This window comes from Dermochelys coriacea, chromosome 7 (assembly GCF_009764565.3).
Source record: "Dermochelys coriacea isolate rDerCor1 chromosome 7, rDerCor1.pri.v4, whole genome shotgun sequence".
Classification (NCBI taxonomy): Eukaryota; Metazoa; Chordata; order Testudines; family Dermochelyidae; genus Dermochelys; species Dermochelys coriacea.
The window spans coordinates 31,900,747-32,008,947 of NC_050074.1; the positions used below are offsets into that span (position 1 = coordinate 31,900,747).

Genomic DNA, 108,201 nt, shown 5'->3' on the forward strand with positions numbered 1-108,201 from the left:
CTGCCCCATTCTCCTGTCTCTAGAAACCCATAATGCTCAATCCCCATAGCTGTTAATTGCAAATACTTTCCTTATTGTGAGGCCCTGTGGCGAGAAAGCTCCATAGATGGAGAAGCTGTAAGGTGAAGCTTTCTCTGTAGTGCTGTTCCCCTCGGCCCCCAGTGGTTTGCCAATATTCAGGGCTTTGTAGGGTTGTTTCCATTAGCAGGAGAAATTGATCATACAGACAGGTATGTTCCTGGTAGGTTTTCAGAGATTCACAGAGTTTGAAGTCAGAAGGGCCCATTATATAATCTAGTCTGATTACCTGTACCGAGCCCAATAACTTGCGTTTGGCTAAAACATCTTCCAGCAAGGCAGCCAGTCTGGATTTGGAGACATCAAGCGATGGAGAATCCCCCACTGCCCTCAGGAGTTTGTTCCAATGGTTAATCATTCACACTGGGAAACACTGTTGCCTCCAATTGGAATGTGCCTGGCTTTAACTTCCAGCCATTAGTTCTTGTTCTACCTTTCTCAGTAGGCTAAAAAGCCCTTCAGTACCTGGGATTTTCTCCCATGAAGGTCCTTGTACACGGTGGTCAAGTCACCTCTCAGTCTCCTTTTCCATGAGAAGCTAAACAGAATGAGCTGCCTGGGTCTCTCACTGTCAGGCATTTTCTCCAGCCCTCAAATCATTTCTCTGGCTCTCAGCTGCACCCTCGCCAATTTTTCAACATCCTTTCAAGAATGTGAGCACCAGAACTGGATGCAGTATTCCACTCTGGGTCTCACCAATGCCTTATACAGAGGTAAAAATCTCCTCCCTACTCCTACTCACTACTCCCCTGTTTATACAACTAAGGATCGCATTGGCCCTTTAGGCCCCAGCATCACACCAGGAGCTCATGATATAATCTAATTCAGGGGTCTCAAAAATGTGGCCCATGGAGTTATTTCCTGTGGCCTGCCATACCTCCCTTTTCCCCCTGCCCCGTGCGCCACATCCCCATTCCTCCGCCTACCTCCCAGAGCTTCCCAGCGCCAAACAGGTGTTTGGCAGTGCTTAGGACTTTCCAGGAGGGAGGGGGAAGGAGCGGGGATGAGGTGTGCCCAGGGGAGGAGGCAGAGAAGAGGCAGGTCCGGGATGGGGATTTGGGGAAGGGGTTGGAATAGGGACAGGGAGGGGGCAGAGTTGGGGCGGGGACTTTGGGGAAGGGGTTGGAATGGGGGTGTGGAAGAGGTGGAAAGAGGCAGGGCAGGGGCAGGGGCAGGCAGGGGCAGGGCCTCATGGAAGGGGTGGTGTGGGGGTGGGGCCGGGGGCAGAAGGGAGCGCTTTTGTATCTTTGTATGAAAAGGTGTCAGTGATGTGGTCCTGGGGCTAATGTACTAGTCTTCATGTGGCCTTTGTGGTGATTTGAGTTTGAATCCCTGATCTAATTTATTCACAAAGAATGCACACACACAACCCTGTTTCCCCAAGCACAGAAGAAAATAGCAACAGCCAACAGTTTCTCTGCTCAGAAATCCCCAAGTCTGTCCCACCAACAGGCTCTGTGCCCAAGAAGCCCTGCCTCTCTGCCTCCTCTCAGGCTCCCACAACTGCTTCTGTCTTCCTGCCTCCAGCACACAGGCTGCAAAACCATCCTCCTAGCCCATGTGTCTGCAATCTGGGAAACCCCTCAGCAGGCAGGGTTTAGCCCTGAGCTCCCAGAGGAGGTCACTTTATTCTTTGTAGCTGGATCTACTGTATAAAGGGGCTTAATTGCTTCTTCCACAAATTGAAACAGTGCTTGGCAATCCCATCAGCTTTAGCAAAGTCTGTGATTGTCTTTCAGCAGTTCTCAAACTTCATTACACCGCAACCCCAGGAGAGGGGACCGAAGCCTGAGCCTGCCTGAGCCCCACCACTCCGGGCTGTAGGGCCAAAGCCAAAGCCCAAGGGCTTCAGCACTGGGAAGTTGGGCTCGGGCTTCTGCTTCAGCGTCGGGTCCCAGCAAGTCTAACGCCAGACCTGGTGACCCCATTAAAATGGGGTCATGACCCACAGTTTGAGAACCCCATATCTTTGGTTTTAATGCACCTTGAAATTACACTTGAAGCTTATTTGTAAATAAAGATCTCTTAGGAAGAGAGACTGTTAAATTGTTGTTGTTGGGTTCATACAGAACTATGCTCAACTTTTGTAAATTAATTTCAGTTAGAATATTAGATTGTGATTTTTCCATTTACCAGTCAGGCAACCCCCCGAACCAATAAAGGACAGTGTGAAAAAAAAGGACTCACTTGATGGCTGCCGTTAATAATCCCTAGTTCTTGCCTAGGGCTTTGCATCCATAGTTCTCAAAGCGCTTTACAAAGGAGGTCAGGACTGTTATCCCAGATTTACAGGTGGGGGGTGGGGGAGTGGTTTAACTTGTCCCAATATCCCTTTTCAAAACAAAAGGTTTTGTTTTCAGTTTCTAAATGGCTGTCTTGAGTTTTTTATTTCTACTGAAAAAAAAAAAGACGAAAAAGGTGGAAATTGAAAGACGCATTTTCAGTCACCCAGCTGGAATTTTTTCTTAGGTTTATCGGTCCATGAACTTTTTGGACATTGCAATTTTTTTGTCCAAATGCGAGATGGGAAAAAATTTCAAAATCATGATGCTTCAGGAGGGAGGGGGAAAAATGTTCCCCTTCCAGCTCTACCCCCAGCCCCACATCTGCCCCTTTGCCAGCCCAGCAATGAATTATGCACCGTCCCAAACCCCACAGCAATTCTGCCCCCCAGCCCCACATCTGCTCCCCCTGCAGCTGCAGGGGTTCTTCACCCCCCTTTCCCAGGCCTAGAAGGGGCAGCTGTAGTGAGGTTCTCCTGACCGCTTTCCAGGCCAGGTGTCGCTGGAGGGAAAAAGGAGGGGGGAGGAGCAGGAGAGCCATCCCATTGTTCTGGGGAGGGGAGGTTCTTGGACTGTGCTCAGGACTGTGAGTCGCCCTGTCACCCCTGCCTCCAACGAAAGGGCGTTCCCTGTGGTAGCTGGGTGTCAGCTCCCTCCCTCACGCACTGGCCTCTGGGCAATGCCAGCCCTAACCTGGCCTTGCAGGGTACCAATCGTTGCACCCCAATCCCCGAGTCCCTTCAAATCGTTCCCCTGCGAGATCCAGCTCCTGACACTGGCTATTGCCAGCAATCCCAGCACCTCTGCCCCCAACGGTGTGGTGGGCCCCAGGGTATCAGTTGTACCTGAAACCAGTGCTCCTGCAAGCCACGCAGCACTGGCCAGCACCTACAGGGAAACACAGAAACAAGAGAAAGGGGTGGAAGTTGGTGGGGGAGGAGGAAGAGAGGGGCCAGGCCCTGGTTCTCAGGGGGGAGGAGGAAGAGAGGGGCTTGGCCATGGTTTGCAGGACCGGGGGAGGCATAGGTGCTGGAACGAGAGCTGTGGAGGGTGCTGCAGCACCCTTTGGCTTGAAGTGGTTTTCATCATATACAGGGTTTACAGTTTGGTTCGATGGCTCTCAGCACCCCCACTGTAGAAATTGTTCCAGCACCCCTGGGGGGAGGAGGAAGAAGGCTGGGCCATGGTTTGCACTCACTAGCTGCTCCTGCAGTAGCCTCCGTTCCTACTTCCCTCCCCGTGACAGCCACCATTGATTCTGCAGTGCAGATGAAAGAGCTGCCTCTGAGTCTGCCCGGGTCAGACAGGAGCCCTCACAGAGCTGTGGGGCAGGGCACATACCTGCTATGTGAGCTCACACTGCCCTGCTCAACCTCACAGAACAGAACTGCCCCACTTCTGCTGAGCTCCTCAGCTTTTCTCTCCCCCCAGCAAACATACAACATGGCCCAAAAGAAATATCTGTCTATCCATCTATCCCCCCGCACATCCCCCATCCCTATATGTATCAATCCACCTATGTCAGTCATTGGTACCTGGGAACCAAGACAAACAACAACCCATAATGCACCAGTCTTAGGATCATATCTCATTTCCTTTTTTACTCAGATATGATCCTTCGTTAAACCCCCCCAAAAGGCTTGATTGAGACCCCTAGCACTTGAGCTGCAAGGCTTGAGTGGCAGCATGTAACAAACAAAGGACACCTCCATTAAGCCAATCAGCCAACTAGGTTGACTCTGGCAGTACTGGACATACCAAGCCACTCATCAGGCATCAAAACTACACCACAGCAAGAAGAGCTTTGTGAGGAAGAATGGCCTCAGAGTTAATGCATAGGATGAGGAACCACGAATTCAGGGCTACATCCCCAGTTCTCTTGCAGACACTTGGGCAAGTCATTTTGGCTCTCCCTGTGCCTCAGTTTCTCCATCTGTAAAAGTAAGATAATGATAGAGCAGGGCAGGTTTTCCATCCAGAGAAAATTCATTGAGATTCCAAAAATATTTCCAGCCTGGAATCAGGATGAAAAGTTGACATCTCAAAATATTTCAAAATTCAGAAAAAGAAATAAAAAATTGTGGTTTGGTCAGTTGAAACATTTTGTTTATCTTTCAACCGTTTTGTATTTTCCAAACATTTTTTACTATAATTAGCTCAAATTTCTAAACAAAAAGTCATTTTACACTGAAAAACTGAAATTTGTCATCTCCAATTTTTCATCTTCAAATCTTTTTTCTTAAGATGTTTTAGAGTCAAGACATTTGTCAAAAATGACACTTTCCTGCAGAACATTTCCTGCAAAGATCTTTTGCTAAAAATTTTCAGACCAGCGCTAATTACAACCCTCCCTTTGGTCTGTCTTGTCTATTTAGACTGTAAGCTCTTTAGGACAGGGATGTCTCATGCTATGGGGTTGTACAATCCCTGGCACAAGGGGGCCCCAATCTCAGCTGAATATATCCAGGTGGTATTTTAAGAATAGTGACGACTCAGGACAGAGGCAGGGTTGTGGTATCTCAGCTAAATCTGGATCCTTTTTCATTTAAGTTAATTTCTAGCCCTGTGGTGTGAATAATATACTCACCCAAAGGCAATCTGGTTTAACAGCTTGGATCAGTGTGTTTGTCACCTCTGCACTGGAAGCATTTGGCACTGTATCTAGCACATTGCTTTCATACTTTTTCTTTTTTGGACTTAATCCATGCAAAACAAAGTACAATTTTAACCAAGTGACCTGGTTAAGGCCTTATATAACCCTCCGAGGAATATATAAACCCCACCTGCTTTTCCAGAGGGTAAAATGCAAGGATCAACGTGGAGTTAAGCTTGGCAAAACCATTCCCTTATGTGTCTAAAGTTCATAGAAAAGGTGTGTGGAGTTTTCCTGCAGCTGACAGGAAACTAGGAATGGTTGCATGGGCATTTTTGGAACAAAGGAGAAGCAACGTGGTAGCACATTCAGTTATTTAGGGAGAATACAACTCAATGCCTCTTCTTTGGAAACTACACCCTCAAGAATCCACAGACACTATTTGCCAACAACTGACTTCTTCTAAGAAGTGCTGCCCTTTATGGCTGTCTTTGAAGTTGTGAAGTGGAATACAAGCTGGATTCAAATTAATGTCTTTCTGTGTAGATATTTTGATCGCACAACGTTTAATTTTTACAAGTAATCGACCTATTCAGGTAACATCGGTTATTCGAGACCCATCATTTTTGCTTAACCCAGACAGTTAGTGTTGAATCTCCCAACCCGGCACCATGAGTTTTGCCGAGCTTTTAGACCACGTCGGGGGGATGGGTCGCTTCCAAATCATTTATGCTATTTTACTGGCTATCCCAGTTTTCATGATGGCCAGCCATAATCTCCTGCAGAACTTCACAGCTGCCTTCTCTGCGCACTATTGCCATGTCCATATCAACATCAACAACACTCCTTACACCAACCTCACCGGAAAGCTCGCTGCCAAGGACCTCCTCAGGGTCTCCGTCCCCATGGACAGCAACCAGCAGCCAGAGAAGTGTCACCGCTTTGTCACCATGCAGTGGCAGCTCTTAGACTCCAACGCCACCATCACAAACCTAACCGAGCTGGAGACTGAACCCTGTGCTGATGGGTGGGTATATGACAAGAGCATTTTCACCAGCACCATCGTTACAGAGGTACGTGAGAGCAAGACCTGCTGCAGTGCGGGTAACCGGCTCGGAAAAGGATGCTGAAACCATGGGGTGGAAGTTGGGGTGGATGAGTTGAAAATATTTTTGTTGGAATCATGCCTTTTCATAGATTTTTGCAACTAAGTTTCACTGTCCTATGGGCAGAGAGCGTCATAGTATCTATCTATTTAGCCTCCTTTTCCTAATATCTGATCGTAAAATTTGCACCAACCTACAGCTTCTGCATGTCTATTGACATCAACTTGGTTTCAGCCTAAATCAGAGAAAACAAAGCTTGGCTCCAGGAGGAAGCACATCCAGGACCATGTGCTGTTCTCAGTTACATTCTGACCCCCCTGGTGATTTCAATCCATGCAGCTTCAAGTGGCTGCCATTGCATAGGTGTAAAGGAGACCAGGACACGGCCTCTATACTTCACAGAGTCTTGATTCCTTCAGTGTATCAGTTGGAGGAAGCTGTGGTTGCACTGGTTGGGGTGGGAATTCCCCCATCCATTGTGCAGTCAGTTTCCTCTCAATTAAACTGGACATAATCCACTAATCCACATTAAAGGAACCATGAATGATGCTAAGAGTTAGCCCTGCTCTCCCCTGGATCTCAAAGGGCTTTACAATAGAGACTAAACCTTACTATCCCATCTCACAGCTGGGGGAAACTGAGGCACAGCAAGGCAGCATGACTTGCCCAAGGTCACAGCAAGTCAGTGTCAGAGCTAGGAGTAGAGGTCCTGGTCTCTTGAATGCTCACTCCATTCAAGACCATCTGCCTCACATGGGATCATTATATTTGATCCTACATTAACAACTAAAGGACCCATTCTACCGGGCACTGCAGAGACCCCAGCTGAGTTTGGAGACTCACTGTGTCAGATGCTACACAGACCCAAGCTGAGAGTGGAACCCTGTTGTGCCTGGCACTGCACAGAGCCCAGTTCAGACTGGGGAACCCTTGTGCCAGATACTGCATGGACCTCAGCTCAAATCAGGGCCTCATTGCACTGGGCACTGCATAGACCCCAACTGAGATTATGCTGGGTGGACCCCCAACTGAGACTGGGGCCCAGCTGTGCTGCGTGCTGCACAGAGACAAAGACAGGATGATCCTCCCTCATTTTACAGATGATGGACATTGAACCTCAGAGAGATTAAGGCTGTGATGCCCTGCAGATTGTAATGATTGCTATGGAAACTGGATGTCTAAATGCCATCAATGGTTCTGAAAATCTCAGCCTAAACCAGGAATCAAACCCAGCTCTTCTGAGTCCCAGTCTGGGGCCTTAACTACAACCCAGTCTTCCTCCTGGAGCCGAGCTTTGTTTTCTCTCTCCCTTACAGTGGGACCTGGTGTGTGACTCCCGGCAGCTGAAGCAGATGGCTCAGTCCATCTACATGGCTGGGATCCTGGCAGGAGGCATCATCTTTGGAGGTCTGTCAGACAGGTGAGAGCAATGTCATTATGAAGCTGAGCAAGGCTGATTCCTGGTGGAATCAGGAATCTCGAGCAGGAGGAGAGAAATTACTGTATCTCTATATTTGGCACTGGTGCGACTGCTACTGGAATCCTGTGTCCACACTTCCAGAAGGATGTTGGTAGGTTGGGAGAGCAGTCAGAGAAAACCCACAAGAATGATTAAAGGTTTTGAAAACGTGCCTTACAGTGAGAGACTCCAGGAGCTCGATCTATAAAGCAAAGGTTAAGGGGTGACTTGATCACAGTCTATAAGTGGAGCCCGGTGAATTCTTTTTATAATTGTATATTTTATTTTTGGGGGAATTTCTTGTTATTTTTGTTTTGTTAATTTTATCCATGCAGGGGGATCAGGTCCTGCCCCTGGGGGTTGGGAGGCCCCAGAGGGGGATTGAGTCCTGCCACCAGGGGTTGGAAGGCTCTGGGGGAGATGAGTCTTGCACCCCCGAGCCTGCCCTGCACTCACCCTGCAGAAGCGGCTGTTGGGGTCCTGTGTGGTGTGGCTGGGCCTGGCTCTCGACTCAGGGTGTTGTGACCTGGTACACGGGCTTGCTGTGCTGTTTAGGTTTGGCAAGGCACTCCCCCCACCCCCTCCCCGTTCAGAGTGGGAAGCCAGGCCGAGCTTCACAGGATAGGAGCTGCCACTGCAGGGTGAGTTTTTTGCCTTATTTCATATTATTTCACATTTGCAAAAAACATGGGCTCTCTATAAAGGTACCTACACGGGGAACAGCAATCTGATAACAGAAGGCTTTTCCATCTAGCAGACAAAGATCTAACAAGATCCAGTGGCTGGAAATTGAAGCTAGACAAATTCAGACTGGAAATAAGGTGTACATTTCTAACAGCAAAAGGAATTAACCATTGGAACAACAGCCCAAGGGCCGTTGTGGATCCTCTCTCCCTGGAGATTTTAAAATCAAGATTGGATGTTTTTCTAACAGTCAAATACCAGCCAGGGGATAATCCTACTGCCAGGGGCCCTAGATTGCCTTAATTCAGCCCTACAGGCCTCATCATTGGCAGCTACAGCACGACTGACATTAAGTATTTTCATCAATAACCCTTTTGTCATGTGCCACAGAGCTGGTTTTAGAACTGGGGCCTCCTGCCTCTTTGCCCATTCCCCTAGCCAGGAAGCCACCCAGTCAATGGCACCAAAAGTTCCTTGCACCAGGTTCTTAACACACTTGCCTCAGTATCCTGGGTTTCCCTCACCTGTTCTCTTGGGTTTTTTTGGCTCAGGTTTGGCCGCAGGTCTCTCTTGATCTGGTGCTACTTGCAGATGGCTGTCACAGGCACCTGCACTGCCTTGTCGCCCAGCTTCACTGCCTACTGCATCTTCCGCTTCCTGACCGGAATGGCCTTCTCGGGCATTGTGATGAATGGTGTCTCTCTGTGTAAGTGTGTCCGGCACCTGCCATCCCCAGACACAAGATGAGCTGGTTACTGGGGATGGACGGAGGTGCCTTGATCCCACTGCTGATAAATTACTCTGTGGTGGGAGCACAGAGAGACCAGAAGCACACACAGCATGGGTAGGATGTCCAAGGTCTCAGCACCAAAAATCGGGAGCTAGATTTTCCAAGCTGGATTTACCAAAGCACTCAGCAGCTCCCATTGGGTCACTGATTGCCACAGCTGACAAAGACCTGAACACGTTATTTAGGAGGTATTGTGCACCTCGAAATCTGGCCCTGTTCTCTCCGAAAATGTGGTACCTAAACGAGAACTGAGTTCTCTGGAACAATCCCACCTCCATGTGCTTCTGCAGTGCCAGAGCACAGGAGATGCCACAAAACAGGGCAGCTTCCAATAGCATGCAGGTCCCCAAGAATGGAATGGAAGCTATTTTGAGTGGAGTGCCATCATCAGATGATGACGATTCCACAACAGAACAGAGATTCCACAATACATCTTCTATAGAACAGGCACAGATCATGTGCATCAGCCAGGAGCTACAGAATGCCCTCCTCATTCCTAGAAAGTCCCTTGCAGTATACAAGGTATACAGGTCCTCTAGGAACCATCAGAGGCTAATGGGACTCAGCGTATTCAGTTATATAACAGCTGTGTATTGTGGCTGATGTACTTCAGGGTGCATAAGTGTGCCATTGCAGGGTGTTAGAGCTGCTGTAACCCTGCAAGGTACAGTACAACCTGCTGCTGCTGGGGGGGGTCTTCTGGAGTGTTTGTAACCCAGCAGAGGGCAGTACTGCCTGCTGCCACTGGGGGACTGGTGCTGCTGCAGGGCACAGTACTGGCTGCTGCCATGGGAAGGCGGGATGGATTGCCTCCAGCAGTGTGCAATACCACCTACTGACACTAGGTGGGATGCAGCTAGCAGGGGAAGGAGGCATGGATCAGGGAATGCATGTTCTGGGGAGCTATCTCATCTCAGCCTCAAAGAGCCTGTTTGTACATGCTTCCTCCTGCCTCCACTCATGCTTGTTCTCACCACTGGAGGTCATCAGGCCAAGGACAGAGAGATTATTTTCCCTTTGTGTGTGTCTCTCCCCAGCTGTGGAATGGACACCCACCCGCACACGGGCTGTTGTGGGCACCATGTATGGATACTGCTACACGATCGGGCAGTTCATTCTGGCTGGGGTGGCTTACGCTATCCCCAACTGGCGCTGGCTGCAGCTTGTGGTGTCTTTGCCCTATTTCATCTGCTTCATCTACTCCTGGTAGGTTAGCTCACCCTTATCCTTTCTGATCTGATCTGATCTTCCATCCTGCTTTTCTCACTGGATGTAGAAATGAGACAAACTTTAAGCAAGTAAAATAAACAAATCTCTTATCCTGATTCTCATAATCTTGCCTCTCGATTACTGAATCATCCTCTTCTCCAGCCTTGGCAAATGCAATCTTGCTCCACTTATATCCATTCAAAACACTCCTGCTAAGATCATTTCCCTGTCTCATCACTTTGTTCATGTCACCTCTCTCTTTGCAGTCCTCCACTGGTTCCCCGTTCTTCATCACATCATACATAAACTACTCATCTTCACTTTCAAAATCGTTCATGCCCTACTGCACCGTACCTATCTCATCTGTCATCCACTAGCACAATGCCGACTCCCAACTCCCATTGGCCCATGATGCCTGCCTTCGTCGCCCGTTTGCTAAATTTTCAAACAAGCACCTTTGTGCTTTCTACCATGCTGCCCTTTATGCCTGGGAGGAGTTCCCCTGTAAATATCAGCAAAGGTACTTCATTGTCCTTCTTCAAATCCTTCTTTAAACTCTCCTTTAATGTGAGGCTTACAAAAAAACCTGACGACAGTTAGGCTGCTGGTGTGCAGAGACCATTGCCTATCACGCTGACCAATATTGTCTCGCTGTTTCCTTGTGCTCCCCTGTCTGTATCCACCTGTTGTTGTTTGTCTTGTCCTTACATTATAAGCTGTTTGGGGCAGCGACTGTCTTTTTGTTCAACACCTGGGACAATGGGGTCCTGCCCCATGACTGGGCCTTCAGGACATTATGGCAAATAATGAACAAAGAACTATGAAAGCTGTGGCGTTTCATACCTGGAATTGTTTCAGCAAACCAGGGAAATGGCGAGACTAAGAGGAAAACATATGAATAGAGAGAGTTGAAGATTTGATGTCTTAAATTTTTTTCCATGAAAAATGGCTTTTTTCCCCAAAAAATTCTGTTTCCTTCAAAAATTTTCAAAGAAAAGAAACCTTTTATTTTAGTTTTCGGGGGGGGGGTTGCTGAAAAATAACCATTTATTTCTAAATTTGTAAATTTTTTGACACAACAAAAATTTTCATTTCAGTGTTTTGGAGCTATTTTTTTTCCACTTTCCCCCATTTTCCAGTGGAAAAATGAAGACAAAAGGAAATAAAAGAGAGGAAATATTTTTTTTTAAAAAACCCTCCCAAAATGGAGACAAAATGAAAACTTTTGTTTTGCTGAAAAAAATTTAAAATATTGTGAAAAATTTCCAATGAAACCAAAGAGGGCTCTACTCCACCCATAATGTCACTGCTCGGTAATGTGAGGAACTGACCTATCATAGGTATTTATCTGGCACCCATCACCATAGTATCTAGGCTCATCACAATGTTTAATATATTTATCCTCACAGCTAGAGCTGCCTGGCAAAAAATATGAGAGTTTTTGAGACTTTGAATTCCCATCCTGAATCTGGCCAAAAGTCAAAACTAGGAAAACTTTTGTGAATTGATAAACTGAAAAAATATTTTGGTCGGGTCAGTTGAAATGTTTCTTTTTGATCTGGAGCTTATTTCTTTTTTACCCTTTTTTTAAGTGTAAATGATCAAAAATTTTGACACAAAATGGTTGAAACTTTTAATTTTGATAAAGGTCAAATTTTGAAACTTTTTCCATTTTTTTTTTAAATCAAGAGCTTCATTGAAACTGACCTTTCCCTGCAAACAGTTTCAGTTTGGACAAATCCGCATTTTTCAATGGAAAAATATTTTAGCAGAAAAGTGCCAACCAGCTATAACCAAAACACCCTTCTGAGGGAGAGCAATGCTATTATCCTATTGTACAGATGAGGGGATTCAGACATAGAGACAAACTAAGCGACTTGCAACGGTCACACAGGAAGTCTGCAGGGGAGCCTGGAATTGAAGCCAGGTCTCAGCTATCACCCTAACCATCCTTCCATCCTGATACATGCCAAGGTGCAGTACCATCTGCTGCCACAGGGCAGTCTCCTAGTGGGACTGGAGCTTCAGGTTGCAGTAACACTTGGCTGTCACCAGGGGGCTGCAGATAGCAGGGGGAGGAGATAAAGCAGAGAATGCAGGTTCCACTGAGGCTATTCCACAACATGCTCCCTTCTGCTTCTGTCACTGCTTGTGCCCTGCACTGGTTTTGGGCATTGCCCCTAGTGTAGAAGCACTGCACCATGCTCCAGTGTGGCTGATCCCAGTTCAACAAGAGCAATGCGTGTGTTCTGTGCAGGTGTGTTTTCATATCTTCTGCTTCCCAGGTGGTTCGCGGAGTCTGCCCGATGGCTGGTGATAGCTGGCAGACCCGACAAGGCAGTGAAGCAGCTCAAGAGAGTGGCCAGGATAAACCGGAAGAAGGAAGAAGGAGACAAACTCAACATAGAGGTAAGACTGGATCTCAGAGAGGCTGACTGCTCCCACCAACTCCAGCGGCCGATATAGGCACGTGGGACAAGCAGATATAAATCAACATGGCTGCACTCATGTCGATGGGACTCTGCACATGTACACTAGTGGTGCAACTGGCTTTAGTGTTCCCTGAGCAAAGGTATTCTCACCATGGTCTGACTTCTTTCTTGTACAATGGGATTCCCACACGTACAAGGTATCTTCTATCAATCTCTCTACCTATAGCCGTACATACATAACCACCTATCCAGCCATCTATGTATCCATCTCTAGACATAAACACCCATCTTTTATAAATGTATATTCATACACATAATATCTCTATTCATCTCCATCTAGCTATCTGTTATCCCCACACACATCTCTCTAGCCATCCATCCATCCCTATACAAATGTTTCTATCCATTCAACTATCCATACATCCCCATGCACACACTTCTATCTATCCATCCATCCATCCCTTCCTAGACCTACACATTATTTTGTCTGCACTGAGGCCTGCTCTGAGACAAGAATTTTGGCACCACTGGATGATCCAGAATCTCATTCTCTCCCACTCCTCTGCTCTGTTTCCAGGCTTTTCCCGCCATGGAGGCCCCATGCCGTTACTCAGAACTCTCTTCTCTCCCCAGGTATTGAGATTCAACATGCAAAAAGAAATAGCCTCTACAAAGAGCAGCTATACCTTCATTGACTTGGTGCGGACCCCTGTTGTACGCCGGATCTCCTTCTGCCTCTGCTTTGTATGGTTAGTTGGCTCTTGTGATCGCACAAAGTGGAAGCTGAGACAATGATATGAAGCAGCCTGCAGCAAGTAAACCAGGCATGACAATTTGCTGAGGAACGGGGCAAATAATGGATTTTTTGACCCGCAGGCAATTCTGAAAAATCAGTAAAAAATCATTTTGGGTTGAACAGAAAACCATTTTTTTCTCAATTTTTGACTAATCAAAAAGTTGAAAAAATCAAATGAAACATTTTGTTTTGATTTCAAATATTTTAAGATTTTTTAAAAATAAAATTAAAGAAATATTTGAGACAATGATTTATTTTGAACTAAAACTGAAAACACTTAGATATTTTTTATTTTTGTTTTTGTTTTGGGGTGCTTTTTTTTTATCTGAAACAATTCAGCAAAAGGGACATGAATTCCCTAAACATTTTGATGTTGCTGAGTCTGCATTTTGAGCTGAAAAAAGTTTTAGATGAAAAATTTTGTTCAGCTCTACTAAGCCCCATTGATGCTCCACTTCATCCCAGGGCATGTCAGTGACAGCCAATTTCAATCGGCATGACAGTCAATTTCACCTTGATTGAATATTCCACTAGATCACAATGCAGTATGTTATAGCTAGACTTCGGTAAATCTCACCTGGGGAGACAGCCTGTAGAGAAAACCAACAGGAGGCGCTTCTACCCAGAAGCAGGCTTAGGACCCAAGAGACCTGGTTCCTAGTCACCTATTCCTCTTATTAGGACAAATGTACAGAGCTGGGAAAAGAACCCAGGAGTCCTTGGCGCCTACAGTGTCCTGTTCCAGCTGTTGGACCCCATTCCTATCTGAAGAGCTAACAACAGAGCAAAGTCCCCTCTTGCTCTAACCAGTAGGCCCCACCCTTCTTCCAAAGCTGGAAATAGAACCCAGAAATCCTGGCTCCCAGCTGCACCCCAGTCAAACTCACTAGACCCTAATCCCCTCACACAGCCATGAACAGAACACAGTGCAGTCTACCCACTAGACTACACTGCCACTCAAAAGCAGTGAAGAGAACCCAGGGGTCCTTACTCCGACCACTAAACACATTTGCAGGGCCTATTGCTGAAAGGGAACATGCTTGTAACAAATAAACTCAATGATAAGGACCCTCTATGTATCAATACCTGTCTGCTTCATTCCAGGTTCTCCACCAGCTTTGCCTATTATGGGTTGGCCATGGACCTGCAGAATTTTGGTGTCAATATCTTCTTGATCCAGATGGTCTTTGGAGCTGTTGATTTCCCAGCGAAGTTCATCTCAGTCCTCACAATCAGCTTCATCGGGCGCCGGTTCACACAGGCATTGACCCTCATCCTGGCTGGACTCTCTATCCTAGCCAACATCTTTGTCCCACAAGGTGGTTATGTGATGTCCTGGATTTTCAGGATTAGATCCAGAAGTATTCAAGCCTTTGTCAAACCAAAGGTTCAAAACCTGGCTGATATGATTGGCTGCAGGGAGAAGAGCCAGGAGAGTGGTCCATAAGGGCTAATGGGGCTCAAGCCAACCGATACGTCACAGCTGTGTTCCGTGGCTGAGGCACTGCAGGGTACAGAACCACCTTCTGCTGCCAGGGATTGAAGCAGCTGACATGTGTTTATGACACTAGTTGCCATGGCACTTCCCCATGAAGCAACCTGAGAGACATATTCAGCCTGATCCAGGCTGGCCTGTTGCAAGATGGTTGTGAAGTGGATGAGCTGCTGTCTGGGAGGAGTAACAGACACAGTTTCACAAACAAAGCTGGGTGGATGGTTATTAGTATTTGATCATTGGGTAAGGCGCTGCACAGACCCCAGATGACATCAGGGCCCCATTGTACCAAGCAGTGCACAGACCTAAAGGGAGACACAGGCCCTGCCTCAAAGAGCTCACAATCTAAATAGACGCAACACAGAAAGGAATATCACTCTTATTTCTAGATGGCAAACTGAGGCACAGATCCTCAGCTGGTGTAAATTAGCCCAGTTCCATTGATTTCTTGCCCCTTTTGGCTTTAATGGAGCAACTGGGGATTTGGCTCCATTGATTCCAATGGAGTTACAGTCAATTTGTACCAGCTGGGGATCTGGCCCCACTGACTCCAGTGCAGCTACACTGATTTACACCAGCTGGGGATCTGGCCCCATCGGCACCAGTGGCTGGGGATACATCCCATTAGCTCCTGACCCTTCTTGAGCATTTCAGCCTTTTTCCATGTGCTTATCCTTCCTCCACTGTGTGCTTCTCCCAAGATCTGAAGACCGTGCGCACCGTTCTGGCTGTCTTTGGAAAAGGCTGTCTTGCTGCCTCCTTTAACTGTGTCTACCTCTACACGAGTGAGCTGTACCCCACAGTGATTAGGTAGGTAGAAAAAACTCAGAGAGTGCAGCTCAAATTTCACATGCACCCCAACGGAACAGCAAAACCAGAGCCAAGTGACTAGTGATGAGAGTTGGTCGGGAATTTTTCATCAAAATGTATTTTTCTGATGGAAAAAGCTATTTCATCAAAGCCAAAGCTTTTCACAGTAAAGGGTTGTTTAGAAAAAATTGGGGGAAGGGGGAGGAAGGTTGGATATTACATCTGCAAAACAAAAATTTCAGTTTTTCTGGTTGGAAACAACTTTGTGTTTTGGAATGTATATTAAAAAACAACAACCTTTTTTAGTACTAATTCATAATGGTTGAAATCAAAACAAAATGATGTGATGGACCCAAACCAGGATTTTTTTATACCGTTGAATCCCAAAATTTTTTGAAATTTCAATATTTCATCCAGATTCAGAATGGGAAAAATGTTTGAAATCTCAAAATTTATCATGGGACAGGAAAACAGTTTCCTAACCAGCTCTACTAATGATTTTGGGCACCTCGGATTTTAGGGGATGCCCATGTTAGGACACCGCAACTGGGTCTGATTCTCTGCAATTACTGAGGATGTGCCATCTGAAAAGTGAGGGCCCTCTGAGGCATCTCAATCTAGTCACCCAAAATTTCCCTTCTAGGAAATAGGAATTGCCACATCAGATCAAAGATCTAGCTAGCCCAGCTGCAAGAAACCCTGGACTTGTGTGGTAACCTGCCCCCAGGAAAGTTCCTATTTGTTAAGTTAGCACCTAGAGACCACACCAGAGCCCCATGGTGCCAACTGCTGCACAGACCCTGACTGAGATCAGGTCCCCATTGTACCAGGCACTCCACAGATCCCGAGTGAGATCAGGGCCCCCATTGTATGAGGCACTGCACAAACCCAAATTGAGATCAGGGCTCCATTGCACTAGGCGCTGCACAGACCCCAACTGAAATCAGGGCCCCATTGTGCCAGGCGCTGCACAGACCCCAACTGAAATCAGGGCCCCATTGTACCAGGTGCTGCCCAGACACAGTGACAGCAGCCTCTGCTCCTCACAATCATAATAGACAAGACAGACTGAGGGTGTGAGGTGAAAGAGATGAACGGAGAGAGGAAGTGACTTGTCCAAGGCCACGCAGTGGGTCGGTGGCAGAGCAAGGAAAAGAACCCAGGTGTCCTGACTCCCTAGTCACTCTACTAGTCCACAGGGCCTAGCTGAGAGGAACTACTTGGCTTATTGCCCGTGAACTCCTTAGCCCATATTTTTCTCATCACTGTGGCTTATGCTAATAGCTCTGTTTGTTATGATTTCAAATTCACAGGCAGACCGGCATGGGTTTGAGCAACACCATGGCACGCCTGGGCAGCATCACTGCCCCATTGGTGAAGATGTTGGAGGAATACATTCCCTTCCTGCCACTGATCATTTATGGAGCTGCCCCAATCATCTCCGGCATTGCAGCGACCTTCCTGCCAGAGACGCTCAATGTGCCATTGCCTGAGACCATAGAGGAGGTGGAGACACGGTTAGTAGAATCTATTGGGAGGCAAGAACAGTAGCCATGATGCACCATGTGGGGGCTTTGTGATATAGACATGGGTCCACTGAGAGAGAGAGAGAGAGAGCACAAACAAGAAATAATAGGCATGATTAGATAGATAATCTGATCCCATTGACTCCAGTGTAGCTATGGCTGGTTTACACCAGGTGGGATCTGGCCCCTTAGCTCCAAGCATATTTTAAGCCAAGTACATCTCTTGATGCTTGTATAAATGTTAATATTTACTGATATTCTTTTTCATTGAGACCCAGGCAACTGAGAGATGAAGAACAACAAATGAACATCCTTCTGAAACCCACCATGCCAGACCCAGCCAAGGAAGCCAGTTAAGGAAAGAAAAACGAGCAACTGTTGTAGGGTCTATGGGTAAAATTTTCAAAAGTGCCTAAGTGTCTTAGGAGCCTATGTTCCATTTTCAGCAGTGACTTAGCCACTCCCAGGAGAGATAGGTGCCTCATCTTCCCACTTGGCACTTATCTGAATCTCTTGGCACCAAAATACCTTTGAAAATGTGGCTCCCAATCACTTTTGAAAGAGGGGGCTTTAGCACATTTGAAGACTTTCCCCTATCTCTTTTACTGTTTTAATCATGCCAGAAGTATTATGCAGGCATCAGTGACAACTCCATAGGGGTTGAATTTTGCACTTAATGCAGGGAATCAACCTCTTCAAACAGCATGTTGACCTCCAAATCACAGCAAGAATTTATACCATGGGACCTGCTGGTGAGTAAGGTGGGGGACACGACTCAATTACTCTATGTAGCTCCTTCATGTAGTTCAAAATCTGGTGTTGCACTCTGCTGGGATCCAACATATGGTACTCAACAGCTCAGCAAATACTTTTGGGCCAGATCCTCAGCAAGTGTTAATCCATGTAGTTGAGGATTGGCCCACTATTGCAGGACAGTCACATGGTGGCAATTCTTAAGGGAATTCTGTAAAAATATGTACAGAAATGGTGGCAGAATATAGGAACTGCCGGACTGATCACAGCCAAGGTCCATGGAGTCTCTCTGACAGCGGTCAGCAATAGATGCCTCAGAGGAAGGTGTGAGAACCCTGAAGTGGGCAGATATGACATAATCTCCCCATCATCAAGTCTCACTTTATCGTAAACAGTCATTAGTTGGGCAAAAAATGGATTTTTCAGCTCACTCACAATTTGGGAAAAACACTATTTGGCTGAAAATGAAATTGTTCAAAATTTTCAGCAAATCAAAAAGAGTAAAAAATTGGTTTCAAACTAAACATTTTGCTTTGATTGCAAATTGCTCTTCAACTTTTTAATATTTTTTATAAAAAAAAACAATTAAAGGAAATTTCTAAACAAAGTTGTTTCAAATTGAAAAATCAAAACCTTTAGACTTTTTTGGGATTTTTCCCCCGAAACAAACAATTCAGCAAAACCAACATGAAATCACGAATCATTGCAGTGTCACCAAATCTGCATTTTTCATCCCAAAACAGTTTCGGCTGAAAAATTTCACACAGCTCCACTAGTCACAGATTGACTTAAGGCCCGAAGCATGAGGTTTATATGCCTTCTAAAACTCTTTGTTGTATTATTGATAGTCCTGTTACCCATAGAGATGTCCAGTTCCCCTTTGAATCTTGCTAAGTTGTGGCCTCAATGTCATCCTGTATCAGTGATTTCCACAGTCTAACACTGTCATGTCAGAAAGGATATTTCCTTTGTTCAGTTTTGAAAAGAGGGAAGGGAACCCAGGACTCCAGATTCTCAGCTTCCCCTGCCCTAGCCCACTACATTTCACTTCTCTCAGAGTCAGGAGTCCTGACTCCCAACCCCCCAACACATACACACTCTAACCTCCCCTCCCATTCCAGATCTGGGAATGGAACCCAGGAGTCCTGACTCCGAGCCCCATCTGCTCTAACCATTAGACACTACTCTCCAGCCAGAGCTGGGAACAGAAATCCGAAGTCCTGACCTTCATTCCTGCTGCTCTGACCCACTATACTCCATTCGTTCCGGAACTGGTAACCATACCCAGGAGTCCTTATTCTCAGCCCCTTCAGCTCTAACCACTAGACCCTACTCCCCTCACAGAACTGGGAATGGAACCCAAGAGTCCTGATGCTAGTTTTAACCACCAGACCACTCAATTACACCAGTATAAATCAAGACTGAAGGTGTGACTACAGCTTGAACAGACATATCTGAGCTAGCTTTACTCTCCCTAGCCCAAGTACCAGAGCAATACTTCAGCACAGGCTGTTCCAGCCTGTCTGAAACCCTGGGTCATTATTCTCAGGGCTAGCCTATGCTGAAGCATGCACTGCTGCAGCTTCACTGTTCTGGGAGCCAAGCTAGCTAGATTTAAACAAGCTAGGGTATGTCTGCTCGAGTTGCAATTGCCGCCTATGGACTGCAGCATAGACAGACCCTAACTCAGCTGCCTAGGTTGGATTTGAGAATCTGTCTCCTTGTCCCCATGCTTTGTGTTAATAAAATGCACATTTCCATGTTAAAAAAAAATCCAGTTAACAGGATCAAAATGTGGCTCATCCTGATCCATATAAGGTTTAAACTCCACCTAGAACTGGGACAAAAGCATCTATTTACTGTACAAAGAAAATACCTTTGTGAAATGCTGTCACAAATAAACAGTTTCTGTTGCACCTGGCAGTTTTTTTCTTGAAGGGAGGGTTCTGCATTCTTTGGAAGCTAGGCTCAGGGTTCAAGTACAGATGCTGGTTCTGGTAACATCCTCAGTCTCTGGGGTGCTGGAGGGAACACAGCCATCCCATACAATCATACTCTGCCCTTCTCTGTGCTCTCAAAGGGCTTTTTGTGTATTGCTTAACCAAGCCTCACATCCTCATGGGAGTGAGGTGAATATTATTGTACCCGTGTTATGGAATAATAAAGTAAGGCACAGAGCAACATGACCGAGGTAAAGGATGGAAAGTCAGTGGCAGAGCTAAGGATAAAGCCCCAGAGTCCTGACTCACAGCGCCCCCCCCACAAGACCGCATTGCCCTCTCAGAGATGGGAACAGAACCCAAGACTCCCAGCTATCAGTACTCTACTACTACTCTAACCACAAGATAACACTCCTCCCGGTGTTTGGAACGAAACCCAAGCATCTCCGTTTCCAGTCCCCTGCTCTGATCACTAGACTATACTACTTCCTCCCCAAATAGGCAATAGAATCCAGAAATCCAGATTCTCAGTCCCTCCCATTTCCACTGCTAGATCACAAACCCCTTGTAGAGATGGGAACAGAACCCAAGAGCCTTGATGCCAAGTCCCCGCTATGCGTCGCTAACCCACCAGACCCCATTTCACTCTATTCCCAGAGCTGGCAATAGAACCCAAGAGTCCTGACTCCCAGTCCCCCGGCTCTACCCATTAGACCCTCCTCCCCAGCCACATCTGGGAATAAAACCCAGTAGCCCTGACTCCCAGGCCTCAGGAGTCCAGACTCCCAGCCCTACCTGCTTTCCCCACTAGACCCCACAACCCTCCCAGAGCTAGGAATAGAAGCCAGGAGCCCTGACTCCCTGCCCACTCCCTCCTGCTCTCACTAACTATACCCCCCCTCCTCCCCAGCCACATCTGGGAATAAAACCCAGTAGCCCTGACTCCCAGACCTCAGGAGTCCAGACTCCCAGCCCTACCTGCTTTCCCCACTAGACCCCACAACTCTCCCAGAGCTAGGAATAGAAGCCAGGAGCCCTGACTCCCTGCCCACTCCTTCCTGCTCTCACCCACTAGACCCCCCCTCCCCTCCTAGAGCCAGGAATAGAAGCCAGGAATGCCAACTTGCAATCCCCCTTGCCCCATACAGCCCAGTGGAGCACAGAAAATAACCCCATGTCATTCTACATGAATGGATAACTGCTCTCCCTGAAATGCCCTCTGGGCCCAACAGGGAGTTGAGGGGTGTGTGACTGCTAGTATGAGCCATTGAGTTAACAACGCCTTGTGACTAAGACTGTGAAAGGCCCACAGATCCAGTCATCAGCATCTGACCTTCGTCCAACACAACAAGCAAATGATCAACCACTGCAGCCTCTGGACCATATCTTGCCCTTGAAATCAGCCCAAAATTGGCTCTACATAGCACCGAAGCTGCTTCCATGTCCCCTTGCCCAAAAAAGACTAAGGACAAGCAGCAAGACTGGGAGACCCAAGTAATGGCTCCTCAGACAACAACTCATTTTCATAGTTTCATACCTTTTAAGGCCAGAAGGGACCATAGATCTTCTTGTATCACCTCCTGTCTATCACAGGTCAGAGAATGTCATCCAAATACCCCTGCACTGAGCCCAACAACATGGGTTTGGCTAAAGCTCTTATAGGAAGGCATCCAGCCTTGGTCTGAAGACGTCAGGAGATGGAAAATCCACCCCTTCCCTTGAGAGTTTGTTCCAATAGTGAATCACCCTCACTGTGAAATAAAGGTGTCTTATTTCTAACTGGAGTTGGTCTGGCTTCAGCTTCCAGCCTTTGGTTCTTGTTCTGCCTTTCTCTGGTAGGTTTAAACTCTACCTGGAACTGGGGTGAAAGCATCCTCAGCATCCCTTTAGTACCTGGTATTTTCCTCACATGAAGGTGCTTTACACTGTAATAGACTCACCTCTTGATCTAAACAGTCTGAGCTTTCAAGTCTCTCACTGTCAGGCATTTTCTTGAGCCCTTGAATAATTTCTCTGGCTCTTTTCTGCACTCTCTCCAATTTTTCAGCGTCCTTTTTAAAAAGCATACCCCAGAACTGGATGCAGCATTCCAGTATTGGTCTCACCAATGCTATACCTAGAGGTAATATCATCCCCTTGCTCTTCCTCACTGCTCCCCTGTTTATACAGCCAAGGAACACAGGAGCCATTTTTGTACCCGCATTGAACTGAGAGCTCATGTTGAGTTGTTTGTCCACCCCTAGCTCCTTTTCAGAGTTGCCACCGCTTTCCCTAGACAAATTGGAGGATTGGGCCAAAAGAAATCTAATGAGGTTCAATAAGGATAAGTGCAGGGTCCTGCACTTAGGATGGAAGAATCCAATGCACCGCTACAGACTAGGGACCGAATGGCTCGGCAGCAGTTCTGCGGAAAAGGACCTAGGGGTGACAGTGGACGAGAAGCTGGATATGAGTCAGCAGTGTGCCCTTGTTCCCAAGAAGGCCAATGGCATTTTGGGATGTATAAGTAGGGGCATAGCGAGCAGATCGAGGGACGTGATCGTTCCCCTCTATTCGACACTGGTGAGGCCTCATCTGGAGTACTGTGTCCAGTTTTGGGCCCCACACTACAGGAAGGATGTGGATAAATTGGAAAGAGTACAACGAAGGGCAACGAAAATGATTAGGGGTCTAGAGCACATGACTTATGAGGAGAGGCTGAGGGAGCTGGGATTGTTTAGTCTGCAGAAGAGAAGAATGAGGGGGGATTTGATAGCTGCTTTCAACTACCTGAAAGGGGGTTTCAAAGAGGATGGCTCTAGACTGTTCTCAATGGTAGCAGATGACAGAACGAGGAGTAATGGTCTCAAGTTGCAATGGGGGAGGTTTAGATTGGATATTAGGAAAAACTTTTTCACTAAGAGGGTGGTGAAACACTGGAATGCGTTACCTAGGGAGGTGGTAGAATCTCCTTCCTTAGAGGTTTTTAAGGTCAGGCTTGACAAAGCCCTGGCTGGGATGATTTAACTGGGACTTGGTCCTGCTTTGAGCAGGGGGTTGGACTAGATGACCTTCTGGGGTCCCTTCCAACCCTGATATTCTATGATTCTATGATTCTATGATTCCCGGACACAGGCCCCATTCCGTAGGGGTGGCCTTCCTTCCTTGCTGCTAGATGTGTCACCTTGCATTCCACTGCAGTAAAGTGCAGTTTGAATGATTACAGGAGCCAGGAGTCCTGCTCTTCCTTCTATATTGTTGCTCTTTTGGCCCAAGCACTAGTCCAATATTCAGGGCCTTGCAGGGTTGTTTCCATTAGCATGAGGAATGAATGATACGAATCAGGTCAATTCTTTGGTGAAACCTTGTTTATTTACAAGGTACCGTTTCCCTGAACACTAACAGCAGCAGGCAGTTTCCTTGCTCCTGAATCCCCACATCTGCTCTCCCCATCCACAAGCTCTGTGCCCAGAAAGCCCTCCCCTGTCTCTCTGCTTCCTCCCCTGGGTCACACACAGAACTGCTTCACCTGGCTTCCTACCTCCAACATACACAGCCTAGCCCCTTCCTTCGCAACCAGGGAGAGCCCTATCCATCTGCCTGGGTTAACACTCGCCTAGTCACATGGCTTAGTGTCTTGGGTGGAAGTCCCATTGCCTGCATATTAAGGGGCTTGATTGTTCCTTGTTTTGATCCTGAAAGACTGTTTAAATTATCCTCCACTGAGCATCTGAGATAACCCATCGCTGGGATGAATGGGGGCTGTTCAAACCTCTCCAAACTATGGTGCCAGGCTCTCTGCCGACTCATCTCTGCAATGGTTACATGTGGCTCATATATTTGAGTCTTTCTTCAAAACCATGACAGCTGGAGATTAGTGACGATGGAAACATTTCTGACAGAACAGTTTTCCATTGAAAAATGTGGTTTTGTTGACATTTAATGTTGTGTGGGAACATGTTGATTTTGATGAAAATTTCAAATGGAAAAAGTCAAAATGTTTCGATTCATTTCATTTAAATTTTTAACATTATATTAAAATATTTTATATTAGATTTCTATATTATATTTAATATCAGGCCTATATCAAGTATATTATATTTAATATCTTAATAGAATATACATATCGAAACAACATGAATCAAAATGGTAAAATCAATGTTTCTCTTCAACACTATCAAACAACAATGTTCAAGAAAGATGATTTCAAACTGGAACAGCTGTAGAGAAAGTCTACTAGGCTGATCAAAGGAGTGGAGAGTCAATCTTACAAGTAGAGACTAAAGGAGCTGGGCTTGTTTAGCCTAGGAAAATGAAGGCTAAGAGGGAATCCAATTGCTCTCTCTCTCTCTCTCTCTCTATATATATATACACATTGGGGGTGGGGGGTAAGCACCAAGGAAGGAGAAGAGCTATTGAAGCTAAAGGCCAATGTTGACACAAGAACAAATAGAGATAAACTGGCCACGAATAAGCTGAGGCTAGAAACGAGAAGAAGGTTTCTAAACATCACAGGAGGGAGGTTCTGGAATAGGAGTGGGGGGCAAACAATCCAACTAGTTTTAATATGGAGCTCGATAAATTTGTGATTGGCACTATATAACCGGGTTGCCTGCAATAGCTGGGGCTGGACTCAATGACCCAAGAGATCCCTTCCAGTCCTGTATCCAACATTTCTATCGAAACTAAACATTCCAATGGTTCCAAACGGAAATGTTTCTGAATTGTTATTCTGCGGGAAATTTCAAAGTTTGGGCTTTTTGTTCCGATTCGGAATGGATTTCTTTGTAAATGTCAGTATTTTCCACGGAATAAAAATTCTGGTTCCCAACCAGCACTACTGGAAATTTACTAATTTTTAAAATCCAAGCTGAGGTTATGGAGAACATGATAGTACCTCCAGAGACTTATCAGGAGAGGGATGGGTGTGTATACCTGTTTCCAAACCCTGGCACAATTAGAGTGTAGAACTCACTGGCACAGGAGGGCCATTAAGGCCAAGGATTTAGCAACCTGCAAAGAGGGACTGGACATTTATATGGATATTAAGAGTATCTAAAGTTGCCATAATTAATGCTAAGGGAAAGGATATTAAATTTTCTGCTTCAGCTATTTAAACCTCCACCCTTAACTATTCAAAATCACAATGAGATTTTGATTGGGCCAGAAGATTATCCCACATCTGACTGGCATTCTCACACCTTCCTCTGAAACATCTGGTTCTGGCCACTGTCAGAGACAGGATACTGGATTAAACTGACCCCCAGGTCTGATCCAGTCTGGCAATTCCTGTGTTCTCACAATGACGGTTCATTTAGGGAGCCATTTGCCTTGTCTTCTGAGAGAAAGGAACAGCCTATTGTCAATGAATTATGGACCCCAAACACACATATGGTGTTAACTGAACATGAGATCTCATCTTGGAGGAACACCTAGAACTGCTATACAGGCCAAAAATAGTCTGGAATTCAGCCTCAGAAGTCAACGCATCTGTTCCATCCACGAGGGACTTTAGACTAGAAATAAGGCGCTTTGGTTTACATATAAGGCACATATTTTTTAACAGTGAGAGTAGTTACCATTGGAACAATTTACCAAGGGCTATGATAGATTCTCCATCACTGGCAATTTTAAAATCAAGACGTTTTTCTAAAAGATAAACTTTGTTCAAGCAGGAATTGATCCAGTCCTGTGGCCTGTGTTATGCAGGAGGTCAGACTAGATGATCACAGTGGGCCCTTCTGGCCTTAAAACCTATGACTGTGAGTAACATGAAAGTGTCACGGTGGAAAACAAAGCTAAGCATGATCCGAGGGTGAGTTGGATGCATCTAGGGTGACCAGACAGCAAATGTGAAAAATTGGGATGGGGAGTAATAGGAGCCTATATAAGAAAAAGACCCAAAAATCGGGACTGTCCATATAAAATCAGGACATCTGGTCATCCTAGATGCATCAGACCTTCAGCTGGTGTAAACTGGCATAGCTCCACCAAAGTCAATTTACACCAGTTGGGGATCTGGCCCATAAATTTGAGGTAGAGTGGAGCTTTCAAATGCCTCTTGTGGCACTGAATTCCACAGTCTAATTACCTCTTTTGTGGAAGAGGCATTTCCTCTCCTAAGGACTAAAAGGTAAGAGGACCCGGATGCTTCCTTAAAGAGCTTTCGAAAATCTCCCTCTATCAAATAGTCCAGCTTTACATCAGCAGTAAATGATACAGAATCCAGCCCAGATTTCAGTCCATGCTACACCCATCCTATAACACTAATATACTAACCAAAGTCACCATTCTTGTCCCCTATGCTCTGCAGACTTGTTCCTTTGCCAGGACTGCCCTTTGCGCCATATCATGTCAAGCATTTTCCTATCTGACTTAATCTACCAAATAAGCAAAGTAAAACTTTAACTGGCTGAGCATATCAAGCCTTTATATAACAATGAGTCCGTTTGCAAGAGGGTAAAACCTGGGGATCAGCAGAGACTCAATCCGGGCAGAAAATCCTTCTAGCATTCCTGGAACTGGTGTCTTTTCACTGATTTGGGATTGAACGGTTTGCCACTGCAAACTGGGACCAATTAACCTGGGATTTCTGCAGCAACAGGAAAAACAACAGACACTTAATGCAGGTGGCAACCTGCAAAGTTATTAAGCCAACTTGTCATCTTCTGCAATTTTAACCTGTGGTATTAAGGGACTATTTGCTGGGAAGCACATGCCTTACAAGAAGTTCAGCATAAGCATCCCAAGTGGCCATACTTCCATTTTATGGTGTGAATCAGCACCACACAGCGGTTATTTTTTGGCCAAACCACTGAGATATTTTGCTAACACAGGGGAAGAGTGTATTCTTCTCACCCATCACTGGTCATTTTTTTTTTGATCAACCCAGCGCCACCTGAGAGCCATGAGTTTTCCAGAACTTCTGGACCGCATTGGCGGCATGGGACGCTTCCAAGTCATGCATGTGGCATTCCTGGCCATCCCGCTCTTAATGCTGGCCAGCCATAACCTCCTGCAGAACTTCACTGCTGGGATCCCAGAGCATCACTGTCAAGTGCGTGTCATGACCAACTACACCCATCGTGCCAATCTCACAGCTAGCCTACATGCTGAAGATCTGCTCCGGGTCTCCATTCCCATGGACAAGAGCCAGAAGCTGGAGAAGTGCAGGCGGTTTGTCACCCCACAGTGGCAGCTCCTAAACCCAAATGCCACAAGCACCAACACAATAGAGATGAATACCGAGCCGTGTGTAGATGGGTGGACCTATGATAAGAGCCTGTTCACCTACACCATTATAACTGAGGTGAGAGAGACTTGACTCTGCTATAGCATAGGCAGTGCAGTCATAGGGAGGCAGTGTGGATCACTGCCTAGGGCACTGGGCTGAGAGAGGAGGAGACCCAGATTTTATTCCCAGCTCTGCTACTGATCTACTGTGGGCAAATCGCATTCCCTCTGTTTCCTCTCCCATCCTTTGTCTATTTAGAATGTAAGTTCTTTGGGTCTCTCTAAATATGCGGGTATAGCACACTGGGGCCATGATCTTGGTCAGGGTCTGTGCAGCGCTTGGCACAATGGAGTCCTGATCTCTGTTGGGGTCTGGGCAGCACCTGGCACAATGGGGCCCCATATCTCCTTTGGGATCTGTATGTGCTATGCTAATACAACACAATAGCTTGTAGACTGTTACATTGCACTAGGCTCTCTATATACACACACAGTGAGAGACAGTCCCTCCCTCCACCAAATCTCTTACTGTTGTGATCTGGCAGACTGTTTTTCCCCCTTGGCACAGGTATAACTGACCACACAAGGTAGTAGCATTGCCACCTCTGAGGTACAATAAAATGGGAGGTCCAAGATGATCCTGAGCCCATAAAACTGGCAGGGTGCACTGAATACCCTGACAGATTTCCCAGGGCAGCTATCTCAAAAAAGGGATGACCCAGGAATACCTGGATGGGTGGCAATGCTACAAGGTACAGGGCAAGAGGAACCACACCCGCTGTTCGTACTGTAACAGGTTTGCTGACTGACCAGTATAGATTTCCCCATCCCGCCATACACACACTTGACTCTATGGGTTCTCTGTACACCAATTTTACTGGTGGGTGTCTACTTCAGAGCCTGATTTCTAGGGCTCAGATTTTCAGGGTGGGGGGTGTGAATAGCCCCTTGATAACCCATCCCTGTGAGAAGGCCAGTAAAAATGCTCCACTCCCAGCTCCCCAGCATAGGGGGTGTGGCCTGATTGCATTGAGCTCTGCTTCCCAAGGGCATTAGGAGGAAGAGTGGAAGTCGGAGCAGCTCTGAGGCCACTCTACACATACCACAGGAGTTAAGTAGGGTCCAGAAATGCGGAGCACAAGTGTGGGTTAAGGCCACCTCTTTCCATCTCTGTGTCTGCCTGGAGCGAAATATCGAGACCCGGGGATCAAAGTATCCTCTCTACAGACCAGACTACAGCATGTCCAATCTCCCCTCCCTGACACCCATAGACACTTCCAAAAAATTCCAGCTCAGGCAATGTGTGCCCTGAAATCTTCCTGATCTCACTGGTCTCTGTTTTCTCCCCCTGCCCCTGCAGTGGGATTTGGTGTGTGAGTCCAGGACACTCCAGCAAATGGCTCAGTCGCTCTACATGACTGGCGTACTGGTGGGGTCAGCTGTGTTTGGAGGCCTCGCAGACAGGTGAGATGGTGAGACTGATTCCTAACTCCACACGCTTTCATGTTGCTAATGCGAGCTGGAGCCACATCAATCCCAGCTCCAAAAACATGTCATAATGGTTATGTACCTACTGCTTGCAGGTCAGGACTGTGTAGTGGCCCTGGGGAGGGATTGCTGGGGCTGCTGCAGGTCACAACGGATACGAATTGGCAGAGGGAACAGGGTTAAGACTGAGGGGCATCACAGAGCCGGGGAGGGGAGGCCAGGGCTGGAACAGCAGGAGGGCTGCAGTTCGGGCTTGAGGGGCATCGGCAGAAGTGCACTGGATAATGTCACACATTCAAATGACAGGTTTCAGAGTAGCAGCCGTGTTAGTCTGTATTCGCAAAAAGAAAAGGAGTACTTGTGGCACCTTAGAGACGAACAAATTTATTAGAGCATAAGCTTTCGTGAGCTACAGCTCACTTCATCGGATGCATTTGGTGGAAAAAACAGAGGAGAGATTTATATACACACACAGAAAACATGAAACAATGGGTTTATCATACACACTGTAAGGAGAGTGATCACTTAAAATAAGCCATCAACAGCAGCAGGGGGGGGGGAGGAGGAAAACCTTTCATGGTGACAAGCAAGGTAGGCTAATTCCAGCAGTTAACAAGAATATCAGAGGAACAGTGGGGGGTGGGGGGAAGGGGGGGAGAAATAACATGGGGAAATAGTTTTACTTTGTGTAATGACTCATCCATTCCCAGTCTCTATTCAAGCCTAAATTAATTGTATCCAGTTTACAAATTCCAATTCAGCAGTCTCTTGTTGGAGTCTGTTTTTGAAGCTTTTTTGTTGAAGGATAGCCACTCTTAGGTCTGTAATCGAGTGACCAGAGAGATTGAAGTGTTCTCCAACTGGTTTTTGAATGTTATAATTCTTGACGTCTGATTTGTGTCCATTCATTCTTTTACGTAGAGACTGTCCAGTTTGGCCAATGTACATGGCAGAGGGGCATTGCTGGCACATGATGGCATATATCACATTGGTAGATGCGCAGGTGAACGAGCCTCTGATAGTGTGGCTGATGTGATTAGGCCCTATGATGGTATCCCCTGAATTGATATGTGGACAGAGTTGGCAACGGGCTTTGTTGCAAGGATAGGTTCCTGGGTTAGTGGTTCTGTTGTGTGGTGTGTGGTTGCTGGTGAGTATTTGCTTCAGATTGGGGGGCTGTCTGTAAGCAAGGACTGGCCTGTCTCCCAAGATCTGTGAGAGTGATGGGTCGTCCTTCAGGATAGGTTGTAGATCCTTGATGATGCGTTGGAGAGGTTTTAGTTGGGGGCTGAAGGTGATGGCTAGTGGCGTTCTGTTATTTTCTTTGTTGGGCCTGTCTTGTAATAGGTGACTTCTGGGTACTCTTCTGGCTCTGTCAATCTGTTTCTTCACTTCAGCAGGTGGGTATTGTAGTTGTGTTCGACGTCTCAGACTCAAGGAATATTTCCAACACACCTCTGACCAACATATTAACCCACAGAGACCTTCCTGCCAACACTACAAAAAGAAGGATTCTGGGTGGACTCCTCCTGAAGGTCGAAACAGCAGCCTGGATTTCTACATAGAGTGCTTCCGCCGACGTGCACGAGCTGAAATTGTGGAAAAGCAGCATCGCTTACCCCATAACCTCAGCCATGCAGAACACAGTGCCATCCACAGCCTCAGAAACAACTCTGACATCATAATCAAAAAGGCTGACAAAGGAGGTGCTGTCGTCATCATGAATAGGTCGGAGTATGAACAAGAGGCTACTAGGCAGCTCTCCAACACCACTTTCTACAAGCCATTACCCTCTGATCCCACTGAGAGTTACCAAAAGAAACTACAGCATTTGCTCAAGAAACTCCCTGAAAAAGAACAAGAACAAATCCGCACAGACACACCCCTAGAACCCCGACCTGGGGAATTCTATCTCCTACCCAAGATCCATAAACCTGGAAATCCTGGACGCCCCATCATCTCAGGCATTGGCACCCTGACAGCAGGATTGTCTGGCTATGTAGACTCCCTCCTCAGGCCCTTCGTTACCAGCACTCCCAGCTATCTTCGAGACACCACTGACTTCCTGAGGAAACTACAGTCCATTGGTGATCTTCCTAAAAACACCTTCCTAGCCACTATGGATATAGAAGCCCTCTACACCAACATTCCACACAAAGATGGACTACAAGCCGTCAGGAACAGTATCCCCAATATTGTCACGGCTAACCTGGTGGCTGAACTTTGTGACTTTGTCCTCACCCATAACTATTTCACATTTGGGGACAATGTATACCTTCAAATCAGCGGCACTGCGATGGGTACCCGCATGGCCCCACAGTATGCCAACATTTTTATGGCTGACTTAGAACAACGCTTCCTCAGTTCTCGTCCCTTAATGCCCCTACTCTACTTGCGCTACATTGATGACATCTTCATCATCTGGACCCATGGAAAAGAAGCCCTTGAGGAATTCCACCATGATTTCAACAATTTCCATCCCACCATCAACCTCAGCCTGGACCAGTCCACACAAGAAATCCACTTCCTGGACACTACAGTGCTAATAAGCGATGGTCACATAAACACCACCCTATATCGGAAACCTACTGACTGCTATTCCTACCTACATGCCTCTAGCTTTCATCCAGATCATACCACTCGATCCATTGTCTACAGCCAAGCTCTACGATATAACCGCATTTGCTCCAACCCCTCAGACAGAGACAAACACCTACAAGATCTCTATCATGCATTCCTACAACTACAATACCCACCTGCTGAAGTGAAGAAACAGATTGACAGAGCCAGAAGAGTACCCAGAAGTCACCTACTACAGGACAGGCCCAACAAAGAAAACAACAGAATGCCACTAGCCATCACCTTCAGCCCCCAACTAAAACCTCTCCAACGCATCATCAAGGATCTACAACCTATCCTGAAGGACGACCCATCACTCTCACAGATCTTGGGAGACAGGCCAGTCCTTGCTTACAGACAGCCCCCCAATCTGAAGCAAATACTCACCAGCAACCACACACCACACAACAGAACCACTAACCCAGAAATCTATCCTTGCAACAAAGCCCGTTGCCAACTCTGTCCACATATCAATTCAGGGGATACCATCATAGGGCCTAATCACATCAGCCACACTATCAGAGGCTCGTTCACCTGCGCATCTACTAATGTGATATATGCCATCATGTGCCAGCAATGCCCCTCTGCCATGTACATTGGCCAAACTGGACAGTCTCTACGTAAAAGAATGAATGGACACAAATCAGATGTCAAGAATTATAACATTCAAAAACCAGTTGGAGAACACTTCAATCTCTCTGGTCACTCGATTACAGACCTAAGAGTGGCTATCCTTCAACAAAAAAGCTTCAAAAACAGACTCCAACGAGAGACTGCTGAATTGGAATTAATTTGCAAACTGGATACAATTAACTTAGGCTTGAATAGAGACTGGGAATGGATGAGTCATTACACAAAGTAAAACTATTTCCCCATGTTATTTCTCCCCCCCCACCCCACCCCCCACTGTTCCTCTGATATTCTTGTTAACTGCTGGAATTAGCCTACCTGCTTGTCACCATGAAAGGTTTTCCTCCTTTCCCCCCCCTGCTGCTGGTGATGGCTTATCTTAAGTGATCATTCTCCTTACAGTGTGTATGATAAACCCATTGTTTCATGTTCTCTGTGTGTGTATATAAATCTCTCCTCTGTTTTTTCCACCAAATGCATCCGATGAAGTGAGCTGTAGCTCACGAAAGCTTATGCTCTAATACATTTGTTAGTCTCTAAGTTGCCACAAGTACTCCTTTTCTTTCTCCTTACAGTGTGTATGATAAACCCATTGTTTCATGTTCTCTGTGTGTGTATATAAATCTCTCCTCTGTTTTTTCCACCAAATGCATCCGATGAAGTGAGCTGTAGCTCATGAAAGCTTATGCTCTAATAAATTTGTTAGTCTCTAAGGTGCCTTTTCTTTTTACACATTCAAATAAATTCCTAATCCTGAATTTTGGTTCAAGCACTCTCCATTGCAAACAGTGCTTAGAGGCAGCTGAGATCACCAAAGTAGGAGTAATGGGTGCCATATGGTGCAATCAGGGTGCCATATGGTGCAATCATACCAGCCTCCAAATTCCCTGCCCCGGACCAGCTTCCTGATCTCCCCTCCCCTGCATTTACTCCGTTCTCTGTGGTGCAGGTTTGGCCGGAGAGCCCTCCTGATCTGGTGCTACCTGCAAATGGGGGTCACAGGCATCTGTGCTGCTTTCTCCCCCAACTTAACCACCTACTGCGTCTTCCGCTTCCTCACCGGCATGGCCATTTCTGGGATCTCGGTCAATTCTGTCTCGCTGTGTAAGTAGGCGCTTCAGGTCTGAATGATCCCAGCAGACTAAGGAGCAGAGGCAAGTTACTCTCCAGGTAATCTTATAACGGTGTCTCTGATAGCACCGGACACCTGGTGTCTGCTCCTGGGAGAACCAGGACAGAACAAAATTCACCCAGGGTAGTGGGCCCAGCACAAGCGTATGCACCACTTCAGCCTGCCCAGAGCTGGGAGTCCTGACACTCAGCCCTCTTCACCTGCTCTAACCCACACAACACATGCCACTAACAGAGCCAGTGATGGAACCCTGGAATCCTGACTTCTGGCCCTGCTCCTGTTCTAACCCACTAGACCCTACTCCTCCACCCAGAGCTGGGAATGGAACCCAGGAGTCCTGACTATTAATCCCAAATAACGGTGTGTGTGTGTGTGCGTGTGTGTGAGAGAGAGAGAGAGAGAGAGAGAGAGAGAGGACTCTGGAATCAGAACCAGTGACCTCCAGAGCTAGAACTTACAAACTGCTACAGCTTGAGCTAACGCTCAGTCCTTAGCTCGTCCTTAGCTCGTCCTAGACTCATATCCTCTGCAACGCAGGCACAGAGTGGGGGAGAGGACCTGCAGTACATGTGTGTCACATGTTTTCTCTACCCAGGCATAGAGTGGATCCCTACCAATGTTCGGGCCATTGTGGGTACCATCAATGGATACTCCTACACTACTGGACAATTCATTCTGGCTGGGGTGGCCTATGCTATCCCAGATTGGCGCTGGCTACAGCTCACCGTCTCCCTGCCTTTCTTTGTCTTCTTTCTTTACTCCTGGTATGTATGTTGATCAATAACTTGAATTATTTCTGGCAGCTCTTTCCCCCATTTCTAGGTGTGTAATGCACCTCTTGGATAGAAGACCATTTAAGTCCTTCTTTAGTCTTGCTAACTCCCAGTCACTTCCCTGCTCTAACCATTAGACACCACTTCCCTCCCAAAGAACCCAGGAGTCCTGCATCCAATCATTCTAACCAGATAGTCCCCCACTCTCCTCCCAGACCCGGGAATAGAAACCAGGACTCCTGACACCCACTTCCTCTTTTCTCCTCCAACTGCTAGACACAACTTCCCTTCAAGGGCCAAAGGAGTTCAGTCTAGTGGCTAGAGCAGGGGCTGGGAGTCAGGACTTCTGGATTCTATTCCCAGCTCTAAGAGAGAAGTGTAACTGAGAATCAAAGCTATTGTCTTGGCTTCGTCTTGTTGGCAGGTTGTTTGTAGAGTCTGCCCGTTGGCTGGTGATATCAGGAAAACCAGAACAGGCAGTGAAAGGGCTGAGAAAGGTTTCCAGGATCAATGGGAAAATGGAAGAAGGAGACAAACTCAGTACTGAGGTAAAGAATCCATAGAGGCCTTTATGGTCCCATGGACAAATCAGGTGGTCCAAACTGGGGTTAAAATGCAGGTGGGAAGTCCATGCCCTTTCCATAAAATAAGCTCTGCCTATAAGTCCTTAAAATGATTGTTCACATCTCTTCAAGCTATTGTTTCAGGCTCTCTACAAACTCAGGCAGGCATTTGCACCAGGTCATGCTTTCAAGATATCTTCGCAAACACAATCTTGTGGTTTTTAAGACAATCTCAGGATTTTTGAGGAGCGGTAAACCATGATTTTTGAAGATTTGGGGTTGATGAGACTAGTTGCTGAAATGTAAAGACTGTACATTTAAAACTGATAACAGTAAATACTTTCCCACAAATAACTTCCTTTGGAATTCACTGCTACAAGATACAAACATAGCAGGATTCAGGAAAGGATCAGACATTTATACGGATAAGGAGAAAATCCAAAGGAAGGATTTAATAAAAAATAAGCAAGTGTTTTGGAAGGGATGTAAACTATTCATTTAAACTCCCTATATGGCCCTATCACCTCATGAGCACCTCACACTCTTGAATGTATTTACCCTCACAGCTCGCCCATGAAGCAAGGGAGCACTATTATCCCCATTGTAGACATGGGGAACTGAGTCACGGAGAGGCTAAGTGACTAGCCCAGGGTCATACAGGAAATCTGTGGTACAGCAGGAAATTAAACCCATCATCTAAATTCTAGGCGAGTGCCCAAACCACTAGACCATCCTTCCCCTCAATCTGAATGCTGTAGGGAATGCACTGATCTCTAATTAGTGAGAGTTATGAGGCCCTTGTCCATGGGGACAGGTTATAACATAACTAAAAGTTTTCTTGTCAGAGGCTGGAAGAACCCAATGGTCTGACCCAGTCAGGGGATACCTGTGTCTCTAAGCCAGGGATCGGCAACTGTTGGCCCGCAGCCCATCAGGGTAATCCGCTGGCGGGCCGTGAGACATTTTGTTTATGTTGACCATCCACAGGCATGGCCCCCTGCAGCTCCCAGTGGCTGTGGTTCACCATTCCTGGCCAATGGGAGCTACAGGAAGTGGCAGCCAGCACATCCCTGCAGCCACTGGGAGCTGCGGGGGGCCGTGTCTGCGGACAGTCAATGTAAACAAAATGTCTCGTGGCCCGCCAGCAGATTACCCTGATGGGCTGCGAGCCAATGGTTGCTGATCCCTGCCCTAAGCTATCAGTGGACAGCTGAATTGTCAGCTGGGAAGTGTGCCTGAAATTATTAGGCCAGATTCCCAACTGGTGTAAATCTGCCATCACTCCACTGGAGTCAAAGGGGCCAGATCCCCAGCTGATGTAAATTGACCATTGCTCCAAGGGAGTCACTGGGGTCAGATCCCCAGATGGTGTAAACTGACTGTTGCTCCATTAGAGTCAATGGGGCCAGTTAGCCAGCTGGTGTAAATGGGCATAGCTCCATCAAGGCAATGATTCTATGCCAATTACACCAGCTGAGGATCTGGCCCTATAGGTAGAGGAATCCAAACCTTCAGTCTGGGTCAGCCTTATTTGAGCAGTGCTGGGAACTTCATACACAACTGTATTAACTAGCACTTGTCCCTGCTATTCATTGCTTTGTTCTCACGGGTACCATTTGCAGCAAGCTCTCTTCTCCATCTAGGTCTTGAAATCCAACATGCAGAAGGAACTGTACTCAGCCAAATCTAGCCACACCGTCATGGACCTGGTACGCACACCCACCATGCGCAAAATCTCCTGCGGAGTCTCCTGCATATGGCAAGTGGGCTCTTTCATTTTGCTGAGGCAAAGATAATGAAGCATAAGGAGCCTGCTCTTCTGCTGGTGTAAATGAGCACAGCACCCAGCCAACATTGGGGGCCCCCCAACATTGGGTGCTACACAAACGCCGACTAACTTCAGGGTCCACAGTGTGCCAGGCGCTGCACAGACTTAATGAGAGACACTCCCTGCCCTGAAGTGCTGACAGTTTAAATAGACAAAGGGGTGAGAGGAGAATGAAAGTGAGGAAGAGACTTACCGCAGTTAACACAGCAGGTCAGTGGCAGATCTGGGAATGGTACCAAGATGTCCTGACCTCCAGTCTGCTGCTCTAAACCACACCCCTTCTGCATCCTTAGACAAACCACTTCTGAACCCCACCTGGACAATGAAGATAACAAGGTCTATAGATGAAATGCAGTTGTCTAAGTGCTATGTACTTCAGCCCAAATACAAGGAGTCAAGATTTACCTATATGTATAGGGACCTACCAAATTCATGGCCATGAAAAACGCATCACGGACCATGAAATCTGGTTTCCCCCCCATGAAATCTGGTCTTTTGTGTACTTTTACCCTATACTATATAGATTTGTTTCTCAAATTGGGGGTCCTGACCCAAAAGGGAGTTTCAGGGGGGTTGCAAGGTTATTTTAGGGGGTATTATGGTATTGCCACCCTTACTTCTACACTGCCTTCAGAACTGGGTGGCTGGAGAGTGGCGGCTTTTGGCTGGGTGCCCAGCTCTGAAGACAGCACCCCACCAGACGCAGTCCAGAAGTAAGGGTGGTGATACCATACCATGCCACCCTTACTTCTGCGCTGTTGCCTTCAGAGCTGGGTAGCTGGAGAGTGGCAGCTGCTGACTGAGGGCCCAGCTCTGCAGGCAGGAACGCAGAAGTAAGGGTGGCAATACCATACCATGCCATCCATACTTCTGTGCTTCTGCTGGCGACAGCTCTGCCTTCAGAGCTGGGATCCCAGCCAGCAGCCACCGCTCTCCAGCTGCCCAGCTCTGAAGGCAGCGCTGCCGTCAGCAGCAGCACAGAAGTAAAAGTAGCAGTACCACAATGCCCCCTATAATAACTTTGCGATCTCGCCACAATTCCTTTTGGGTCACAGGCCCTACACTTACAACACCATGAAATTTCAGATTTAAATAGCTGAAATCATGAAATTTATTATTTTTAAAATCCTATGATCGTGAAATTGATCAAATGGACCTTGAATTTGATAGGGACCTAGATATGTATTAACATTAGGCCTGGTCAACATTTTTCTGTCAAAACTGTTTTTCAGCAGAAAATTGGAGTTTTGATTAAACAAATGTTTTATGCAAAAATTGTCGGCTCCCTGCAAAAAAATTCCACTTTTCATAGAAAAAACTAAACACTCAAACTGCAAAATATTTCAATATTTAAATTCTGACATGTTACTACAGTGCCTCATGGGGCTTGTAGTTTGGGTGCTTCACGCCCCTGTTGTACTCTATGGCAGTGGTCTCCAAAGTGGGATGTGAGCAACACAGGGGGTCCACAAGACCATCCCTGGGGGTGCGTGGCAGGAGGAGCGCCGCCGAAGAAGAACTGCCAGCACGGCGGCAACAGCACTCCTGGATCTTTGATTCTTCGGCTGCATGCTGGTGGCAGCTCAGCTTTCCCCGCTCCATCTTCGGCAGCACACCGGCGGCAGCTCGGCTCTCCCCGCTCCGTCTTCAGTGGCACGCTGGCGGCAGCTCGGCTCTCCCCGCTCCGTCTTCGGCGGCATGCCGGCGGCAGCTCTTCTTTTTCTTTCTTTTTTTTTTTGCTTCCCCACAGCTGGCCCTGGGGGTGCACGATTCAAAAAGTTTGGAGACCACTGCTCTATGGGCCCGGCTCCCTGGCTGAACTACATCTCCCAAGATACATCTCAGCCAGGGACTTCCATGATGCACTGACTCCCCTTTTCAAGAGGGAGGATGATGGTGCATCATAGGAGCTGTAGTCCAATCTGAGAGTCCGGCCCATAGAAGAGAATGGGAGCATCAGGCACCCAAACTACAGTCCCCATGAAGTATCATAGCAGCATTTCTGAACAGAAATATTTATGTTTTGGCCAAAGTATTTTGGTATTCAAATCTTCTCCACAAATTTTCAGTGGAAAATATAGATAACATTGTTCTTTTAATTTTTATCAAAAAAAATTGTGGCTACCCCTCCCAATTTTCTGACCAGTTCTAATCCATGGTCATATCTCTGCACCATCCATCTCAGGTTCTCCACCAGCTTTTCCTATTACGGCTTGGCCATGGACCTGCAGAACTTCAATGTCAATATCTACTTGACCCAGCTGATCTTTGGAGCAGTTGATTTTCCAGCCAAGTTCATCTCAGTCCTCACCATCATTTTCATTGGACGCCGTTTCTCCCAGGCTTTTTCCTTGGTCCTTGCTGGACTGTGCATCCTAGCTAATATTTTTGTGTCACAAGGTGAGAGAGGATTTGCTCATTATGGGATGGAATAAGGGATTTTCAAGTGTTCAGTAGCTCAAGGGACCCTTGTATAAATCTCCCACAGCTAGAGATGGGACACAGTCAGAGTGGACCAGTGCTGTGAAGTAGTATGAAAATTCTGTCTTAGGTGCCCAGTTGGTGTGTCTTGATCACATGCTCGGGGGTCCAATTAAAATCCAGATTTTGGGTCAGGAAAAAATTCCCACCCAGATCACAATAGCAGGGAGCTTAGGGGTTTTTCCTTTTCCTTTGCAGCGGGGGGGAGGGAGGGGAGTGTCACCTACCTACTGGGATCATCTGGGCCTTTTTCAGCCTAATAAATAGCCTGCAAAGACATCGGTGGCCCCTCAGACTCGCATGTTCTTGGCCTGGGGCACACAACAGTTCCATTCTCTCAAGACTAAAATGCTTTGGTTTAACATAGGGCGGTAATGGGATGAAATTTAATGGCCTGTGACATGCAGGAGGTCAGACCAGATGATCAGATGGTCACTTCTGGCTTTAAACTTTATGAAACTATGAAAATGTCCGAGCAGGAGAGCATTTGCTTAACCATGGAACACTGGGCCGGATCCTTAGCTGATATAAATCGGCATAGTTCAACTGCAGTATATCCCATACTAAAACAATGTGGTTCTCTGTCCCATTCTAGTTGGCTGGACCATACATAGGAGTTTATGTATCTAGTCGTCTTCCCAGCTTATAGCAGCTGAGGATCTGACCCATAGATTGACGGCCAGAAGGGGAAGGCAGTGTGGTCTGGTGAACAAACCACTAGACTGGTTTCAGAGTAGCAGCCATGTTAGTCTGTATTCGCAAAAAGAAAAGGAGTACTTGTGACACCTTAGAGACTAACAAATTTATTAGAACATAAGCTTTCGTGAGCTACAGCTCACTTCATAGTCTCTAAGGTGCCACAAGTACTCCTTTTCTTTTAACCACTAGACTGCGATTCTGAAGACTTAGGTTCTATTCATTGCTCTACCACTGGCCTGCAGGGTGACCTTGAGCAAGTGGGGACACTGACCTCCTTTATAAAGAGCTTTGAGATTTACCAATGCAAAGCATTAAATAAGAGATAAGAATCATCATCTAATCTGACCTCCTGTATAACATGGGCCAGAGAATCTCACTAGAAATTCTTGCATCAAGCCCATATCTGATGGTTGAGCTAGTATCTATTAGAAATACGTCCATTTAATTTAAAGATTCAAATGTGAGCCTTATTTCTAGTTGAAATCTGTCTAGCATCAACTTTAAGCCACTCAATTTCATTCTGCCTTTGTCTGGTAGATTGAAGAGCCCTTTGCATTAGAAATCACCTTGCTGTGTAGGTATTTATAGACTATGATCAAGCCATCCCAGAACAATCCAATGGATAAGCTAAATAGATGAAGCTCCTGAAATCTCTCACTGTAAGACAGGTTTTCCAGACCTCAAATCTCTTCTCTGCACCCTCTCCAATTTTTCAACTTCCCTTTTAAAGTGTGGACTAGAACTGGACACAGTGAAGCAGATTTTCAGCTGGCATCAAGCAGCCTAGCTCTGTGGTCTTCAGCAGCTGAAGATCCGGGCTGGTGGTGTTATTATAATTATTTTTATTGCAGTAATACCTAAAGGCCCCAAATGAGATCAGGTCCCTATTGTGCTAGGGATTGTACAGACACACTAGGGCATGGACCATCACTTGCAAAGAGCTTACAATCTAAATAGCCAAGTGAGACAAAGTTTGGGAGGGCAAACACAAACAGAGAGGTGAGGTGACTTGCCTAAGATCACACAGCAGAGCTGAGAACAGAACCCAGGTATCCTGACTCCAAGCCCATTGGATCACCCAACCTTGTTTAGGGTGGCCCCCCAACACCATATGCAGAGGTCATCTCACTTCTTTACTCCTGATCACGAGAATCACTGGTCAATAGTCAGAATTCCTGTAATAACTGAGAGACAAGGTGGGTGAGGTAATATCTTTCCCTGGACCAACTTCTGTTGGTGAGACAGACAAGCAGAAACTGGTCCAATAAAAGCTATTACCACACCTACCTTGTCTCTCTAATATCCTGGGACTGATACAGCTACACCAACACTTCATGTAAATTCCTAAGTCATTCCTGACTTAGGCTGAAATGCCCTATTTTTCCCTCTCTCCAGAATTACAGACCTTGCGCATGGTCTTCGCTGTGATCGGAAAAGGATCCCTGGCTGCATCATTTAACTGTGCCTATATATTTTCTGGAGAGCTGTTCCCAACAGTGATCAGGTATCTAGAAGCCAGCACCAGACCCCACTGCTGCCTAGGAAGCCCTATCAGCAAACTGTGACCTTGGCTGTGTTCTATGGAACTTGTTTGATGACTTGTAAAGTGTTGTGAATTCAGACATCACAGAGCTGAGTTGTGCTCTCGGAGTGAAAAGTACCCCTGCGCAGGGCCCGTACAAATCCTCCATGCCACTTGAGATCTCAGAGATAGAGTTCTATCTATCGGTCCCATACATACTCTTCTCTCTCTCATTGTCTGTACTCTTATCTAGCTATATCAGTAGAGTTACACCAGTTTAAGTGAGAGAAGTGAATCACAATTTTCATTGTAGCCTCCATTTCAGTCATTCCTGCATCCTATGCTCAGACCATATCTTCTTTTTACGGGGGAAATCCCCTCTGAAATATACATTTAAAGGGCCAGGTCCCCAGCTGGTGTAAATTGGTATTGCTCCATTGGAGTCAATGAGGCCAAATCCCCAGCAGGTGTAAATGAGCATTGCTCCAGTGGAGTTGACGAGGCCAGATGCCCAGCTGGTGTAAATTGACCGTAGCTCCACTGGAGTCAATGGTTCAAATCCAGAGCTGGTGTAACTCAGCGTTGTTCCATTGGACTCAATGGGATCAGATGCCCAGCTGTAAATTGGCCATAGTTTCTTTGGAGTCAATGGTTCAAATCCAAAGCTAGTGTGTCACTCCATTGACTTCAGAGCTATGGCCTATTTACACCAGCTGGGGCTCTGGCCCAATATCCCAAGCTCAGACGGGTACTTTTTATGGCTGTTGCAGGCAAACTGGGCTGGGACTAGGCAGCACCATGGCTCGTGTTGGCAGCATCATGGCTCCACTTGTTCTGCTGACTGGTGAATTCTTCCCATCCCTGCCCCTGATTATCTATGGATCTGCCCCTATTGTCTCCGGCATTGCAACCGGCCTACTGCCAGAGACACACAACGTGCCATTGCCCGAGACCATAGACGAAGTGGAAAGACAGTAAGTGGCATTTGTGTAATTAACCAGAATAAAAAAGACATTGCTCAGAAACCTTGAAGTTGTTTTTGATCTGTGTGTTCCAAAAGGAACAGATATTTCACTGTTCTCAACATTTTTTCACCATTTGTATAGAAATTTTTCATTTTTCCACCTCCAATTTAGTCATTTTTGTCTCCCTGTTTCTCTCTTGCCACTGAAAGTGGGAGGAAAGGGGGGGGAAATTGGTGTCAGCTTCATCAAAAATCCCAGGAAAATTTTAAAAAATCATTATTTGGTTTTGTTAAAAAAATAATTAAAATGAATTTCTTTCAGTTTTGGGATTTGTCAAAAATAAAGAGAAATTTTCAGAAAGAAATTAAAATATTTTGGTTTTGGGTTCCTAAAAGAAAAGTGGAAAATTTCAAGAAAAATGAACATTTTTCATATTCAGGATTTGTCAAAAATACAATCCTTAAAATTTGGGGGGGGGGGGGAAATAAACTTTTTTGTTTTGGGTTTTGTCAAAATAAATAAAAAAATCAAACACCCTGGAACTTTTTAAAAAAACAACAACAAAAATTTGCATTAGCTTTGAGCATCTGTTTTAAATTAATTACTTCTCTTGGTGATTCTGCAAACACTTATATTTATTTACTTTCTTCTTCTTTTTTTTATTAAGATCAAAACATACAATCAAGGATGAACTACAAATGAATGTCCTCCTACATTCCACATAGCCAGATCCAGCCAAACAAGTGAGCTAAGGAGAGAAAAATGAAGAATGTTTTTTAGCTTTATTATTCTATTCCTGCTGGAAGCATTTATACAGTGTGACTGGCTATAAAGCAAAAGGGGAACATGTTCCAACTGCTCTGCACAGCATCTCCCTCTATTTCAACACCCCACATAGCTCACTGCAAGAATCCAACACACGCTGCCCATGCTGCAAATATGGGTCATGGTCTATCATTGCCTGTGTAATCAAACTGTCCATTGAATTGAGTGTATATGGGAAGGGTCTAGTGATGTGGTCTAATGTTCATAGATAGAGTAGTCTGAGTACAGTACGTACATTAAGAGGTTTTATTACACAGCACTGCTTTGAAAAGGCTCCATTAAAGGCCAGGCCCCAGCTGGAGTCAATGGAGCTCTGCTGATTTACACCAGTTGAAGATCTAACCCATTATTTCATAAAATAGGGTAGTGATGAAGACTTATAACCTGCAGCACAGACAGGTAAAGGAACCTGCTGAACCTCACATAGCAAAGCTTGTGGCATAGTTAGGAAGAGAACCCAGGAGTCCTAGTGCTACACTGTACCCCAGCTCCAACCACTAGACCCTATTCCCCTCCCAGAGCCAGCAGAATCCAAGTCCTCCCTCCTTTTGCCATTGGACCCCATTCTTCTTCTAGAGGACAACTCAGGAGTCATGGCCCTCAGCTCTAACTCACTAGATAATACTCTGCGCCTAGGAACAGCAAACTTTTTGCCTCATGATAGGAGGAGAAAACAGAATAGAAGCACATGAGGAAAGAACAGGCATATCTCAAACTTCCCAGGGCAGAAATTCCTGCATAGTGATTTACTGGTGAGATTCTCATTAAATGGTTGCATCTCACCGTATCCTGTTCACCGTTCATTTCTCCAACTTTGCACAATTGTAACTACCTTCTTCTATTACATAAGGCACCCTTGCTTTGCTATCACTATTTGTATTTCAGTTGTGTCAAGGGGCCCCCCACTGAGATCAGGGCCTCATTGTGACAGGTGCTGCACAAACAGCTAGCGAGAGACAGTCTGTGCTCCAAAGACCTTGCAATCTAAATAGAAATAGAATATTATCTCCATTTTACAGATAGGGAAACTTGGGCACAGAGCAATCAAGTTACTGTCTCTTTCTATGTGTTTGCGTAGCATAATGAAGTTCCAGTCTCAGTTGTTCAATAGGTGCTACCATAATACAAATAATAATTAGCAAATACACCACATCTTGCACCAGCAGAGAGCTGGGTGAGGTGTGTTCCAGCTCTAACATCTGTGGTCCAGATCCTTAGCTGGTGCCAATCAACATAGCTCTGTTGAAGCCAATGGAGCTGCTCTGATTTACACCAGCTGAGGATCTGGTCCATGTAGGATTCCATGAACATAAATTTGCTGCTTGTTAATAATGAAACTGTTATCCTTTTGTGACCTGAGCAGTTAAGCAATTTTTGGGGTCCTGCAAATTGTTTCCATTAGGAGGAGCAACTGATGGAGTCAGGTATTTCTTTTATGCAATCCTGCTTATGTATGAAGTATGCAGTAAGTCCTGTTTCCCAGAGCACAGTAGGAATCAAACAACAGGAGGCAGTTTCTTGCTCACAGTTCTGTGACTCTCTGTACCTCGGAGGAACGCCCTACACCCCCATGTTCATCTTTATAAAATGATTGTGTGGTATCCAATGCAAAGTTTGTCATGTTGGGTGTCTTTGGAAGGCTCATGATGCACTGAGCATGGTTGTTATAGTAATCCGATGAAGTGAGCTGTAGCTCACGAAAGCTTATGCTCTAATAAATTTGTTAGTCTCTAAGGTGCCACAAGTACTCCTTTTCGTTTTGCGAATACAGACTAACACGGCTGCTACTCTGAAAAGTAACATTACAGTAATGCTATAGGTTATAATTTCACGTATATAGTTAAGAGGCTGAAAATGTATCCTCATGGCTTAAAGCAAGCCCAGGCAAAAACTCTCCAAGAACAGAGAGGCAGTTCACACCTCAACAGGGCAGATATAGGACAAACCCAGCCCAGCCTCACAGGAACAAAGGACGCTGGCCTAGGCAGCAACAAAAGAATCTGTTTGACTCTCGAGGGAGTCACCCCCTCCTTCCTTTGGTCAGTTTGGAACTGCGATGAGGTAATGCTCATCTGATTCTGAAGGGGGGGGGGCAAAGCCAAGAAGGAAGAAAGGACATGATAAAAGGGAGAGACATTTGCCATGCTCTCTCTCTCTCTCTCTCTCTTCCACCTACATCTACAGACACCATCACCACCAAGTGACCGAAGCGCTGATCAAAAGGGAGCAACCAGCCAGCCTGTGGTGAGAAGCATCTAAGTTTGTAAGGACATTGAAAGTGTTAAGATCAACTTAGAATGCGTTTTGCTTTTATTTCATTTGACCAAATCTGACTTATTATGCTTTGACTTATATTCACTTAAAATCTATCTTTATAGTTAATAAATTTGCTTGTTTATTCTACCTGAATCAGTGTGTTTTGTTTGAAGTGTGTCAGAAACTCCTAGGGTTGTGTCTGGGACTGGAGATATTGGCTAGTGTCATTCAGTTGCAAGTAGCTAAGAGCAGCTTACATGCCAGAGGCTGTGCATAAACATTGGGGGAGTGGGGGTTCTCATAGCAGAGCAGGGTAAGGCTAGCTCCCAGAGTCAAGGATTGGAGTGACCTAGCAGATCACTGGTCCGGATAACACCAGAGGGAAATGTCACAAATTCCAAGCCTCTTTCCGACCAACACTGAGCCCAAAAGCTCTCACTCTCTTAGCTTTTTCTCAGAGTGATGCTACCAGTTTTTCTGTGGCTGTCTCTTTGGTTTTCTGCTGCTTCTCTCTCCCACGCAGACACAGTTCCCCAAATAATGCCCAAATCCCTGTGTTTGCTGTATCAATCCCTATGGAAACTTCTAGGGCCACATGATTCAGCTTCTACTCGAGCCTTACCGTATATCTGTGTTTTGGGTGGTGGCTTCTATTGTTTCAGCTGCAGGGTTCCATAAAGGAGATCCATTGCTTTTTACACTTATCCTGAGTGAAAGACAGTTATTACACTCACCAGCTTCAACTAGGTTTAACCCTACCCATAAATAAACTTATATGCTTAACAAAAAATGAAGGGGAAAGGATTGTATGTGAAAAGTGAAATTTTTTTTAAAAAAAGGTTAAAAATATGGGAAAGAATCTATCTATTGCAACAAAGGAATATTATTGCAAAATCCTGAGCTAAATAAAGGAGTTTATGTTGCAGTTTAATATGTTTTCTTGCAGTTAAAAATGCTGTACAATTTCAGAAGCCCAGTCTTGTATTCTGAAAAGAGATCTTGGTTTTGGTCCTTGCAACTTGGACTGCAAGAGACAAGAGTAAAAGAAAAGCTCCTATTAAAATAATAACTTGCAAAGATACAGCTCACCTTACCAAAGGATCACAAAGCACTTCACAAACTGGTCTGGATTATCATCCCCCTATTTTCATGGATGAGGCAAAAAGTTATTTACTGAAAGGTAAATTTTTTTTAATTTACCTTTAATTTAATTCACAGGGTGAATCCATAACAGAGATGGGAAAATAACCCAAGGGTTTTAGTTGCTAGTCTCTTGCACTGACCACTAGACTCCGCTTTCCCATCTAGAGCTGAGAATAAAACTCAGGAGTCCTAAATCCCAGCCCACATCACCACTCTGCTCCAATAGCTAGACTCCACCACTCCAACGAAGGCCTGGAACAGAACTCAGGAGTCCTTCCTCCCAGCCCCCTGCTCTAACCATTAGAACAGACAATGCATTATCCCCTGCCACATACATTGGATGCAACTTCTGCACTACTAGGAAAGAGATTGTTTTGTAATTTACAGCACCTCTGAATATGGCCCAATGGGAAAAAGAGGATGAAATGGGACAAAGTAGCCTAGGGACATACAAGCTACAGTTGGCCAGATTCCCAGCTGGTTCAAATCACTGTAATTCCACTGGAGTCAATGGGCCCAGATCCCCAGCTGGTGTAAATTGGCTGAACCTCCAGTGGAGTCAATGGGGCCAGATTCCCAGTTGGTATAAACTGGCATAGTTTCCTCATCTTCAAGAGAGTGATTCCAAATTACAGCAGCTGAGGATCTGGCTCTTCACTGTGATGTTCAGTTTATGCAAACAACCAGCTTCTACAGCCAGCTGATGCCTCAGTGACTAGCATGAGCTGAACGGATCACTGCAAGACCCCCCATGCTGGCAGTGCTACAGAGACTGCTCGCATGGCCTGTCCCCTCATTATTTTCATGTCAGCAGCCCAGAATTGCAGGCTCCGGTGTGAAAACCTCTTTTGTTTTCTGGCCAGCAACATTTACATTCATTCTTTTCAGTTTGCACTGGGAAAGGGTGAATGTACTAAGCTTGCTTTCAAATCCATTAACACTGCAACATTATTTCATGTATATCTATTTATCTCTTCATAGCTTTTCCATAGATACATAGATTTTTTTCCTTTAAAAATGAAAAAGTTTAGTGAAAATTTCCATTTTGTTAAAAAGCCATCATGCATGAGGAAGAGAAGTTGTCACATGGAAAAATTTTAAGGTCTAACAGGAAGATCAACATAATTGTGCCCTTTTTGCAAATGGGGAAACTGAGGCACAGCAAGATTAAATGACTTGCCCAAAGTTACCCAATAGGTCAGAGCTGGAAGCAGAACCAAGCTCTCCTGAATCCCTGAGCAGTGCTCTATCCAGCTGAGCACATCCCCAGCATTATTACAGTGTTCTGATAAGACTGTTAGCTTGCAGGAAACCTGTTTTGCCATGTTAGAAGGTTTCAAATTTCTTCTTGTTCTGAAACAAGTCCCTGGCTCTCAAAGGTTCATCCCACATCTGTTCCTCTGGCATCATTTTTGTTCTACCGGCAAGCATCCTCATACCAGGAACTGCAGGAAAGGCACCATATTTACATTCCCCAGTTATAATGTTCTGCTCCAGGTCCCGGCTGCATGGTGAGATCATGTTAGCTCTTGTTTATTAATTTGCTAAGTGGGGGTTCTCCTAACTGGGTCATTAAAGGGGCACTCAAGGTTTGCCTGCTGGGCTTTTGATGCTGTTATTGAGCCAAGGGCAAAGAGGTTGCAAGTTCTAATGAGAGAAGTTGAGCAAGTCCCACCTCCTTTGTCCTCATGTGTTCCTGTCATAGCCTGATCTCCATTGATCCAGTAAGATTTCTGGACAATTTACTTGGTGAGAGTATGATCCATTGACCCACAGAGAAAAGCAGCTGTAGCCTATTAAAGACATTGCTTGGTAGCAACATAGGAAGCAGGTAAGTCTATTTTACCAAGGTTTATATTTTAATTGTATGGGGCCAGATTCTCAGCTTCATTGTAGATCTGTGCCTGTTTACATCAGCGGAGGATCTGGCTCATTGACTCTTCCTGGTTTTGTTAAATAGGGGCTTGAAGGGGAGTGACTCCAGATTTACGCTTGTGTAACTAGGCCAGGTGGTGTAAATCAGCATAGCCCCATGTCTTTCATTGACAGCTGAGTTCAATTCTATACCTTGCCCCTCTGCATTATGGATACATGGAAACTCCTGCTGAGCTATGTGGCATTCCAAAACGTTGGCCATCTACACAACAAGATTTGCTCCACAGTGCAAAGTACATCAGGGTTGGAAAACTCAGATTTAAGGGCATATTTTACCAGGCTCTCCCTTGACATGCTTTCTCCAAAATTCTTCTTAAAATAGTTTTCTTTTTGCATTAAGCCCTACAAACCAAGGGGAACTTTGCCTAACTAAACAAATGAAACCCAACAAAAGATTAACTAGAAGTGCAGCAGAACCCTGAACAATCTACTTCTTGACCTGGAGCTCAGCTAGGCACAGCATTCCCAACCAAACTGCTCCATCGGGCTTCTGGGATTCACAATCAACTTGGAATTGTCTAGTAGCCAAAAGAGACTGTGAATTAGTTGTGCATGGAATGATCTAGAATTTTTGCATCTGATTTAATTGCATCGATAGTCTGATTAGCTGCTTATTTAATCAGCAGATCCTTAATGCAGCCAAATTGGCTACTCGGTTGTAGGAATTCACTTTGCGCTATTGCTAGATCCATTGCAACTCTTTCTGTCTTTCCAGAGTAGATTGCAGCATCTGACAAGACTGGGAGTGGATGTCTAAGCAAACACAAAGCTGTGTGCATCTGTGAGTAAACAGCAGTGGCATTCCTCTATTTACAGCTGCACATTGTTTTGGGTGTGCATCTATTTCACAAAACAAGCACATTCAAGGTGTCAGAGTCTTCTGGTCTGGGGCAACATGACTTTTGCAGAACTTTTAGAGCAGGTCGGCAGTATGGGCCGTTTCCAAAGTATCCATGTTACATTACTGGTCCTGCCAATATTACTGATGGCCAGCCACAACATCCTGCAGAACTTTACCGCTGCTACCCCTGAGCACCACTGCCATATTGCCATTGTTGCTAACTACACTTGTGATGACAACTTTACTGACCTCCTGTATTGCCAGGAGCTCCTCAAGATCTCCATCCCTGTGGATGGGAACCAGCAGCTGGAGAAGTGTCTCCGATTCATCTCCGCCCAGTGGCGGCTCCTAGACCCAAATGCCACAATAACCAATGGGACCGAGATGGACACCAAGCCCTGGATGGATGGATATATGACAAGAGCATTTTCACCTCCACCATCATCACCGAGGTAAGAAAGAGTCTCCTGGCAATGACTGGCTAGTGACTGAATCAGATTGCTACCTGGTGACCACCAGTATAGTTTCTTTGAAACCAACAGAGCTACAATGATATTTGCCAGATACGGATCTGGACGGTATCATGGTAGTATCTGGACACTCCGGACCCCACCATGTTGGGTGCTGCACAGATCCTGACCAAGATCAGGGCCACATTTTGCTAGGTTCTTCACAAACCTTGTCAGAGTTTGGGACCCCCATTCTCACTATGACCAAGTTCGCTGGACTTCTCTCCCTCATGCTTTCTCACTGGGATGGTGTTTTCTCTCCCACTTGCAGTGGGATCTGGTGTGTGGCTCACGGACATTGAAACAGACGGCTCAGTCGATCTATATGGTGGGAGGCCTGGTGGGAGCGATTGTGTTTGGAAGTCTCTCTGACAAGTAAGACACCTGTCTATCATTTCACTTAGGTAGGGTGCAGGAGATGAATGCAGGGTGAGGGCAGGTAGTGGCCCAGTTCTAAAAGTTTCCAGCTGTCTTTACCAGCACTTATAATCAGAGAGGAAAAATGGCCCAGTAGTTAGGGCACTCACCTAGAACTTGGGAAAACCTGAGTTCAAGCCTCTGTTCTGCCACAGATTTCCTCTGTGACCTTATGCACGTCCCTTACTCTCTTTGGGGCTGAGTTCCCCATCTGTACAATGGGGATTGTAGCACTGCCCTACCACAGTGATGGGGGTCATACTGTTTCCCCCAGAGTGATAACTCAGCGCTCTAGCCACAAGCCCATCCTGCCTGTTAGCAGCTAGCCTTGGTTTTCTCTGCCACAGGTTTGGACGGAAGTCACTCTTGATCTGGTCCTATCTGCAAATGGCCATCACCGGCTCTTGCGCTGCTTTCTCATCTAACTTTACCATGTATTGTGTTTTCTGCTTCCTGACTGGAATGGCTCTGTGAAGGATCAACCTCAACTGCATGTCTCTCTGCAAGTACCGACCCAAGCAAGTAGCAAGTCCTTTGGGGTCTTACAGGATGTTTCCATTAAGAGGAGAAGCTGGTGATGAAGCCAGGTATTTCTTTGGTACATTCCTGGTTATTTACAATGTCTTGTTTCCCTGTTCACAGCAGGAAATAAACAGCAGGAGGCAGTTTCTTTGCTCACTGTACCAACCCTTTTCCAGCCAACACTCTGCCCAAAAAGCTCTCCTCCCTAGTGTTTTCTCAGGGTCACACTGCCAGGACTTCTCTGGCTGTATCACAGGCTTCTTTGTACCTGTCCTGTTATTGCTGCTTTTCTCACACACAAAGACACACACAGCTTCACCAGTCCATGCTCCAGGCCCTGTGTGCTATATCACTGTCCAAGGAACCTCCATGGGCCACATGACTCAGCATCTGCTCAAATCTTGCTATGTGTCTATGTTTTGGGTGGTGCATTCTATTGTTTCAGCTATCTAGGTCCATAAAAGAGCTTGATTGTTTCTTACTTTTATCCTGAATGAAAAGTGGCAGTTAAGCCCACCAGCTCCAACCCCCCAGCATAACAGTATCTTCCTACATTAAGATAAAGCAGATGTTGAGGAGAATGAGCATTACAAAATAATGCATGTGACAGAGATGCTAGGTGAGGCATTATTCACCCTTCAAACAGTTTATAGTCTGACCAGCAAGGTGGCCACACCTCAGAGTCCCAGTCATGGGTCAGGATCCCATTGTGCTAGAGTCCCTTTAAACACAGAACTAAAAGACAGTCCCCCCCCGCAAAGAGCTTCAGTCTAGAGCTGGGTGATATTTTTTAGCTGAAACTTTTTTCCATAAAACATTTCGTGAATTCATGTTGGTTCAGCCACATTGTTCACGTCAAAAACAAATCAGAAAAAGTTGAAACGTTTTCATTTTTTTGGTTCAAAATGACTTTTCATTTCAAAATTTCCTTGAACTTTATATTTTATTTAAATTCCAAAACATGACAAAACTGTTGACAGTCAAAACAAAACAGTTAATTTAACCCAAAATGAAAACTTTTTCAGCTCTTTGATTTGTCCAAAATTAAAAAAAATTCTTGTTGGCCCAAAATGAATTTTTTTCTGTTTTTTTCCCCCTTTTTCTTTTTGAAGTTGCCATTAAAATGAAAAATCCATTATTCTCCCTGCTCTGCTTAAATTCCACTTAAAAATCAGGCCACTTGTTTGGGGGTGGATTTAGGTATGCAGGTGGCTTTGAAAGCTGGGATTGGTTTTCTCTGGACTTTGACTCTCTTCCCCCTTTTATCTCCTCACCCAGCTGTGGAGTGGATTCCCACTAAACTCCGGGCAGCAGTTGGCACGGTGACAGAATATAGTTACAACATCAGGCAGTTCATTCTGGCTGGACTAGCCTATGCCATCCCAGATTGGTGCTGGCTGCAGCTGGCTGTTTAGGTGCCCTATTTCATCTTCTTCTTCTACGGCTGGTAGGTGTCATTCCCACTTGTAAACCTTGTCAGCATGGGGACCTCCTGTTATCCCTTGCGGGGACCATGGGATTCTGGAAGATATTCAGACTGCAAGCTCTCAGACACTGGGCCTGTCTCTCACTGTATGTCTGTCCAGCACTTGACACAGTGGGAGTCCCAATCTGAGGTTGCACTGATTGTGATTTTTCATATTATGGTAGCATCTAGAGGCCTCATCTGAGTTCAGGGTCCCATTGTGCTGGGTGCAACATAGACACACGTTGAAAGAGAGGCCCTGTCCTAAAGAGCTCACAGTCTAAATAGAAAAGGGAAGGGTAATTATTCACATTTTACAGACTGTGGAGCTGATGCGCAGAAATATGGAGTGACTTGCCCAAAGTCACATGGGGCATCTGTGGTAGAGCAGGGAAACGAACCCAGGTTTCCCAAGCTAGTGTCCAACTTACAAGACCATTATTATTATGGTAGCCCCTACAGACCAGGGCTAGGAGCTGTACAGATACAGTTCCTGCCCAGACGTGCTTACATATGCAACAGATGATCTTTGGGCAGAGAACCAGCTGGGAAGTGATTTGCCAAAAGTCACAAGACAGGCAGTTCTACAGCCAAGAAGAGAACCCAGCTGCCCTGCCTCCTAATGCTGTACCCTATCCATTAGACCACACTGCTTCTCAACTTGCTCCTTTAGCCTGAACACTGCATCTATTCTAAGCACATAGAGACAGAGGAGTTTTGAAATGTTCCCTGAACTTAGGGTGACAAAATAGCAAGTGTGAAAAATTGGGACACTTTTTTTTTGGGGGGGGGACTATAGTTGTGTATATAAGACAGTATCAGGACAATTGGTCACCCTACCTGAACTGCAACAGACTCTTTCTGTATCATACATAGGTTGGGAGCCCCAGGTGTCCTGAGTCTTAGTGTTTCTCACGGTGAAAAGGATCCTGTTGTAATGAACATACAGGCAATTCTTTATTAAGCTGCTGGACAAACATAGCCCTGGGGTTCCCCTGGGTTTTCCACCCTGCACTTCCTGGTGTCACCACATGGGGTCATCATAAGCCCTGCCCTGCACCAAGGCCCATGGCAGGGAAGCTGACTACCATGTGCCATTTTGGTTCCAAACAGGTGGTTCACAGAGTTGGCCCACTGGCTTGCAACAGCTGGCAAACTGAACCAGGCATTAAAGGAGCTGCAGAAAGTGGCACAAATAAATGGGCGAAAGGAAGAAGGGGACAAACTCAGCATAGAGGTGAGGAATTGAATAGGCTAAAAGGGAGGCTGGAATACCTGCGTGCCTCTCACCCCGTGATTGCCAGAGAGAGGACTGATGCACACAAACACACCATAGAGCAAACTCATACACTCCTTCTCCAGAGAGGGAACATACACACACACACAAAGAGGGAAAGAGCTGGGCAAATAATGGATTTTTTCGGTTACTGGCAATTCCAAAAAATTGTGGAAAAAAATTGTTTGAGGTCAAACTGAAAACAATTTTTTCAAAGTTTTTGGCAAATCGACAGGAAAAATATTCAGTTCAGGCCAAATTTTCATTCACCATGAAATGACTCTTTTTTAATTTGAGCATTTTTTAACATTTACAAAAAATATTTATATAAAATTAAAGAAAATTTCAAAACAAAAATTTACTTCAAATAAAAAAAATCAAAACATTTCATTTAAAAAATGTAAAAATAAAACACTTCAATTTGGTGGGTGGTTGTTTGCTTTTTTTTAATTTTCCAAAACAATTTGGTGAAATTGACGAAAATTTGCAATTTGTTTTGATGTTGCCAAATCTGCATTTTTCACTGAAAAAAGTTTCAACCAAAACATTTTGTCCAGTTCTAGACAGGGACATATGAACTCTTGGTGCCAAGAGGGTAATAAATATACACTCTCCCAAGCCCAGAAATCAAGTCCTAGAGTCCAGCTATAGCTGTTGTGAAACAATAGCAATAAAGAATCCAAAAAAACCATATCCAGGCCTTAACAACTCCAGTAAAACTTCAGACAGCCAGGCATACTGACAGGGTGATCCCCATAGAAATCTAGCACATGAATTGCTGTCTGGAAATGTAGGTTGCTAAGGGGATGTTAGAATGGGAATTCTAGCATCTGAACCTCTAAGGTGCTGAGAAACCTCATAGGATGCGCCCTTCCAATCCATAGGAGGCATTCAGTACTTTGCACAGTGCCCTAAACAAGGAGCCCTGTGCTACGAGTTGAAATAGCCCCACTGGAGGTTGCACTTCCTGCTCTTTGCCTCTTCCTTCGGCTACCTGCATCTCCCAGTGATAGCCAGGGGTACTGCAGCCTGAAGACTGGCTCTGCCGGTGACGGCACTCAGTATTGCAGCAGCTCCAGACCCTGGGTGTTTACACGGATAGCAAGAATACCCCAAGTTATAACTATAAGGATTTAAATAACCAAGGATTTGGGGAAGATATAAACTCTCCTGTGTCTCTTCCCCACAGGACTTGAGAGCCCGCCTGCAAAAAGAAATGTCCTCAGCCAGATCCATCCACACAGCTGCCGATCTGGTGCGCACACCGTCTGTACGCAGGATATCCTGGTGCCTGTGCTTAGTACGGTAGGTGGGTTCATTCGGCTGCAGAGGGAGGCAAGGAGGGTGGAAGGGCAGAAAATAAACCAGGAGCTTTTGTTATGATGGTACAACTAGTACCAAACGCTGTTGTGCTTAGTGCTGTACAGTAGACAGAGACAGGGCCAGGCCCTACCTTCAAGAGTTTACAATCTAAGCAGACCAGAGGTAGGATTATTGCCCCCATTTTTACAGAAGGGGAACTGAAGCACAGAGATTAAGTGACTTGCCGAAGGTCATACAAGGGAGTCTGTAACACAGGGGAATTGAACTGACGTCTCCCAAGTCCCAGGCTACAGAGCATTTTACAGCACTCCCAGTGGCAACAGGAAGTACTGCGCTCTGCAGACTTTCCATTGTACCATGCATTTTTGTGCCGTCAATGACAGGTTCTCCACCAGCTTTGCCTATTATGGGCTGGCCATGGACCTGCAGAATTTTGGGGTCAGCATTTACCTCATCCAGGTGGTATATGGAGCTGTCGATATCCCTGCAAAGCTGATTGGTTTCTTCATGATCAGTTTCATTGGCTGGAGAGTCACCCAGGCTTCTGCTCTCATCCTAGCAGGACTTGCGATCCTGGCCAACACATTTGTGCCATAAGGTGAGGCCCTGGTGCACTATCGATCTGCATGCTCTGATTTTAATCAGCATGTATGAGCATGTATATACATTTAGCATACATATAATTTAATTAGCATATACGCAAGATACAGCAAGAGTAATGTTACAAGAATAGTCTATAAAAGCAATGTCTGTATATTAAAGGTGGTTGAAAATGTTTTCATCCAAACTGTTTTTCAACAGAAAATTGGGGGATTGGCTAAATTAAGTTTTATGTGAAAGGCATCAGCTTCACACAGAAAATTTCAATTTTTCAATAAAAAAAATGAACACCCATGGCACTTCTTCCCCACACCCAAATTTTAATTCTGAAATGCTGTGGTCCCTAGCCAGAGTACGTCTCCCATAATGCCATGCAGCTGTCATGACTCACCACTTCCCATCTCTTTGCTTCCCTTTACTGGTCCCTTCTTCTCTATCATATCAAATATAAGCTACTTGTCTTCACTCTCAAGACTCTTCATAATCTATCCCCACCTGCCCTAACAGCTCTCATTCAGTATTAAAAGATTGACTCCAATCAGTCTATGATATCAGCTTCTATCACCCACTTATTACATTTTCAAACAAGCACCTTTGTGCTTTCCCCCATGCTGCCCCTCATACTTGGGAAAAGTTCCCTGTAAGCATCAGCAAAATTAACATCATATCCTCCTTCAAAACCCTGCTTAAAATTCCCTCTGCTCTGAAGCCTACAAAAAACTTGACAGTAGTTAGGCTGCTGGTGTACTGAAACCACACCCTACCATGCTTTCCAATGTCTCATTGTTTCCTTGTGCTACCCCATGGTGAACCAAGGGTCACCCAATGAAATCAATAGGCAGCAGATTTAAAACAAACACAAGGCAGGACTTCTTCACACAACACACAATCAACCAGTGGAACTCGTTGCCAGGGGATGTTGTGAAGGCCAAAACTATAACTGAGTTCAAAAAAGAATTGGGTACGTTCATGGAGGACAGGTCCATCAATGGCTATTAGCCAAGATGCTCAGGGACACAATCACATGTTCTGGGTGTCCTAAGCCTCTAACCTCCAGAAGCTGGGAGTGGATGACAGGGGAGGGATCACTCAGTAATTGCCCTGTTCATTCCCTCTGAAACATCAGGTGTTGGCCGCTGTCGGAAGATAGGATACTGGGCTAGATGGACCATTGGTCTGACCCAGTATGGCTGTTCTAATGTATTTATCTGTCTGTATCCATGTCATCACTTGTCTTATACTTAGATTGCCAGCTCTTTGGGACAGGGACTGTCTCTTTCCTGACCCATGACTGGGGCTCCTAGGCACTATGATAATACAAATAATAAATAATATGGGGAGGCCACGATGCATCCTGGAGATATAATCTGACCATTAAAAAACAGGACAACAATTAATTTGCAGTATAAAGACATTTTTCTTGGAAATTACTTTTTGACCAAAAAAAATTCAACCTCTTGTAATTACTGACTCTTTTTACAGAGTTGGGGGGGAACTCGAGGACAGAGAGATTAAGGACTGTGTTTGCATGCCCACACTGTGCAAAGAGCTAAGTCACAGCAGCACCTGCTGATGTCATCCTTTCCCTCTCCCTAGATCTGTAGACCCTGCGCACTCTTTTGGCTGTGTTTGGAAAGGGCTGCCTAGCTGCCTCATTCAACTGTGCCTTCCTCTATACAGGAGAGCTCTACCCCACCGTGATTAGGTATGTAGATGCAAATGCCCACTAAGGAGTCCCACCTGGGCTGCTGGGCTGTGTTGCAGTTTTCACCCTGCATGATTAACCTCAAGGAGATGGCAATGACAGAATGACAGCAAGAGCTCTGGTCAGCTGGGTTTTCTATAGCTGTTAGGAGATGCAAACCCAAATAAATCTACTGGATAAGGCCAGACTGAATGAATCAGCATACCTTGTTCTACTGCTTTCTGACAGGACACTGCAGGCAGGCTGGTTAGAGATTAGATTAGATGTACAAATTGTGAATAAACAACATGGAGATTTGTAGCTCAGAAAAGGCAAACCCAGCTGAGGGCCGGTTCCCAGTCCCTGACTGTTCTCTCTCCATGGCAGAAAGACTGGAATGGGGTTTGTGAACACCCTGGCTCGGGTGGGCGGCATAGTGGCCCCGCTTGGTACTTACCCTCCCTGCCGCTCATCATCTATGGAGCTGCCCCTATTGTATCCTGCCTCACCACCTGCTTCCTACCTGAGACCCATAACATGCCATTGCCAGACACCATAGAAGATGTGGAGAGGCAGTGAGTAATTTCTGTGACCATTACGGACAGCTAGTGGAGAGGCTAGGGCAATGGACTGGGGCTCAGAGACCTGGGTTCTATTTCTATCTCCACCAGCCTGAGCTTAGGCAAGCCCCTTCCCTTCTCTACACCTGTGTTTCCCCTCCCACTCTTTGTCTATTTAGATTTTAAGCTCTTCAGGGTCCGTCTCTTAGTGTGAGTCTGTGCAGCGCCTGGCACAATGGGGCCCTGACCTCACCCGGGTCTGTGCAGCACCCAGCACAACGAGATCCTGATCTCAGTGAGCGTGTGTGTAATCAGGTGTTGTCAGCAGGCGGGGTTCAGTTTTCAATGGGGTCCTTCAAAAAATGTAAACACCAGCTTGAGCCCCAACCCAGAAACCTGGAAAACTGTAAACACCACCCTTGGCACCCTTGATAGGTAATACTTCCCCACGTGCAAGCACTGAGTGTAGGGGTTAATAAAAAAAGCTTTATGAGGATGGGGGAAGGGTACAACAGAACTAACTTGAGAAATCCAGCAATTAATAAATCCACACTGTTAGGTAAGTTTCAGAGTAGCAGCCATGTTAGTCTGTATCCGCAAAAAGAAAAGGAGGACTTGTGGCACCTTAAAGACGAACAAATTTATTGGAGCATAGGCTTTCATGAGCTACAGCTCACTTCATCAGATGCATTCAGTGGATGTAGCTCACGAAAGTTCTCCCCCTCCCGTGGGTATTTTGGCAGTAATCCCAGCCTCAGGCCTCCTTTCACAGTTGTGAGCAGCTCAGACATTCCAGCCACTTCCCTTCTCAGCATCATCAATCACGGTTTGCTGCTCAGGGCTGGTGGAGTCTGGCCGTACTGCCTGGGATGCTCCGGTGGCGTGATTTCAGCTTTGCTTTCTAGGCAGAAAGGTCTGCTGCTCTGTAGAGCTTCAGCCCAAGCACCGTCAGCACCAACACACTGCCTCAGCTCAGCCCTGGTCTCTGCCTCAAAGGCACCTTAGCTCTACTCCCCACCACTGCACTGTACACCATCTCAAAGCCAGTTTAGCTCAGCCCACAGCTAGCAGGAGCCCTTCTCTTTCTTTTCTCATGAGGCTCCCTTACCCAACGGTGCCCGACTATGGTGTCAGTCAGGGTGACCCACTCACCCAGCATGTCTGGTGCTGCTCACTTGTCCTTTCATTTCCTAGCAGGGTCAATAGCATTTTATTGCCCCCAAACTCAAAACTTAACTATATTTTAACCAAAATGCCACAAATTAGCACAAAGAAAAGGAGTACTTGTGGCACCTTAGAGACTAACAAATTTATTTGAGCATAAGCTTTCGTGAGCTACAGCTTACTTCATCGGATGCATGTAGTGGAAAATACAGTGGGGAGATTTTATATACACAGAGAACATGAAACAATGGGTGTTACCATACACACTGTAATGAGAGTGATCAGGTAAGGTTACCAGCAGGAGAGCGGGGGCGGGGGAGAACCTTCTGTAGTGATAATCAAGGTGGGCCATTTCCAGTAGCTGACAAGAACGTCTGAGGAACCGTGGGGAGGGGTGGGCGGGGGGAATAAACAGGGGGAAATAGTTTTACTTTGTGTAATGACACATCCACTCCCAGTCTTTATTCAAGCCTAAGTTAATTGTATCCAGTTTGCAAATTAATTCAAGCTCAGCAGTTTCTCGTTGGAGTCTGGTTTTGAAGTTTTTTTGCTGAAGAATTGCCACTTTTAGGTCTGTAATCAAGTGACCAAAGAGATTGAAGTGTTCTCTGACTGGTTTTTGAATGTTATAATTCTTGACGTCTGATTTGTGTCCATTTATTCTTTTACGTAGACACTGTCCAGTTTGGCCATGTACATGGCAGAGGGGCATTGCTGGCACATGATGGCATATATCACATTGGTAGATGTGAAGGTGAACGAGACTCTGATAGCATGGCTGATGTGATTAAGCCCTACGATGATGTCCCCTGAATAGATATGTGGACACAATTGGCAAAGGGCTTTGTTGCAAGGATAGGTTCCTGGGTTAGTGTTTTTGTTTTGTGGTGTGTGGTTGCTGGTTAGTATTTGCTTCAGGTTGGGGGGCTGTCTGAAATGCAAATGAGGTCTGGTCCATTCGGACATTTCTCTTTCCTCATCAACAGATGCTGGCAGAGACCTCCTATCCCATGGTGCTCCTGTCCATCTGGAGCTCTTAAGCAGCTCTGGACTACTCTTCTTCCTGTTCACAAACTGTTCACAACAGTCAGCTCCCGCCTCCCTAGGGCTTCAGGCCACAAGGATTACATGCATAACACTCTGCACAGGGGCCCCAATCTCAGCCAGGGTCTGTGCAGTGCCTGGCGCAATGGGGCCCTGATCTCAGTTGGGGTCTATGAAGCACTTGGCATAGTGGGGCCCTGATCTCAATCGGGATCTGTAGAGCATTGTGGGGCCCTGGTCTTGGTTGGTGTCTTCAAGGCGCTACCATAATGCAAAGTATGGGCCATAGGGAAGGAAAGTGATGTGCCCAAAGTAACCCAGTGAGTTAGTGGCAGGGCTGGGATTGCCATCAGTTCTCACTCACTCATCCTGTTCTTTAGATCAGCGCTTCTCAATGGTTTCTATATCAGGACCCTGCAGCTGGCATCTAGCCAGGACTGGTGCTGACTGTAAATTTTCCAGAGAAACCTTTTTTGGTTGGAAAATGCCAGTTCGTCAAAACCAAAACTGTTTATGGGAAAGTGTCAGTATTGGTGAATTGAAAAACATTCTTTAAAAGAAATTTGTCGACATTTTCAAAATAAAGTGGTTTTCTTGTTTGAAATGACTTTCCGCTCATCAATTTAAGCTAACGGTAAGAAAAACAAATTAAATAAGTAATTTGGTCAAAATCAAAACAAAATGTTTCAAAATTATTGAAATGAAACATTTTAATTGATTCAAAATGATTTTTTTTTCAGTTTTTTGATTTATGACAATTTTTGAGGTTTTGACTTTTCATCCCAATTGGGGACAGGAACATTTTTCAAAACTCAAAAATATTCATAGGACATGACAATCATTCCCCCTGCTCCTGCCCAAGCCAAGACCCTGACTCCTACATGGGAAGGAGAAGGTGATCTTGACCCTTTGACGCCTGTTCTTTGCTCTCCTGGGGACCACAACCCCAGGGCCTCTAGGCTGAGTTCATGATGCATTATGCGGGGAGGATAAAAGGGGAATAGTGTAATTCACAGAGCTATTGGGAGGCTTAGCTAATCCCTATTTACAGAGTCATGATTTGTGATGAAAAGATTAAAAGAAATGCAGTGTTGTTATATAATCATGTGGTCTCTTCTTATCCCCTTACAGGAGAAGGTCCAGAGTGATTATAGATGTAGGATGGGAAGACAAGGTTCGGCTGACAGCTTCCAGATTGGAACCACTCAAGGAAATCATTTAAGAAGAGAAACTAAACTGACTCTAGGTCTTGATACCAATTAGTCAGATTAAAATCAAACATGCCCGCATGTTTTACTGGCTCAGGATCAGAAATTGCTTCTGTGCAAGGGGTATTCATGAGATATTATGTCAGCCTTTTGCATCCACTTTCAGAAAAGCTAATAAAGTCAACTGTGCCTCCAAAGGTACAAGCCATGGCTGCCAACATGAGGCGGAGGTGTGAAACTGGACACAGCGTTGGGCTGGGAGTCAGACAATCTGGATTCTGATCCTGGCTCAACCATTGACACTGGACTTATGTCTATTGCTCTTCCCACAGCAAATGCAGTGTGAACAAACCATACTAATCCAGTTGGGTCCTAAATAATGTGTCTATTTAATAGGGCTAGCCAGAAAACAGGAATTCTGTTTAGCACAATAATTTCAGAAATTTCATATCAGAACAAAACCAAGACCTTTCAAAACGTTTCATGAAAACAGAGAGCTCCATCCCAGAAGAGCCAATAGCTCAGGCAAAGTAGCAACCTAAACCTTGTTCTTCTGCACCCCAACCAAGTTCCCTAACAACCAGGCTAGCAAGTCAGCGCTTCTCACTCTCTGCAGGGACTTGAAGCTGATTCTTCATCACAGGTGGGTACTCTGGCCTCCAGGCTTTTCTGGGGTGGGCCTCGCTTACTCTCTCATTTTGATCAGAAATTCCATCCTGGACCTGAGAAACCCTCCCGACAAAACTTTGGTCGAAACCAAAAAGTTTTGATTTTGACAAATTGGCAATTTCCCACAGAAAATTCTAACCCAGCTCTTCTATTTAGTACATGCAGCCATTCAAAGCCTAGCTACATAGAAACCATTGCTCTGAGTGGCTTTGAAAACACAGAACACAGCGAAAGCCTTTAGAGGGACCACAGACTAGTTAATTCTGCCTGTACTACACTCTGCAAGTCACTTCCCCACTCCGTGCCTCAGTTTCCCCTCCCACACTTTGTCTATTTAGATTACAAGATTTTCAGGGCAGGGACAGCACCCTACATAGTGGGATCGTGACTTCTTATTACTCCTGAAATATGCATAAAAACATACCTGTTTAGAGGAGGTTCTGCACAAAGGAGTTCCGAGTATGGTAGAAACATGGTAACAGTCCAGGGCCATGCTGCCATGCAATGAGAGATCTTATCACTCAGTAGTTAATGTATCTCCCAGACTCTAGCTTCCCAGGCTGACAATTTGCATCAGACCCATAGGGGAAGGCAGGGGGAAGAACAAATGCGGATCCAAAAAGAAAGTGTTTAACCCGGTCCACAATCAAGCCACACCCACAAATAAGCCCCACCCTCTTGAGATACACATGTCACTCAAAGTCAAGGTGACCATGTTTTCAATACCTCCAACCAGAGCTTTTATGTGGCGATGTTGTTTTAGGGTCATACATGAGACAAAGTTATTCATATTACAGGAGAGCTCAAAGGCCCTAACAAGAAGAAGGGCCCCATTGGTTAGGCACTGCACATACATGTAGCTAGGGCCAGCCTTTGCCCCAGAGAGCTCACAATCTGAACAGACAAAGGGTGGGAGAGGAAACAAAGTTACAAAAAGAGGAAGTGACTCACCCAAGGTCACACACCAGGCCAATGGCAGAGCTGGGACTACAACCCAGGTGAGTATCGTATTCACAAGACCATGTTGCTTCTAAAAATGTCCTTTAAAAAAATACCTGTGCTGGCATCATTGCTAGAGTGGGTGAGAAATGGGGGTGGTTCCAGGGGGAAATTTTGACATTTGGTGGAAAAGCAGGGATTCGAACCCACAACTCCCAAATCCCTGGTTTATGGCCTGACCAGGGGAACATCACAATCACTTTACTCACATGTCAACTGCATCCCAAATGCTTGTCCCACTGCACTATTAGTATCATAACAACGTGAGGCCCCAGTCAGAGATCAGGGCCCCACTGCAGTAGGGATGTGGAATAAATGAGGACATTCCTTGCTACAAAGAACTCACAGTCTTAGCATAGGATAAGAGACAACAACTGCTTCCCCCAAGGAACGGGCTACAGGGCAGGAAAAATGGTGGATGTTTCAGTTACAGCTCTGGATTGGGATCTTTTGGGGGGTCAATTCCCGCCTCTCCAAAGATGCTGTGTGTGACCTTGGACAAGTCACAGAGGGTAGCAAAAGCTCGTAAGTTGCATAGGAAGGAAGTCCCATTTTCAGAAGTGACTCAAAAACTTAGGAACCTGAGTCCCCGTGACTTTCATAGAAACTTGAGCTCTTGAGTGCCTAACTCCCTTTTGAAAATGAGACTCACTTGAATTGCTGAGTGGAGCAACTCTGAGATACCTTTAAAACTCTGGGCTTTAGTTCCCCAGTTTCTCTATCTGTAAAAGAGGGCTAATAAACCTTCCTTTGACTATTTGCATCGCGAGCTCTTCAGACCAAGGGCTGTCTCTTACTAAGTGTGCCCGGCACAATCGGACCCTGATCTCAGTCAAGGTCTGTGCAGCACCCAGCATGACAGGGCCTGCATCTCAGATAGTATCAGCTGGTTTCTGGCAGCATCTGGCATAACAAGGCTTTGATCTTGGTCAGGGTCAGTGCAGCACACGACACAATGGGGCCCCAATCTCGGTCAGAGTCTAGTAGAATGGAGTGTGATATCTGTCAGGTCTGTGCAGTGCCCAGCACCTGCGAGGGACCCACTCTTGGTCAGGGTCTGTGCAGCACCTGGCACAATGGGGTCTTTAGGCACTGCTGTACTACAAATCATAAGTACACAAGAAGGTAAGAGTAAGACAATCATGCTTAGGAAAAAACACTGCATTCCAATTCCTGGCAATTGCTCCAATGGCTCAGGGTGAATTTTGTCCCAGATACTAACACCTCTTATGAATAACTGACTACATCAAAGGATATCTACTTGCTGGACTGCCTTTTACACTCACCTGATGCTGTTACCCAGGACTATTGCTATTACTCTCAAGTACTGTGTGTATTACGGTAGTACCTAGAAGACACAACCCAGATCAGGATTGCAACATTATTTATTATTTGTATTTATTTCTATTGTGGTCGGGCCGAGGAGCACCAGCAAAGACCAGGAGACCATTGTGTTATGCATTAGACCTGTGGTTTTCAAACTGTGGGTCATGACCCAGTACTGGGTCGCAGAACGTAAGGCAGCGGATCGCAGCGGCTCTGGTCAGCACCGCCAACTGGGCAATTAAAAGTCCTGTCAGCGATACTGCCCGGCTATCTGTTCTGACACTGCGCTGTGTTCCGGAAGTAGCCAGCAGCAGGTCCGGCTCCTAGGCGGAGGGGGCGGGGGGGCATGGGGCTCCGCGTGCTGCCCCCTCCCCAAGCACGGGCTCCACACTCCCATTGGCCAGAAACCGGCCAATGGGAGCTGGGCTGAGGGCGTCTGTGGGCAAGAGCCATGCAGAGCTGCTTGCACACCTCCACCTAGAAGCTGGACCTGCTGCTGGCCACTTCTGGGGCGCAGCACATTCCGCGGTGCCAGGACAGGCAGGAAGCCTGCCTTAGCACCCCCGCTGAACCACTGACCAGGAGCCACCCGAGGTAAGCCGGCACCCTAATCTCCTGCCCCAGCCCTGAGCCCCCCCCAAACCTGGAGCCCCTTCCTGCATCCCAAACCCCTCATCCCTGGCCCCAGCCCAGAACCCTGACCCCCTCCTGCACCCCAACCTCCTACCCCAGCCCAAAGCCCCCTCCCACACCCTGAACCCCTCATTCCCAGCTCCACCCACAGCCCTCACCCCCACACCCCAACCCTCTGCCCGAGCCCTGAGCCCCTCCCACACCCCAAACCCCTCATCTCCAACTCTGTTGGGTTGCGGGCATCAACAATTTTCTTCAACTGGGTCACCAGAAAAAAAGTTTGAAAACCACTGCATTAGACAAACACAGAACAAAAAGGTGGTTCCTGCTCCAAAGAGCTTGCAATCTAAGAGCACGCAAACAATGAGGCAACCCTGTCCCAGTTTAAACAGACAATGAAAAGAAGTGAATTACCCAGCAGCAGAATCAGGGATAGAAGCCAGGTCTGCTTTCCCTAAGGCACTTCCTTAACCTTTCCCCCCAGCCATTCTCTTTGTCCTCCCCTCTCTCCCATGGATTTAAGCTCTGTTTCTGTCCTGTCTTTATCCAGCAATTTGCCTCCACATGGACCCCAGCACTCCTCCATCACCAGCCAGCTTCGATGAAGTGCATATGGAGCTAGAGCCTCAGCTGATGTAACTGGCATAACTTTATTGTCTTCAGTAGGGCCATGTTCATAGATTCATAGATACTAAGGTCAGAAGGGACCATTCTGATCATCTAGTCCGACCTCCTGCACAGCGCAGGCCACAGAATCTCACCCACCCACTCCTACAAAAAACCGCACCTATGTCTGAGCTAGTGAAGTCCTTAAATCATGGTTTAAAGACTTCAAGGAGCAGAGAAGCCTCCCTCAAGTGACCCATGCCCCATGCTACAGAGGAAGGCGAAAAACCTCCAGGGCCTCTCCAATCTGCCCTGGAGGAAAATTCCTTCCTGACCCCAAATATGGCGATCAGCTAAACCCTGAGCATATGGGCAAGATTCACCAGCCAAATACTACAGAAAATTCTTTCCTGGGTAACTCAGATCCCATCCATCTAATATCCCATCTCAGGGGATTAGTCCTATTTACTCTGAATATTTAAAGATCAATTACTTACCAAAATCCCATTATCCCATCATACCATCTCCTCCATAAACTTATCGAGTAGAATCTTAAAACCAGATAGATCTTTTGCCCCCACTGCTTCCCTTGGAAGGCTATTCCAAAACTTCACTCCTCTGATGGTTAGAAACCTTCATCTAATTTCAAGTCTAAACTTCCTGGTGGCCAGTTTATACCCATTTGTTCTTGTGTCCACATTGGTGCTGAGCTGAAATAATTCCTCTCCCTCTCCTGTATTTATCTCTCTGATATATTTATAGAGAGCAATCATATCTCCCCTCAACCTTCTTTTAGTTAGGCTAAACAAGCCAAGCTCCTTAAGTCTCCTTTCATAAGACAAGTTTTCCATTCCTCGGATCATCCTAGTAGCCCTTCTCTGTACCTGCTCCAGTTTGAAGTCATCCTTTTTAAACATGGGAGACCAGAACTGCACACAGTATTCTAGGTGAGGTCTCACCAGTGCCTTGTATAATGGTACTAAAACCTCCTTATCCCTACTGGAAATGCCTTTCCTGATGCATCCCAAAACCGCATTAGCTTTTTTCACAGCCATATCACATTGGCAGCTCATAGTCATCCTATGATCAACCAATACTCCAAGGTCCTTCTCCTCTTCCGTTACTTCTAATTGATGCGTCCCCAACTTATAACTAAAATTCTTTTTATTAATCCCTAAATGCATAACCTTACACTTCTCACTATTAAATTTAATCCTATTACTATTACTCCAGTTTACAAGGTCATCCAGATCCTCCTGTATAATATCCCGATCCTTCTCTGAATTGGCAATACCTCCCAGCTTTATATCATCTGCAAACTTTATTAGCACACTCCCACTTTTTGTGCCAAGGTCAGTAATAAAAAGATTAAATAAGATTGGTCCCAAAACCGATCCCTGAGGAACTCCACTGGTAACCTCCCTCCAACCTGACAGTTCTCCTTTCAGTAGGACCCGTTGCAGTCTCCCCTTTAACCAATTCCTTATCCACCTTTTGATGTTCACATTGATCCCCATCTTCTCCAACTTAACTAATAATTCCCCATGTGGCACGGTATCAAATGCCTTACTGAAATCTAGGTAAATTAGATCCACTGCATTTCCTTTATCTAAAAAATCTGTTACTTTTTTGATTTACTGCAGCTCGGGATTTGCTCCCATGAGTCATCTTTTCAGCACCCAGCACAATAGGACCCTGCTCTTATTCAGAATCTGTACAGCATCTAGTACACTGGGCCCTGATCTAGATCAGTGTCTTTGCAGCACCCAGCACACGGGGACCTGGATCTAAGTTGGGGTCTATGCAGTCCCCAGCACAATGGGGGCCCTGATCTCGGTCGGGGGCTGTGCAGTGCCTGATACAACGGAACAATAATCTTAGTTGGAGCCTCTAACAGTAATGCCAATAATAATCAACCAGTACAAAGCAGGCTTGGTGCCCTTGTGTACTGGAGGCCTAATGCCTTCCTAACACGGCCCTTTGTCCCACGTTTACTGGATCAGTAGATTTTGTCTCCCTTTCCCTTCAAGCTAATCCTTCAAACCCAGGGTAGAATTTTAACCCAAGTAAGATGATTACGGCTTACATAACCCACACACGCACCCATTTAACCCAATTAGTTTCCTAAGGCTAAATATATAAATATATATATTAGTCCCCCCACCCCCATTACCACCACTACACACGCACAGTTTCCAGCATCCCAGAATGAAACAGTCCAACTGAGGTGATCCAAGTTCACACCACAGGTTGCTCAGATCTTCTTCCAACAGACTGGTATCCCTGCTGAGACCCCAGCTCTTTGGGTGGATGCCAGATTGATAGCGGTTTCAATGTTGTAGGCAAGAATTTAAAGGGAACTTTCTTCTGAGACAATGAGACTAAACTTTCCCATGCAGCCGTCCAAGTTTTGCTTTTCTCCTGTAGGAAGCGTCTGGCTGTAGCTGTCGTGCTTTGACAGATCTCTAAGAGAGCTGGAACTTTTGTAGGAGGTACCCTTTCCAAATGCAGCTCTGTTTGTGAAATTCATTTAAGTCCTCAGGAGGCGAGTTAACGGTGGATCTGTTCAGCATGACTTTTGCCGAACTCCTAGACAGCATTGGCGGCATGGGCCGCTTTCAAATCATCCATGTCACTTTACTTGTTATCCCTGTTTTAATGACAGCCTCTCATAACCTCCTGCAGAATTTTTCTGCTGCTGTTCCAGGACATCACTGCCAGATTCGTGTAGCTGCCAACAGCACAGGTGGTACAAACGTGACTCAAAGACTGAGCACCAAAGATCTCTTGAGGGTCTCCATCCCAATGGATGGAGACTGGGAGCCGGAGAAGTGTCGCCGGTTCGTCACCGCCCAGTGGCAGCTCCTAAATCCCAACGCCACCGTCGCAAATGGGACAGAGATGGAAACAGAGCCATGCACGGATGGGTGGACCTATGACAAGAGCATCTTCACCAACACCATCATTATGGAGGTAAGGAAGGGCCTAAAGCACTCACCGCTGCTCAGAGAAATCCTGCATTGCTTGGGTGTTATTGATCAATATTTACATATGACTGCACTGGAGCAGGAGGAAGTGTGGTCCAGCCAGTGAACTGTGACTTGGGTTCAGTTCCTGTCTCTGAACCATTCCTACTCTGTGACCTTATGCAAATTATGGGATTTGCCCAGCTGGATCATTCCCAAGGTCCATTCAGCCAAGTCTCCAGTCTTGGACAATGGCCAGCACCAGATGCTTCAGAGACAGGTTTAAGAACCCTGCAGTAACCCCATGTGAGATAACCTGTCCCATACATAGGCCGCATCCTGATCTTTAGTAGTTGGAGATTGGCTCAAGCCCTGAAGTACCAGGTTTAATATCCCTCCCAGAAGCCTTGTTGTGGCTGTTATGATTACTCTGGATGTTTTTGATATCCATATAAATATCTAATCCCTCTTTCAATTTTATTAACTTCTTCCCCTCAATGACTTCATGTGGCAGTGAGTTCCACAGGCTAATCCCACATCATGTGAAAAAGTGTATTTCCTCTCATCAGTTTTGAACTCCCATCTTTTAATTGCATTGAACATCCCCTTGTTATGAGACAGGAAGAACAGATGCTCCTGATCTGCTGCCTCTCTCCCACTTGTTGTTTTATAGGCTTTTATCCTGTCGCCTCTAATTCATCTCCTTTGCAAGGTAAATGATCCCAGTCCTTTCAATCTCTCAGGGTCTTGGTCATTCTTGTTGTCCTCCAATGAACCCCTTTTAGTTCTGTAATATCCTTTGTGAGATGGGGTGACTAGGTCTGCACCCAGCAATCTCTTCATCTCTCTGTCCCTCACATTCCCATATAAGTAAAACATGGATAATTCTTCCTTTCTCTCACCTGTGTCTATTTGGAATGTAAACCCTTCAGAGTGGGGGCTATCTTTTACTGCATTTGCATGTTGCTGGAGCTTCTACCTGCTGCTAGAACAGAAAATAATAATGTCATATATGATGAAACACTGTAGGTCTCCATGCCGTCTCTGCTCCTATTATGTGCTGACAATCTGTCCTGGGAAGGAACATTCAGATTGTAAAAGGGGATTCTGGTAACTGTTTGCCAGATGGCAAGAGATGGCTGTAGCTGGATATAATAAAACTCAGCTCTTCCCTTTATTCAAAGAGCTTTACAAACTTGCATCCATTGCTATGAGTGAAGTATGTAGTAGTACCATTATCTCAATTTTACAGATGGGGAAACCGAGGCACAGGGAGGTGAAGTGACTTGCCCAAGGTCACAGTTATGTCAACCATAGAGCTGGCTACAGAATCCAGGAGTCCTAGGCTTTCAGTCCTGCTCCTGGAACCCCTACAATCACAAAAGCTGTCAGAGAACCCAGGAATGCCAGGCTTAGTGCTCCAAGCACTAGAACACTCTGCTTCCAAGCGCCAGGAGCAGAACCCAGAAAACCTGATGCCCAGTCTCTGTTTTACCCACTAGACCCCATTCCCCTCCCACAGCTGTGGATAGAACCCAGCAATCCTGACTCCCAGCCCCCCGCTCTACCCTACTAGACCCCACTCCTCCACAAGACCCCTGGGACTAAAACCCAGGAGTCCTTATGCCCAGTCCCTGCTTTAACCAATACACATAATTCCACATCTTGGAATTATGACCCTCAGTGCTCTGCACTAACCACTAGGCCACACCATGCAGCTGCAGAATAATAAATACCCAGTACTGAGATGGTGATTTATTTAAATATCCACCAGTAGTTATATCACTCACACATGTGACCTCATACAAGCTGTGAGCCACCCCCTTAACAAATCCACTGACACAGCAAAGTACTGTTTGCTTGTTTAACCAATGCTGAGCTGCAGGACTGCACACAGAGAAAGTTCTCTGCCCTTGACAATTCCCAGATTGTTGGTTAGTTAAATATTTACTTGCAATTTTAAAAAAAATATAAATACAAAGCAGGGATTAATTTTATTTGAAATGTAACCTTATTTACCAAATGCAAATGGCCAAATCCTGGTGCCAATAAAATCATTATTTTTATTAAATTGTCTGTAGTGCCTAGAGACCCCAACTAAGATCAGGGCCCCTATTGTGCCAGGCGCTTCACAGACCATGACTGAGTTCAGGGCCCCCTTGTGCCAGGTACTGCACAGACCCTGACTGAGATGGGAGCCCCCATTGTGCCAGGCAATGCACAGACACAGAGAGAGAAACAGTCCCTGCCCTGAAGAGCCAACAATCTAAAAGACAATGGGTGGGAGGGGAAACAACTTACCCAAGATCACACAGCAGGAGAGCCCACACCCGAACCCAGCTCTCTTGAGTCCCAGGCCAGCACATTATCACTAGGCCATCTTTCCTCTGCTTCAAGGTTTCTGGTGCTCAAAGCTATTGGTGGGGCTGCAGGAGCACAGGCAACAGCTCTCATAGCCCCTGGCTCTATGCCTCCTCCTGTTGCTACCTACAGTCCTGCAGCCTGAGACAGTCCACCTCCCACTGGTAGCAAGCAGTACTGCACCCTGAAGTCCATCGACTGCCTAATACAGTCTTACATAACTGCTGGGGATAATTCCCCTGAGCCCCTAGTCACCAGCCACCCTAGCTCTCCATTATATCTTTGTCTGCTAAATTAAATACTCCCCCCCATCCATAGCATTGGCTGTTTTCTCCTTGCGTGGGTATGAGCAGCTTGTTATGACAATGTCTTGACCACCTTTCCTCCCTGGCCTGCAGTGGGACCTGGTGTGTAACCTGCGGACGCTTGGACAGATGGCTCAGTCAATCTACATGGCTGGGGTGCTGGTGGGAGCGCTTCTGTTTGGAAGCTTAGCGGACAGGTGGGTCTTTGCAAGGCTCTTCCTTCTCCCCGCTCTGAGAGCAGCTGCAGGGGCACAGAAAGCAGCAGCCATGGGGTGAATGGTATCTGCTGGGGCTAGGGGCAAAAGTTCAGGCAGTGAACTGAATGTTTAAATTTTGATTTCAGAGATGAGGAATGTGGGGATGTGGATGCTGGGGTAGAATAATCCCAGAGTCTAATAGCCTAATGTGTCCAGATGCATAGCTGGTGTAAATCAGCATCACTCCCCTGGAGTCAGTGGGGTCAGATCCCTAGCTGGTGTAAATCGGCACCACTCATTGGTGCCAATAAGCATTTTTCTATTGTATTCAACGACCATTGGATGAAGCCCATTTATACCAGCTGAGGATCTGACCCATGGCCTGGCAGTTGCTACGTTTTCCTTTGCTTTTGTTCATCCTCTTACTTCTAGTTGCATTCCCTCTCCTTGCCTGATCATGTGCCCATTGAAGTCAAAGGCACGACTCCCATTGATTTCAATGCTGCAGTAGCCCTTGGAAAGCAACTCCTCTCAATGCTTGAGGTTTACCCTTTCCCCTGCACTTGAGATGCTGATCCATGTCTCCTTGTAGTCATTGCTTAGCCGCAATTAACTCATTTATAGCCTTGCCTTGTGGGTCAGTCCCTCCAGAGCCCTGGTCATTTGTGCTTGCTCTCCCCTGAACACCTTACAGGCTATGTCAGAACACACAGAGATTAGATTAGATTAGATTAGATTAGATAAAATAGATCATCTGTATCCACGTGCCCAGGACTGAATGCAGATTGCCAGGTGCGATCGCATCAGTGCTGTCCCACCTATCCACAGGGCTCTGTGGCTCTGCATATACAGGATTCTATCATTCAGCAGACCCAGCACAGCTATCAACATGCTTTCCTGTGCCACAGGTTCGGGCGGAAAGCTCTCCTGAGCTGGTCTTACCTGCAGATGGCTGTCTCGGGTACCTGCACCGCCTTCTCGCCCAATTTCACCGCATACTGCATCTTCCGCTTCCTTGTCGGGATGGCCCTTTCTGGGATCGTTCTCAACTGTATGTCACTGGGTAAGGGACCTTCTTCCAATGCTCCTTGTTTTTAACCTGGGAAAATTAGCCCTTGTTATAACTACTCGCATTACAGTTGCTCCTAGGAGACCCCAACATAGCGTGCACATTATTTCTGGTATTACAGTAGCACCTAGAAGCCCCATTCTGGTGTTTGCATAATTAACAGTATTACAGTAGCACCTTGATGACCCAGTATAGCGTGCATATTAGTAATATTACAGTAGCACCTACAGGCCCTTACGGAGATCAGGGCCACATTACATTGGACAGGTTATTAGTAGTATTACAGTAGCACCCAGAGGCACTAAGTAAAATCAGGGGCTCATTACAGTGTGTGCAGTATTAATATTACAGAAGCATCTAGAAGCCCTGAGATCTGGTCCCCATTGTGTGAGGCACTGGATGTCTACCTCCCTCTTTGTGTCTGCTGCACAGAGGATATAACTCTGCTCCAGCCACAGAGTCCCGCTTAACAAACAGCCACCATCTTAGTGACTTGGGGCTGGGAACTGACCCAGAGAACCTCCAAGCTAATGAGTTCTTTAGCTCAGCCTATAGAGACCCATGCACACAGCTCTAGGTTACATGTGCACATAGTGAGACTGTCCTGGCCCCAAAGAGCTTATAATAGACAAAGGAAGAATTATTGTCCCCATTTTATAGATTGAGGCTCAGAGGGGTTTGATTTTCCCACCATCACACAGGGATCATGTGCCAGAGCCAGGAACTGAACCCAGCTCACTTGAGTCCCCCTGAGAGGTGAACCTACCTCTCAAGCCCCGGCAGCCCTCATTAACTGGGAGAGCTGTGAAGCTGCTGTCCCACTTTTCATGACCCAGCCCAGCCAGAAGGCAAGACACGCCCCTGGTATGCAGTGTGAATGATCTAACAATCCCGCACTTTTCTTTTAGCACCCGAGCTAACAATGGCAAATGCAGATTAGGAGCTGGTATTTTTATCACTGTTTTCTCTATACCTGCTCAGAACAGATCACATTATAATTGTGTATTCTAGGACCCTGGTTACTATTATTCATATTGCAGAAGCACATAGAAGCCCCACTCATGGACCAGCACCCCATTGTGCTAGGTGCTGCACAAACACAGAACAATAGATGGTTCCTAAGTAACCTACTTTTTTTCATTTGGGATTCTCAGTGTTCTTGTTTTCCAGACAAATGTCCGATTCCTCTTTTGAATGCTGCTAAGGTCTCAGCCTCAAGGTAATCTTATGACAGTGAGTTACACAGGCTAATGGTCCATTGTTAGACAGGACTCCCAGCATTGCTTTGTAGCCATCCCTTCCCTCAAATGTCTGCTTTTCATTTTTGGATGCTGTTTTCCTGCTCTTGTTAGTTTTGATCTGGCCCCAGCATACAAATATTTATCCCTGTGTTTGCATGCATCACTTCTGCTTATATTCAGCCTGAGTCAGGAGGGTGTCTCAGAGGGAGCCCAGCATTGTAGCATCACTGGATTACAATAATAATACTTTTCAATTAAGGACATATTAAAAAAAGTTTGTTTCGGAATTGTGGGTGAGGATTTGAGACAGTCCTTTCTAATATTAATGGTGCTAAAACAGTAATTGTTATGGTAGCACCTCGAAGTTCTGACTGAAACTGGGGCCCCATTCTGCCAGGCACTAAACAGACCCCAAGATCAGGGCCCCCATTGTGCTGGGTGCTGACAGACCCTGACTGAGACTTGGGCCTGCACTGTGCCTGGTGCTGCACAGACCCCAGTCAAGATCAGGGCATCCATTGTGCTGGGCCCAGTCCAGTCACATAGTGAGCAATAGTCCCTGTCTTGAAGAGCTTTAAAATACACAAGGATGAGAAAGTGGAGTGGGAGACAAAGGGTAGTGAGACCATTGCCTACTGTGCTAACTGGTCTCATTGTTTCTTGGTGTTCTCCCCATCTGTCTTTCTGCATCATTCTGTTGTCTTGTGTCTTATATTTTAAACTCATCTCTTTGTTCTGGGAGTATACAGCGCCTAGCACAATGGGGTTCTGGTGCATGATTCCTAAGGCTATGTTTACACTGGCAATTGAACAACAAAACTTTTGTCTTTCAGAGGTGTTACCTTCTCTTCCCCCCAGAAAGACAAGTTTTGCCACAACAAGCATCAGTGTGAACAGCACATTGCTGGCAGGAGCACTCTCCTGATGACAACACAAACGCCGCTCATTGGGGATAGAAGCTTTTTATTGGCAAGAGAACCAACAAACAGCAGCTGCACTGAGCAACTTTTAGCAGCATGGCTGTGGCGACACAGCCATGTCGCTAAAACCTGTATAGTGTAGACATAACCTAAGCACTACTAAAATACAAATAAGGAATAGAGGAAACAGAAAGCGTCTTGCCCAAGTTCATGGAGAAATTCCATGGCAGATCCAGGAATGGAACACCAGTGCCTTAAATACCCGTCTAGTACCTTAACCACTGGCCACCGCTGCCTCACATTCATAGCTCAGCATCATTTTTAACCCCGAAGGGGTTAAAGCCCCTCACCGATTAAATGGCACCACTGAGATCTTAATCCATGCCCACAGAAACATTCCCACATGCCTCCAAAACATGTTCACTTGTGCAGCATATTAACTAGAGATGTAGGAATAATTGATTGTTTGGTTCAAAAAAATTTGTTTACATTGTTTCAGATTGACCCAAAATAGAAATTTTTCTGTTTTTCTCACCGAAATGAAAAACAAAAATTCATTTTGGATCAAATGAAATACTTTGTTCCACTGAAAACAAATCTTTTTGGGAGGTGGGAGCTATTTAGCTTTTCTTTTTGAGCATTTCTGGATTTTTATTACACATGTTGAGGCTTTTTAAAAATAAATCTAGCTAAATTTCTAAACAAAACATTGTTTTAAAACAAAGAGCTGAAACAAAACATTTCGAGTATCAGGGGGTAGCTGTGTTAGTCTGTATACACAAAAACAACAGGAGTCTGGTAGCACCTTAAAGACTAACAGATTTATTTGAGCACAAGCTTTCATGGAGCACAATCCCTCAGACAGAGACAAACACCTACAAGGTCTTTATCAAGCATTCTTAAAACTACAATACCCACCTGGGGAAGTGAGGAAACAGACTGATAGAGCGAGACGGGTACCCAGAAATTCCCTACTACAGGATAGGCCCAACAAGGAAAATAACAGAATGCCACTAGCCGTCACCTTCAGCCCCCAGCTAAAACCTCTCCAACATATTATCAATGATCTACAACCTATCCTGGAAAACGATCCCTCTCTCTGCCAGACCTTGTGAGACAGGCCAGTCCTCGCTTACAGACAGCCCCCCCAACCTGAAGCAAATACTCACCAGCAACTACACACCACACCACAGAAACACTAACCCAGGAACCAATCCCTGTAGCAAACCTCGTTGCCTACTTTGTCCCCATATCTACTCTAGCAACACCATCAGAGGACCCAACCACATCAGCCACACCATCAAAGGCTCATTCACCTGCACGTCTACTAATGTTATATATGCCATCATGTGCCAGCAATGCCCCTCTGCCATGTACATTAGCCAAACCAGACAGTCCCTATGTAAAAGAATAAATAGACACAAATCAGCCATCAGGAATGGTAACATACAAAAGCCGGTAGGAGAACACTTCAATCTTCCTGGACATTCTATAACAGATTTAAAAGTAGCTATACTTGAACAAAAAAACTTCAGAAACAGACTTCAAAGAGAAACAGCAGAACTAAAATTCATTTGCAAATTTAACACCATTAATTTGGGCTTGAATAGGGACTGGGAGTGGCTGGCTCATTATAAAAGCAGCTTTGCCTCTCCTGGAATTGACACCTCCTCATCTATTATTGGGAGTGGACTACTTCCACCCTGATCGAATTGACCCTGTCAACGCTGGTTCTCCACTTGTGAGGTAACTCCCTTCCCTTCATGTGTCATTATATAATGCCTGCATCTGTAATTTTCACTCCATGCATCTGAAGAAGTGGGGTTTTACCCATGAAAGCTTATGCCCAAATAAATCTGTCTTTAAAACATTTTGACTTTTTCAGAAAAAAATATTTTTGGCAGGGCGGGACAGGGCACAAAGCTATTTGCTGAACTCAAACTGAATTTGCAAATAGTTTGGGTCAACCTGAACCTGCATTTTTCAGCAAATAAACTATGTGTCCAAAACATTTCGCCCAGCTCTAGTATTAACCCCTCTGGCCTGGGTGCCTTCCTTTCCAGTTGTTGAGTGGGTGCCAACCAATGTACGGACCATAGCCGGCACAGTGGTGGGATATTGCGCTACCATTGGGCAGATTGTTCTTGCAGGCTTGGCATATGCCCTCCCGGACTGGCGCTGGTTACAATTCACTGCATCAATGCCCTTCTTCATCTTCTTTCTCTACTCCTGGTAAGTGCATCGCGGCTTGTTGATAGGTTCAGAGGGCTAGATTCTGATCTCACTCTTAGACACAGGGCTCAAGCATGGGGGCTGCAGGAAGCATACACTGACAGTCCGATACTCATTGGGCTGAGCTGAAATAAGCTCCACTTTAGTCTGTATTCCCATCTGATTTAACTGTGATCTGTTACACAGCCTAGTGCCCCCATTACCAAAGTCTGTGACTGTCTTTGGATCCAAGGCAGTCATTTGTACCTGTCAGTGCAGAAAATGCATATGTTCAAGGGCTAGTACTGTAGAGGCTCAAACTCATCTGGGAGCTTTAGGTCCTACTATAATGGAAACAACAACAACTTGGTGGAGTTCCTCTGTGTTTGCAACGTATAACTTCTCCTTAGAATCTGCCCTACAAGCTCTTAGCTCTACCCAGGTTTCCGTGTCCCTAATTCCCATGAGCCACAAATTCCTACAAAGAGAACCCAACTGGAAAGAAGAAAGCACTCCATTGTTTCTTGGCATTGCTGCTCATTTTGCAGGTGGTTTGCAGAGTCCGCTCGCTGGCTGGTTCTATCAGGAAAACCGGACCGAGCAGTGCAGGTGCTTAAGAAAGTTGCTCAGATAAATAGAAAAAAAGAAGAAGGAGACAAGCTCAATACTGAGGTAAAGAGATTAATGGAATTCTTGGACCATCAAAGGAAACCTCAGATAATCATATCTTATGTGCAAAAATGATGGAACCCCTGAGGATGTGTAGAAGGAACACTTAAGTGATGTATAGGCTTTCAGCTCGCCCTCTGAACTGCATGATGCGCTAGGGTCAGAAGTATCCAGGATATACCACCTCATCTCTCCAAGATGGTGTATCATGGGATATATAGTCTAACCAGGGATCCTGGCCTGTAGAGGAGAATGGGCGATGAGACACCTTAATTACAACTCCCATGATGCACCATGGCAGGATTCCCAAACAGAAATATTTGCATTTCTAGTCTGTTTCAGTATTTGAATTTTCACTGAAAATTTGAAATTTTCCATGGGAAAAAACTTCCACATTTTCTGTCCAGATCTATTCATGCATTATTGCATGATACTCATGCATTTAGAAATAGAACTGGTCAGCAATTTTCCAACTAAACTTATTTTTGTTGGAAAATCAAACAAATTTCTCATTTGAAAAGTTTTTGGAAAAAAGTTTCAAAATTCCCATTTCAAACATTTTTTAAAAGAAAAATTCAATATTTTCAGTTTCAAAATTTTTTGCTAATTATAGTTTAAAAATGTAAATAGAAAAAAAAGTCAAAATTGAAAAAAAAGTTTTGAAAATGTCAAACAATGTTTCAATTGACTCAACTGAAATTTTTTTCATACTGTTAATTTGTGCAAATTTTCGAGGCTGTCTTCTCATATTGATTTGGGATCAGAAAAATTTGAGATCTCCAAAATTTTCCTAGGATGGGAAAACTGTTTCCCACCCAGCTCTTTGGCAGCTTTCTCATGCATGCCATTGGCTCAGGTCAAATCTTACCTAGTAGAGAGAGAGTGAACAAGACAATCCACCTTGAAATTTGTCCCAAGAGGAGGTGCATGGGGATAAACATCACCCTGGCATTTAAATAACAGACATAAAATTTCAATGTGGAGCTGCACAACATTTGACAGCTATGCACAGATTATATTAAAAAGTGAAATTCACCTCTGAGTTAGCACAAGATCTGTGCAGCACTTAAATCTCATCTAAACTATGTTTTTAAGGACTTAAATGTAACAACTGGTACATAAGTTTTGTGCTGCACAGGAATGAATTTCACCTTGGGAGGAGTGTTGGAGATTCTGCAATACACTGTGGGCCAGATGATGTTTTTGTTTACCTGCTGTAATCCAGAGTCAAAAGAGTTATTCCAAATTTACACTGGTGCAACTGAGAGCAGAATACACCCTTCAAACTTTGTCATCCAATCCATTTAGGCTTCGGCAGCCAGGTCCTCAGCTAATGTAAATCAGTATAGCTAATGGATCTATGTCCATTTATATCAGCTGAGGAGCTGGTCCATGGACCCATAGATTTTAAGGTCATTAGAACATTACTTTGACCTCCTGCACAACACAGGCCATAGAATTTCACCCAGTTATTACTGTATTGAGCCCTGTAACTTGTGTTTGATTAAAGCATCTTCAAGTTAGGCAGCCAATCTGGACTTAATGACACCAAGAAATAGTGAATGCACCACTTCTCTTGAGAGTTTGTTTCAATGATTAGTCACCTTCCCTGTTAAACATTTGTGCTTTATTTCTAATTTGAATTTGTCTGGCTTCAGCTTCCAGCCATTGGTTCTTGGTCTGCCTTTCACTTTCTCTAGAGTCCTTTAATACTTGATATTTTCTTCCCAGGAAGGTACTTATACACTGTAATCAAGTCACCTCTTGATCTTCTTTCTGATAAAATAAAGAGATTGAGCTCCTTCAGTCGTTCACTCTACGGCATTCTTTCCAGCCCTCAAATCATCATTCATAGATTTTAAGGCCAAAACAAGAGACCACCAGATCATCTAGCCAGACATTGAGCCCCTCTAGCCACATTCAAATACAAACCCTCAATGTCATCTGAATAACCACACTTACTGATCTGGTATGTTTGCTGACATTAATTTAATATATGGATGATATAAATCTAGCATGCTTCCCATGATGCTTAAATTCTGGCCCTAGTCCAGGGATCAAAATCAGATTAGAAATTTGTTCGCCTTTTGTGCCTGAATTCTGATTTCTAATTCATTCCAAAGTACAAGTATCTGTTGTTTTTCCAACCTGAAAATCATTGTCATTATACGCCCTGTAAAGTCCCATGATTCTGACCTGCAGAAAAGAAGCAGTTTCATTTGCAAAAATAAACCTATTAAGCTGTACAGAAAGATGTGACTGTGAGGTCTTAGCACTAATAAGAATTCTAATGCTCACGCCAATGAACTGAACTAAGATTAATTCCTGCCCTTTCATGATCTCAACTGCTTATTTCTCAAAGATAAACAGAATCCCTGCATGATTCTGTGGCATTCTAAGACAATGGTTAACTCAGGGACACAAATGCCTTTGGGTACAAACTATGCTACTTGTATTTCACAACAGATTGCAGAGTGTTTCAATACTAACAGTTCTACTATGTTAAGACAATGGCTTACGAGGTTGGGGGCTGAGTAGGGGGCATTCTCTCCTTGGAATCCATGCTAGCCCTGATGCCCCAGTGCAATGCTAGGGAACACTGTGTTACAGGTAGCAGGATGGGGGGCTCAGCAGGAGGCGCTGTCCCTTCTCAATCAGTGCTGACCCCAGTGACCCACCATGATTCACTGGAGGTGGAAATATGTGGTCAGTTAAGGTCACAGGGCCCTTTTCCCAATGGGGTTAGTTACCCTAAGGATAAAGCTGCCCTCACTATTGTGTAAGGGTAAAAAGAGGGACTTCGGTGGCTTCTAGGTAGAGCACAAGGGAGAATTTCACCTTTAACATTTCGGACCAAATTATCAGAGGACTAATGCCCCAGGAAAACCTACCGAAGTCATATTATCTTCATCTTCTGTCCTAAGGTTGAGTTGCATTATTATGAGCTGTTAAACAGCTTCTGCTTTTCAACCCAGAGCATTTCAGTGGTGGATGAAGTGATCCAATCTATCTGCATACATACCCCTCTATCTATATCTATGTTCATATGTAACTGGATGAACATATTTAAAAAAATCTGGAAAGTCTCTGTGTTCTGCATTTCTCTTGAGTCCACGTTTGGATCACTTCAGTATTGTGCCAGCTCCTGTAGCCAAGCGATAGCTCTCGGATGGTCAGTAGAGGGGGATGTAGGATTGGTTGTATGTTTTCTTCTGTGCTGAGCTTACCCACATTCCTGGTCTGCTTTTGTTTCCTCTAAATGGAATGGTGCAAACATTTTAAAACAGCTCCTGGGCCTTGGGGAGTGATGGTCACAGGAATTGCCTGACTAGATTAGAGAGACCAGTGATCTGTGTAACCCAGTATCCTGTCTCTGATAGTAGCTAGCATGGAGTCCCATTCCAGCCTCTGGGAGAAGAGCAGGGTTTAGTGGTTAGAGCTGGAGGAGGCTGGGAAGCAGAATTTCTGGGTTCCATTCCCAACTTTGGGAGGGGAGTGAAGCCTACTGGTTAGAGCTAGGAACTGGGATTCAGGACTTTGGGCTCTCATCCTATCTCAAACCTGGCAGACTATTCTTTATCCTATCCATTATTCTGTGGCCCTTTATCAGGTCCCCTCTTGCTGTGGTAAACATTCCCAATCCTTTCAGTCTCATGGGAGTCTCTCCAGAGCTCTAATCATTCGCACTGCCCACCTTTGCCTCCCCTCACCGCATATTTCTGCTACATCCTATGCGCCAGATCCTCAGCTTCATTGTCAATTGACTTCAATGGCACAACAGCTGGTTTATACCAGCTGGGGATCTGGCCTCATTTTCTCCAATAGAGCGTATCAGATGTGCTGAGCACAATGAGGAGGATGCAGCAGGATAATACACCAGAATTATTTTTCCTACTGTCTCTTCTCCCTAGGTCTTGAAATCCAACATGAAGAAGGAAATGGCCTTGGCACGATCTTCCTATACGTTGTATAGTTTGATCCGCACACCCAATGTACGCAGGATATCCTGCTGCATATCTAGTGTCTGGTAGGTGTGCTCTATTCTTTCTTTCTAACGCCGAGGCCCCAGTGCAGCACTAGGGGGTGCTGTGCTACAGGGAGAGGGGTGGGGGGCTCAGTAGAGGGCACCCTCTCCTCAGAGTCAGTTCAGACCCCAATGCTGCACCATGATTCATTGGAGGTAAAAACATGTGGCCAGTCAAGATCCCCCTGTCCCTTTTCCCATCAGAGTTAGTTACATCAGGGATAAATCTGGCCCTACTTTATATTTACATCCCCCCTCCAATGACCATTCACAGGTTTGCCACCAGCTTTGCCTTCTATGGCTTGGCCATGGACCTGCAGCACTTCGGCTTCAACATTTATCTCATCCAGGTGGCTTTTGGCTCCATTGACATCCCAGCCAAGCTGGGCGCTGCCATCGGGATGAGTTTCATCGGCCGGCGCTTCACCCAGGCAGCTTCCGTCATCTTGGCAGGGCTGGCGATCCTGGCCAACATATTTGTGCCACGAGGTGGGCATTCAGGGTGCAACAGCCAGGGGAGGGATGGGGATGAATTAAGATGACCTGGGACTCTAGTCATACCATAACATGGGACAGCCTACTCCCAAGATGATCTCCCCTGGGCCACAGCCATCATAGCCCAAATTTACCCCTAAGGCCATACTCCCAGAGACCTCCCCTGACCTAATACCCCACCCAGGGCCTCTCCTGACTCATGACCCTACCCCTACAATCCAACCCCACCCCATGGCCCTGCATCTTTGGCTGAACCCCACTCCCACAGCCAAAGCCCTCTCCATGGCCTTGCCCGTTGCCCACATAGACAAAACTTACACAATGGCCTTGCCTCCTCCCAACTATGCCTCCCCTCCACAACCCACCACCTGCATGACCTGGCCTTGACCCCCAAGCCCAACCCCAACCTATGGCCCCACATCCACTTGAAATGGCAGAGGGAGTGATCTCCTCAGGAGCAGAACAGGAGTATCATGGGAGGTGTTGTCCAGTGAGGGAGCCAGGCCCACAAAGGAATGGGGACAAGTGGGCAACTGAACTACAACTCCCATGTGGCACTACGATAGCCATCAAAAATATTTCAACTTTCAGGTGTTGATTTTTGACATACAAAAAATTGATATTGTCTGCAGGAGGCTTTGAAAACTTCGTTAGTTGAAAACCCCAATTTTCCATCAAAAAAACAGTTTTGATGGAAAATTTCTCACCATCCCTAATGTAGACATCTCTTTATAGATCATAGTGTTACTCTGGCTGTATTCTCGGATACATATTGTATATAGGCACTGAATGATCAGCCTTAGCCAGGACTGTTTCAGCAACTGACCCACTCGTGACTGCTACCAGCACTGACCACTAACTCTCATCCTTTTATGTCCCCCACAAGAGCTGAAGGCCTTACGTACATCCCTGGCAAGTGCTTGGGAAAGGATGCTTAGCCTCTTCCTTTAACTGTTTGTACCTCTACACCGGTGAGCTGTACCCAACAGTCATCAGGTACCTACTGCAGCAACTCATCTATTTCTGCATTAGATGAAAATCTACCCAATGCTTAACTCAAGTCAGGGGGGTCGGAGCTCGGAATGACAGTGCTCCTCAGCCACAGCTGGAACCAGAGCTCCGAATTTCCATTCCAAAGGAAATTTCAACATTTCAAAATTTCTTGCAAGATGAAAATTCCAAAAAATTTCATTTCAGAAATATCTGAACAACCTTATTGAAACCCAGGCTATTGGGTTAAACACAGGGGTAACTGGGTGAAATTTAACAGCTCATGTTAAACCAGAGGTCAGACTAGAAGATCTACTGGTCCCTTCAGGCCTTAAACTCTATGAAACATTTCAATAAGGACTTATGAAAACAGTAACTGATTTATCATTTCAATTATTATATAACATTATATTATATAAACCATCTAATCACAGAAATTGTAGAGCTGAAAGGGTCCTCAAGAGGTGATCTAGTCTATCCCCCCATGCTGAGGCAGGATTAAGTATACCTACACTACTCCTGACAGGTATTTGTCTAACTGTTCTTAAAAATGCATGAAGAATGGGGATTCCACAACCTCCCTTGGTAACCTGTTCCTATCCTTAGAGTTTGAAAGTTTTCTCCTAAAACCCAACCTGAATCTCCCATGCTGCAAACTACACTGATTCCTTGTCGTCCTAACCTTGGTGGACATGGAGAACAATTGATCATCCTCTTTATAACAACTATTTACATATTTGAAGACTTATGTGTTTTCCCCTGTCCCATGCCTCCAGTCTTCTCTAGGCTAAACATGCCCAGTTCTATCCACCTTTCCTCATAGGTCAGGATTTTTAAACTGCTGATTGTTTTTGTTGCTCTCCTCTGGACTCTCTCCAAGACACAGGACTCCAGCTGAGGCATCACCAGTACCGAGTAGAGTGGAAAGATTACCTCCTGTTTCTTACATACAACAGTCTTATTAATACATCCCAGAATTACATTGACCTTTTTCACAACATCATGTCACTGTTGACGCACATTCAAAGTGTGATCCACTATAACCCTCAGATCTTTTCAGCAGTACGACCACCTAGCCAGCTATTCATTCATTTTGTATTTGTGCTTTTGATTTTTTTCCCTTCTTACATGCAGTTGTCACAGCTTGCCTGCCCTTTCAGGGTAATTGAGCTCAGCCACACCTGCGCCCATTTAGCTAACCCCCTGCCTTAGCTGGTCCTGGTCAGATGTTGGAAGGACTCTGTGGAAGGCCCTGAGCAAGAGTCTGAAGGAGATTGTGAAAGTTTCCAGGGAAGGAGTCAGGGCTGTGTCCCACAGCCAAAGACAGAGACTGAAGGGTAACCCAGAAAGGATTGGGAACTAAGCCTGATGGGTGAGCTGAAGGGGAGTTGAAGTGGGGACAAAGAACTTTGATTGTGTTTGAACTTTTGTTACTCCAAGGGACAACCGAAATTCTGAGTGAGCCAGCCAGAGGGCTGAGCCATGAGAACCCCCAGGAGAGACAGGAAAGCCAGAGGAGGAGAAAACTGAGGCAGGGAGTGCTTGCAGCACCACACTCAAGCAGCATGGGGTGCTATAAGGCAGGCCTTGTCCCATTGACACTAGTACTTTGTACTGTCTTTATTGAATTTCATCTTATTGATTAATATAATAGTCAAAGTGATAAATCACTTATCATTTCAGTAAGTCCCTATTGAAGCATTTTGATAAAGTCCAGTTCAATATTTCCGAGCCCTGCACTTTCCATATGTCTGGGGGGTACGAGGTTTCTTTCCGTTCCATTGGCCGGGGGATGGAAATAGGTGAACCGATCAACCTTCGCCCTCCCCCACCCCCAATGTAAAGTCTTCTCCTGTTCCCATCCTTGGGATCCCAAGGCTCCACCAGGACAAAAAGAAAAACAACAAAGCCTTTGACCCTCACTGAAATGAAATGTTTAATCATTTCTCATTGAAAATTTTGACCAAATCATTATGGTCCCCATGAAATATTCAATTTCGTTGAATCAGCATTTCCTACAGAAAACTGTTCCAGTGGAAAATTTTTCCCTCAGTTCTATTCTTAGGCCTAAAAGTAACATTTTCCTGAATTACCTAAGTCCCATTTTCAAAACTTTCTAAAAATGTGCACCTTGTTTCCAGTTTGAATTGGTCTAGCTCCACTCCCAAACCCTTATAACTCTCATTTGCCCTTTTTCTGATGCCTCAAAGCAGGGGTGGTCAAACCTTTGGCCTGAGGGCCACATCGGGGTTGCGGAATGGTATGGAGGGCCGGGTAGGGAAGGCTGTGCCTCCCCAAACAGCCTGGCCCCCTCCCACTTCCTACGCCCTGACTGCCCCCCCTCAGAACTCCCGACCCATCCACCCCCCCGCTCCTTGTCCCCTGACCGCCCCCTCCTGGTAACCCCCTGCCCTAATCGCCCCCCCGAGACCCCACCCCCTATCCAAACCTTCCCTGCTCTCTGTCTCCTGACCGCCCTCGCCCCCATCCAACCACCCCCTGTCCCCTGACTGCCCCCCCCGGAACTCCCCTGCCCCTTATCCAACCCCTCCCCCACCCTCTTACCACGCTGCTCAGAGTGGCAGGAAAAGCTTATTGGAAAGCCTGGGAGGTGGGCGGGTGCAAGCCCGTGCGGGCGGCGTACCTGCGGGTGAGGGGGAACCGCGGGGGAGGGGCTGGGGGCTAGCCTCCCCGGCGGGAGCTCAGGGGCCAGGCAGGATGGTCCCGTGGGCCATAGTTTGCCCACCTCTGCCTCAAAGGATGCATCTCTACTAGAAGATAACTTCTCCCCACCTAGGTATTTACGGACTATAATCCTATAGTACAGCACCAGCCTTCCTGTCACAGTGAGTCCTGACCTCAGGTTGGGGACAGCCTCAAAGATTAGAGTCAACCCAAAACATTTAGTTTTGATCCCTCCCCACCCTGACAGAAATTTAAAAAAAAATTGGCAAAAATGTGACCTTTTTCCCCACAGAAAAATTCGTTTTGCAGAAAACTGCATTCCTGTTGAGGGGAAGTTCCTAACTGGCTGTAGAAATAAGGAAAGATGGCTCTGATCAAAGGCCATTTCTGAGCAGACCAAGGGGAGTAAAAAGTCCATGGGCAGATTGAATCTGGTCTTTTGCAGAATCAGTCCAATATTATCATGATTTTATGATTTTTTTTAAAGGTTGTTTTCTACACTTGCAGACAGACCGGCATGGGGCTCGGAAGCACCATGGCTCGCGTGGGCGGCATAGTAGCTCCGGTGGTAAGGGTGACGGGGGAATATTTCCCATACCTCCCACCAATTATAATATGGGACAGCTCCTATAATCTCAGGCATTGCTGTCTATATTCCTGCCAGAGACCCTCAATGTGCCATTGCCTGACACCATAGAAGAAGTGGAGGAGAGGGTTAGTCTGCTTTCACTTCATTTTGATTGTGTCTTCTCCCACAGTTAGTTCATCTGAGCCTTCTCTCTCGTATAAATGGGAAGAAACTGCCTTGGATTCAATATAACTACACTATAGCAAGAAAAGAACTGACACCTCCCACCGTAGCAGCAGCACGGGCTAGTGCTGGACTGGGAGTCAGGAGACTGGGTTTCACTCCTGTCACTCTGTTGCTTCTGTTTTCCCCTCCCCTCTTTGTCTATTCTTCCTTTTTTAGATCATAAGATCCTTAGGACAGGACTGTCTCCTATTGCTTGTCTGTCCAGCACCTGGCCCAATGGAGTCTTGGTCTCAGTTAGGGTGGGTAAATAAGCCAGAGCTCAACTGGAGTCAACACTTCCATATCCCCAGCCGGTGTAAACTGGCTGTAGTGCCACTGAAGTGAATGGGGCCAGGTTCCCAGGTGGTGTAAATAGGTGTCGCTCAGTTGGACTCAATGGGCCAGATCCCCAGCTGGTGAAAATCGGACATAGCTCCACTGAAGTCAATAGCCCTAGGTCAATCACAACAGCTGAGGTTCTGGCTCAATATTTATCTGTCTCTCTCTCTCTTTTTTTTAAAGGAAAAGGGCCAGAGACCTAAAGAATGAAGATCAAAAGGAGAAGATTCTTCTGCAGACAATGGGGCCAGCAATGCTGCAGGAAGCCTGATGGTGTGATGCAAGAGGAGGGCCCTTGAGTTAGGTAGTCCTCTGCTCAAAGTGTCACCCATGTTTCTGTACACAGCAGTACACTCACAGGGCCTGGGTCTATGCAGTGCTACAGAGCAGAGAGAAGTTGCAGGGGAGTCACAACAAATAAATGGCAGATTCCTCAATCTTTGAAGTATCTCTCTCACACACACCCGACTGCATACACAGTCGGATACTCAAATTCATATATACCCGCACACTGACTCATGTGCATGTTCACACTCATGCATACACTCAGTCCCATTCACACCCTCACACATATGCTCACACATACAAACTCATTCACTCAGGCAGACGTTCTCACACACTCCCGTTCACACACACTCGCAACAAATACACAGGTCAGCACTGTTAGAAGGCTCCCTCCCTGTCCACCACAGCTGGTTAACACTCGACCTCCTGCCATCTGACAATAAATTAGTTCCCAACCCAAATCCCATAAACAGCTGTATTTTATGGAAAACTCACCCTATAAAATCTAATGGCTGTGGATGGAATGTGTTTCATTCAGCTCCCATTGTAGAGAGGCCCATGGCCATTTTTCACATACCTGAATACCGGAGCCCTTGGGTCAGAGGAAATGTTTAAAACAACTTCAATTACCATCACTTCTGTTTCCATGGGGCGTAAACAGAACACTCATGCTGCCTAATAAATGCCGACTCCTGTTAAGGAGGTGGTCTGGGATGACCCATTCATCTCCTGCCCACTGTATCACCACCTCTCCAATGGATGACTCCCATTATGGCTCTGTATTTGCTGAAGGGTTCATTCTTTTAGCCCTAAAATGATCTTCAATATAGATCCTATCCCGGATGGGACAGAAAGTTTGGACCATATCCTTTGCTGGTGTAAATGGGCATAGCTCCACTGACTTCAGTGGAGTGATGCCCCTTTACACCAGCTGGGCAGCTGGCCCTTTACTCCAAAGAAGCTTTGCCCAATTTACACCAGCTGGGAATCTGGCCCTACTGTTGCCAATGGAGTGACACTGATTTACAGCAGCTGAGGATATGTTCTATTGATTCCAGTGGAGCTATGGCTGATTTACATCAACTGGGGATGTGGCCCCATTGACTCCAATGGAGCTACAGGTCTAGTCCTGACTCAGTGAGGTTGAATGATTAGCGGAGTGTGGGAGCGGAAGTCAGGACTTCTAGGACATATTCCCAGCTCTGAGAAGCAAATAGATTAGAACACAGTTGAGACTGGGAATCAAGACTCCTGGGTACTATTTCTGGTTATGGGAAGGGAGTGGGATCTAATGGATTAGACAGGGGGGTGCCAAGAGTCAGGATTCCTGGATTCTATTGTCAGCTCTGGGTAGTCTAAGTGCATAGAACAAAGGGCATTTGCTCCACTCCTTGGGACAGTATCAATGTATGATACTGAGCCTGGCCTGGCAAAATAACTGTTGTTCTGCATTGTATCAAACCTGGATCCATAGCTCTTGGTTTAATGGGAATAAAGAGAGAGGATGCATTTGGGGCCCAAATTCAATAAATTATAAAGCACTCAGGGGACAGTTCATCCACTCTGCTCTCTGGGCTGGATGAACATGTCTTATCTTATATCATTCTGTATATAGAGGGTTCCCTGTGCTGTGGAATGAAATGAGCTGAGATCATTCCATTTTAAGCACCAGGCTGTTCTATATTAAAACAACACTGAGAGGAAGGAGGATTCCTAACCTGGCCAAACTCACCTATCCTCTGTTATTTCATGAAGCATTTTCATTGGAATATTATTTCAAATTTCAGTGCTTCAAATAAATATTCCAAAGGCCTTTCTGTTTGGATTGCAGAGTTATTCAGGGAGGGACTGTCACCTAATGGTTAGAGTAGGCAGAGCTGGGAGTCAGGATTTCTGGGGTCTTCTTCCAACTTTGGAAAGGGAGTAGGATCTAGTAGTTGGACTGGGGGGCTGAAAGTCTGGATTTGGGGGTTCTACTCCAAGCTCTAGGAAGGAGAGTGTGGTCTTAGTGTTTATGGCAGGAAAGCCTGGGCCAGGGAGTCAAGACGCCTGGGTTCTGTTCCCTGCTCTGGGAGGGAATGTGGGCTAAATAATCAGACTCCTGCATTCTACTGCCAGAGGCCATTGTGGTCTAGTTGTGGGAGCTCTGGAGTTCTGTTCCCAGTTTGGTTACTGTTTCACTTGCCTTCTCTGGGCCTAAAATTCTCCCCCTATAAAATAGATCTTTGAAATCCTTACAAAAAAGAGATTATTATAAAAGTGCCACAAATTATTACACTAATGCTATTTTTTTATCACTAGAACAGACCCCTTGTAAGTATATGTACCAGGTATTGAAAAAAATGAACACATAATTTACCTGGGCCACAACTAAAGAGCTCTGAGATCTGGTCTATAGATTGCTTTCAGAGTAGCAGCCGTGTTAGTCTGTATTCGCAAAAAGAAAAGGAGTACTTGTGGCACCTTAGAGACTAACAAATTTATTGGAGCATAAGCTTTCATGAGCTACAGCTCACTTCATCGGATGCATTTGGCAGAAAATACAGAGGGGAGATTTATATACACACACAGAGAAAATGAAACAATGGGTTTTATCATACACACTGTAAGGAGAGTGATCACTTAAGATGAGCCATCACCAGCAGCAGAGGGGGAAAGGAGGAAAACCTTTCATGGTGACAAGCAAGGTAGGCTATTTCCAGCAGTTAACAAGAACATCTGAAAAAAGAAAAGGAGTACTTGTGGCACCTTAGAGACTAACAAATTTATTAGAGCATAAGCTTTCGTGAGCTACAGATGCTCTAATAAATTTGTTAGTCTCTAAGGTGCCACAAGTACTCCTTTTCTTTTTGCGAATACAGACTAACACGGCTGCTACTCTGAAACAAGAACATCTGAGGAACAGTGGGGGGTGGGGTGGGGGGGGGGAGAAATAACATGGGGAAATAGTTTTACTTTGTGTAATGACTCATCCATTCCCAGTCTCTATTCAAGCCTAAGTTAATTGTATCCAGTTTGCAAATTAATTCCAATTCAGCAGTCTCTCGTTGGAGTCTGTTTTTGAAGTTTTTTTTGTTGAAGGACAGCCACCCTCAGGTCTGTAATCGAGTGACCGGAGAGATTGAAGTGTTCTCTGACTGGTTTTTGAATGTTATAATTCTTGACGTCTGATTTGTGTCCATTCATTCTTTTACGTAGAGACTGTCCAGTTTGACCAATGTACATGGCAGAGGGGCATTGCTGGCACATGATGGCATATATCACATTGGTAGATGCGCAGGTGAACGAGCCTCTGATAGTGTGACTGATGTGATTAGGCCCTACGATGGTGTCCCCTGAATAGATATGTGGACAGAGTTGGCAACGGGCTTTGTTGCAAGGATAGGTTCCTGGGTTAGTGGTTCTGTTGTGTGGTGTGTGGTTGCTGGTGAGTATTTGCTTCAGATTGGGGGGCTGTCTGTAAGCAAGGACTGGCCTGTCTCCCAAGATCTGTGAGAGTGATGGGTCTATAGATTATTTGTTTCAGAGTAGCAGCCGTGTTAGTCTGTATTCGCAAAAAGAAAAGGAGTACTTGTGGCACCTTAGAGACTAACAAATTTATTTATCGTGAGCTACAGCTCACTTCATCAGATGCATTACGATGCCACAAGTACTCCTTTAGATTATTTGTGTTACAGTAGCGCCTAGATCAGAGCCTCATGATGTGTGCATTATTAATCTTACAGTAGTGCCCAGAAGCCCTAACTGAGATCTGGGGGCTATTATGGTGAATGTGCATTATTATTAGCATTACGGTAGCGTATATAGGCCTCAGTCAAGATTGGGGTCTCATTATGGTGTGTGCATTATTAGTAGTATTACTGTAGTGCTTAGAGAGCCCAGCCCAGATGAGGGCCTCATTATGGTGTGTGCATTATTATTAGCATTAGGGTAGTATCCAAAAGCCCTAACTAAGATCATGGCCCATTATAGTGTGGGCATTATTAGTAGTACTACAGTAGTATCTAGAGGGCTATGCACTAGAGCAGGGCCGCATTATGGTGTGTGAATTAGTAGTAGTACTACAGTAGTATCGAGAGGCCCCACACTAGACCATTGTACAGGGTGCTGTGCAGCCATTTCCTGCCCCAATCAGTTTACAGTCTGAATAGAGAAGACAAAAGGTGAACCAGAGGCAAATGACTTACGCAAGGCCACACAGCAGATCAGTGTCAGTCAGCAGATGCAGGAACAGAACCCAGTTCCTCCACCCTCCAGCCTACACGGCTGCACAAACAGATAACTGTTCATCACATGGTCCCTTCGACCACAATCACTTGCAAAGATACTAGCGAGGTTAATGCAGTCTATGCTGTATGAATAATCACACTCATATGGGCAACTACATACATAAAACAACTGTCAACTCTAAACAGCCAGGCACATTCTAAGACAGCCTGCAACTCTGTGCATCATATCCAGCAGAGGGAGTGGTGGAGATGCCTTTATTAAGAGTTTGTGAATTTAACCCTCGCAAACTACGCCATAATCACCAAGCACTGGGAGAGATTTGCCAGTTCAAAGCAAGTGCTCAGGACAAGAGCCCAGAAACACAGAGATAGATCTACGTTCCCAGTTCTGGTGCTGCTCAGAAGAGTTGAATCGAGCTAGGACGCAACCCACGTAAGTGAGCCTCTATTGCATTTAAATCATTGGGAAATGCTACATTTTCATTCCTCTTTTGACTTACTGAGTGCAGGAGGAAAGGGCTGTAAAAGGCAATCTTGCAAGTGAGTTGAAGCCACTGCAGAGAGATGGAGGACCAGGGTGTGCTGATGCTTGAATGCGGGAGAAAATTTAGCTCATGGGGAGGTCTTGGAGTCAGAAAAGATGGGGCAATTATTTTTGTGGATAACTTTCCAGGACAAGCAATGTCTGGAGAAAAGCAGCCTGCCATGGGATGGTTCAGCAGCTGATTCTTGCCCTGTCAGTGCTATGGTTACATTCTGACTTTAGGGTCAGATCCTCTGATGGTGGAAATCAGCATCGCTCCATTAACTTTGATGGAGTTAAGCCTATTTGTACCAGAGCTGAGGACCTAGCCCTTGCTTTCTTCAGTGAAAGATGCAGGAAATAGGACACAATTCATCAGGCAGAGGTTTGATCAGAAGGCAAAAATGTGCTTAAGGCTGGATGGGAAATTGATGCGACATCTCACATTTAAAGTCTAAGCCTCTTTCTAACACATAGCAGTAAATGAGCAGGGAACAGCATGTGTGAGACAAAATGCATGTTACTAGCACCTGGATCTGTACATGATAACATCATCAATTATTATTGCTGTGCAGAGAAGTGTCATCTGAACAGACGATAGGTGTTGGAGCTCCTGGTTCTGGGAGTCGAGTCAGATCTAATGGTTAGAGGAGGGGGCTGGAAGTCAGGGCTCCTGGATTCGATCCCCAACTCTGGGTGGGGAGTGGTCAGAGCTGGGGGAGGGACGAGCTAGGAGTCCGGCCTCTTTAATTCTATCCTAGGTTTTGGAAGGGAGCATGGTCCAGGTGATCAGAGTGAGGTATCAGGGACTTCTGGTTTCAACTCTGGATGGTGTGAGGAAATATGTTCTAGTGGTCACAGCAACAGACTGGGCATCAGGACTTCTTTGGTTCTTTTCCCAGTTCTGGGAGGGGAGGGGAGTCTAGATTAGAGCAGGGCTCGGACTCCTGTGTTCTCCTTCCAGATTACATAGGCATTACATTAATGTACTGTAACAAGGCATTATAAAGCTTGTTAAAAGTTTTACAGTTTGAAGAAATAACCAAAATCCTTAGGTCTATTTTAAAGCTCTTCACCTAGGAGTAGATCTATGTGGAATTAATTGCACATGGCTTTACATTTTTCTTCCATGTTTTGCAGATGACAATACCTAGAACCCAGTGTCCAGTAGAGTTTAAAGAGCAAACTTTACAGCTAATTGCAAGAGTCTGTTTTCCCCATTTCTCTCAGGCAGTAACATTAACCACCTGTCATCAGATACACCCACACTATTTTTCTCTTTCCCTCTGCTTGTTTTTTAAATATATGAGCGAGTGTAACTTGTGTTTCATAAAATGTTGTTATTTATAATTACTGTAATTTATAGAGCCCTCAGCTGAGATTCCCCACTGTGCCAAATCCTGCATGGACTCCAACTAAGATTGGACTCCAATTGTGCCAGGCACTTCACAGACCCTGACTGAAATCAGGGTCCCCAATTGTGCTAAGCACTACAGACCCCAACCGATATCAGGGGCCCCCTGTGCCAGACACAGGGGATAACATACAGTAAGAGTCCATCTCTGCCCTAGAGATCTTATCATCTCATAAAGAAAGACAGTCAAAGGATGGAAGGGGAAATGGAGGCAGAGAGAGCAGAAGGGGCTTGCCCAAAGTCATGCAGCAGCTTAGCAACAGAGCTAGGATTAAAACCCAGCTCCTCTGATGCCCAGTCCAGTGCCCTATCCACTAGACTACACTGCCTCCATTTCTTGACTGGTCTGGCAAAATTTTGCTCAACACCTAGAATAACATTACGTAAGCCCTGGGAGTTAGTTGGGGTAAGGAAGAGCAAAATTTGGCTCTGGCTCTTTCACATTCTATCAGAAACAACTTCTGAAAAATAGAGCCTATGCCTAGTTACTTAGCACAAGAAAAAAAGCAATAGCAAACCAGCCACGAAGGCAGAGAGAGGTAAAAATAATTGTAGCATATAATGAACCTAAAATCATATGGAAGAAAAAAACAGAAGATGATTCTAATAGATCTTACAAGAGCTAATAAATTAACCCCAATGAGACACGGCGGGGGAGAACGAAGTACGTTATTGCTTTTTAAATGCTAAACATATTTAAAGGCTTTATTCTAAAGTTCAGTCAGGTCAAATCTATGATGCTTGACAGTCAACGTCTGTTATAATTGACATCCTTCCTTTGTCTGTCTTATCTCTTCGAATTCACTCTTCAAGTATGACACCATCTTTTATAGTGCTTGTGCAGTGCTCAATACAATGGGCCTCCCCCCTACTCTCAGTTGGGTGGGGTGGGTCTTTAAGATACAGAGTCATGCATTATATTTAAAAAACAATACTGTCTACTCAAAACCTACTCCTAATACTTCCAGGTCAAGAAAGACTATAGAAAATAATTTGCCTGCAAAGGACAAGCAGATAAATCCCAAGAGACTGGGATATATTAAGGTGCTATAAAGTCATCCCTTTTGATGTCTTAACCTGTTGCTTGCAAATCTTTTTCACTTATGGAAATGTTTGCTTTGAAAGCCCTAAAATTGCAAGCTCTTGACGAATAATCTTTTAAGGCACTTAGCCAGACAAATCCAGTGTTATAAATATTACTAATGGAAAACGGTCTGAAAACAGCTGTGTATAATCCACTGCTATGTAATAGCAGGATACAAGGCTAGGGCAGCGGGGTGAAAGGATAGGAGAGAAAGCTGCCACTTTTCATAACAGTTTATGAAAGGATCAAATTTGCAGCATTGGGAGGTGGGAAAAGAAAAAAACAAAGGAAGGATCTGGGGCTTGAGGGCACCTATCTAAGAGCATGATACATAGACAAAGGATGAATAGGGGGATGGATAGACAGATAAGGGGGTCTATGGGGACAGAAAGAGGGATGTGTATGGAGACAAAGATAAATGAGTGTGTCATGTGGACGGAGAGACAGACGGGCAGGTATGGGGATGGACAGACAGACAGATGTAGTGTTGAGACTCTCTTTCCTATTAAAAAGAAAGGAGTACTTGTGGCACCTTAGAGACTAACAATTTATTTGAGCATAAGCTTTCATGAGCTACAGCTCACTTCATCGGATGCATGAAGTGCCACAAGTACTCCTTTCTTTTGTGAATACAGACTAACACGGCTGCTACTCTGAAATCTTTCCTATTACTGATCCTAGAATCCTCCATTCATTTTTTATTGGCTTTCATTGTCCCCAGCACGTACTAATATAGGGCTAAATCATCCCCTGTTCAGGGATTAGGACAATTTGCAGTCTTTCCAGCCAACTGCCATTGGGCAGAGGGGATAAATGGGGTTTTTTGCCCCACCCTGCAAAACTGGATATCCAGGGAAGACAAAGACCACATGCACAGCAACCCCCGGGTTAGGTTCCTGTGCGAGTGTGGGGCCAGCAAAATTTAAACTGGGCCCTAATTACGCACAACACTTGTTTAACCTTTTCTCTCTTGAGCAAAGCAGTAAAGTCCCAGAGAGTTCAATGGGATATAAGTATTTTTCTGAACAAGGCTGGGATTACTATGTCAGGGTTCCCTCTCCACTCTGAACTCTGGGGTACAGATGTGGGGACCCACATGAAAGACCCCTAAGCTTATTTCTACCAGCTTAAGTTAAAAACTTCCTTGTCCTTGGACAGTATTGCTGCACCACCAAGTGAGTTAGACAAAAATTCAGGAAAAGGACCACTTGGAGTTCCTGTTTCCTCAAAATATCCCCCCAAGTCCCTTCACCTCTTTCCTGGAGAGGCTTGAGAATAATATACCAACCAATAGGTAAACAAGGTGAGCACAGACTGGACACTAAAACCAATTAGGTTCTTAAAGCAGAATTTATTATAAAGAAAAAAGTAAAAGAAGCACCTCTCTAAAGTCAGGATGGAAGGTAATTTACAGGGTAATAAGATTTTAAAAACACAGAGGGTTCCCTTCTAGGGCAAAACTTCAAAGTTACAAAAAACAGGAATAAACCTACCCTCTTAGCATAGGGAAAATTCACAAGCTAAAACAAAAGATAATCTAATGCATTTCCTTGCTTTACTTAAAAAAAGAAAAGAGGAGTACTTGTGGCACCTTAGAGACTAACAAATTTATTTGAGCAGCATCCAATGAAGTGAGCTGTAGCTCACGAAAGCTTATGCTCAAATAAATTGTTAGTCCTCTAAGGTGCCACAAGTACTCCTTTTCTTTTTGCCAATACAGACTAACACGGCTGCTACTCTGAAACCTTACAAGTTTTGTAATCTTAGATGCTTATTTCAGATAGGGCTTTAGGAGAGGTTTTTTTTCCTGCCTGGTCCCTCTCTCTGTCCCAAGCGAGCACAACAAAGAGAGCACAAACAAAACCTTTCCCCACAGATTTGAAAGTATCTTTTTCGCTTATCGGTCCTTTTGGTCAGGTGCCAACCAGGTTATTTGAGCTTCTTAACCCCTTACAGGTAAAGGAGGGATTTTATGCTACCCTTAGCTGTGTGGTTATGACAACTCATGTATTTTGGGGTAAGCAGGTGACAAGAGATTTTTGAACTTATGTGCAGGTGCTGAAGGCAAATGCTAATGAGGGTCTCACACCAAAACACCAGACTAAATAGCTTTCCTCTTCATTTTGTCACCCTCAGAATCACTATCATTATCCCAGTCTCCACTTTACAAACAGCTGTAAGAAACACCATTCTAAGCAAGCAGTCTAACTGTCAGAGGAGAAGTGCAGGTAGGATTAGAATCCAGTTCTCCAAGTATCCACCCTGTCTTAATTTAGATATTAGTCAGTAGCTTCTTAGACAAGGTACAACTGCATAATATCTGAGTGCCTTATAAATCTTCAAAGTATTTAGACTCACAGCACTTCTGTGAAGAAATATTAGCCCCATTTGATAGATGGGGAAACTGAGGCACAGAAAGGCTAAGGCCCAGATGCTCAAAGGTATTTAGGCACCTAACTCAAAAATTTAAATCTATCACTTTTGATGTTCTGGGTCTAGTAAGTTGTCCAGAATCACTACTGTCAGAGTAAGGAATCAAAACCACATCTCTGGCAGCCAGCACTAACCCCTGGGGCCATCCTTCCTCTGATCCCTTTGCACCCTTAGTGAGCTCTCAACCCAGCTGGACATGTTTAGTTTTCTGAACCTTTTTCTGTAAGTCAGTCCCTCCAATGATTTAACACCACCATCTAGCTCTTTTCATCTTCAGGTCTTAATGCGCTTTCCAAAGAAGGGAAGTAGCATTTTCCCCATTTTACAGATGGGGAAATTGAGGCAAAGGGAGGGAAGTGACTTGCCCAAAGTCAGACCAGTGATAGAGCCAGAAACTGAATCCAGGTCCCCTAAAAACTACTGTAGTAATGTATGCACAAGGCCACACTGCTCTGTTTCAACACTGTCTATGGCTTTTTCTCTCAGTTCCCTCCAGTGTATGTCCATCTGTCTGCTACAAAGGTGACTGGAACTCAATCTTAATGCAAGCAGTAGGTGGCTGACATCACTTATATCTCAGTAAAACCTGGACTAATTTCATTGAGTTGAATTGAACCTCTCTCTCGATTTACACCAGTGTAAATAAGATAAGAATCTGACCAAAAGACTCCAGCCAGTTGTGTATAACATTGGGGGGTTGGGGCGGAGGGCGGAATCATTAAAAAAACAAAAAACAGAAGCGGCAGCTCATTTTCCCATGGAGGGAGAATGGGTTTGTGACTGAGGCACTAGATTATGTCTCAGAGATAGATGCAATTCCTGGTTCTGCCAGAGACTCCATGTGTGACACTAGGCAAGTCACTTGATTGCTCCCGTGCCTTAGTTCCCTGCTTGTAAAGTGGTTTTGGATGGAGTGAGGCATTGTGGTCTAGGGTACAGAGCACGGAACTGGGACTGAGGAAACCTGGGTTCTATTCCTTGTTCTGCCATTGGCCTGCTAGGTGACCTTGGGCCCCCTCTGTTCCTCAGTTTCCCCATCTGTAAAATGGGGGTGATGACAATAATGTCCTCCTGCGTAAAGTGCTTTGAGATCCACGGATGACAAGAAGGATGTATTATTAGGTAACGAAAGTACTTCTACTGAGATTATAAACCCTTTATGGTGTGAAACCCAAGGACCACGTAACTGTGCAGTGCCCAGCACATGACCCATAGGGCCATGATCTCAGAGCCCTGTCATGGTATTAACAACAACATCCCTGGTATTTATGGCCAAGATCCTGAAAGCAATTTAGGTGCCTAACTCCATTGAAATCAATGAGTTAGGCACCTAAATACCTTTGAGGCTCGGGACCAAGGCGCTTCAGTGCACAAGGGGGGCAGAAATCACTGGCTATTAGCAGCAGGTGACACTAAATGGGCTGATTTAAAGAACGACAGCAAATCCTGTGGAAAAGTTTTGACCTTCCCAGCAGTAAAGGCTTGGCTAATCAGTCAGATTATGTCTCAGCCTAGAACGGTCAGGACTCCTTTGTATTAGGCAAACATGTCAAGAACAGGGGGCCCTGTCCCCCTTCTGCACTTTAAACCCCTCTTAAAGCTGGCTCTGATGTCCAGCCAAACCCGCTGCAACTAACTGGGATATGAAGCCCAGTGCACTGGCTGCAAGCAAGACCTGAGCAGCGCTCCAGGGGACCTAATAGGCTTGTTCAAAGAGGCTCCTCTTCGTTCGGGAGGAAGTGTGATTCAGGCACTAGCTACGCAATCAGAGACCTGGCTCTGCTACTGATCTTGGGCAAATTACCTAGGTTTAGGTTTTCCAGAACAAGGGCCCAGATTTTCAACTCCTATTGTATGACTTGTATGGTTCTCCCAAGAGCTAAGCAACCAGTCTGGTGCCTAAAGGAATCCAATTCTGGCCTTAGTCTCGCTGTGCCTCAGTTTACCTCCCTGCAAAATTTGGGCCAGTGACATTGACCCACCTTCCCTGAGATTAAGGGGCCAGATACTCAGCTGTTGTAAATCAGCACTGTTGAAGCCAGGAGAGCTACACCACTTTACAGCAGCTGTGAGTTCCCAATAAGTGTCACTATTGGTAACAGCTTACAGCTTTGTCTGCACACTAAAGCTGTACCGCTTTCACTCTACCTAGATAGCAAACATTGTATAAAACCGCACAGTATGGACAGTTATAACAAAATAAATATACATCTACAGTAGGAGAGTGTGGATAGGACACTAGACTTGAACTGAGGAGACCTGGATTCAGTTCCTGCCTATGCCACTGGCCTGCTAGGGGAACTTAGTTAGGCAAGTCACATGCCACACTCTGTGCCTCGGTTTCCCCATCTGTAAAAAGGAGATAATGATGCTCATCTGCTTTGAGAAGTAGGCACCTTTATACCTGTATCATTGTACCCACAGAGGAGGTCTGCTCAGTGGGGCGCCACAGATAGCAGTCAATGAGTGTGCTGCAGCCATAGCTAACACATCTGGGTCTGTCAACTTAGGCAGTGGATGCTCAAGCTTTTAAGAACCAGAAAGTGTAGGTTTGATTCCCTCTGAGAGTGATCCACCCAGAAGCGCAGTGTTATAGGTACAATCATTATATGGGTAAGAACTCAAACCCCTACCAGATTTAGTTACATCAATACAATGTTTGTGTGTTTACAGGGCCTAGGGGAATTCTTGGCCTCATGACTGTGGGCTATCAAGGAGCTAAACATAAAAACAATGCCAAGTTGTGTTTTTCTAAAGTAACAACCACCTTAAATCTTGACCTAAAAATACACGCGTAATGGCCTCTCATGGGGACATGAATACGCCAAAGCTGGGATGCTTAATAACTAACAGCCCAGACTAGCCAAGGAAGCTAGAGCTAGAATTTAGCACACTGGGAGGTTGCTAAATTTGGACCTTCTGGCTGCAGCTTTCTGCCCACGTTGCAATCGCATCACTGAGATCAGCAGAAATGAGGGGTTGAGGGCAGCAGGCACCTTGCAAGATAGAAGCCAAAGTGAACTACCCTCCACTTAAATGCAGATGATGTCAGCATATAGGTGTGCAAGCTATTGGGGCTGGATAAAACTCCAGCACAGGGCAAGATTCAGATCTCAGCTACTCCAGGCTAAATCTGGAGCAACTCCAGTGAATTCAGTGCAGCCACTCTACATTTACACCAATGTTAGATCAGAATCTGCCCATAACTCCACTGAATTCAGTGCCGTCATTCCAGATTTACACAGACATGAGTCTAGAATCTGGCCTTAACTCCACTGAATACAGTGCAGTCACTCCAGATTTACACCAACGTGAGAACAAAATTTGTTCATGTGTAAACGAATCATCACTTGATTTAGAAACATTAGCAACGGCAATCGTATTTACTGAGGTACTTGTAAAAACTGCAATCAAATTGCAGTAGCATTACACTGGATTTATTATAACAGGCCCCATTTCCCAGAGAGATTAAGTGAATTACCCACTGTCACACAGCCAGTCTCAGACACAGGCAGGAATTGAACAGAGAACGCTCAGGGGCCTGCGGTAGGGCATGAACCATTGCACCATCCTTCCTCATAGATCAAGCTTATGTTAGGATGAGAGTGGGTGTGGGGGAGGGGGAGAAATCACATCATATTTAGGAAAGATCAGAAATGTTCCATAACCAGTTTGTCCTGCTGCAAAAGTTCACTTTAACGGTGAATCAGGCCTCGTGTTCTAGCAATGCTCTCACCAATTGTATACCCAGAGGCAGTATCCTCCCTCCACCCCAATCCCTACTTCAGATTCCTCTGTTTATTAGACTGTTTATATATTATAGCCTTCCCTGACATTCAGTTTGTGCTGCTGGCTCCGGGGCAGGCCCTGATAAGAAGCAGGTGCCATGGATTGCCCATTCAGCTGACCAAGGAGGCACTGAAGTGTGAAAAGCAACAGAAAGAGGGACCCAAGGCTAAGCTATTGAGCTAAGGTACTGGCTGTCATATAGTCATTGAACCACAAGGTGAGAGAAATTGACTCTAGAGCTAGGGGATTACGGCACTCCACGAAGATATGGGAGGCCTAAATTCAAGTCCCTGCGCCATTGACTATTTAACACAAAGTGGAACAGCTTCACCAGGAGAAACGGAGACTCAGCCCAGAGGTCAGGGCACTCGCCTGGGAGATGTGTGTTCAAGTTCTTGCTCCACATCAGGCAGAGCAGGGTTTAGAACCCCAGTCCCACATCCTAGCTGAGTGCTCTAAACCCTGGGTTGAAAGGGGAGGGAAGGCTATCGCTGTCTCTTTTCTGTGAGAAAGGGCTTAGGCTCCTCACTCCAGGAGAGCCTTCATGGCTATGAATCCCAAGCAGAGCTAGCACCTCATTCCAGCCCAGATTTGGGCACCTAAATCCCTTTAAGGGGTGGATTTTTGGGCCTAAAAGTTTAAGCACTGCAACACTCAGCCCAAGTCCCCATTGTGATTGTGAATCCTATCCTAAGTGACTTGCATAAAATGACAGGGAAAGCTGTGTGTAGCAAATCAGGGATGTGAATGCAGCTCTTCCACGCTAGCACCATAACCACTGGATCGGACCATAATCTCAAGGCACTCTCCAATCTCATGGGGGATGGTATTAATTGGTATTAGTCACAGTAACTCCATTGATTTCAGGTTTCAGAGTAGCAGCCGTGTTACTCTGTATTCACAAAAAGAAAAGGAGTACTTATGCTTTCGTGAGCTACAGCTCACTTCATCAGATGCATTCCATTGATTTCAGTGGATCTGGTCTAATGAGTATGGCTGGGTAATTCAGTCCAAGAGAACATGTGCATGGATCATTTTAATGTTGTCTGGAAGCAAATCTTTTCTTAGAGATTAAGCTGCAATTTGAAAGACTGATAATCACACACACTCCAGTGAGCGACATATTCTGGTTATGAATCATTCGCTGGTGGATCAGCTCTGTAGAAAAGCAGCATGCTTTTCTTCTGAGTCTCATCCTTCCAGCATGAAGGAGGCTCAGAATATCTTTATTATGCATTTAAATCTCCAGTCCTTTATTTGACTCTTGGCTTCAACAGCATCTTGTGACAATGAGCTCTGCTGGCTAAGGGCAGGTCTACACTACCAGTTAAGTCGATCTAACTTATGTCACTCAGGCATGTGAAAAAGGACACCCACGCTCCAGCGACACAAGTTTCCCGCTGTTTACACCCATGCTATGTTAGCGGGAGATGCTTTCCCACCGACATAGCTTACGCTTCTCGCCAAGGTGGAGCAATTATACTGATGGGAGAGTGCTCTCCTGTCAGCGTACAGTGTTTTCGCCAGACAAGCTACAGCGGCACTGATGTAGCACTGTAGTATAGACTTGCCCTAAGTGTGCATTGTGCAGAACAAGTAACATTAAAAAGAACATGGGTGAGATATGCAGAGTCATTAATGGGAACTGAATGTCCAAATCTGATTGGGAGTTTTGAAAATCTCACCTAACGAGTTTTAAATGTTTCCAAGGCATCTAACCCAATGACTGCTTCCATAGCCTCTAATTAATAAGAGCCTCTCTAAATACAGGTTTCAGAGTAGCAGCCGTGTTAGTCTGTATCCACAAAAAGAACAGGAGTACTTGTGGCACCTTAGAGACTAACAAATTTATTAGAGCATAAGCTTTTGTGGGCTACAGCCCACTTCATCGGATGCATAGAATGGAGCATATAGTAAGAAGATATATATATACACACATACAGAGAACGAGGAAATTGCCATACAAACTGTAAGAAGTTAAATTAATTAAGATGAGCTATTATCAGCAGGAGAAAAAAAATTTTGTAGTGATAATCAAGATGGCCCATTTAGACAGTTGACAATAAGGTGTGAGGATACTTAACATAGGGAAATAGATTCAATATGTGTAATGACCCAGCCACTCCCAGTCTCTATTCAAACCCAAGTTAATAGTATCTAGTATCTAAATACAGCTGGGCAAATAACAGATTATTTTGGTTCAATGGCAATTCTGAAAAAAAAAATATTGAAAAAAAGGAATTGAGACAACATGAAAAATAACATTTTCAAAATTTTCAGAGAATCAAAAAGTTTTTAAAAAATAGTTTCAACTTAAATGAAACATTTTGATTTCAAGCATTTTTTAACTTTTGTAAAAAATAAAATGGAAGGAAATTTCAAAAAACACATTTTGAATTAAAAAATCAAAATGTTTCGACTTTTTCGGAATTTTGTGTTTGTTTTTTTCTGACAAACAATTTGGCAAAACCGACACAAATGTGTGGAATGTTTCATTGGTGCTGAATCTGCATTTTTACATTGAAAAAGTTTTGGGTGAAAAATGTTGCGCAGCTCTACTTCTAGAGCCATTTTCCCCATCTGTAAAGTGAGGCTAACACAAAGGAAGGATGTGTGTATATAAATCTCCCCTCTGTTTTTTCCACCAAATGCATCCGATGAAGTGAGCTGTAGCTCACGAAAGCTTATGCTCTAATAAATTTGTTAGTCTCTAAGGTGCCACAAGTACTCCTTTTCTTTTTGCGAATACAGACTAACACGGCTGCTACTCTGAAATTTGTGGTTACAGCGTCGGATTGGGACTCTGGAGAGCTGGATTCTAATCCCATCTCTATCACCGACTCTTTGCATGACCTTGGGCAAGGCATTCAAACCACTCCATGCCTCTGTTTTCTCATGTGTAAAATAGGGATGATAATCCTGGCTTTCTGTCTATCACAAGCTGGTTGGGGCAAGGACTGCCTCTCACTGTGTGAGTGTAAAGGACTTTGCACAATGCAGCTCCAATCTCAAGGATACTATTGACTTCAGTTTACTCCTTTTTCCACCACAACCAAGGCTAAAAACTGATTTCTTTTTAAATGAAAGCTGAGATTCTCATGTAATCACCTGATTCCAAGTGCAGAGGATTTAATAAAAACACCAAATATCACAAGAATCACCCACACTGTCTATGTAAGATAGTTGCATGGACTCTGTCACTGTAGCCTCTGGCACCTCATAATCTTTTTAATGCATTTATCCTCCCAACAGTCCCAAGATGCAAAGCAGTGCTATTATTCCCATTGTACAGATGGGAAAGCTGGGGCAGAGAGAGAATAAGTGACTTGTCCAAGGATAGCAGAGAACTGAACTCAGGGTCCCTTCCAGACCCATATCTCTCTGTCACACAGCAGCTCAGTGTCAGGACTAGAACCCAGGTGAGCCAACTCCCAAGTCCAGTATCCTGAACTACTAAGTCACATTGCTCCACTGCCACTGAGCACAGAAATAGGCTTATATATTTATTCCTCTGTAATTATGGTTCTCCAGCCCGTGTTGCGTGGTCCCTTCTGGTCCTAAAATCTAGGAATCTATGAACTACCCTGATTCTTGCGGATGCATTAGTCCTCCCAGGCGAGAAACCCAAAAATAGAAAGATCTTCTCTTTGCTGCAGAATGTGCCATGGGGAGAGGCGAGGCAGAGCACAGGCAGGAGAAGAACATGTCACTGGGAGATTTTATTCCATAAACACTCCTTGATAAATAACATGCTTTGACGGATTCCTGGGAGCGATCTGTGTTTCCAACAACAGGCTGCAAATTACCTTCAGTGCCATGCAGAGGCAGAGCCCAGGCTGGTGTGCTGCGCACCCAAATCAAAGCAGATCTCGGAAGAACAATTTGAGACATCCTGAGGCGCCAGAGCACAGATTTCACAAAGTGCCTGCAGACTCTGGGCTTGTCTTCAACACAAGCTACAGCTTGAGGGTCTCCATTAACTCCACACCATCCACACACAAAACCCCATTACCATGTGTGGTGGGGGTAATATGGGATGGCTGGGGGTAAAGCGTAGATTCAAGTGTATCTGTAGTGTGGATGCAGACAAGAGCTGCAGTGCAACTATACACGGTGTTTGGTCCTCCAGTGCCTTGCTACGATCCCCTAAGAAGCCCCACCCCATGGCCTATCCTTGTTATCTACCTATTTCCCAATTAGAAGCCACTTACCCCTGCATACAGCATGTGAAGAGGTCTGTTGCTCCCACTGGCTTACTTCTTCCACTACTAGCAACTGCACTCATCCCATCTCTGATACATTTTAGAATTTTCATCATCCTAGTGCCCTCTTTGTGTCATCAGTTGCACAAGTGCAAAGTGCTACCCGCTGTGTTCATTGTTGCAAATGAGCAGTCAAGGTACCATGCAACAATGAAATGGATGCCTTGTGGTGAACACATTGAACTGGGAATCAGAGATCCTGCACAGACCTTGAATAAATCACTTAATTTCTCTCTGCCTCAGTTCCATCTATGTGACCTCACACAAGTCACTTTTCTGTGCCTCTGTTTCCCCTCCATCACTTGTATGATTGTCAGCTCACTGGGGTGGCGACCGCCTTGCTAACACAGCAGGGCCCTGGTCTCAATTCAGTGCTGCACAGACACATAGCAGCCTTGGAAGAGCTTTAAATGGAAATATCACAAGGGGCAGGAGGGGAAGCAACTTGACCACAGCCAGATGGGGGAATAGAACCCAGGCCCGTCTGATATAATACAGTGCTTTAGCCATTAGACCAGACAGCCTTCTTTAGCAAAGTCAGTGCTGCAAAAGATTGTTTCAAATCCCTACTGTGGCTGACACTCCCTTGCTTTGATCCCCCACTCAAAACATCTCTGGGTATCATTACAGAGTCCTTTATCAGCAGGTGCAAGCTCTTACCATTCCTCCCCAACAATAACCAGCCCCTCTAGCTCATCCATTAATTCCCCGCACACAAGGGTTAAAGCATCTACACAGAACTAATGCACAAAAGTTAAACAGAACTTTGATGTTATAACAACACAACCACAAAAGGGGGCATGGCCAGCCCTGAAAGTCACAGCAGAGGCTGTTTTGATCTCAGGACATGAAACAGTCTGTGTCTCAAGAAAGGAGAAGCCCTTGCAACATCTAAGAAGTTCAAGGAATTGGGGAAGGGGGGAGAGAATCTGGACTGATTTGTAAAAGTTTGGTCCAATTACTGATTGCTTTTGCATTGGAACTTTGCATGGACAACACTGTGCAGCAGGAGGCAAACCAAGAGAATTTATCTTCAGCACGACTCATCATATCAGAGAGTTTGCATCATCAGTTTAGCACATGCTTGCAATGAACTGCACATGCAATGCATTATGGGCCTGATTCTCATCTACATCAGCATCCGTTTACACAAGCATCTAGGGGCCTTACAATGGGCACAAATTACATTTAAAGTCCTATTATGCTGCCAGATTGGTGTAGAGGGTGGAGCTGGATGAAAATTTTTGGCTAAAACTTTTTTTCAGAAAAAAAATAGTAATTCAGGTTTAGCAATACTGAATCATTTCAGGTTTCAGAGTAGCAGCCGTGTTAGTCTGTATTCGCAAAAAGAAAAGGAGTACTTGTGGCACCTTAGAGACAAACAAATTTATTTGAGCATAAGCTTTCGTGAGCTACAGCTCACTTCATCGGATGCATAAATCTAAATTGCACTAGTACAGTTTTGCCAGTGCAAATCACGTGTACACAAGGAATTCGAAGCAGTGCAACAATAGGTCAAACTCCAGTGTAGACAAGAGCTGAGCAAATAATGGATTTTTTGATTTACTGGCAATTCAAAAACATTAAAACAAAAATAGAAAAGAATTGTTTTGGTTGAACCAAAAATTAAATGTTTTGAAAATGTTGGCAAATCAAAAAGAAAAAAAATTAAGTTTCAGGTCAAACAAAATATTTTGTTCAACCCAGAAGGAAATGTTTTATTTTGATTTTTATATTTACATTTTAAAAATTAAAATTAAATAAAAAATGGAAGTGTTTCAATTCAAAAATGACAAAATGATTTTTTTGATTTTTGTTTTTTTACTTACCAGCACAATTCAGTGAAATCAATACAAATTCGCACAGTGTTTCTGAGTCACTGAATTTCCTTTTTTTGCTTAAAAGTTTAGGTGAAGAAATCTCGCCCAGCCTAGTCTACCCTGGTGTTAATGATCTGTGTTAACAGCTTCATTTAAAGAGCTGCACCAAAGGAGCCTTTTGCAGTGTACAACAACCATGTGTTTTACTGATCTCAGGGACTATGCTGAGTATTTTGTTTACGTACATATAGGCGTCTCTCATTGACAGAGCACTCACATAACAACTTGCAGCAGTGAGACGATATGCTGTGTGGTTTGCAACGTTGTTAAACAAAGTCCCCCACCCAGAGAAAGCTGCAGGACTTCTAACTGTGGAGGGGGCAGCCCCATCCAGCCAGAGAACATAGGGATTTCAGATATGTGTTCATGATCATTCCAAATCATTCACTGCTCCGCAGCCATCACGCCATGCGACAGCACAGCTCCACTCCGGGCTAGACACAGACCTCAGCCTAGCAATGCTAGCCAGACTAAACTGGGGGTGGGTTCCTGGGATACAGCCCCACCCCTGAGTGGCACCTGTCACACCAATCTCATTCTGTAGAGGACTAGGGATGGACAGATGGGTGACTGAGTATACCCCCTGACTGCTCTACCTGCAGCCCGTGTCTGTCTGGGGGAGCTGATGTTGAATGATAGAAGTGGGGGGCACAACTCCAGGGTTCTATTCTGGACTCACGGAGGCAGTGGTTAGTGCAGTGTGGGGAAAACTGTAAATCAGGACTGCTGGGTTCTAATCCCAGCATTAGGAGGGGAGTGAGGTCTAGTGGGTTAGAGCAGTAGGAGCTGGCACTCCCGGGGGTTCTATCACCAGTTCTAGGAGAGGAGAGAATAATCCAGTAGTCAGAGCAGCAAACTAAAAGTCAGGATTTGTTTCTCCTCTTGGCTAGAGGAGGAAGGAAGAGGGGTGGGAGTCAAGACTCCTGGATTCTATCCCCCAGCTCTTGACAGACAGTGTGGTCTGACATTTTGAGCACAGAAGTGGGAATTGGGGGTCTCCTCCCAGTTCTTTCATTGACTGTATGAATTTGTGGGGCCAGGGATGTCCCTACCCCCTCTCTGTCTCAGTTTCCCTCTTTCATGAAGTGCTTTGAGAGCTACAAACAAAGGGCTGGAGATCATGGAATTTTCCCTCCATTCACACCCGTGCGCTTCAGTGCAAATTCTGGGTGCAATGTATTATCACTCCGCCTCATACCTGGAGCAAGGACTAAAGATTTATCCCAGGGAGTAAGATACAGAGGTTACAGGCAAAAGCCCTGACCACAAATAAGCTTAGCTTTCAGCACATGAGTAGGCTTCATTGGATTCACAGGCATGTGAGGAAGGATAGTGCAGAGGCTAAGACACAAGCCTAGGATATGGGACGCCACGTTCAATTGCCTGCTCTGCCAGATTCCATGTGCAACCTTGGGCAGGTCACATTACGAACAGGATTGAAATCACTGGGGCCCAACAACCTTTGAGGATCTGGGCCTTACTTGCTCTGTGCCTTTGTTTACCCACATGTAACACAGGGATAAAACCACTCCCCTGCCCCCAGGGGGTGTTGTGAGAATAAATATGTTAAAGGTGATCCTGTGTTTGTCCAGCACCTAGTACTAGGAGGTCCTGACCAGGGTTCCTAGGCAGGAGCACAATACATTGTGAGCAGCTCAGATGCTAAAATGATAGGGTACGCAAGACACATGGTTGCAGGATCAGGTCCTAAGATAAACCCTGGGGGCAGGATGTGGCCCAGTCTCATTTGGTTCTGCCTGTCCCAGCTGCTAGGACAAATGCATGCAACCTTCCCCTGACCCTTTTAGCTGGTAATGCCTTTGTGTGTGTGCTGCACAGAGCCCATTTCAGTCCCAATCAGCCTCACTGATGACAACCAGACCCCAGCACTTCCATTTATCAAAGCTAATATAAATATTTCCTTCCGAAGAACAGAACCCTAATAAGTGAACTCTCCGGGCCAGCGCAAAGATGTTGGAGTTGGCATTAGGTGCTGAGATGTTCAAAATGCACAGGCTCTGCCATGGACCTATGGCCCCAATCCCCAGTTGAAATAAGGCCCCTTTACGCCACCCTGATAGCTTCAAATCCACCCGAGCAGGGAGACTCCCTGGGGTGAGGGTTCTGGGGCTCCCAAGCCACAGTTTAGGGGGACAGATCAGGGGCA

At 45.4% G+C, this 108,201-nt stretch overlaps 3 protein-coding genes and 1 pseudogene across 4 annotated transcripts; all 4 read left to right on the plus strand.

Moving 5' to 3' along the window:
- Positions 1-5,147: 5,147 nt before the first annotated feature.
- Positions 5,148-19,929, plus strand: LOC119858974 (solute carrier family 22 member 6-A-like). 2 transcript variants are annotated; one of them, XM_038410580.2, is made up of 10 exons: positions 5,148-6,026; positions 7,376-7,479; positions 8,754-8,908; positions 10,030-10,198; positions 12,487-12,610; positions 13,267-13,382; positions 14,534-14,748; positions 15,626-15,734; positions 17,048-17,251; positions 17,533-19,929. In XM_038410580.2, exons 1-10 carry the CDS (start codon positions 5,625-5,627, stop codon positions 17,615-17,617), a joined length of 1,683 nt encoding a protein of 560 aa, XP_038266508.1. In that variant the 5' UTR covers positions 5,148-5,624; the 3' UTR covers positions 17,618-19,929. The 2 variants fall into 2 exon arrangements, with proteins under 2 accessions (XP_038266508.1, XP_043375687.1); XM_043519752.1 differs by having other exon boundaries at positions 17,539-19,929.
- Positions 19,930-26,640: 6,711 nt separating this feature from the next.
- LOC119858977 (solute carrier family 22 member 6-A-like) lies at positions 26,641-43,277 on the plus strand. The gene is made up of 10 exons (XM_043519753.1): positions 26,641-27,241; positions 28,526-28,629; positions 32,852-33,006; positions 33,630-33,798; positions 34,232-34,355; positions 36,014-36,129; positions 38,384-38,598; positions 40,774-40,882; positions 41,671-41,874; positions 42,533-43,277. The coding sequence occupies exons 1-10, from the start codon at positions 26,840-26,842 to the stop codon at positions 42,588-42,590; spliced, it is 1,656 nt and encodes a 551-aa protein (XP_043375688.1). The 5' UTR covers positions 26,641-26,839; the 3' UTR covers positions 42,591-43,277.
- A 4,520-nt stretch (positions 43,278-47,797) lies between these two features.
- Positions 47,798-57,240, plus strand: LOC119858975 (annotated as a pseudogene).
- Positions 57,241-67,243: 10,003 nt separating this feature from the next.
- LOC119858972 (solute carrier family 22 member 6-A-like) lies at positions 67,244-86,345 on the plus strand. The gene is given in 13 exon segments (XM_038410578.2): positions 67,244-67,843; positions 70,596-70,699; positions 71,608-71,762; positions 75,993-76,161; positions 76,689-76,812; positions 80,721-80,836; positions 81,108-81,322; positions 82,215-82,243; positions 82,245-82,324; positions 85,511-85,616; positions 85,618-85,656; positions 85,658-85,717; positions 86,319-86,345. Coding segments are annotated over 13 exon segments (1,626 nt in total). The 5' UTR covers positions 67,244-67,441.
- The last annotated feature ends 21,856 nt before the right edge of the window (positions 86,346-108,201 follow it).

What these genes read in the sequence shown, in the direction of transcription:
- LOC119858974 (XM_038410580.2), top strand. Translation starts at nt 5,625, where the DNA reads ATGAGTTTTGCCGAGCTTTTAGACCACGTCGGGGGGATGGGTCGCTTC. An exon ending in GATGAATGGTGTCTCTCTGT is followed by an intron (nt 8,909 to 10,029) that starts GTAAGTGTGTCC and finishes GTCTCTCCCCAG; the next exon opens with CTGTGGAATGGACACCCACC. An exon ending in TTCTGCCTCTGCTTTGTATG is followed by an intron (nt 13,383 to 14,533) that starts GTTAGTTGGCTC and finishes GCTTCATTCCAG; the next exon opens with GTTCTCCACCAGCTTTGCCT.
- LOC119858977 (XM_043519753.1), top strand. Translation starts at nt 26,840, where the DNA reads ATGAGTTTTCCAGAACTTCTGGACCGCATTGGCGGCATGGGACGCTTC. An exon ending in GTCTTCTTTCTTTACTCCTG is followed by an intron (nt 33,799 to 34,231) that starts GTATGTATGTTG and finishes TCTTGTTGGCAG; the next exon opens with GTTGTTTGTAGAGTCTGCCC. An exon ending in CTGTTCCCAACAGTGATCAG is followed by an intron (nt 40,883 to 41,670) that starts GTATCTAGAAGC and finishes TGGCTGTTGCAG; the next exon opens with GCAAACTGGGCTGGGACTAG.